Below are 105776 nucleotides of genomic sequence, written 5' to 3' on the forward strand. Positions count from 1 at the left end.
TAGATATCAAACAGGACTTCCTCTGTAGAAGCAGAAGGAGCGGCCAGTCGTGATGGTCTGGAGTCCCCCAGGGATCAATCCTGGGTCCCATTTATTTTTTTGTTTTTATTCCAGTTGTTATACCAGTTGATTATCCTAAAGCAAATATAACAGGTGTTTTTCTAATAAAAACGTACCTAATAATAATAATAATAATAATAATAATTAGGACACTTTACAAAGCGAATAAAAAATTCAGAAACATAAGAATTATTGTTTCAGTTATTGCATCATTAAAATATAGAGTGCTAGAACATTGCTTGCATGTATTGTACATTATTATATAATCATTTTGATGATACCACATTTTGAAGAGTTGCATAATATGACAAAATAAACCTTCTGTTCAAACATGTAATCTGAACAGAGCTACAGTCACAGGCTGGTTGGACTAGTTTCTTTTTTTTTGTCCATCTGGGAGAAGTTTAAACAACAATGTTGACTTCCAGCTTCTAATCCACCACACACACACACACACACACACACACACACACACACACACACATACACACACACATACATACAGAAAAAAAGAGGAAATGATGTCACTGCAAAAACACAATTAAAATGCTCTTTTAGCAAATCGATGACAAACATTAGCGGCAGTCGTCACACCTTCACTGACAGTTAATTTCCTCTTTGTGTAAGTGACAGTAAACACAGATTGCCCCAGCTCAGCACTGACCTGTGTGTGTGTGTGTGTGTGTGTGTGTGTGTGTGTGTGTGTGTGTGTGTGTGTGTGTGTGTGTGTGATGGGGTTTTTTGGCTGGTTACCTGTCCTATATTTCTGCAGAGGGGGCGGAGGGTTGATGAGTATAAAGAGATCGGGTGCAGAGACGTCTTCACAACAGCATCTGCTCACAGGTGAGGACACAGGGACAGATGCAAAAGACTCATTCAGCGCTTGAGTGTTTCATCACAGAGGTTTTATTTATTTTCTCTTTCTGTCTTCCAGGTGAAAACTCTGACTTCTCCTCGTTCTGAAAGGATTAAAGATCAATTTATCTCCAGGAAAGATGAAGCTCAACATCGCCACACTCTCTCTCCTCCGTCCTGCCGCCGCCATGCTTGTCCTTCTGCCACTGCTTCTGATTGGCTGGGCCAAGCAGGGGTCAGCGCTGCCTGTCGACCGGCCGCTCAGCCAGCCGCTGCGAAACCCGCAGACTTACCAGGCCGTCCGGGATGTTTCGCAACATGTGAGTGGTTCATTTAAAATATATGTCTTATACTGTAAAGTCAAATCCTGAATTCAAATGTTTGTTTTAACGTCAGATTTGACCTTTAAATCGGTGAAAGAAGAAGTATTCGGATCATTTACCAAAAAAAGTAGTAACACCACACTAGAAAAATAATTTACAACATGTACCTACAGTATTGTGTAATATTGGACTCATACGACTTCATGTCACAGCAACCTTTAACTGCTTTATGTTTTCTAAAATGTTCTAAAAATGTTTCCTATTTTATAAACTCATCATATGTTCAGTATGTAAACTAACAAGGAGCAAGAAGAACGATATTTGCCTCTGAAATGTAGTAAAGTAGAAGTATAAAGTAGGATAGAGTTGTAAAGTATATGAACCCTAAAACTGCCATTGAGTAAGTAGTCACATTCTGAATTTAATATACATGGTTTCAGATTTTATTACAAATTCTTATTTTATTTAGAGAATTTATTCATTATTTTACAATTAATTTTTAACAGAACTTCAAATTTAATGTCAGAAATCTAGTTTTAAATCTCATCATTTGTTGGCACCATTTTCACTCCGTAGCTCAAACCAGTGCTTCTCTTAAAGTAAATCCAGACGTTCAATTAATACAAGCTACAGTTAGAAAAAAACTAAATTATATTTTAGAGGCTTATCCCAGAATATTTATTTAGATCCAATATTTCATTTGTATTTAATCTCGGCTTCATAAAACAAGGAAAGAATTAAGGAACCAATATTTCTTCACCTGTACAGAAGAGCAGAGAAAGATTCCAACACTGATTGATTTTGTTGTGTTGGCACTAATCGTACTCTATCTGGATTATTGTTAGGAATCAAAACAGGAATAAATAAAGGGTTTTATACCCGACAGGTTGTAGCAGGGTTTGAACCAGCGTTTAGGCTCCAAAACTGACTAAAAAATTACAGGAAATACAGTGAAACAGTGTGAATAAATAAATGTAATGAATCCAAATAAGAAACATCTAATCTCCCTGTCTGTGTTTTCAGGCTCAGAGTCAGCAGACAGACGACGACTCCAGCTCCAGACTGATGCCCAGAGTCACTAACACTAACCAGGTGAGGATAGATAGAAAGATAGATAGATAGATAGATAGATAGATAGATAGATAGATCGATAGATAGATAGGTAGATAGATAGATAGATAGATAGATAGATAGATAGATAGATAGATAGATAGATAGATAGATAGATAGTTTAAGCTTTAAATTAAGTTTGGCAGCATGTGTTAAAATAAATAAATACTTAGAATATAAAAATACATTGTAAAATATTGCACACAGTTCAAGTTCTGACCTCTGACCTCTGACCTCTGAACTCTCCCAGGACCACCTGAAGATCTGCTGCCTCCACGCCAACATCCTCGACTTCTACCTGAACAACATCCTGCGTCACCGCGACAACCAGCATCCCAGCATGCACCGGCTGAAGACTGACCTGTCCCGCGTCAGCGAGGACCTGAAGACTCAAGGCTGTGTGAGTGTCGACCCGTTTCACCGTCTGTGCTTTTAAATAAAAGTCAAACTTTTCCTTTAATAATCAGTTCGTTGCAGAACGGTGAGACAAAGCAGCAACAGACTTTGATGTTGAGCCCAGAATAACAACATTTATGAATCTGGAGGTGGTGACGCTGTGGTTGATCTTATCTCCTGTGACAAACAGAGACTTTCTGTGGTTTCAGTCAGAGTGAACATTACAGATTGAAGCGATAACAGCTGCTAACCTACGCTACCTGTCTCCCTGTCTCTCCCTCTCTCTCTCCAGAATGTGACTCACTACCACGACCATCACCACGCCGTGGAGTTTCGCAGGAAGCTCGCCATGGTACGATTTGATCATTTCAAATCCTGTAACTGCAGATTAATCTGAAGTTTTATCTTTAAAATCTACGTTGAACATTCATTTCCTTTGACTTTTCATTATTTCATTTTGCTAAAATTAATAATAATTGGCTTAAATTCAGGGTGTTGCTATGACAGTGAATGAGTTTTTAGTGGTTAGCCTTTAATGAAAACACTTTGTTGTAATAACAATAAAGGGGAGGTATGGAAGATGAAACAATGGATCAATTAGTTGATTAATAGAAAATGTATGCAAATATTTTGATCATTGATTTATTATTTAGGTCAGTTTTACCATCTTTAACCCCCGAAATTTTGTCTTTAAATCTCAAGTCAACTCTAAAAAATGTATTATACAAACGTGTCGTAGCACTTCCTGGTTCCTGCTCCTCAGACGTGAGGATTTGCAGATTTTCTTTGTGTCTTTCCTCTTTTCGTGGGATTTTTGTTGACAATGAGAAAAAGATAGAATATCACCAGTTTTCAGTTCTTTTGTTTCTAATGTGTCTCTATTTGTTTCAGATGGGGGGCGAGCAAGGTATGAACAAAGCAGTGGGAGAGATCGACATCCTGTTCACCTACCTGCAGGACTTCTGCATCCTCAACAACTTCACAGACGCCAACGCGGACGCCGCCGCCGAACAGTGATGCCCCCACTGTTTCTACTGAACATATTTATCACCTTTTATACCGCATCATTTTATACCAACCACTTTTATACTTTTATTTATTTGTGTATTTAATTTGAGAACATATTTAACATTTTTATATATTTATGAAAACCTAGAGTATTGCTGATTAGTTATTAATCTATTTATTGATGAGACTGTTTCAATATATGAGTTGAGAGGATGTGGTGTTGATCCTGTTGCCATGTTATGGCCGATTGTTTCAATATTTAATGTTTCTTGTTCCACTCAGGCTGTTGGACACAGTGTGTTGCGAGATTCACATGAAAATAAATAAAGTTTGGTTCAAATATGAAAGTTGTTTTTCTGTCTGTTTGTGAAGTAAAAGGAAACGTTCAACATTTTTTAAATAAAGGATTTATTTAAGTGTCATTTCCCATAGTCCACAATAATTAGACAAAATAAGATTATAAGAAAATGTATAATGTAACACTATAAAAAAATCCACAAAAATAACAATGACGACGACAGTGTGGTTTTGTTTGGTTGGCAGGATTAAAAGCAAATATTTAGACGCATGGCAGCTGGTCATCGGTCTAAATATAGTCCAGCAACAATAGAAACAGATGCCAAAAATGGAAGTTGACTCTATTCTTAGTTCTTCAAACATCAGTATTTAACATCTTTGGTTCTGTGAGCAGGTAGAGAGGAAACGTCAGAGAGAGAGAGAGAGAGGATGTTGTTGCTTGATAACGAGACTGAAAACGTCATTTTGGTTTTATTTTATACTGTTCATGTTTTCCATTTGGGAGGAGTTGTTATTTGATTCATTCAGTAGCAAGTGGGCAGCGATTCAGAGATGAGGAAACAGGCGCTAAAAATAAAGAGGAAAAAGAAAAGAAAAGAAAAGTCCAACTGAAACGACATCGTAACAATCTGCTGTTAATCACCTGCGTTTATTCTGTGAGAAAAAATCACAACGGCGGCTTCAAGTGTTCAGACCCCTTCACTTTATTGTGTTGTAGATTTAATTCTAAATGCATAAAATTGCCATTTTTGCCAATTAATTTGCAATCAATAATCCATAATGACAAACTGAAAGTTTTTGCAAAATTATTTAAATAATCAAAAACTGAAATCTCTCATTTATAGGCGTATTTAGAGCCTTTACTGTGACACTCCAAGCTGTAATCAGGTGCTTCCTGTTTGCTTTAATTATCCTTGAGATGTGTCTAGTACTTGATTGGAGTTCACCTGTGGTAAATTTAGTTGAGAATAAACCCCAGGAGAACAGTGACCTCAGTAACAGTGAAATGGACGAACTCTGGAACCAGCAGGACTCTTCTTAGAGACTCAGTACCCAGGCTAGAAGGGTCCTGCTCAGAACCCGAGAACCAAGAACCCGACGGTCGCTCCAGCAGAGCTTCAGAAGTCGTCTGCAGAGATGGAGAACCTGCTGGAGGGACGAACATCTCAGCAGCTTTCTATCAATCAATCAATCAATCACACCTTTATGGTGGAGATGATAGACTGAGACACTTTGAGTTTTGTAAATGAGAGATTTCACTTTGTCAATACGGATTATTGAGAGTTAAACACTGTCGAAGAAGAAGAAGAAGAAGAAGAAGAAGAAGAAGAAGAAGAAGAAGAAGAAAAAGAAGAGCTTGTGCAGATACAAATGAGAATAAGTATAAAACAAGGTTTAAGTCGTACTCCGAGTCCAAACCTCTGCAAACTAAACAGAAACCACCTCTGTTACCGAGCGTGTTCGCGATATGTTTGCTCGATGATGATCAATAAAAGAAACCTTGAAGTGCGTCTTTGGGTGGAGAAGGCTAGAAGAAGCTGCAGCACCATGGATGTGGGCGTGTTTTATGACTTGAGTCTTGTCCTGCTGATGTGCGTCGGCCTTTGTGTTCATTTGGGCGACACTGGTCCGATCAAATCTCAACAGCAGGTTTCCTCTGAGCACTTTGGAGACTTTCATTAGCTCGTTATCAGCTCTCTGCAAAGAAAAAAAAGCACATTTTCATCCATGTTACTCTAGCTAAATACAGTTTTGAGTTATTTGCACTTCATTGTTTTCATTTTCTGCTACTGCTGCTAAAAAACAAAAGATCCCTGAAAACTGATATTTAGATGTTTAAACTCAATTGTCATGATTGATTTTATCAGATTAGATTTTATAAAATAATTTCTGAAATTACTGCTATTCTCTGTCTGACACTTACACCCACTGACCTATATCTTGAACTGGTGCAGAAAACCACAAGGACATGAGACCTACTTATCTACTTTCAATGGTGTAGGTTTGGTTTCAGCTCAGTGAGTGTGTATAAATGGATACTGTACAATATGAGTGTGTTTGTGTATATAAATGTGTGTGTTGGGGGGGTGGGGAGTGTCCCCTCACCTCTGCAAAGAACAACTTAAGTAGGGATTGTGTACTTGCAGCTTCAGACACGGAAAGGTTGCACGTAAAACTGAATATTGACTTCCGTCATCAGTTAGTATCTTCTCTGATTCATGTTTTCACACGTCAGTTAAAAATATCGTATTTTGTTTTTAAAATGATCCACTTACAGCTGAAACAGGACACTGGATCTGCCCCGAATATAGATGTGTTCGTCACTGGTCCAGGACCCATCCATCCACCAAGTTCAGCGCAAATTGGTTCAGTACCTTTTGTGTGATCCTGCTGACAAACAAACAAACAAACAAACAAACAGACGCAGGTAAGAACATGACCTCCTCGGCGGTAACGATACAAACAAACACTTTTATTGTTGGACCAATAGAAAATGATGGATGACTGTGCTGATGATGATTCAAACGTTTTCAGTCCAAACGTTACTTCGAGCCAGATTCTCCAGTGTGGCCTTGTGCTCCTCTTAGTTTCATATCATTGTGTAACCTTTGGTTTTCACTGTTGATCTGACTAAAGTGAGTGTTTGAAGATGTTACTTCAGGTCTGTCAATCAAAGACTGAGATTTTAGCAGTTAAAAAAGAATTTCTTTAAAATAAGTCCTGCAAGAAGAGATCTACCGATTCGTAGAAGTATAAGACCTAGATACAAACCTTTTCAGGATATGGACGTTGCCACGAGCAACCACAACCAGATTTCATTATGCACACACAGCATGTGATTGGGTTTCTATCCAAGAGGCTGACACAGTGAAGTGGAGCTGTTTATCCTGATGACTTGTTGTTGTGCTTGTTGAAATATCTCAACAATTATTAGATGGATTTCCAGACACTTTGGTTCAGACGTTCATGTTCCCCTCAGGATGACCTGTTGTGATCCTCAAGTCAAAGCTGTGATTCAGCCAGTTCTTTGGTTCATGATCAAATACCTGTGAAACTGATGACATTTCCATCAGTTTCAGTTGCACTTTGTGTTTAGAGGTGAAACAACTAATCAATGAATACACTATACTATGTACACTTGTATTCATGCATAATAACTTGTTTTGGAAGAATAAATGTTGTTATTCTGAAAAAACTGAGACACAACTTCAAAAAAATTAAGGACTACAACAACCGGAGTGGCTAGGGTTGCCACCCGTCACGTATAATACGGAATCGTCATGTATTTGAAAATAAAATGCTGCGTCCTGTATTGAAAATATATACGGGACGCAATTTGTCCTCAAAGTGCTGTGAATAATGTAATGTCAAGTAATAATTTTGCATAATGTTCCCGGGACTTTAGGCCGCTGTGGAAACGTAGACAACAATGGGCCACAGGAACCTTTTAGTTCCTGAAGAGAAGTACCTGGAAAAAGAAAGTTCCAAGTACTTTTTGGTCGAAACATGGCTATAGTTCCTCAAAAGGTTCCTGGTTCCTGGGGAAAGTTCCTGCAGCTGAAACGCAGCTAATTGTCTCAAAACTCTGTGTGTAAAACGCAAATCCACAAGCGCAGAGACAAGAAAATTGATTCAAAAATGTTTGTTTGAAAGCTGTAAATTTTATTTTTTGCCGGTCCAGTCAGAGAGACTGAGAGGAAATGACACCAAGTTGAAGTTATAAATATAAATAATGTTATAATAAACTTCATATAAGATTGGGGTTTTTTGGGAAAACATCAGAGGCTGGATTCCCATAAGCTGGGACCCCTTGCTCTGCCTGTGGACCTCATAAAGAAGAACTTCACCAGTCATTTTCCTCTCAGTGGGAGGGCCTGGCCACCAGGGCTCTACCTGTGTGATGTCATCACAGGGGATTTCCCACACAGGTGACACCAGGAAGTTGAGAAACAACAGCAAACCTTTCACTGTGTGTGTGTGTGTGTGTGTGTGTGTGTGTGTGTGTGTGTGTGTGTGTGTGTGTGTGTGTGTGTGTGTGCGTGTGTGAAAGAGAGATAAGGATCTATATTTAGCCGAGGTCTTTGTGTTGAAACTGAACAGATCAGGTCACATGACATTGTCACGTTCAGGGGCCTCCAACACTGAACCAGTGGTGAGATATTAATAGAACCACTGTCCTTAATAAAATTTCATGTCATTTTATCACTTTTTTCAGTACGTGAACATTGATAAGATATTTCTATTTCTATTTTAATTTAAATAATAGTAAATTCTTTTCGTTTTGGAACTATAATTCCCATAATTCGGGGGGTGGGCTTTGGTAGCTGTAAACCGGAAGTACTATGTTCCTAGCAACGGATTCAGTGAGATAGCTTTTAGCCACATTTTTAGGATATATTTGTTTATCTTCTGTCAAATTAACACCATAAAAAGTAGCCGAAGTATTTATTAGCAGTTCCTGTTTGCGGTGCACTCGTGGACGTACAGACAACGATCGTTGTATGACTGTGATACTGAAGGAAACTTAACGTGACGATTCTCAGGCAAGTTCTGAAACGTCTTTTTTCTATGATTTCCGAGCGGATTTATGGACGTTTGTTTGTGACGGAGATCGGAGATAATGACATCCACGGAAAACGTAAGTCACATTGATTCTATAAATGTGTGTTTCACGTCTGAGTGTTTAGATTTAACTCATTTATGACTCCGAGAATAAGCAGGATTTTAAAGCTAACGGTTTTCAAGTAGCTAAAGTAGCTTAGCGTAGTGGTAAGCTAGTGTTAGCCCAGTGGGGATTCATTAGTGGGGGCAGTGCCGTTTAAGGTAATACAGTATTCCTAAATATGAATACCAATTTCAATTTGATATGTTATTTACAAGGTTAAAATAAATGCATGTAATTAAATAGGATTTATTCATGTTCACATTAGCAAAACACAAACAAAGTACCAACATCTCCCTGATGTGAAACATTTTGAAGCAAAAGCTATTATTCTGCCTCCACTGACACTGAGAATCGTCTGTGATCATTTTCCTCCCCTGTGGTGATGTATCCTGTTCTACAGTAAAAAAAAAAAAATCCTGATAATGATGCAATCATGGACTTTCCATTGTGCCACAAAGACAAGACGTAACGCATGATGTTTTATACTAGATTAATATTGCAGACTATTATTATATACGATATATTGATTGCTTCATTGATCTTTCTGAAAAAAAATTACTAAATATTTTATTGTCATCAGCCTTTGTCACTCTCCTTAAACTCACTGCAACAGGCTGATAATAAAGTTAAAGGATATATTTGTAAGTTTTGCTATTGCTACATAGCTAATGTAAGCATTAACAGGTGTTTATTGACCAGAATTGCCAAGAGCTTCAGCCATCGTTATGTTTATAATGCGTCCTCTGAGCATCTACGTCTTGAGGTCAGTCTGGACGCTACTGTGACTCGGTATCGGAAAGTGACCAGACAGGCTGACCCGGCCAGGGCTAGCTGGTTAGCATGCTAACGTGAGTAGAAGTGTTTCTTTCCACCTCTGGAGAAAGCTCTTGCTGAGCACAGGAATGAAGTTTGATGATGAACCCAAAACGTTTCTTCTTGAGTGATCAGTAAACAGCAGTTTACAATGCTAACCTTAGATACGTAGCGATGGCAAAACTTGACAAACTCATTTTGACATAAGTACACTCCCTACACTCAAAAAAACATGACCACTGAACTTAATCCAGGCAGTGTTTGCCATTAAAACTATTTTATGGGACAAATTAGTTTTAAATTTCTGGGACGCAGGGAGCTGGAGCCTTTCCCACAATGCACTGCAGGAGCTGATCAACTCTCAGTAAACCACTGGATGTTTTGCACAGATCAGTCTTGTCAAATGTGCATTTTTAAACTGCAACAGTGCAGACAGACAGACAGACAGTGTGTTGTTGTCAGTGTGGCTGTTTGACCTGGTTACTGTTCTGACTTCCAGGAACATCAGCAAACACAAAAACTCTTTCACCTTGACTTTTGTTTTTGATCTTGCGATGCTCAGAAGCCGCTTGAGGTATTCTTCTTCTATGGTGCCGAGATGCATATATTCCCGCTCCGTCTCCAATCTGGGTCGGACGACGACTCTGCGTTTTCAGTAAGTGCCCAGGTGGTAAAAAAAAAAAACCCTGCTGAGTCACTGTTTCCTTCAAAGGCGCAACCTAGTTTTATCTGACCGCAAAATCTAAACACTAAAACCAGTTTTAACCCAAACGTAACCATTAACGCCAAGAGGAAGTGACATCATCAACGCCACTGTTTGTGGTATGTGTTGACTCTGCGGAAAGAGGAGGACAGAGTAGAGGAGAGAAGAGCAGGTGAGTAGAGGAGGAGAAAAAGGAACGTAGGTAGAGAAGGAGAGGAATGGAAAAGAGAGAGTAGGAAACAGGGAAGGAAAGGAAAGAAGAGGGAAGAGGAAGGAGGTTAAAAGAGGAGAAAAGGGAAAAGCCCACAATGAGGAGGGAAAACGAGGAAGAAAATTGATGAAGAAAGGAGGAGAATATACAGAAAGGAAGGAGGAGACGGAAGAGGAGAAGAGAACGGAGGTAAGAGTGCAAAGGCCAAAGTGAAGAGAGGAGGAGGAAAGAAAGAGCAGAAACAGCAGATGGGGGGAGAAAATAAAGGGAAAGAAGAGAGAAAACATGGGAGGACAAAAAGAAAGAAAAAAGGAGAAGGAGAGGAAGAGAGGAGGACAAAATGAATAGAGAAGAGAGGGGGAAAGGAGGAGAAGGAATAAAGGAAAGAGAAGAGAAAGGAGAGGTGACATCAGCAGAGAGACTCCCTGGAAATTTGCATGAGTCAGTGATATTAGGACAATTTCTTGAAAAACAGGGTCGGGGGGGGGGTGATGGTTGAGTAGGGGAGGGGGGGTAGAGGAGGAGGAGGAAGTATAAATGAAGCAGAGGGGAGTGAAGCTGCTGCACTTGAAGATGCTTCTCCTCGTCGTCAGGATGTCTGCTCCCGCTCTGCTGATCAGCCTGATCTCTGGGCTTGTTGCCATGGCGACGGCCGAGCGGGGGCTCACCTGCCGGCAGGAGATCCCTGCCGAGCTGATCCGAGACCTGTGGAGCCGGTCCATACTGCTGATCAATAAACTGCCGGTAAGATCAATGACTGATGATCAATAACTCTGAATGTATCTGAGTCTGTCAGTTTAACTCTCAGTGTGAGTTCAGTTATATCACCTATTGATTAGTCTGCTGATCAGTATAACAGTTTACTATCTGCCAGTCAGTGTCAGTTCATTAAATGTCCATAATCATTTTATTGATTTTTGTCAATAATCACTTTTATTGTATCTGTTCTTTGAGATAGAGAAGTGGTGATTATTGATTAACCACATAATCAATGGCAGTTTACCATCAATCAAAAGTTGTCAATCACATTGACAAGTCTGTCAATCAATACATCAGTTTACTGTCCCTTAATTCTTCCTATTGATTTGTTTGCTCAGTAATAACTTTGATAAAGCTGTCAATCAATACTTCAGTTTACAATAAATTAAATATCAATAAGTTTTATCGATTCATCTTCCAATCACTATATCAGTTTATTATCAACTAAATGCCAATAATCATTCTTATTGATTAGTCCGCAAGTCAGTGTTAGTTCATTAAATGTCAATAATCACTTTTATTGATTTGTCTATTAGTTAATCAATTAGCATGTGAACTTATTTTTCAGGAGGTCAATAATAATATAATAACTATAATTTATTAATTACTATCCTAGTAGTCAATAGAATAATTTACTACAAACTGATGACAGATCAAAAATCAAACAAACAGTAAATATTGATTATTGATCATTATTGATCAGAACAAGAGCAATAAATAATTCCTGTTAATTTCCATACCAATCAATATGATGAATTTGACTGACTGACAGCTAATCAACAATAAAACCTGTTAATGATTATGTGATTAATTAATGTTAATGTTTTCACTATATGGACAAGTGATCAGCTGTGTTACCTGCTCATCAATTAAAGATCAGGTCGTCATAATAATGTGATAGTGTCATGAATGATAGGCTGAACATCAATCAATCAATTAGCAATAATCAAGAGAAGAAAATCAGTTCTTTCAAAATAAAAGTCTCATTCATGGAGTGTTTGTATTATTTTATCTGATCTGATTGTTACAGATAAATAAACAACACAGTTTCACATCAGCTGGTAATAATTGATATTGATGAGTTACTGAGTGAAGCACCAGTTCCTCAGTCGATGATCAGGATCAGACAGGAAGTGAAAATGTGAAAAGTTGCCATTTTTGAAGCAGATCAAAGAGTTTCTGACTGAAAACACAAGACGCACTTTTTGAATTCACAGCTGAAGGAAACGTTGTTGACACACTTTGACTGATATCACTAATGTTCTCACCACTGCTGCTGCTGAAGTCAATAAACTCAAGTACTTTACTTCAGTATTTCCATTTTCTGCTTCTCTGTACTTTCATTTTTTATACTTTATACAGCACTTTCACTTGTAACTGTATTTTTACATAGTAGTATTGATACTTTCACTAAAGGATCTCAGTACGTCTTCCACCACTTTTACTACTGATGATACACAAATTAAGTATTGTTGCAGATGGAGATAATGGAGAGTAGATACTCAAGGAAATCAAGAATAGATTTAAAAATAACATAAATAGAAGACATGTATAATTACCTGTCATGTCATTAATGTAAGTTTTTTTTAATGTTTACATCTGCAGAAAGAAGAAAACTTCTCCGGGCGATGGAGACTGCTGCCTAAATTCTGCACCACATGTCCTGAGGTCAGTGAACGTATCAGACTCTAATCCCGTCTTGTCCAATCAACCGCAGAGATCAAAGTATGTTGTAGGGAAAAGTGCCGACTTTGTATCTGTAGTGAGAGTTTGTAGTTTTTTGAATGGAGTCTGGTTCTGCTAGACATGAGTGGAGGTAAATCTTTTGCTGAGGTTACAGCTTCCAGGTGACGGTGTTCACTTTGTGTACCTCAACCACAACCACACACTTAAACTTCACCTACACAGAAACATGTATAACCCCAACACTGAAACACAACACCACTTCTCTTTGGAATTTCTTCCCTTCAACATTAACACGTCAAACCTGCGATTTTTACAGGTGTTTCCAAACACGTTGTAGCTGACATACCTGTTCAGTGGAGCGTACAGTTTGGGCTTCAAGGAGGAAGTGCAGCTGGAGTCAGAAGTTTACATGCACCGTAGACAAACACATTTAAAGTCAGTTTTGCACAATTCCTGACATTCAATCCTTATAAACATCACCTGTCTCAGGTAGGTTAGGGTCACTACTTCATTTTAAGTATGTGAAATGTCAGAATAAAAGTAGAGAGTGTGATTTATTTCAACTTTAGTTTCTTTCATTTCATTCCCAGTTGGTCAGAAGTTTACAGACACTTTGTTAGTATTTGGAAGCACTGCTTTTAAATTAACTTGGGTCAAATGTCTCGGTTAGCCGCCACCCCCGAGCTTCACGGTTGCTATGGTGCTTTTTGACTCGGCAGCCTCATCCTTTTAACTCCAAACAGACAATTTTCATGAAGGACGAACAGTTCAATTTTAGTTTCATCATGTATATTGCTGTATTGAAAAGTAAAAGCATCTCGTCATGTTACCAGCATTTTATTGTTTTCGGGTCGTCCGTGCATCCATCTGTCCGTCTGTCTCATTCTCGTGGACATGATATCTCGCTAACATCTTGACGGAACTTCTTCAAATTTGCCACAAACATTCACTTGGACTCAAAGATGAACTGATCAGATTTTGGTGGTCAAAGGTCAAAGTTCAAGGTCAGTGTGACCAAACAAAACACCTTTTTAGCCATTACTCAAGACTTCACAAAAATGGTTCGTATTAAATATGACTGTGGATAAACAGGGATGTGACCTGAAACTAGTCTGAGTGGAGGAGGGATATAACCACGAGGAGGTGATTCTAGGTTTCTTGTTGGTTATAAGGTAATGGAGGTCTTAAGTGTATCTGTTCTGAGAGATGGAGAAGTGGTGGATTTCTGTCTGTGGATTTCTCTTAAGAGTCGATAGTAATGCTTCCAGGTCTGTGTCTGTAATGCTCATTGTAAAGAAAAACAGATTTTATCAGAAGTGTTTTATCATGTTGTAAGCAAGATTTGTGAGGCAGTGTTATATTAAAGCCATGCTAGTGGCACAGCTAAAACGTATAATGTCAGTCCACAGCTTTCGGTATCTGTCGGTATCTATATATCTCTATAAATGTGAGACGGATTGCCTTGAAATTTGGTTCATGTTCTCCTCAGGATGAATTATTATAACTTTAATGATCCTCTGACTTTTCATCTAGCACAATCATTAGTTCAAAATTGGTCCATTACTTTGGTTTAATGACCAAATACCTGAAAAAATTACATCAGCTTTTTGCTAACATGCTAAACTAATATGGTAAACATGGTAATCATTGAACCTAATAAACGTTAGCATGAGATATTTCAGTCTGGAACAAAGTGCTGGACTGAGTAACTGACTAACATTGTCACCCAAAGAGCTGCTGCTAGCTGTTGTAAGCCGCTGCTAGCTGCTGCTGACAAATAGGACCTTCATATGACAAACTACTGTCTCCTCCTCAGCACACGATTGGCTGGCAGGAGATTGGAGAAATTATTGACATCTACCAGAGGAGAGTGTTCAGCAGTGAGGTCGTCCAGAAGCTCCTCCCCCTCCACTACAACGACCTGCTGTACCGACTCCAACACACACTGCACCACTGTGTGAGTACACAACTGTGAACACACACACACACACACTCACACTCACACAATGACTAATCTTTGTGTTGTGTTCAGGTTTCTTCGTCCAAACCTTCAAAATGGTTCAAAATCATCAAGAAACTGGAGAGAAAAATCAAAAAGGTAAATATGACAGTTTGTACTACAACTATGAATACTGCTGCTCCTTTCTCCTACTGATACTACTGCTGTTGCTATGACAACCGTTACTGCTTCTGCTACTACTACTACTTCGCCATCTACCAACTCTGTAACTGCACCTATTACAGTAGTAGCTACTGCTATTATTACCACTGCTTACATAATGTGTGTACTTTACCTGCAATTAAATAACACGTGGAATATTATTACAATCTGCCACCTATAACTGGCTGTTTAAAATGTTATTATTCATCCATCCATCAATTACCTCATCACATTCTGGGTCATAGGTATCAATAAAACATACATTATTTATTTAGTTATTTTTAATACAGTGTAATGCTTGAATTCTCAGTATGAATACACAAATGATACGAACTGAACCTATGTCTCTGCAGAAGAGGAGAGATGAAGTTGCACTGAAAGCCATCAGAGAGTTCACCTTCATCCTCAGATGGATTGATGAGCTGGCACAGCACCCAATCCTGTAGAGCATCATCATCATCATCATCATCAGTGCTTAACATTTCCAGGTTTTCATCAGAGTAGTTTTTTTTTTTGTGACCTTAAATCCACTTTGAAATCTGTCAAAACTGTGGTATTTTTACGTCACAATAGGTAAAAAAAACTGAAAAAAGTGAGTCTTAACCATTATCAGCATCTTTATCACCCACACCTGGAGGTTCCTGGAAAGGGCTTGAATCTTTTTTTAAAATATTGATTTAATGTTTTTCAAATGTTTTAAAGTAAATTTGTAGCTTTATTTACAAAATAAGTTATTTTCAGATAATATTTATTATATTTGAGTATTTACTGAATCCAAGTACTTAAAAAATTTATATATTGTTTAAAATTTAAGATATTTTTATATGAATTATTGTAGCTGTGTTTATATGAATTTGTCAAACAAACTCTGAATGAAATAAACTAAATTCTCTGGTCAATCACTGGTGTCAGGTTCTGATTGATGAACTGTGAGTTTTGAGTGTTGTCTCCCTCTGCTGGTCAAAATCTGGTAATACAATGTGAGAGTGACATGTTGCATTTCGTTATGTCTTCACAGGGAAAGAAAAGAGAAAGGAAAGAAGGAAGGGGAGGATTAAAAGGGGGGGGTATGTAGTGAAAGTAGGAAGGGAAGAGAAACAGAATGGAGAGAAGAATAAGAGAAGAGAAAAATAGAAAACAAAAGAAAGGAACTGATGGTTAAAAAAGGAGTAAAAAATCACAGAAAATAAAAATTTGAGCGTGAAAAAGGGAGGAGGAAGAGAGAAAAGGCAGAGAAAGGAAACATTTAGCTTCCTAAATTTAAATACTTGGAAGAAGATTTGAAGTTTGAGGTTTGATTTAATGGAAAGATTAAATGAAAAGTTCACCCAAAAGAGAAACTGAGTCACGATCCTCTCCCTTCCCTGTCGGTGGAAACCCAAGGTTGTCGGGACGACCGCCGAAACCCACAACGAAACCCCACGCACTGACACAGCACTGCACTGAACACATCATCATCATCATCATCATCATCATCATCTCTTTTTCTGTGCAGAACGTCAATGCAGCAGAGTCATTCCCTGTTCAGGATTAAAAACCTGCTTCCTAAAGGCGTTAAACATCATTATCAGGCTTTTTAGCCTGTTTTAGCTCCTAACATTAGCGCTCTAATTAGCCTTGTGTTCAAGACACAACACAGTCTTCATCATCTTAAATGGCATTAAAATGTTGATCAGTAAATTCCCAGAGGTTTTGCTGCTTTGGCCGTACTTGGTTCAACCAGTGATTCAAAAACAACTACAAAGGGACATACAACTATAGAGAAATGCCAAAGAACTACCAAATGATGTAAAACAATGACAAAAACACGTTATACAACTTCCAAGAGATGCAACTACAGAGACGCAAAGTGAGCACAGCGAGAAGCAAAATGTCGAGACTGACCATACAGAGATGCAAAAGAAAAACTACAAAGAAATACAAAACAACTACAAAGAGACAAAAAATTATCCACAAAAAGATATGAATAATAATTTGAATATGGTTAAAAGCATGTCAACTGCACACAGCTGATGAGCAAACATCTACACAGTCACAATGAGTAAATATACAGTTTGATTGAGTGAACCTTTTTAGAATAAAATATTTGCTTTTTTTCTCCATACAGAGGCTGAAATATTGATCAGCGTGGATCAAACTGATGGTGAAGGATCTTCATGTGTGTCAGCATACTGCCTCTCAGGATCAGAGGGTAAGGGTGAGTAAGGCAGGTGGCATGGAAACGTCAATCCAACTCATACGAAAGGATGTGGTGTGTGTGTGTTAATGTTTGTGTGTGTTTATATTGGCAGTTGGCCCACAGGAAAAAAAAAGCACTGTCTGGTTTAGACTTCTAGGTAACATACAAAAATGAAACAACCAGTTAATTCCAGTTAATTAACATTTACCTTGAAACTTCAAGAGTGTGTGTTTGTCAGACTGCATGCACAAATTCTTGTGGTTTACCAAAGGAAAAAAATGCTACGAGAGAATTTCTTCTTACTGGAGAGTTTTTCCATTATAAAATCATTTAGTGAATCTTTATCAAAGGGTTTTCAATACCTGCAGGAGATTAATTGTTTGGTTGTAACGTTTACTCATGTTGTTTCTCTAATAACTTAAGATCCAGATGTCCGATGACTAAAATCCTTCATCCGGTTAAAATATATAGTTAAAAACAACCAAGCTCTAAAAAGTGTATCGTAAAAATGTGACTTAAAACTGGATAAAAACCTATTTTAACTGCTTCTGGCAGACAAACACAAAACTGTCACATAGGGGATATGACACCATTGTCAGGCGATCAAATGATATGGACCATTATCTTGATTAAAATGACACTATAAAACTATGAAATCAAAATTTTTCTGTGTTTGAAAATTGCTGGAAGCATTTGGGATAATGCGAGTACAAAACTCAACAAAATATATACCAGGTCTAGTCTAGTCAACCATCATTTGTACCAATCCTCTAAGGCGATCCATAAGAATGTCTCCCGAAGTAGTGCCTCTATGGCGGCAGGCGTACTGGACTTTGGTTGTCATGGTTACAATAATAAACATGCAGAGTGTACCGACAGCGCCGTAGCCATCCCTTTGTCGCCTTGGTTACATTAATAAACCATCATGGCTTCGTTTAGGATTTGGCACAAAAAACTACTTGGTTAGGTTTAGGAAAACATCATGGTTTGAGTTAAAATAGATACTGTCTTAATATTACACAATCTCTGTTGTCATGGTTGCGGGTTGCACAACGTTTTAATGCAGTCTTATTTAATAACTTGCATTCTTCTGCAGAATCACACTTTGTATGCTCGATTAGTACAACAGTATGCACAGTTAAAATTATTAAAATTCGACTAATGTTCCTCTGACAAAAAACTAAACTAACTTATAACTTAACTAAAATATCTTTAGTCTTTGTTGACGAATGCCAACAACAATCAAATGATTAAAATACGACTAAGCTAAGCTACATTGTGCTCAAAAGACTAACCGAAAAATCAGGTGTCAAAATGAACTCTTTTATCCACCTACTATTTCATCGCCTAATATTTCACATTATGCAGATGATGTACAATTCTACATATCTGTTTATCCAGATGAGCCTAGGTTGTTAATGCTTATGGCGTTTTTCATCAACATTTGTATTTGAAGGATTAAACATTTTGCCAAACTAAACCAGTCAGGTGAGACACTACACTCTGCTTTACATTTTACTTTATATAGCATTGTAGCTTTAAGTAGGCAGTATCATATATTGTTTATTTTAATGGCCCATAGTCTATAATAAATATATACATTTATATAATCTATATAAAACGTTAAGGCTGCAGTTTCAGGCCAGCTTTTTCTTTACAAACTGATTTCTTAGAAAACAGGTGAAAATGTGTCATTTATAATTCAGGGAACTTTGATACCAGAAATCTGACATGACATGACATACATGAACTTCTCCATTATATTCTTAGTGTGGTTCCTGTCTTTTGTTACCATGGTCACTCAATAACAGTGATGAGTCAGGAAATCTCAAGACTTATCAACTCATGGTGTAGCAGAATTTGCAGCAGTAGCAGTGAATTGTGTACTTGTATTCGGCCAGAAAATATAAATATTAAAATTGAATTTGATATGCATTGAATGCAAAATAAGTTTATCGGGGAGTCCCTAGAAATTATTATACTACTTATAGTAATGGCATTTTTACCTGCAGTGATGATTCAGGTTTCGTTTCCACCAGCGGTGGTGATGAATCGGCCTGAAACGACAGCGCATCTTCCTGCTGCAGTGACATGACTTTCAGCTGAAACTTTTAGCTCCAGTGGTGATATTTCCATCTGTGCAGTGGCATCTCTACCCACTAGGATGAACACATTTCTTTTTCCGCCGCAGTGATGCTTTAACCTGTGGCTGCCTCTCGATATTATCCAGAAGTATGTGGACACGGGAACATTACACCCGTATGTAGTGATATGCAGCTGTAACAGCCTCAACTCTTTTTGTTTCGGTCAAACACTGATGTTGGCGATAAGGTCTGTTGGTGACACAGTTTAGCCCAAAGGTACTGGGTGGGGTTGAGGTCAGGGTTCGATGCAGACCAGTCATGTTCTTCCACATCATACTAGGAAAATCATTTCTTTATGGATGTAGGTTCATGCCATTGTCACGCTGAAACAGGAAACACAAACCTGTTTACAGAAAGGTGGAAACAAACTTTTAAATGAAACATTTACTCTGTGTTTTTGTCTTGTGATGAATTTATGCTTGTGACCTCACCAAAGGTTGAATTTGCCTTTTTATTGTGGCATTCAATGGAAAAATGAATTCCCCTACTCAGACTGTACCATTTTAACACAAGTAACTAACTTGAATTTGGTTTCCTCTTTTTTCGGACCCGTCGGTATTCGTTAGCGACCTCTTTGGGTGTCCTGACCCCCCCAGGTTGGAAACCGTTGGATTAAAGAGACTGTCCTTTCAAAAAATGGGCCCATAGGTCATCTGTGCAGCAGGTCATTATGACCCATAATCACATTTTGTTGCTAGGTGACATCTAGTGGTCGTAGTGATTATGACAAGAGCAAAGGGTAAAGTGCGGTGACGTAGTATAAAGAGAGACAAAGTTTGTGTTTGGAGGAGGTTGCCTGGATAGATGAATATGACACAGGAGAGCCGTGTTTGATTCCCATGTGAAACTAGCTGTTTATATTGTAACCATGACAACACAGACCATGTAATGTTGAGCAAGTACTTACTGTAACCCAAATCACAACTTTCTCGTACACCTAACCAAGGAGTTTTAGTGCCTGAGGCTAACCAAGCAATGACGACAATTGTAGGTACGCCGCTGTCGGTACAGTCTGCGTGTTTGTTATTGTAACCATGACAACCGAGGTCTGGTACACCTGCAAGAAACCATTTCTTTATAAACATGGCTTTGTGCTGGAGTTCATGTTTAAAAGTATCATTATGCTGTTATGTAGAAAGGGTTGTCCGCACACTTTTGGCCATATAGTGCATCAGCAATAATTAGATTTCCTTTTAATGAAAAGTGGAGTTAAGACCTTTACGAAAAACTTAGTATGAAAAACCTAAAATCTAATTGAGATTAGAGTTAATTGACAAGATTGGTGTCAGTTTAATCTCTATCTGTCCAGTACAAAGAAGTCCAGGATGTGTTTAGCCTAGCTTTGCACAAAGACTAAAAAAATAAGCCCGTCAACAACTTGTTTACTGAGCAGGAGTAGAAACAGAACTGTAAGTAGGGCCTTTCGTCTGGTTAACATTCCACTAATAAAACATTTAAAGATCACAGCTCCCAGGGTCCACACACCTACAGAGTGAAAGTAAACAGCCTCTTTGACCTTTATACAACATCCACAGGCTGGGCTATGTCTTCCCCCTCTTCCCACATGACATAGTATCGTATAGAGATGACTATCTTTGACGATGTGACGCATTTTAGTCTTTTGTGAAACGGAGCAGTGAGCTGTGGCCCTGGTGAATTTGTTTCAGATGGCATCGTGCATAATCGCCGATGCAGTTTAATGCACCTAAAACAAATCATCAGAAACGCATGTAAAGAACAACGAGGGTCACTGAGAGCAACAGCACATTATAGCAGTGATGGCATTATCACTTAGTTGTTTTATGAATCATGCACCGTCTCTCAGAGCAGGGAGATTACACATTTTCTGATTTGCTCAATCGAAAACCACCGTCGTCTTTTCAGACAATGATCAGTCACTGAGTTCTCTGTTCTCCCTTCATACTGATCATGTTCTTGCTATTTCTGACATAAATTTCACAATTCTTTGTTTGAAAGTTCTAGTATAACATTGAAACAGCACAGCGTTTATGCGAATGTTTTATCATATTTAATTACAAGTTAGCTCCATGTGCTTTGCCTTAAAGTGCATAAAACAACAAGTAAAATGAGTGAACACAATAAAGGCTAACTGATACCAGAAGTGGCAATCCCCAAGAGGCTATACTCTCCACTGCACACACCATCTCCTCCCACGTCTTTGCACAAATTTCAGAAAAACTAACTGTCCAACATTTATTAGCTCCAACTCCCACATGATCCGCTCAGTTAGAGTTGTTATTTTTTGAGGTGGTATAGAAACCCCACCACAACTGGTGATTTGACGGTGTAATTAGGGACACACCAGCAAACAAGTATAAATGCTCACAATGCCGTAGGCTTGGCGTAGATCCTTTGCAAAAGTAAACACAGTCAGATGCACACATATAGTAACTAGTAAAAGCAAAAGTAAAACCACCCTCATCAGATCTCGATATTATTTTATGTTCATTTAGAAAACCGTGACCTGATGCCTGAGAGCTCTTACTGGACTCATCGAATTTTGTGTTGCACATGGAGCCATTGAAGTGATTTAAATACTTAAGTATGACGTTTGGCTTTGCGTGTGCACATGAGGACATTGTTTCAAAAGCTTTCTCCTCATAGACTTTGAAAGACAGAAATTATAACTGCAGTCCACATGTTTTTGTGTGCAGGTGAATCTCTTTAGACTGCCTGCTAAAATATAGATTTGAAACACCTGACACTTTATATTTTCAGTTGCAAATGATCTCTCTGTCGATTCTTTTCTTGTATGATCTATTTGTCATTTGTCCGACAAAATTTCCCCCTAGTGTAAGGTGTCGATTTAAAAAGACATATTTTGTCCAACTCACAGCACAAGATCCAAATATACTCAGTTGTAGATAATTTTTAAGTCACAAATAAATTATTTTATAGAAAATTCAGTAAAAACAATAAAGCTGAAATGACGGGATCATAAATATGTATATTAAAGTAAGATGATTTCATGCACTGTGACGCCTTTAACTGTTGAAGGACCTGCACATGCAAACAGTTTAATGCAAACAAGCTTGCACATAAAAGGTCTGCAAAGTTTCATAAAGCTTACATGAGGTTTTATGCACTCTTTGAACCACTAATACACACACACATCAGGTGAAGCTTACTGTGCATTGCTACACACAGGCTTCTAGGTAAATTGATGACTGGGCTTCCTCCAGTTAAACCACTATGACCAGGGAGTCTCCTCACTCGGTCGTGTGTGTGTTCAGTGGATGGAAGTGAATGGAAACCTGACCAGGGAGTCTCCTGTGCGTGTATGTTTAGCAGCAGCAGAATGAGTTTTAGAGGAAAACATGTGTATGCTGCTGTTTCTGGTACTGCTGCTGCAAGCCCACAGACCACAGACATGCACGAACATGCACACTCACAGACACACAATGCGACAGACAGGGATACAGACAGCAATATATATAGACCCACAGGTCAACAGATAGCATCAGTGACTAAAGAGCTCATCACCCCTCACTAACTTCATCAGCCTCACTCTTCAAAGACTCTTTTCACTGCACAATCGGAGGTAGTTTGTATTGAAGATAGTGGTCCAATATGTCTTCCTGCTGTGGTTCAGTGTGTCTACTGGTCTTACTGGGAGCTGTGTTGGCATTTGGAAAACCTCTGCAGGAGTCCATGTCAAATCTGCTGGTGAGTTTTACCTGTGGCGTTCTGCAGGGCATGATTTTAGATCCTTTATAGTTTTCCTTTCAGCTTTGCCTCTGCTTGTGATTATAAGGTTTAATGCCTATAATTAATGTTTATTGAAGGAATCTGTCATTTGAGATTACACAGAGGATGAAATCTGACGTCATATTAAGGGATGTGTGCACAAACTCAGAGGTGATTTAGGCATTTTTAAGATGTTTTAAAGTTATGTTTACCCTCTGTTGCAAGGCCTCTTCTACCTCCTACTAATGATTCACATTGGATTCAACAGACATCAGTTCCTCTGCAGAGAGGAATGTTTTTGCTTTCATGTTTTGCTTTTAAGATGACTTTATTTTTTTCAACATTTATATAATTATGGAGTGAAAATGGAGTGCAGCTATTCCTTTTTCCTTCTTTCCTATTGTTAACTAAAAGGTTTTCTGTAGTGATGAAGTTGTTGCAAGAATTCTCAAGAACAAGTAGCAACTTTTTACAAACTTATGATAAGGTGTTTTTGTTTTAAGGCCTCTTGTTGTAGCTTGTATATTTTGAAAGGATATACAAGCTGCAAGAATTTTCTTGCAAGAAAGTGATAGTTTTCTTATAAAGGGAAAATTTGAGACTGTTTAGTATGGATACAGAAGTCATTCACTTTTATGCCTCTGTTTAAGATTCAATACACGAACCAAAATTTTAATATATTTTTTGGAGTGGCTTCTGGACATCTACAAGGATGAGCGTAAAATACTGAATAAAACTAAAACACTATTGAGTAAGCAAGACTTAAATGTCAAGAGTTTCTATCAGCGAGTGTTTATGTTGCTTGTTGGCATTGTAATATAACAGAAAGGCTCATATATTATTTGTTTTTCAATGTTTTAGAAGCTGATGGAGACAGAGATTGGTACTGAGCCTCTCTTTGATTCTGTCACCAGGAGCATCAACACGTCCTGCCAGGTACAGAAAACATGCAAACATACTGTACAAACACTTCACTGTCACTCTACTGTTCCATTCAAATGTAATATCGCTGCCATCCTGTGAAAACCACCTATTGTCGTGAATTTTCCAGATAAACTGCAGGATGATTAAATATTCCTGTATGGGTTTTGTAAAGCATGTTTTGGAGATACATGGTTTTCATAGGACAGTCACAATAACGTGAAGTCACACTAAGACAAGCAGCAAAGGAAAAGTATAATGATGCCATGAGGAGTCATGTACTGGGAAAATTACAGAGGTACTAAAACGGAGCCTTGAGGAACTCCAACCTGACGAGAAACTGGTCAGCTGCTCAAGTTAGAAAAACTGTTATAAAGACAATAACGCGGCAGGAATGATTTTTCTTTTTGACTTATCCTGAGAATTATACAGCTGAAAAATCATATTAAAACACAATATAACTATGAAACAGTAGTAATTCTCATTTTTGCTTACAATGGCATCATAAACCCAGAGATATTTAAAAAAAAAAAAAAACTTTACAGTACAGGTCATACGCCTGACCTGAACATTTTCTCCCACAAAAAGATTTTGTGTTATTCTTTTATCTTTATTAAACCCCGGACCCATTTCATTCCCCTCCCCCACAGAAGAAAGAAGACATCATGCTGATAAACGCCACTCTGGGAGTCTACATGAGCATCTTCTCCAGCATCCTGCAGCACAGCCATGACCACACCGGGACCTCCACCCTACTGGGCCAGGTGCCCGTCTCCGACAGGAGCAAGGTGAAGTCGTGGGTGAAGCAGCTCCAGGAGGAGACGAAGGTTCTGAGGAGAGAGCTAGTCAAGGTGAACAACAACCAGGAGGACATGCTCCGCGAGCTGACCAAAATCAAGGTAACTTTCTCTACCTGCATGCGCAAGAATGTGCAAGAACAGGCAGGACATTAAAAACTTACTTCAACAAAGTTGTAGACAGACATGAAAACAATCTTAATGAGCCTCTCCAGAGTCCACCTGAATGCTGGTTTCTGATTGGCTTACGGGCGCATGTTAAAACAAGTTAATGAGGTATAATGATGTAGTTTGGCTCAGTAATGTCATAATTTACCTCACAACCAATTCTGGGCCATTCGTGGCGATGCTGAGTTAAACTGATAAAAATTGTTTAGTATTTCTTTGTTAACCTCCTAGTGCAAAGAAGATCAGAAGTTCACACACTAGTTTATTCTGACCCCGTCCCACACACACTGTCCTGCTGCCCCAAATACTCACTTGAGCACCAAATGTGGATTCATCCGCAGTTGAAAATAGACCCTAACAAATGTATTGATAAAAGCTACAGTAAGCAGCTGTTTCAGGAAATTACTGACCTTTTTCTAAAAATAAAACATTATGTCTTTTCATTTATTGACTAAAAAAAATATATATATATATGGGTGTGGGTATCTACTGTCTCATGCTGACAGATCTAAAGATACTGCCCTGTAGTGACTGTACTTTCTTTTCTGTCTAAATGACAACAGAAAATAAACCAACTTGCTCTAATCAGTTAAAAGTTCACAGACAGTGTGACTGACAGTGTGGGCAGGAAATGGAAATGAAGCCAGAACTTTACGTTAATATGGTGATACACCTGATTTAGTTGTAGTTTCTGTTCCAAATTAAACATCTGGAGAGGATACTGTCAAAATGTTGGAAAAGTTATTTGTTATTACATCACAACAGGGTCGTAGCTGAGGACACTGGGGGCATTTCCCTTTTTTTTATTTTATTTTATTTTATTTATTTATATAGTGAATTTAAGATTTCCATTTCAGTATTTTATAGTCAGGTCCTTACCTACTGTTCTCCAGATGTTACACATACACGTTCAAGACCCAATTTCATTGAGTTAACTGACCAAATAAAATATAATAGCCTTATTAAAAATGTGGATGTTTTTAGCCATTTTTCATTAGAAAATCAACAATTATTTTCTCTCTCTTCAGGTCGATGACCCCATTGATCAGCGAAGGGCTCTGGCTGAGTTCCAAGCGGTGTCCCGCGCAGCTTCCCTGCTGGGAAATGTTTCCACGGCAACCAGTTCTCACCCTCATTAACATCATCTAATTAGTTCAGTAGATTTTTGCATGTTTATCTCAATCAGGAAATGTAGCTTTTCTTTCTCATGTTTGGTGTTTTTATTTATAACTGAGTTAAGCTGTTTTTATTTAAGGTGTTACTTTAGGTCATTTCTCAATCCAGTGTTCCACTTAGCTGAGTTATATTTATTTTTGTGATAATTGAATGTATTTTATTTATGATTGATTTATTTACTTAATTTATTTTTCTTGTGGGTTTTATCTTGTTTGTTTGAATAAAACCAGAAATCAGCATCAACTAAAAGCTTAATCTTGCCTTTTTAAAAAAAAAAAAAAAAAAAAAAAAACTTTTAAACTAAAACTACTACAAATTAAGCTTTGTTCAGTTTGGAGTCTGGAGTTGTCAGCAGTAAATAGGATTTCCGAAAAGGAACTTGACGCACAGTTTATCACGTTTCACACCAAATCATCAGTAGGTTTTGTGCTGGCTGATATTTTGTGGTTTCCGATTGTAAATCTGAAACGCTGCATGATAAAGATGTTGATGAACGTCACTGAATTTCTACAGAAAGAGAAAGTCAAACTACGTGATCTGCAATGAGACGGAAAGAGAGACCGATGTGTGATTTTACTGATTAAAAATATACCGTGTCGCCAAACATTACACCCACATGTGAAAGCTGAACATGTGATGTTGCCACCATGTTCATTAATGTGCTGCTCGAACAGCCTCCTCCTCTGGTTTCAGTCCTTCCAGCAGATGTTGAACCTGCATTCAGTCAGCCAGCTCAAGTGCAGTGGGTCATAACCACAGCGCTGTGGAAAGGTTTCGGGGACTAAAATAAAGTGAGGATGCTTTCAAAAATGATGTCATGAATAGTCCCTCTTGTTTTTAATTTCATACAGACAGATTTTCACAAACTTGTTCTGTGAGTAATCCGAACCTGACAGACTTGTGTAGGATTGTTTGGCCTTGGCGGAGCTATGCGCTCTACTGAGTGCCGTTCTAGTCAACAGGATTACACAAAAAGTTACGAACCGATTTGCATCAAACTGGGTGGAGGGATGGCACAGGCCAGTGACGAACCTATTACATTTTGGTGTGGATCCAGGAAACTCAAACTTGCAAGGCATTTTTTTGCCATTTTCCTCATTTTCAATATTTCACCTCAGTGGAGGTATGCGCACTACTGAGTGAAGTTCTAGTTGCATATGGTATGTCTGCAAGTTTTTCACAATAAATCTAAAAGAGTTACAGGAAGTTTGTATTAATGTGTGATTCAGTAACTTTAACAGGGCTAACAGGAGTGGATCAAAACAGGGATTTGTACTATTACATGACCAATTATACACATCAAACGAAGGGAATTAGAAATGAAGGTCTGTTACCTTCACAGATTAGGTAAATAAAGGCCCTGGTCACAATTGAAGGAAATACTGTATATGTACTATATATAAATAGCTTCTGCAGGGTTTCTCTCACACACACACACACACACACACACAAAAATACAAAAATAGTATCTGCGAACTGCTGTTGAATGAGGAAAAAACAAGTCTGTACACTCTTGAATAAAGAAAGAAAGAACAAATGAAAGTGAGACTTCCCTTGTTTCCGGGTGGAATTGTCGTATTATTCCTGTGACATCACTCTGACATCACTGTGTTCCCCAGCTCCTGCACCAATCACACGGAGGGATTTCCCCTCCACGTCATGATGTAATGAAACCCTTTAAGGAAACACTCACAGGATGGATCAGTGGTTACAGCACTGGTTATCCACACCTACAGGTAGGCCTACGTTAACCTGCCTCGTAGGTTGTCACCACTGATTCAGACCCAACATTTCAGAGCCATGTCGTCAATATTGCAGAAACTTTTTATCATTTAAAGAGTACATCTAAAGGGAAAGTTTTCTTGTGTCAGGCAGATGGAGGAAAAAAACGTCAAGCTTAAGGACCACTAGGTTGTTTATCCCAAACCCTCTGATACAACTATAGTAAAGGCTTGGTTTGGTTCAGGTACAAAACAACTTGATCAGGTTCAGGTAAGGATCAGGGTTTGGGTTAAAGTAAGTACTTAGTCCAATGTTTTGATGACCTATCCATCCACAGCCACTAGTGGGCACCGTCACTTCAACAGAAGCATGTTGTTTTTGCGTCATTTAGTGAAAAGACTCGCAACTGTGGGTCGCAACCACCAACAACCTGTGGAGGTCATTTTTTTAAGGGAGGACAATCTTAGAAAAATGTATATATACACTTATTTGTTGACAGTTGAATTATAGCAGGACCCTCCTCACTGGTCTGCGAACTTTATAAGACTGTGAGTGGCTAACATCGCTGCCAGAATCCTAACTAGAAAAAGCTAATTTAATCGCATCACGCTTGTTCTCACATCTTTGCATTGGCTACCAGTAACTTTAAGAACTGACTACAAATTTTACACCTTGTCTTTAAAGCTCTAAACGTGTCCACAGTGTGACCCACCTGTTCATTATGAAGCTATCTGAACCCATGAACTCTTCAGTCTTATGGCTCAGGCCTTCCAGTTGTTCCAAGAGTTAAAACCATCGCAGGTTGTTGTGGTCCCAGCTGCTGGAACACCTCACCAGATTGTGTTAGATGAGGTCCAACATTAACAGCGTTTAGAAGCAGACTGAAAACCTTTAGTTTTCCAGTGCATTTGATTGATTTTATTGTGGTGGATTGATTTCATGTGTTTGACATGTTTTTGTTTGGTTTTGTTTTTAATGTGAAGCACAATGAATTTCTTCCTGGAAAGAAATGTGGGAAGATATATAAAGGGGAAGAATGTATATTGTAGATAATGGTGTTATTTAATGTGTTATTTTACACAGCCTCATATTTTTTATACCTTTTATTCATATGTCATCTGTGGAAACTTTCAAATTGATCTCTATTCATATTTAACCATGCAATGTTTCTCTGTTCCGTTTGTGTTCTTCTCTTGTAACTTACTTCTTCTTATCTTATTCTTGGTGTACATGACAATAAAGCTTTTAATCAAATCTAATCTAATCTAATTTAATTTAAAGGATGTAATTAGTCACAATATCTCAGTCAGTGGCTAGCTTGAGATACCCTCCTAAAAATGCATAAAAGTAAACTACAACAATCTGTCATCATCATATCTATAATAAAGTACAGTTATTTATAATTTTTTTATTCTATTTTATGTTATGTTTCTGTTCTTTTGTATTAAATATTAAAAAGACAGGTAATGTAGAGGATATACACATCATGTTAAAAAAAAAACAAATTAACGATACATGTCTCAAAACAAAACAAACAAGCAAACAAACAAAAAAAATATAATTTTAAACATATATGACTCTCCATATAAATATGGGGAGTCATTCTCAACATTGAGGTCACGTCAGTAGTAAATATTTTAATCATAAGGTTTAACTTTTCCTAGAGCTTTCAAAGGTTTTCCATGGCCTTCTTCAGCAGAAGAAACTTGCTCAGGTTCTTATGTTTAGCTGAAAATGTAAAAGTTGCCCAATAATAAAATATCTAGTATTTTACATAACAAACAGACAAATCAGAAAACAAATGAACAAAACAGAAAATTGAAAATATGAAATACATTGTTTGTTGTGTTTTCTGTTGTATGATTCTTTTTTTATTTGTCTTATGAGATGTTGTGATTTTGCTTTTATTTCTTAAATGTGGTTTGTTTTTTCAAGTTTCGGAGGTAACGTGTATTTCTGAAAACTTACCACAAGAGATGATTAAGTTTTGATCTCGAGATAACAAAACTGAAAAAGTAACTATTATTGATCACAGCTTCTGTACCTTATTGAAGTTACCTTAAATCTTTATCTGAACTTAACAACATATATACCTGTAACACATTTTTTTAATGGATTTATATAATAATATGTAAATGACACAGTTTTTGATTTAGGTGTTGTGTGATGTGTGAAGGGGTTTCCCCTCACACTCAGTGAGAAGATGGGACTTTTCTGACTCAGAGGAGAGACAAGGTGACTTCTGCTGAAGAAAAAAGTCTAGTTTAGAAAAACTGAATCATCCTCCTTGAAGATGAACATGGTCAGTGTGGAATTTAGAAAATCTATTTGTCTTTCCCCTTTGAGTCAAAATGCATTCCTCCCCACTTCACACCTGGCAACCAAAAAATTAAAAAGAAAATCATGTTTAGTCCAATAAGTCAAAACACCATTTCCCAAAAGTGACATCCAGAGTAACTGTGCATGTGTGTGACATCATTTATGTTTTTGTTTCTAAAATAGACTCAGTAGTTTCCTAAAACATCTGTTCACTGTAAATTTATATCAAACAAACAGGAATCCACAATTGGTGCTCTAGTGAGTATTTGGGGCAACAGGACGATGTGATGCTACAGTGTGGGACAATGAAGCCAAGGGCGTAATATCTACTGGGGATTGCGCTTACAAACACCATAGCAACACAAACAGAAGTTGATCAGTACCCTGTGTATGAGTGATAAGTATATAAGACTGCTATTATTATGCCTTCACTTGTTGATGTACGAAGTTGCCATCTTGGATTTTGAAGTTGGGGTTGGTGAGGTTCTTCCGACTTTCCGAGATGGAAATCCAACTTCAGAGGAGGTTCCCGTTAAAATTTACAACTGGGAACTCGGAAATTATATGTGTGCCTCCACCGAACCAAGTGTACTAATTACTCAAAAAAGTATGAGCTTGAACTTGTATTGAAGCATTGACAATATTTTGTGGGGTCTCAGTTCCCTCTTTCAAGCAATTACGTGGGTTCTCAGCAGAACCAACATTGCTGCTTCTTTTACACTATGTTTAACCGTAGAGTGAAGTGTAGACAGTTGCAGGAAGAATTGTATTGCAATGGAAATAGTTTTAGTTAGTTAGTTAGTTAGTTAGTTAGTTAGTTAGTTACTAAATCACAAAAATCTCATGTTTACTTACATGTGCAATATCTAACATTCTCAGTCAAAGTTCATAATCAAAAAGGGAGATTATTTTGAAGTTGATGATCAGGAAGCCTAACAGACCTTCAGAAATTCAGCAGAAATTAAGTCAAAGATCATTCAAGTTCATGCTGATATCTGCAAAGAAACGTCTGTTAATTCCTCAAAACAGAAACAAACTCTACCTGTGAAACCTCTTCCTGTTTGTGAGTGAATAGGGGATGCCCATGTGCTGCACATATATTCTTTAACACCTGAACGTCAAAAACAACTCTACTCATCTCTCTTCCTGTTTCCTGCGTTTCTTTCATGCTGAGCTCAGCACTTGATGTGACTTCCCCTCTGAGCTCAGCCCTGAATCCAGCTATGTTTCTGCAGCATTCCTGAAAGAGTGAATGATGATGATAGGTAATGGAGAAACGTTACTTAACACTAAACCTAATAAGCAGACTTTTGCATGTGAAATGCACTGGATCTGCAAGTCCAGTAACCTCAAGAACGACACTCAGTTTTGTTTTTTAGGCTGTGACTGAGTTGCGTTGCTCAGATGAGTCTTGCTGGCACAGCTTATATGCAAATCATAATTGATGGCAGCTCTGTGTCTCACAAACAATTGCTGCTTGCAAATTGGAGATAAATTTGTTAGGCTTTCACACACCCATGGGTCACAAGTCAGTAGTTTGTTTTGAATGTGAAACATTGAATCCACAAACATCTGTGTTGCACAGTGGATTATGCAAAGTAACTGGGAAATGCCAGGGTAAAAAAAAGTCTGATTTAATTGTATGGTTGAATAGAGCTGGTCAGCACAGCTTTTTATCAACCAATGACATTTAAGTTAAACTGTGTGCACACTAAATTGTTTCATTTCAAGCAATTTCATTGAAACTTAGCATATTGAAGTTGTTTGCTGTAATTATTAAGAAAAAAAAAATAGACTAGGTTTTAACTAGAATCCCCACCCGTGGTTGAACCCTTACGCCAACTAGTCAAGTTGCAGGAAATATGTTCACAATCTCCTTCCTGAGTTACAGCATTGAATAATGGCCATAAGTGATTTTGCACTTCATCATTTTATCCTATTACATGTTTGTTGCATATAAGTTGATCTTTGACCTTTAATGTCCAAAATGTAATCTGTTTTTGAGTCAAGTTGAAATGTGTACCAGATCTAATGAGATTTCCTCCAGACATTCCTGATATATGGCATTCACAAAAATGTGAGGTCACCGTGACCTTGAACCTTTTTTCAATCTCCAAAATTGAATCATTTCATCTTTGAGTCCAAGTGAAGGTTTGTGCAGAATCTTAAGAAATTCCCCCGGATGGTCAATGTGTTCTGTGAGGTCACAGTGACAATCACCTTTGACATTTCAGCTCTAAAATCTTTGAATTCGAGTGAACTTTTTTACAAAATTTGAAGAAATTCCCTCAAAGCGTTCCTGAGATATCGCCTTCACAAGGATCGGATGTTCAGACGGACGAACAACCAATAGCATTTGGCTGTTGCTGCTGCAGAGGCATGAAAAAAGGCCAAAATAAAGTAGATGTCACTGGTCAGATGGTTGAATTTATCCACTTCATTCCCATTTAGCTCATGTGCATCAGTTCAGCTTCTTTTCATTTACAATAAAACATTTTCTCTGAAGCTCTGATGCTCATCTGGTTTTCACTTTGCTTTTTCTTGCTTTTCTTTGATGCAACTTCCTGAAGGTTTTTTCCAATCTCCTGTTTACTCTGCTGATATTTTCAGTGGTACTTCTGCTCAGGAACACATTTCTATTAGTTTTTATATAATTATCTAAGTGTTTGTGTATGTTCATTTCACTATTTTTCTGTGGACCAAGACTCTTACTGTACTTGTGGGGTCCACAAAGCTGTCGGACCCCACATGTTTAAATGGCTGTTTGAGGGTTAAGACTCGGTTTTAGGGTTCAGGTTAGAATCAGGTCTAGGTTAGGGTAAGGGTCAGGCATGCAGATGTAATGGTAAAGGTTGGATAAAGGGTTAGGGAATGTATAATATCAATAATGGGTCCCCACCAATATAGCAAGACAAGGATGTATGTGTGCCCGTACATATATAAAAATAGGTGTGTAGCTGACAAGAAAAGCCCTGTAATATGTCAGTTTCCTTTAAACTGAATCAGACACTCCTAACTCGTTGCATTACTCAGTAGAATGACCTCACACCTTCTGGGGATAACTGCTTCATGACATACTGTAATTTCCTGTCCTCATCTTGCCTGTCAGTCTCTGGTTACACCATATTATGCAATATTACCCAGAATACTATGCAAAAACTTAACCGTTGTTCCTTGTTGATATTTTAATAATTTGACTTTAATACTATTAAAAGTGCAAACTGTTACCGTATAATTTAATATAATATCATCAACATACAACCGTTCATCCATTACCCTCAGCTCATAGTTGATCTGTTTATCTGTTATTTATGTTTGTCCATGTATTACAAGTGTTCATCCAGTACTTTTAACCAACATATGGCTTCATCTGCTCAGTAGATTACAGAATTTATTTGGCGATAGAGGCCATTGAAGACAGTATTTTTATTATTTGATGTGCAGCTGGCAGCCATGTTATAAACAGCTGCTTGTGTTTCACTCTCAAACCTTTCAGTCAACACCACATTAAAATCGGCACAGTCATGTCGTCTTGTTAGATGGCTAACCACAGTAACCAGCGCTGTCTTTATTATGAAAACATGCGATTAGCACACTTGCTAACCTAAGCCGTGCCCCCACCTCTGGGATAACTTTTGCTCCACTGTGAGTTGTTGAAAATCTGAAACGTATAAAATAAGGACAGTTTTAGCTCCTGCAGAAATAATTTTCACCTAAGAAAACCATATCAAAGAGAACGTCCACCATGTAAAATACCAAACCCACATCCAGTTTCATTGGAGTCTTTTCATATAAATCTTCAATATTTACATGTTTCCACCAGCTCAGGTCATAGACAACAACTAAATAACAATATCACCAGGTGACTTTGGTCCCAAACAAGTAATGAGGAGCTGCACTGAGTACTGCTGTAATTTCCTACAGTTAAACGAAGACAGAACTGAGATAAGGTTTTTGTAGCCAGAGAAGAACAATTTAAAAGTCAGTGCTCAGCTTCCGTCACTAACTGAAGACCACAAACCAACCCAGAAATCTAAGTGTGGTCATGGACTCAGACCTAAAGTTTAACATCCACATTAAGACAATTACATTACCCCTTAATGTTGTATCAAGAATTAAAAGACTTATATCTCAGCAGGATTTACATTAAAAAGTCTACTTGTCTCTACTGTCCACTTGATTTGAAAATACTACCGTTGGTTGATAAAGCATGGAATTGTTTCTCATCTGTTGATCTGTTCCGAACTTCTCAGACGATCTGAGACAAGTTCGCTTTCAGTCCAAACTAAACCTGGAAAACCAGCGTTCAGTTTTCATGCCCCACATATCTGAAACAACCTCTCAGAAAACTCGGTCAGTTCTTTTAAATCAGGGATTAAGACTTCTTTCTTTGCTGCTGTGTTTGTCGAGCTGTACTTGGACGGCTTGGTTCATTCACTACTGAACTGTATTTCTGTTCCCCTGGTTTGTTGAGTTTTTATCTTCTCTTTTGAAACCCATTTGTTTTGGGTTGTATTGTTTTGTATATTTTTATATCATCATAGGTCAAATCAAATTATATCAGTGCATCTTGTTGCAAACAGGACTTTTTCATTCATTTTTTATTTTGACAAGACAATATAAAACACTGATTAATGCAGTGATATTGATAAATGATTCACAGGCTGTGGCCCAGCGGTTTCCATTTGAACGCTAGTAGAACCTCCCACTGGCCTCGGATGATGCTACAGTGGTTTCTAGTAGCTTTGATTAAAGTCATCAAACCTTTAGAGTCTCGGTAAAACCACAAATGCAGATATTGTAGATGTATAGTTCAGCCATGTTGGTTTATTTCACCTCAATCCCACTGGAAACCTGCATTAGAGCACCAAATGTGGATTAATCTGCCACCGGTTGAGTGAGCCGCTCGTACTACGAGTCTATTTGACACCTTTAGAAGAAACCAACGAGCTGATGAAAATGGTTGCCAATAGGTTTAATATGCCTCAGTTCCAATTACACCACCACCAGAAACCTTTCCCAATAAAACCACAGGTGCAATAGATTGCTCAGGGGTTCGTAAGGGTTTCCATTACATTCTACTGGATTCTAATGATTTCCGACGCAGGCTGCAGACTACGCATCTCAGATAACGCAGTTTCCAATGGCTTCTACTTGAATCTCAATATGCTCCATTGGGCTCAAGTACAGGCCTCTGTCAGAAACCATTAGAGCTGCCAGTATGACCAGTAAAGATATTAATTCCAATAAATTCACTGGGTGATGTGGATTTGTGCAGCGAGCATGCTTTGTGTCTGACATGCATGAGTGGGAGACCCCTCACCCACTTCTATGAAGTTTGGTGATTTAAAGGAAACTGCACAACCACAGTTTTCACACCTAGATCATCGCTGCATCACATTCTCTCTCTCTCTCCCCTATTCATGTCTGTGTCTCTCTGCCCCTTTGCCTTGCTCTCTCTCTCTGTGATATAAATATAAGCTTTCAACACAAGTCAAACAGTTTGAGCCAACTTCATGGTAAGAGACACACGACTGTCAGTCAGACACATCCACAGTCAGAGAGGTGTTCACTCGTCGCTTGGACAAGGATTGAAAACCAGCGCTCACAATAGGCCGGGACAGGCTTGGGATTCAATCGACGACCAGCGGGAAAGGGTTTATTACAAGAAGAGATACGATGGTTACAACGGCGAGGGCAATGGTCTGTCTGACCCTCTGGTTTTCTGTGTGCCAGGTCAGAGGTTTCCACATCCCTCCAAAGATGAACAAAACCATCCAAGAACTAATGAATCACTATGTGAGTACTTCAGATACCGCTTCTGTAGATATTGCTGATGCTTGTGCTTGTGTGTCAGTCTCTGTGGCACCACAGAGACTGGTGCTCGCTCTCTGTTTCATCCTCTTGATTCTCTCTCACCACAAACACACACACACATGCGCAAACACACCCTTTTTATTCTGCACTTGCTGAGAGTTCAAAGGCCTATTCTGGTGTTTGTGTGTGTGTGTGTGTGTGTGTGTGTGTGTGTGTGTGTGTGTGTATTAATCCATCAACACACACAAAGAGTTTACTGCAACATTATTTATCATTATTATTTAAATCAAATTAATGTAAATTCTATTATAATCATATGGTAATGCAATGAACAGCAGGGCCGATGTATTTGATGATACATTCAGGGAATCATTTTATTATTATTTCATTAATTAAAGCTTTGTGACACATGCCTCTGAACTTTAGCTGTCTGATTGTTCTTGAATTTATCAATGCATGCATGAATGCATTTATGTGAGATGTTAACTAAAAAACGTGTCTCTTTGTCTTTTTTGCAGGACGTTTCAGCTAAGCTGATTTTTAGCGGGAAGCCCATCTTCTCCAAAGAGCCGCTGAATGGCAGAATGGAGGTAAATAAAAGTCCAGTTTAGCTTCTACTCATCCACAAATAGCAACGTAAACTCTCTGTGGTCAGTTTGTGTTAGGTTGTGGTTTTATACACAATTCATCTGCTCTCTGTCTTTTAACCTCATAGTCTCCGCTTTTAAAACATCCAAGGAAATACCTAGAAAACATTGCAGGCAGAGTATGGGCCTCAAAGGCAAAGTTTCCTGTGGGGAGTGTGGGAAGTTCAGGCGTGCCATTTTCTCTGGTGTTGCACAAATCAAAACTCCAACGATGTTCTTAACCACAACCTTAAAGCAACAGTAGTTAGCCCAGTTTGGATTTGTCCTGTGTTAAAGAACACACCTGAAAACAACTGCACAGCTCACTAATGAACACATTGTATTTTCTTCATTCAATCCTTACACAAACAGAAATATAGAAATAAAAACTGTGGATTAAGGGGCAGATGATGCACACTGGGTAGTTTCTACTTAACCAATAAGTTCTGCTGTGCAGCATCTCCAGCCATAGAACAGGTTTCTGGACCCTAAAGGCACCGAACCTGGCAACCTCACTGATAATAAGCTGTGCACAGTCACTATAGTAACAGCATATAAGTTTCCTTAAACTCACATTTAGCGTACGGGTTGATTAACATTTATATGTCTAGGTTGTGTTGAGGTTTTTGTGGGTTACTTTTTTGTTCTGCTGGCTCTGCACTGTGCAACCTTTGTGCAACTTTTCTCAGACTCCACAAAAAACTTTCACTCTTCACCTGCAGTGACACAAAGCCATTTCATTTTGGTTTCATGTAGCAAGTTTCGACTCAGCAGTGTCTAACAGATTAACACCAAGCTGTGCTGCATTGTTTCACTTGGTTGTTTTTGTGAAGTCCTGTGTGGTTTGCGATAGAAAGTCTAGGGAAGATGAGCTCGAGGGACAGCTTGCTAGTTCATATGAAAATAAACATCGAATGAAGATTGAAATTTGCTTCAGATTTACATTTGATGATAGTTTTAGAAACTAAACTTTTTAAAGTAAAATATTGTCAGTCACGATGGACCTACACTCCAAGAAAGTGCCAGGTATTCGGTTGAGTCAGGCCGATTACAGCTGTGTTCTGAGCACTTGGATCAGCTTTGGCCCAGTGTTGGCACTGGAATCAGGAATATGATTGTTATATCGGCCCAAACATGGCCTGGATCTGGCATGGCTGGACATGGGTGTTGTCATTATGAATTTGTATCTAAAGTATTTATGGCAGGGAACAGGTTGTTGTACAGACATTGGTGTTTAGCATAGACTTAACACACACTCCCCTATGGGTTTTCCCATTTTGTTTTTCCCTCACCGCAATAGTGTTTGGTTAAACTTCAGAGGTTTCGAATGTGTTCCAGCCGAAACACCTCATGACTCATCTGAGGTGTTTTAGCAAACAACTAGCAGCAATTAACAAACTGAATTGTGTTGAAAACTCAGTTTCAGAAGGATTGTTCACAGATTGGTCAGTTCTTCTCTAATCAGTCAGACTTTTTTTTTACCTTTGACCTGAGTTCTTGCTTCCAAATGAGCTTCAAACCTGTTGGACATGGCATTTGTGTTTCACTGCCAATGAGTGACATTTCCCTTTAAGGCCTACTCTAAGCTTTATTTAACCTATGTGGGAAACCACAGAGTTTTTCCACTGTGTGAAACATTTTCAATGCACCAAGGCTGGTAATGAGTTTGTCAAGCCAGAGCAGATCAGCTTATTTTTAATTTAAATAACTCTTCCACTGCTTTTATGTTTTATTAATGTGTCTTTTCATATTTAATTTCCTATCTTTTTAAGGCAGGTTTTGGTTTGAAATTAGTTAAAAATCCACCATCAGAAACAATAGTTTACTTGATTACCTCTTCATTTCTCCCTCTCAGACAAAAAGGGTGTTTTTGGGTGGCGTTTTGGAGGCCTATGAAAAGATCATTGGCCAGATGTTGAAGGAGCTGCCTACCCCGAGTCCTCAGACAGTCACCGCTGTCCCCAGCACCAACGCTGACACCAAGTCGCAAGGGGGCGAGGATGTCAGGGTGCAGCTGAGTTACATCCTGAAGAAGGTCCAGGAGCTGAGGAAACACCATTACCAGGAGCAGGACAAGCTCCTGCAGAGACTGCAGGCCCTCAAACACATCAAGGTAGAGACACATAGACTCACAGAGAGAGAGAGCGAGAGAGAGACATGGACTTAATCAATCAGGCTTAATGATCTGGATAGAAATGATACTGTATCAGGTTTAAGGAGGGTTTCTTTAGGGCTTAAGAAAGGCTTATCAAGGATGCCCAGGGCTGATGCATGACTTGAAACCATTCTTAAGGAAGGTTTATGTAGGGCTTCATCCAGGTCTGCTTACAGAGCACTTGACATAAGGCTTGTGGAAGGGTTGTGGAGGGATGGATCTCTTAAAGGCCTTGAAGTAATTTCGGGAAGGTCTTAGGTGGCAAGTAGGGCTTCATAAAGGATTATGTAGGTTTTTGGGGGCTTAAATTTAGGCTTATCAAAGGTTTTTATTGGGCCTATGAAGATCTTATCCAGGCTCAAAGTAAGGCTTTTAAAAAGAGCGTTTTGTTGGGCATATGTAGAGTTTATATTGGAAGTAAAACTTTACTAAAGGTTGTACAGGACTTTTAATGGGTCTATGTGATGTTACTGTTATTGTTACTTTACTAAACTAATTCTACCTATTGGTTATGGTCATTGTGATTAATGTCAAATTTCCCTCTCCGTCTTTCTCTTCCCAGATGGATGACCTCATCATCCAGAACAAAGCGCTGTTTGAGCTGCCGTTTCTGTACGCGGAGGCCAGTTCACTGCCCGACAGCATGAAGATGCAGATGAGGCGGCGGCGGCGTCGGCGGCAAGCACGGAGGGTCAAAACTAGTCAGAGAGCCTGAGATGCGAGGAACCAATGATGGCAAGAAAGCTTAAAGGCAAAAACAACAATAATAGTAGAACAAGGATGTAGGATATTTAATGACAGATTTTAAAATAGATAAAATAACATAACAAAACCAAACAAATATCCAAACTTAAATCAGCGTGCCTATTTTTTTTTTTCTGTTTTAGGAGGTGATTACAGGGATGATTTCATAGATATTTATTATACTGAACCAGCAGCCTAAGCCTAATAAATATTGCAGTTTTGTAAAATGTATGTATTTTTTAGTAGTTCGATGTTCGATACTTGAAAGCAGCATGGTGATTTGATCCAGAGAGCTGATATAATAATGCAATAATAATGCAAATACGGAGTTTCACTCACTTGTAATAATCATGTCAATCAATATCGCCTTGAAACACTTGATTGCTCAATTGTTTTTTATTTGTTTTTGTTAAAAATCTTTTTTATCTATGTAAAACCTGCAGATTTAATGCTCAAAGATCAACCAGATAGAATTAAGATTAACGTCATTCTAATCATTTTTATGGTAAATTACATGTAATTATTTTGTTTTATTTTCATTTTTCAGAAATTATAAAAACAGGTGACAAAAAATAAAGGAAAAGGATCAAGTGCTACAAGGCAAAAAATTTAGAATTCATTTTTTTATTGAGTGAAACTCCTACTTGATGCACTCAGATTGATGGTGGAGAGGTGGGCGGTGCCAGACTGATGAGAAAGTCCTGATTGTTAGAAAAAACACGTGAAATTTATGTTTTCACATGTGAAATATGGCCTTTATGATATTTCACATATCAAAGTTTTCACCTTAGATCTCCAAATATACATAACATACAGCTATACGTTAATTTATCAAATGTGAAATGTTACATTTGCAACTGAAATGTCCAAAACCAACGTGATAAAACCTCTACAAAGCTCCGAAAATTCAGTCTGCCATAAACTGCCTAGCAACAGGATTTAAAGCTGATATCTCTGCCAAAGTTTAAGAGTTGTACATTTTAGACATTTTATAAATTAAGCAGAATTTCTCGTAAACAGGACTGTCACTGCCAGAGCCTGCCACCAACATCTCCATTGTACTGCCTAAGAGAACTGATGATGTTTACAGTACAAAATACACCAGAGTTTATTGCTGATGTACTTAAATGTACCACAAGTCCTCTGAACATTCAGCCCCAGCACTGAAGTACTTCACTGCGGTAAAAATACTGTAATAGAAGTACAATACTCTTCAGGGATTTTTGTATTTTTCTGACATGTAATTTTCTATATTTATTTTCATATTTAAGGTGTTTATTTAATACTGAAAAATGTTGTTATGAGTGATAGTTGATTATTTATTATGTATTTATTGATTGGCACATGCAGACAAATGCACTGAATAAAACAGAATGAACTTCACCTTTTCTATTGTCTGATTCTTGCCATGATTTTTAGGATTCTACTATCTAACTATCTAGTGGCAGTTTGTTATCGATTTTACGTGACTGTTGAACTTTAGGTCAGAGTCCATGATCACAGATTTCTGACTTGGTTTTTGGTTTTTAAAGACAGAGAGTCGACAGTTATTTCAGTTTTGTCGCTATTTAGATGAAGGAATTTAGGGCATTCATTCATTAATCATTAATTTGACAAAACAATGTCACCTAGAAGTCCATTTGGTAGCTGTTCTGGAGCTTTTGATCATGCTACATGATCATCATCAGCCAAGGGACTCTAATTGTTTAATTTTCCACTCATATGACCTCTCATTCTTAAAGCCGACATAGACAAGAGGTCCTTAAATATAATTTAAAGATTGCATAAGAAGTGGAAATTTGAACATCCCACAACTGGCCAGTTCATGTGATATGATTGAAAGTTTCGGAACAGTTACTTGGACCTTGAGTTGAGACTGTTTCGTCGACTGTGTCTAGGGTCAAGAATCAACTTTGAAACTCGGTCACTGATTTGTTTGATTCACAGGACTACAGTCACTCGGCAAACCTAAAATGTACATTTTGGTGTCATCTGCACAAAATATGATCAAGTTGATTTGTGTCATTGACAGTATAAATGTAGAGTTTGTTTTGCTTAATGGAAATATAAAAATATAAGAGGCCCTATGATTGAGCTGTGGGTTACTCCACACATTATTTTGGTCAACTTGGATTGAGTTGTTGAGTACAACAAAGTAACTCCTCTGACAAGAAATGAAGCATATTTCTGCTTACTGTAAATCTTCTTGAGCTTTCATGGTCTTCATCAGTAAAAAGTCCACAAATTTTTGCTGAAACACTTGAATTTCCACTAAGTCGACCTTGTTTTACATTTTTTTTAATCACATATTTCCAAAGTCAATAATGAAACTTCAAACTCAAATTCATTCCTGTCGCGGACATTAGATGCCAGATACATTAAGGCCATGAGAATCCACTTTTCAGACTGTCTTGTGCAAAAGCATTATGAGCTAAATGTATATAGAATGTGTTAGTTATCAACCTAGGGCTTGGGCCCCTTTAAGGAGTCATGAAATCCGAAAGGGGTTATGAAAAGAAAGAAGAAAATAATGTTCTGATACCCACGTTTTTGTATTTTTCTGTAATATTTTAAGTTTATTGTGAAATATTGGTAAGTCTGACCTCTTGGGTCTCGAAACAGTTTTTTAAATCAAAAATCATGTGAGAAGTCACGAGGGGGAATGTGTCTCCATGCAGACTCCTGCACGCACAAACTAGGCTGACAGGCCCTTTTGGCTGGTAAAGACAAACACATGAATACAGGACAGTTAATCTAGCATGTAACTGTAAATACTTCAACACAGAGAACAAGATACTGCAACAAACAAAAATCAGTCACACAAACTGTTGTTATTGTGTGTTGAAGCTCAAAGACCACACTGCCCTGCATGCAGGCAGGGGAGACAGGGTATTTCTGCAGCTACAAAAGCTGCAAAGCCCACCCTCCCTCCAACCCGCAGTTGTCATGTCACTTCCTGTGACATCACTTCTGGTAAATGACAGATAGCTTTCTTTTACAGTAACTGCAGCTTACCCACAGTGCACCCTGCTTTGTGTGAGGCTGCGACTTCTAAGAACCAGAGCTGTGCTTCCCCACAGCAGCTGGGAGATATGCTGCTATGTTTGTGTGTTTGTGTGTGTGTGTCAATAAAAAGTCTTAAAGGGACCTCACAACTGCTATGCACATTGTATAAAAAGGACAAAGACAAATAGTTATATTTTTAATCACTTTTTCAAAGGAGTAGTTAATCCTGGGTTCACCCTTACACCAGGGTGGTGATGTTAAGACATTTCAGGTCAGACCAAAATGTATATTTTATGTAAATCTTATCTTATGTAAGACTTTATGACTCTGGCTGTATGTTTGCGTTTGTTGTCCTGCTGCAGAATGGACCTGGGACCGATCAGACGCCTCCTGATGGTTTCGTGTAATGGGCAAGAATCTAAACATCTAAAGTGTCTAGAATGTTTGCACAGTCCTATGTATAGATCTGTTTTGCAAGAGAGACCAAAAGAAACAGAAAACAGATAAAAGACACAAACAGACAAACAAACAGCATCATAAAATCACAAACCTCTCCCTAACAGTGCAATGGCTCTTTTTTCATTTGTTGCACAATCATTTCTGTCACTTCTCATGTCAACAACTCAGGGCAAAACTATGAATGAATCTGGTAATGTGCTCTGTTATCCCCGTACTTACACAATATCACATCTCCCCTCTCTCTATGACTACTGGCTTTTCGCCCTTCACGTACACTGTGGATTTCTGATGTAGCTCTGACTGTCCTTTAGACTCGATTTAGAAATTTATTTCCTTAGAAATTGATGAAAAAGTCGAAAATATACCCTACAGTATCTCACAAAGTTCAGGAAAGTGAGAAAAAAATTCCTGGATCTGCCCCTTCAATAGGATCAGCACCAAAATGAAATGGGTTTGTCACTGGCCCAGGAGCCATAAGTACACCCAGTTTGGTGCAAATTGGTTCCGCACTTTTTGTGTAATCTAGCTAACAAACAAACAAACAACCCAACAAAGAGACATGGGTAAAGACATAACTTTCTTTGCGGAGATACAGGCCCTAAAAAATGAATGGAGACACAGGATGATAATGCCCCCATCCACAGGGCAAGAGGGGTCAATGATGGTTTAAGTATGAAAATAATGTGAATTATATGCTATGGCCTTCACAGTCACCAAATCTCGACCCTGACGTTCATCCCTCCTGTAGAGATCAGACACTTGGAGAATCAATGACAAGGTGGAAAGGGTGCGTTTGTCGCTGACTTTTTTCAGCACTGGCAATGGCCTGATACATATGTATATATAAAAGCGGCATCAAATGATATAAATAAATAAGACTGTGGGTGTTAAATGAGGTGGCAGCAATAAATGAGAAGTTACAAGAGCAGATAATGAGGCTGGCACACGGCCTGGACTTGGCTTTGTCTTTAACCACATGTTTCTGCTGTTTCTGCTAGGTGGGAGTTGGGGTGGAGGGTGTTGAGGACAACTGCAATGGTAAAGGGCACTTCAGCAGGAAAGCAATGGAAACCATGACTACACCGAGAGAAACACACCGGGAGTCAGCTTTTAACCCCCCACCATTTATTTCTGTGGTTTGTGTGTTCATGTGTGTGTGCTCATGTGTGTGTTTCAGTGTGAGTCAACATGTTGCAGAAGCTATTGCAGAAGAGAGCACTTCAGTTTTTGCATGACAAATGATGCAGAATTCACTCACAGCTCTGCAAACAGTCTGCAGGGCAACACGATGGAGAGTGGATGCATCAGTAAGCACACACTGGACTTAACTGGTCTCAGATCAGTTCCTTCTGGTTTATGTAGCTGGTAGCATCCTGTTTAATTATGACAGTGTATGTTGAAAAGATCAGGTGCTGTTAAATAAGCCGGGCTCAAAAAATGAATGTGTCAAGTTTGTCTTGTGGGGAAAAAAAACCTGAAATGAAACACATCAGTAGCAAGAGAACTGAGGAAGAGCAGCAGACTCTAGCACTGATAGCAGGCGCAGGCGGTTTTTGAGCTAAATGCTAACATTCTCACAATGACAATGCTAACACGGTGATGTTTAACAAGTATTAGCCCTTTTCTACTGCATGGTGTCAGCTCAACGTGACTTGACTTGACTCACCTTTTTTAGAATCAGGCAAAACTTGTCAGTAGTACCTGGTACTTCCTTTGGTATCACCTCAGCCGTGGTTCGATCCCGAAATGTGATGTGAAGACACTGCACACTACTAATTGGTGAGAAAAAAGCAACATCCGCCATTTTAAAACAGCAAAGCGACTGTGCGCCGCTCCCTGTAGCCTGTTACATTTCTGTTAGTTGTTGTTCTAAACTTTTAGTATGGCAACCTGTAAAACCAACTGAGGAGGAGCAGATGTTTCTCTGTTTGGTTTCCCTTTGATACCCTCCATTGTTTATGTGCTTGATGTCACAATATCCCAAATTGAGGGGGGCGGTGTACTATCTGCATTGGAAAAAAAAAGTTCCTGGTACCAAAAGCGAGTTGAGTCAGTACCTTGTGCTGGAAATACGCTATATGAGTGTACAGCCCTGATAGTAGCTCTGTGAGGCTAAACGCTCAGTCTCACAATGACAATGCTTACACGCTGAGAGGTTATTGCAAGTATGTTTACTGTGCTCACCATCTTCTTTTAGCTTGTTAGTATGCTAACATTTGCTAATTAACAGTAAATACAAACTACAGAGGCTGATGGGAATGTCATTATCTTACCAAAATATTGACAAATTATCATTTGACCTGATGATGGTGCTAGATGGAGGCCTGTAGTACACGTCGTGGTAATAGCTGATTGAGCTATTTTAGTTCAGGCCAAAGTAATGGAATTACTAACTTACACTGTCATTGCTGGAGCCACGCTGCTAGCATGATAGTCGAATGTCAAAACGAAAGAACTGCTGACGGTGTTTTTGTTCCTCTGTGTCTCCAGCTGCAGAGACAATAAGACACGTTAAAGCTGATATGCTGATTATGATTGACTTTTAGCCATGCTAGCAGTGGCTCTATGGGGGGAAAGTCATTGCTCCATGACTTTGGTCCATAATTAAATATTGCAACAACAATGAGAGAGTTTTTTTCTGCGTGTGTTCAGAATCAGAAGGAAATGCTTGTCTTGCCCACAGACACATGCATGCACAGTCACAGATCTCTATCTTAACCACTGAAACAAGATGAAATGATGAGGAGATAAAGTGAGAAACAGAAATACTTGAGAAGTAACACAGAATGAAAAACAGGAGTTATATATAGAGTTCTCAGTTGAGGTGTCTCTTCATAGTTGTCTTAATAAAAGTTGACTCCATTTTGGACTCTCTGTCACCTCAAAGGTCAATAGTGTGAATTCACAGGTAAAAGTTGAACATTGAACTCGTCAAAAATTTAGCAGATTTACTTCTGTAGAGATTCCATTGGATTTAATTAATTTCACTATGAATTTTAACTGCTAGTGTGAATGTGCAGAACATATGACACATTAAAGGCCTGGTCACACTACCATTTAGCAGTTAGGAAGCTCATTATTACTCTCGTGTAGGAGTACATCATTACTCATAGAGGTCATTTCCCACTTCAGTAACTGTTCATAGAGAGAAATAATAAAAGAAGATGTCAGGGAGGAGTAAACAGCATAGTGAAGGTTAAATAATTGTACAAAGACTTCAAAATTATCATCTTTTTAGTGAAACTCTCATGCATTCAAAATCCAGACTGCAGAGTGTTTAGTGGAGCTGGACATCTGCACCAATCTCCTAATTTGATTTGATTTCTATTTACAAAGTCCCGAATCGTGATTCAGATACATAGGATAAATACAGATGCTGCATAAAGATCTTCTCGGAATTGACTCAAATTTCTTCTGCTTTCAACAAGTGAGCAACACAGTAACCCACAAGGACTCTGACAGAGATGCTAATGAGTTTTTTGAATTTGACTTCATGTTGCATTGAGCAGAATATTCAAATTTCACTCATGAGTCTTCTAGGTTATTTAGGGTGAACTGGCCCTGTAAGGAAGCTGGAGTTTTATATGAAAGTTTGCGCTTTTGTGTTTGTGCATAAAAAAGATGATTAAGGCAAGTTGTTTTTAAGTACATTATTTATTACATAAAGTTTCATGGTTTCAGTGAAAAGTGCTGACTGTTCAAAATAGAAAAAAAAATTATGGCTTAGTGTCATCAAACACAGACACACACGCACACACACACACACACACACACACACACACACACACACCCAGTTACAGCTCATTAACATATTAGACAGAAACTCACTGTGGCATTTCCATGAAGTTATGTGTTGTTTCCTGTTGAAAAGGAAGTTCTCAGTGGGTTCACAGCAACACCCCCCCCCCCCCCCCCCCCCACACACACACACACACACACACACACACATATCATAGTAAGGCAAGAGTAGAAAGGAGAAATAATAGAGCAGAAGACGGTCCGCTTGTAGAGATGAAAGAAAACTTGAATAGAAAGAAATTTCAGTCTGCATCTCATGGCCTTCCTCAGTGTGTGCAGTTAACTTGCCATGGGTGACAGCTCAGCTGTGTCCATGGTCAACAATAAACTTTTAGATTCAGTATTTATCTAATATTAACATACAAGTTACATTCATTATAAATAAATACCAATAATATAATATTTATATCATTATGAATTTTCTATTTTTCTGTCAGATCAAAAACAGACAAAAATGCACAATTAAACCATTTGAATATTTTTTGCATTTTTTTCTATTAATGACCTGATTTACATCATCAGATATTTTGTATTTCTCTTCTCTTATTTATTTATTTTTTTATCTTAAAAGGAAAATTGGTATTATTGCAGGTTATTGATGAGATGCAATTTCTGTTGGTTGATGTAAAGGTGCATTGGAATGTACTGAATAAATTATTTTTGCATCTATAATAAGATTTACCATTCGACTTTTGATAAGTTTTTAGAAAGTGTTTTAATTTTCAGTTAATATATATTTTATAAGGTGTTTCTAAGGCCTGTTCTGTACTGAGAAGATTTGGTAATGATTTTGTTTAATGTGGATATTTAATCTGAAGGTGTTTGATTTCCGGTTGATCGCGCGACAAAGACGTTAGTCGGAGACAGAGTTGAGCGCAAATTAGAAACGCAACGGACTGTTAAGTCGTTGTGATTGTGTTACGTTGAACTGTGGATAGTTTACTCGCTCCTTTGTGTGTGTGAAAGTTTGGGACTGTTAGCGACCAGCGAGGTGTGTTCTTTTTCACTGTGGAGCGAGCTAGCTTGATTAGCTGAGCTGCCGCCATTGTGGGAGAAACGACCGCCTTCTTCACCCGCGCGGACGAGAGTGGAAGAGCAACGGTCGGGAGGAGCTTCAGCAATCGTCGCGGAGGATTTTCCCCGACACTGAGCGGACGGCCTGCTGTCAGACACGTTGTGATTTCCCGGTAGGTGGTTCCTGCTGCTGCTGCTGTTGCTGCGGAATGAGATTAGTGTGACTCCAGGTGTTTTCTCCAGACGCGGTAGGATTCGTTGTCTCTCCATTCAGCTGTTTGTTTATCAGTGAGCTCCACCATTAAGCGCGCCAACGAAACTTAATGCAAGCTTGTGTAAAAGAACAAACTAAACTAAAAAAGTGCTCCTTCACTTGTAAGTTGCTTTGGATAAAAGAGTCTTAAATGAGTAAATGTATGTAAATGTAAAGTAGACTAGAGTACACGAAGGGTTTCTGATCAAAACACAACCAATTCATTCATTGATTGGCGAGGGCATCTGATCAGGAGTGAGTCTGTGATGGACAACTAGTTGAGGTGCGTCCAAAGGTTTTAGATTTATGTAATAAGATACTATAAGATATGAAATATAACAATGTAAATATCTGTAGTTCACCTCGGGTTAAAAGACGGAGTTTAACAGTTTGTCCTGAGGGTGGTGCTAGAGGAAAGTTCATGGGGTCATCCAAAGAAAACAGTGGATCATCACTAAAACAGGAATGTGACCCATTGTGACCCGTGGTCGGTCATTAGTTGATATGAATTTAATATCTGGTGAGAAACATGCTGGTTGGGACTAGACTGACCGTGATGTTGGCACTGATGCTGTGGGATTGAACTGTGGTGTTGAGTGTTTTCATGTGTTAATCTCCTAATCTGAAGTCTCTGCTGACATTTAGTGGACAAAGTTTGAAACTACACCCAGGGCATAGAGGCTGAATCCACCTGTTAGTATACACATGCATTTTTGAGATGATACTGCAAGTATCAAGTTCATTAATAGTGATGACTGTTATGATGATGGATGTGATGATAACATTGATGCTGGCTGTTGTTTTGTAACTGTAAAGTTTACCCTTGCTTTTATAGATACGTGTTCTTCTGTTTGTCATTTGTTTCTTTAATAATATCACAATTTACACTTGCATCTCAAGGTATTTCACATAATAACACGATAAAGATAACAATTTATAAAGTATATAAAATATCTCACATTCCTGTGTAGTGTTATAATGCAGTGTAGCACTTTAACCACTAGATGGCAGCAGAATATTCATCTAAAATGAGAAGTGTCCTTCCAGGGAGACAAAACACAGAATTCAGAATGTAGGGTTGATGGTTTGATTCCCAGCTCCTCTGGTGTTGAAGTGTCCTTGAGCAAAACACTGTTCCAGGCTGGATTTTTAGTCACGAGTTACACATTCTTTTGATTTTGATTTTTTTTTTTTATCAGTGACTTTGCATTACAAAAACAAGTGTGACATGAAGGGTACACATGATGGAAAGACATGTGATTGACAACCAAAACAATAAACACTTATAGAGATATAGAAATTAAGCAACAGGGTGGCATGTTTTAATATCTCTTGTGAGTCCCTTGAAATGAAGGAAGTGAATGCCTTGACTGAGTCATTTTGAACAAAACTGATAATGTAATGATGTAATGTAATAATAACGATCAAACTGCGTGTAGTGGCTGCTACCAACCAGTGGGTGGCAGCAGAGCATGAATGTGAAATAAAATGCACACTTAAACTTATACACCTCAACTTCTGCTGTCCACAAAACAACAAAACCTCATACTTTTCTAACACAGTTAATGGTATCATTCATGTAAGACCTGGACTGGTTCTTCCATCTGATTCCTGCAGAAATTTGACATTCGCTCTGCACAGGTTTGGCATCAGTCACATTTCTCTGAGCTCTGACAGTCGTATTAATATGTACTGCTTATTATTATTTACAGCTCATTCAATAGTACTCATGTCAGGTGGCGAATAACGGGCTGATCAGACCGAGTGTGTGTGACAGACATTTGTATGATGAAGAGAGACGCTGAAAATAAACTGACCTCTGGCCTGACAAATCTGACACCATCTGAAAACACACACACACACACACACACACACACACACACACACACACACACAGTTTTCCATTTGTCCTGAACTCAGAGACCCTCAGTGCAGATCAGTGAGCGCCTGCTGGAGTCTATATTCAATTATACAGGCGGAGAGGGAGGGAGAGGCAGGTAGAGAGACAAGTTTCCATGACTGGTTTTATATTTAGGATTTCAAACTGTCTGCAGAAGGTGAAATGTTTGACTGAGACTCGAAAAGACAAAGTAGTGACTGATGTGACAAACCCTCTGAATTAGAAGATGCTTCAATGGGTTTAGCATGGGTTATAACTGATTTTAGAAAAGTGTAAATGAGATTAAAATACCTCTGAAATGAGGTGGAAAAGTTTAGATTGAAAGTTCACTCACTTCATTACTTTAAATAGCTTCATGCTGTGTAGCTGTAGATGCTGTACATTTAGTTTGGGTTATAATGTGATTAGACTGGATTAAATCCCTTTAGATTGGTGTCACAGCGGGATTAGAATGGTTTAGGTGGGCCAGGGACTGGGAAGAATGGGCTGAGGTTGTGATATTGTTTCTTAGTGGATCGAATTGTTGGGTTCGCATTGGGTTAAGAATGGTTCAGGGGTTTAGATCACAATTAGGTTAGGATTAGGGATACAGTATGATACAGTGGACTATAATGGAGTTGAATACTTGTATAATGTGTCAGAATGGGTTATGATTGGGGTTTGGGGTTAGATAGAATGTTTTTTTAGAAGGGTAAATCCACAATCAATTTGGGGGGAGGGGGTTTAGAAGGGTGTAAAATGGGGGGGGCGGGGGGTAATTACAATGGGGTTACAATGGGTTAAGGATGTTTGTAAAGGGTTACAAGAGCTTTTAAGGTTTATATAAAGGTTTAAGAACAAGTTATAAAGTGGTCTGAATGTGTTCACTTGGGTTATAATACATTTAAAATTGGTTATAATGGATTCCGATTATGATGGGATCAGAGTGGGTTACAATGGGTTAAATTGTTTTTACAATGGGTTGGAATGGTTTAGACTGGGTTTGTGGTACATAGAATAGGTTTGGAATCAGTCAAGGTTACTGGTCATTTAGACTTGTGTGATTAATGTGGATTCAGAATGAGTTAAATAATATAAGATAAGTTTAGGAAGAGTCAGAATAGGGTTAAGATGGGTTAAGGGTGTTTAAAGAAAGTTTGGATTCAGTTTAGGATCGACTAGAAAGGTTTTAGAATGGGTTCTCATAATGAGGTATGATGAGATATAATGGGATTTGTGGTTTTACAAAGGGTTAGAATGGCTTTAGATCAAGGTTACAGGGTAGACAGAATCAGGATCAGCATATATCAAACCACTGTCACACTGGTTTAACTGGACATTAGCATGGTTTTCGAATGGGATTACAAAGGGTTTCAGATGTTTGTTTGTTTATCAGGTTTATGGGCCATAAGAGATGTAGAATGGGGTTGAAAAGGATTAAATGGGTTTAATTTGGGTTTTCCACTTTTAGAATTGTTTACCAACACGTGTGGTTGTAAATGTTCATTTAGTGTTAGATTGTTTGGGTTAATTTGGATTTACTTGGATTTTAGACTGTGTTTATAGTGGGTAAAATAAGGTTTATAATTTGGTTTTAAAAGGGGTCAGTATGGGTTGTGAAGGAGACTGATTGGATTTTCCAATGTGGACGAATTGGGTTTGATTTTTATGCATTAATGTGGGTAAGAATGCGATTTTTGAATATCTGTGTAGGGTATAACTAGTTTAAAAAAGGGGTCAGACATTGTTTAGCACAAATGGGTTGTAATGGATTATGTGGTTCGAATACAGAAAAGGAGAGAGCTAGAGGAGATGATAGGTGAGTCAGAAGGAGGTGTAGACTGAATAAGAAAGGATTTAAACTGGGTTAGAATTGGTTCAGAGTTGGTTTAGGAGGGAGCAATAAACATGTTTAGAAAAAATGAATGAATGTGTGTAAATGAGCTGGAAAACAAAGACACCAGCTGTGAATTAAAACCACCTAATATTAAAATGTAAAAGCCACAGAGCCATACAGGCCCATAGTTCGGTCAAAACCTCACCATGGCAACATAAATAAGTTACGGGTTACCACGACAACTGGCTCCCAGCAGGATAGTGGGCCCAACATGGCCGTAGGTGATGCGAGTAACACCTGTCACTAATTCATCTCTGCTCTCATCAGCTGACTGTGCCTCTGCCTCACTCTACCACTCTCTCTCTCTGCTTTCCCTTCATTATGTGGGTCTGTAGGTCAGAGAGCCCCCCCCAACCTCCACCTGCTCAGGTGACAGCCAAGTGCATGCTGGGAGAGCTGGCGGGGGGTTAGGGGCATCTCTCTGTCATAGAGAAAGGATTGGTCATCGACTCAAGCGTCTGTCCTCTGACCTTCTAGATCCAGTTACTCTTTGCCCTCAGTCAGGACTGTCAGGCGTTTCTATACTTTCCATAAACAAGACACAACAAGGAAACGAGGAAACTTTGGAGACATTGGAAGGTGTATTTTTTTTAAATATTTTTGATAGAGCTAGGCTAGCAATTTCTATCTGCTTTTATTTTTTATGCTAAGCTAAGGCAAACACCTCCTGGATGTAAAATTATTTCATGGAAGAAGCTCTGAGACTATAGACTTAAACACATGTGCTTTGAGCTAAACGCTAATATTAATATACTAACAATAACAGTGCTAACACACTTTAGCAGGTATAATGGTAACACGTATAAAAACACTCAAAATTGAACGAAACAAACTTATTTTAAAATTTTGAGTTAGGTGATAATTTCCACAATGAGCCCGGGAAGCTCAATATATTGATGACTCAAGTGCCTCATAGAAGAAGTGTGCATCATGGAGAAGACCACCTGACTCCTCCATCACGTAACATTTTTCATAAAAGAAAAATTCTTTCTGGGGAATTTTAACCTTAAAGCAATGCGATACAAATAGAATTACCTCCTCGTGGTTGTCTGCCTCCTCCACTCACATGTTTCAGATTACATCCCTGTTCATCCAGAGTCATTTAAAATATTAACCATTTAAATGAAATTTTGTCATAATTGCTGTGTAATGGCTAAAAAGTGTATTGTGAGGTCACTGTGACTTTGACATTTGACCTTTGACCACCAAAATCTAATCAGTTCATCCTTGAATCCAAGTGAATGTTGAATGAAGAAGTTCCATCAAGGCGTTACTGAGATATCATGTCCACGAGAATCGGACGGACGTACCGACAACCAGAAAACAATATGGCTCCGGCTCTGACTGTCGCCTGCGCGGAAGAATAAAAACAACTTAGAAAAGTTTATTTAATATAACGAAGCCAACATAGAGTGAAAATATCGAATCACAGATTGAATGATCATGAACCGTTCCAATAGCTGTTGAAATATTTCAGTGGCGCTGCTTATGGCTACCAACACGAAATAAAACCAAACGAGCTGCGTGAATAAACAGTTTAAACAGTTAAGTAGGTATGGAGATAACGTGTGGTATTCAGTAAATGTCATGTCCAGGCTGCTACATGAGCAGCTGCTACATTATAAAGTCCACAGTACAGTATGTGTGTACAGCCTGTGTTGTGAGTGAAGGTGGTTTAACATTTGTACAGTAAGTGGATATTAATTTGGACCCATAATCCCTTGCACCAAGTCACACTCTATCAGGTTACGTGTGTGTGTGCGTGTGTGTGTGTGTGTGGCCGTCATGATCTCCTGCTGAGCTCTGAGTTACATCCAGTTTTAAATAGACACACATACACACATACACACATACACACACACACACACACACACACACACACACACACACACTCACTCAGGTCCATGTGTCTGAGGTTTGACATCAGAGTGGGAGCAGAAGACGTCACACAGTCAAACCTCCGGTCGACACTGGAACCAGACCAAACACCAAGAGTCCAGATTAACCTCCATCATCACGTCACTGCTCAGTGTTTCCCTGCTGCGAGGCGTTCACTGACTCAGCAGACGGTCTCACTCACATTCACGCTGTGAGCTTCAGGTTTATCTGACCTGCAGATAAGGACCTTTAGCAGCTGTTCTGGAGCTTTTAATCTTATCACACCTACTGTTTCTGACACTTTTAAGACCTTTTACAATTAAATTTAATTTCAAAATTTTATAAAACAGATGGCAAAACATGACCTGATATTACATTTTGTATGTTTTTTGTATCGGGATAGATTTCAGTTTCAAGTATTTCAGACATGTAGATTTATTTTAAGGAGAAGTTAGAAGGTTTGAAACGGAAGAGACGTTTGGGGATTTCCTGTTCACTTTAATTGCATCTTCATCTGAACATCATGACCTGGCTCCAGTATGTTCCCTACCTGCAGAGCACAAACACCTTCTGACTCATCTGTAACTCTTCTGCGTCTGTCTCTCGCTCTGATTGGCTGACCTGGCTGGGTGGGTGGAACTGGCTAAACAATGCCAAGTGTATTTTGATTAATCCCATAGTGACGGGTGAGAAGCAGAGTCACTTCCTCCTCCTCCTCTTCCTCCTCTTCTCCAAACAACTGTGGACTTCAGCAGAGAAACATTTGTCACTGAACTGTTTTGATTTTTTGTTCTATTTATTTATTTTTCTGTTTATTTATATATTTTAAGCTGTTTTACTGGTATATCCTTTTATTTTGATTATTTTCTGGATTTTTTTCCGATTAATACCCTCCTTTTATTTATTTTATTTCTGGTCTTACTCACTTCCAAACACCTCCACTCTTATAGCCTTTTATTATTTATCTTAATTATTTTGTCTTAATTTTTAATTGATTCTTAATATCCTACCTTTCTTTTCTGGTTTCACGCTTGAATGCATCTCCTCTGTTTTAGTAGTTAGTTTAGTATCATCAGGGTTATGAGATTCTCCTCCTGAGCCAATCATGACATTTTACCGCGTGTGTTTTTTCACACTGATTAGTTTTCACTATGACGAGTTCCTCATTAAAAAGGTGAATATTTAAATTAGTGTTAACTTCACTCTCTCTGTCCTGCCCTTGAGCCAGGCAGCAGCTGCTCAGCAGTTAGCACCCGTTAGCCTCATGCTAGCCTCTATAATTAGCAGTTGTGTCCTTCCTGCTAAGCTACGCACCTGCCTAATATGGAACACAGCTGCTCCAATCACATGGCTGCTCCTCGTTACCATGGCGAACTAATTAACTTGTCAAACGTGGGAGAGAGAGTATGAAAGAGAAAATGCACATGTATGAGAGCATATTGTGTGCGGGTGACAAACTGTGTGTGTGTGTGTGTACTGACAGACTGACAGACTGACATCTCTATGTAAAGACAGCAATGGGAGCTGACACTAGCACATGAGGTCACTGTGTGTGTGATTATTAACACCTCTGTAATGCTCAGCTCTGTAGACTTTCTAGTAAATATTCATGCTTTCATCAGTCACTTTAGTTTAGCGTGTTAGCATGCTAATTAGCAGTAAACAAAACATGTATTTGGTCATAAACCAAAATATAAGTTGATCCATCCAATAGTTGTTGAGCTGTTTTACTCTAAACCACAAATGTGAACTTCATGGTGGTGCTAGCTGTGGAAAGTAACTAAGTACATTACCTCAAGTACTGTATTTATGTACAAATCTGAGGTATCTGTACATCATTATTCTCATTTTGTGCCACTTTGTTTCCACTTACCTTTAGAAATATTGCACTTTTTACTGTATTTACCCAACAGCTTTTATAACTTAAAATTTTACATAGAAAACATATGAATCTTTTAAAATAGGATGCACTGTAAAACATCAAACAACTTAACAGTGTATAAAAAGTAACCTAAACACACATATTCCTCTCCATTGAGTACTTGTAAATTTTTACAGTGTGGTCCTGGTACTTTTACTTAAAGATCTGAATACTTCATCCACCACTGATGATCCAATCAATCAATATTTGTCCTGATGTTTTAGTTTGAATCACAGTGGTGGAGTTAAGGGTTAACATCTTTAACAAGTGGTTGAGAGACTTGTTGAACTGCATGACTGAAATTCTTTTAAATAAAGATTATTTTTACTGAATGACACTTTTACTTCCTGTGTATGTGTGCGTTCATTAGTGTCAGATGCATCACCTTCTCTTGTGTGTGCTAATGTAAACAGTGCTATTTACAGTGTGTGTGTGTACACGTGTGCGTGTGCTGGTTGTCATGACAACGTGCCTCGCGATTTCCTGCCTCCCTTGTCACAGAGCTGTGATGTAGCATCCTCCTCCTTGATGACACCACATTCATTACCAACTTTTATTGTCATGGTGACGCCATTCTCATCCTGCAGCATCCTAAGAGCCGAGTTCAACTCTCGGATGTTTGATGGAATTTGATGTATTTCTACCTGGGAATGGTGGAAGGAGAGAATCACTGTGTTAACAAAATTGAAAGAAAGACACAAATGTTATCTACATTTTGCAGATTGTATTAGCTAGTATTACCTAATATTGGAACTTTCAAGAAAATGTGACTTTCCCAGTCATGATTAGGACTGGAGTTGAACTAAGAAGTCAGAAACATTAATGAAATGTCATCCTCTTTGCGTGATGAGGAATAAAGCTGAAAAATGGCAGATATATTGAAAGATGCATCATCAGGCATGTAGCTAAATTTATAGCATTGTTAATTACATAATTTAAATTTTGTAAAAATTAACTTGTTTATAGAATGTATTAATCTATATTGCAATAAACATATGGGTAATTATTATGAGAAAGGGTCTCGTGATTAAATATAGCTTTTAAAAATGTTTTTAATAACATTCCCTCTCCTTTGTTTTTGCTAGCAAAAAGAAAGTAACAGATTTTAACTCAGATTTTTGATGCAGTTACATGTCAGATTTTTTCTGTTTTGTCGTTTTTTAAACCCTGGTCTTCACAGAAACTATTTCATATGGCTTGAACTAAAGTAACACCTGTTAGCTATTGTACGCTAATGTAACATTTTCAGTTAACAGTTACATTAGCTTGTACGCTAAAAACATTGTAATGTAGCTATAAAACATGGTGTTTTCCCCAATTAAAAATGAACAAGAAAAAATATATTTGTAAAAGTCATACTATGGAACAAAAATTTAAATTTGATGCTATTTACAAGTTTACATTAAAAACAATATAACATGAATGTGGCATTAGCACACATTTTACACACATCACACACATATGACACATTTACCTGTAATTATTTCTTCCATCTCAAAATAAGGAGAAGTTCATTTTTTTCACTTTACCTAGTTCTTGTTATGAGAAAAGTATCTATTTTTTTCTTTAATATGTTCCTCTCATTTACTGCAACTTTAACTGGTTATCATAAGTACTAACTACAGTCATGTAAGTTTGCTAATGTAATGTAACATAACATTTTAGCTAATAATTATGTGAAAAGCCACCAAGCTAACATAATAACATAGCTACATTAGCTTGTTAGCTAAAAATGCCTTGTTAGCTTGGCAGATAAAAAGCAGACCTGACTTGACAACTAAAAAATGCTATCATAAAATCCATATAATCAAATTACAATAGGATTTTGATTTAAAGAAAAAAAAAAAATCTAAACATACCATATTTCAAATTCTAAACTTGTTTCCACTGTCAACTTGTACCTTATTTACACACTGATTTACTGAAAGAATAATAGATAAAGATGAACAATAAAACTGTTTTATTAATAATAATAATAATAATAACAATTTTCCACCACAATAAAATTTAACAAAGGCTCACTAGAAAAGTGTCAACTTCTGTGTTCTGTACAGTAGATACAGTACATTGTAAAACTGGCCGCGGCGTGGCACAGCAGCGCATTCAACCCAAAAAAAAAAATTATTATTCAAACATTTTTCCACATTATTTACAGATAAAATCCACAATAAAACGCAGCTGGCAAACATCACAGATTAATAGCGCACCTTCACACTAACAGTGGCTAACCTCTGGCTGCTGTGACCTCCTGATATAATCTAAATGGCTAACGAGCTAGTAGGCTAACTGGCTAGCAGGGTAACAAGCTAGCAGGCTAGCTAGGCTACAGCTGCTTTCACACATCCTACCAAGAGGTCAGATAAACCAGACTTCACGTTCCTGTGTGACTGCAGTCTGTTAATATTTTTTTTTAAAACAAAAACATAACACCTTCATGTTTTTCTCTCCTCCTCATCATCTGAAAGGCAGCAGCTGCTTCTCCTCTGATTGCCTCTCTATTCACTTGCTTTCTGTTGTACTTCCTACCTATACCTGTCTGTCTGCTTGAGCGACTAGCTTTAAGCTAGCTTTGTAAAGGAATGCACTTTGGTAGATTCAACCAAATGCCCTGGGTGTTAGTCACAACAATGACAACAGTAATAATCATAATAATAATGATAACTGAGCAATCTGAGGTACCAACATGAAAAAATTCTTTAAAACCACATTAATGCTAATGCTTACAGCCTGATCAAGCACACTTGTGAGGAGCTCAACACGACTGTAGCTAGCAGGTAAAAACTTGCTATGTGCTACTAGCAGTCAGTTAGCAGTAGGCTAGTGCTAGCTTCACTGTAGAGAATATAAACATCAGTGCAGCAGCTAGCGGCTAGACGCTAGCAGTCGATCGGCTAGTGTTAGCTTAGCCTAACTGTCGTCAGTTGGCGACAGTTGGCTGATATGTGTCTGTACATTGTGCAGCCATGTTACACCCCCCCACCCCCCACCCCACCCCCCCGTCACCCCAAAACACACACACAAACACATGAAGATGTCATTGTTAGTCAGTTTAAAGCTACAGTCTGTGGTTGGTGCATTGGCCTGCTTTACTGGGTCTGGAAATAGAAATTAGTTCTATTTAAGCCCCCAAATTTTCAAAATAGATTAATTGTGAGGCATGACAACAATAATACCAAGTCAATATTTAGAATTTCTAAATAGAAAATGACATAAATTAGATGATAAAATAAAAATCTGGACTGTCTTTAAGTTGATAAATGTTGAGATTCTTAGTCAAAATTATGAGACAGAAAGGAAAAATGATAAGATAGAATTTATAGTCATGACTTCAAAATGATGACTCTTATTACAAGTCAAAATAACACATTACGAAAGATAACGCAATATAAAATTCTTAAACTGAGACAGCAAATCAAAATTTTGATGCATTACGTCTCGGAATTGGTCAAATTTTTGACTCATCAATTCATCAAAATGAGATTCACTACGTCAAAATTTCTCATAATTACAATTTAATATCTTATGCTTACTTGTAGTTATTTCGATTTATTTTGTATTTTTATCTGCATCCTTCATTGATTGTTTTCCTGTCTGGGCAGAAATGGGCTTCCATAAATGACTCCACCATTTAGCATTAGCTACTTTTGCTGCATTCAAGTCAACTGGAATGGTTGAGTGTCCAACCTCCTAAGTTTATACAACGGCCACTCGACTCATCCTCTATCAACAGATAAGTGTTGGCATCGTCTTAATCAACTTTTGAATAAATATGACGTATTATTGTGAACGTTGCTGTTTTTAATATTAACATAATGCTTGAACTATTTATCTCCTTCCAATTACTCAAATGCTACACTTTGAGCTAGAGCTGCAACAGTTCGCCAATTAATTGATTAGTCGACAGAAATTTTTTTAAGTAAAAATGCCAAAGGGAATTTATGTTGTTCTTTGTCATTGAGCACTACTTCTGAGTCATTATTTTATCATATTTACTTTTATGCAATTATATTTATTTTAATTTTGGATTTTATGCCATATACTTGCATTTTATCTTTTACTGAGTGTTGTAAGGTGTCCTTGAAAGTCGCCTATAAATAAAATGTATTATTATTTAAGATGCCTATGTGGTGCTTCATCTGGGCCATATCGGTATTTGAAGCAACTTTCAGCTCTGATATATAATATTAACGTATTGTTAATCAAATACGATTGAACGCATCTGATTGGTGGAGCTCTCTGGGGTAACTTGAGGCTTCAAGATAACATTGTGAGTTGCACCAAAATTAGTGATTGCCATGACATCACCACAATAAATGTGTGTGTGTGCGTGTGAGAGTGTGTGTGTGTTGTGTGGGCGTGACATGGCTATGATACTGAAGGCACAAAGTTACGACTCTCAGCACTCCTTCTCACTAAAAAACATAAAAAATTAAAAAAAACACAAACAACCAACCAACCAATCAAATCTTTAGAAAACAAACAAAAACATCAAAGAGGACCGCCCCCCACTTCCTCCTCCTCCTTCAAGAGGGGGCGGAGCTTCCCCCTGAGATGGGCGGAGCAGGTAGTGTCTGTGTTTTACATTAGAAGTTCCTTCTGTGCTTCACGTCACTGTTGTCCACTTCTTGTGTGCTACATTACAACACAGTTGCCGGGCCAATGGCGCACACGACCAACCCTGGGATCTTCCTCCTCCTCCTCCTCCTCCTCCTCCTCCTCTTCATCCTCGTCCCAGTGTGACCCGGTTTTCAGAGTGCGTTCAGATACGGTTGTGTGTTCATATAGATATATGTGTGTTTGTGTGAGGGAACAAGCTTTAAGAAAAACCTCTCGTAACGTCGACATTGCACACACGCTGCTACATACACCCGACACACACACACATTCAAGTATACGGTATGAACTGCACATCATAGTAAATATGTAGATTAGATTAATAAATATTAAAGTGTAGTAAATAAATAAGAAGCATCTTCTAACGCCCCTCCCATCCCTGCCCCAATCACATTGATAGATCCATTAATCAATACTGAACTTTGATCAATATATTACCAGTCGGTTTGCTGCTCATTTACTCATTATTTTAACTGCTCATTTGTATGTTTTGGATCTGTTTATTTCATTATTTCAGCTCATACTTTGTTGCAGCCTTGAACTATATTGCTGCTGTGTTACTTCAAACTCTTATAGATCAGCTCTAGTATAAATCAATATTATTCAATAGTATTTAGGTCCAGTCACACCAGATAGAGGCACAGAGTATAGAGTGTAGAGTCCTCTATAAATATAAATTTGTTTATAACTGTTTCATATCATCAATTTATATCATGATATAATACATTGGAAGTATACAGTTAATGGATACAATAACCAGAGTGCTACGCCTGTTTTTGGTCAATTAATAGTGAATTAAGAAGCTAACAAATCAAGTTCTTAATTAAATTGATGCAAAAAGTCATATAAATATCCAATATTGACAAACACTAGTCCTGCTCACTGACTTCCACACCCAGAGATCCCCAGTCACATGATTGGTTGTTTGCAGCCTTAATGTTGTTAAACTAGTAAGAGTGTTAGCAAGGGGCCCAGCGTGACCTATGGGAGTTTTTGTTGTGTTTGTTTTTCTGCCACAGGGGAAACAGAAATATGGAGTGTATTACATGACTAATTAATCTGTCATAGAAAACAGGATCTGCAGGGAGGAGACACCTACACCACAACTGCACATGTAGCTCAAGTGATTACAATTCATGCCAAACATACTGGTGTGACTGGAACCCTTTTAAATGGTGGTATTATTTGTGATAAGGAGAAGAATAAGTATTCTCATTACTTTTACGGAAACCCTGAATTAAAACGGAAGCTATCTTTAACCCAGCACTATCACTGTGTTAGTTACTGAGTCGGCTGAAGTGATTCTTCCTCTTTTTATTCCAGACTTCATCAAAATTTCTTGTTTTAATCTTCACCCTCACTTGGAGTCAAGTCTTAATGAAGCACTTGATCAGTGTAGGAATTAAAGTCTTGGTTGACTGCTGCAGCGTTAACACCTACATGCTGAGACCAGAAGGATATATCTCTATATAAACAGTTGACCTCTTCAGACGAGCTGCACAGTAACACAGTGTTAGTGTGCAGTCCTAAAATATGACTCACATTTCTCTGTACGGGGCCTATATGCAGGGTACCGTCAGACTATAACTGCTGCTGCTGAGCTTCAGTTACATAAAAGTTTAAGATCTGTCATAAAATGTCCTGGTTATTCCAGACATACAGGCTCTCCAATCTTTCAGGCTTAGGACAGACTCTCTCTTATTTTAATTGAGGATTTAAAGCTGTGAAATCCTTGGAGATGCTTTGTTTTCCAAACAGCCAGAGGGAATAAACATTCAGCTCTCTCTGCTGTCTTTGCTGTCCCTCCAAACTTAACAGTCATCTAAACAAACACCACTGTATGCTGTTACATTATGGAAGATATTTTGGTGTCATGTGATTTCTGTGCAGCTGAGTCTTTTCCTGATGCTTGGAATTTGGTCAGCACGCTGAAATGATTTTGCCCTCATATCTGGAATAAGTTAAAATGGCTACTTCTGACATATAGTCCTTCAAAATGTTACTAAAATACAGGAGTAGTCTGTCAGTGGCAAAGTATGTTGGAAAATTTGTCATCCATGTTATCCAGGCGACTAGACAGCTTTTTAATCTTGTCTTTTAATGTTGGCTGACCAAATATAAACTATATTATATAAATGCTAGTCTGCAGCCACTGCTTCATGTTTCTTTGCTCATAAACAAGACTTTGGTTTATAACACTCCCATTATTTTAAAATCAGAGCCCTTTGAGTTTAAAATGATTTATAACTTGTCCATAAAACCACCTTCAGTCTACTTTCTTCTTTCTCTTCACAGCTCTTTCAGCAGCCATTTTGTATCATTAATAATCACATCTGGTTGATTAAATAGGGAACAAAATGGTGCTGGCTAACCCAAACACCTTTTTCTTTTCTGGTCTTTTTCTCCCTCCTCTGTTCTCTGTCTCTAACTTCACTAGTTAAAACACTTAAAAAATCTAAATCTGAGAAGTTAAAAAACATGTTGTCATTCTGTCTGTGCTTTGTAAGGCTGGGCAGTGGAGAGCTAACAGGCTATGGCTAAAAGAGGCTAAGGCTAGCCACCAGACTGCCAAAAAAGGCAAATAGTGAGCCAGCTATAGCTAGCTGACTGATTTTAAAGTTCGCTAGGCTAACTGCTAGCATAAAGAGTTAGAATGTGACAGCTAAACACAAACAAATAGCTGTCTAACGACAAACCACTGTCAGTTAACAGTTAGCTAGCTGACAGGCACAATGCTAACAAGGTAACACACAGTAAAACAACAGCTAGCTAGGAAAGTTAGCCAGCTAACAGGTAGATGGTTCAGTTAGGGTTGATAGGATCTTTTTTGTGTTGTCACTTGAGTCAGAAATAATGACAAATGCTCACCAATGTTCCCCAAACTGAAATAAAACACAAAATTTGTTATTTCATAGTGATATGAAACATAGACTAGCATGCTAATCATTGCATTTTTCAGTTGTAGCCTTAGTTTTATAAAGATATATCTGACACTATTTGTCAGTTTAACCACATTTAAGAGGCCCTATTATTGTCTGCCAGATATGACCTTGTAAGACTAAAATCAATATATGTTGTTTTTGGTGTCCAATCGATTATTCGACTATTAGCTCAGCTAAATAGATTCTGTGCTAAAAAAAAAAAAAAAAAAATATCAAAAAGCCTTGTTCCCTCCGTAAGCACCATGTTTTTGTGAGTGTGTTGTGTTTGTGTGTTTGGAGCTACAGAGTGGTGTGGTGTGTTTTGATTGTCTGAGCAGCCCCGCAATCATTTCCAACACGTCCCGCTGCTCACGATGTAAAACAACTAATTGTTTTTTTCAGACAAGACTGAGAACGCACCCCAGTTTATCAGTCAAGTTTCAGTTTACATCCTAGCCTAGCCATTCTGCATTTTAGCAACCCAACACAAAACTTCCACGACTGTTTTAGTCCTGAACGCACCCCAACAACGCTGTGAAAACCAGTGTGAAAAAACCAAACGCTCTTCAAAACTGGACAAACCAGTTTTATTCAGTTCCAGCTTGTTGCTCGCAGCTGCTCGTGGCTGCTTGTGAGCTCAGCTTTCACCTCCCGCCACAGCGAATGGGGTGCGCTCACTCTCAGCTGACCAGTTTGGGCAGAACTGTCCTAGGCTGGATGTTTCCATTGGCGTCGGTGATCGCCGCCAAGTTAGTCCTGGTTTTGGAGGAGGAGGATGTGGTGGTTGAGGAGGTGGTGGCGAGCTTGGAGATGGAGGTGATGGCACCGTCAGAGGTGGTGGTGCCCCGTTTGGATGACGAGGTCTTCTCCGTGGTGGTTCCTGCTGGCGGCTTGGGAAGTCGTCTCCTCAGCCACGGGTGGCGCAGTGCCTGGCTGGGTGTAATCCTGAGCGCCGGGTCCCACTCCAGACACTGTTTGAGGAAGTCCAGGAAAAGTGGGTCGTCGCAGCCCTTTAGTGCTACGCTCCAGTCTTTGCTACCCGGTGGGCCGCGTACCTTCCCCCGCCGTGATCGACCACCGTTCAGCACGGTGGTGCCATCAGACAGAGTGGTGACGGTGCAGTACCGTGGGTAGCCTTTGGATGACACAAAGTTCTTGGCTCGTTTGGAGGCGTCGAGGAGCTTCTGGCTGGGCATGCCCAGTAGTTCGATGATGCAGGCCAGCTGATCAGCTTCATCTTCACCCGGTAACAGTGGATAACCAGTCAGCAGCTCAGCCAGGATGCAGCCCAGGGACCACATGTCAATAGGCATTCCATACCTGGAGCCTGGAGGAGGTAAACCAACCAAAATCAGGATTCAAGGTTTGAATAGTTTCCATTCCCACTGATCATTTTCCAAACCAGACCATCAACTCTTGGAATGACAGATGAGTTTTTACCTTCCCAGTAGCCATTGGATTCAAAGTGGTTCTATAAAAATTACATACATGTAGTCACCTTTAGTTTCCTGTCATTAAAGATTACTGGTTACTGTAGTTACTGGTACTGTCACTGCTTTGATGGACATAGACATCCATGATTTGAAAGCTGGTGTCAGAAAACTAAACCTAGCCAGTGATCAAGGACAATATGATTTCAGTTGTTTCTTGCATTAATCCTTAAACACCCACATTCTTTTAGAGGTGGTCTACCTAAATTAAACACAAATTATTTTAGATCCTTGGACCTTCTGAAAGAATTTAGTACATTTTTGAGCAGCCAAACTGCTTTGAAGGTAGGAAGGCGACCTTTACCTACCCTTCTGTATTGTAGTGAACTTCTCAACTTAATTACCACATGCTGATGGTGTAATGTAATAATTTTTTGCAAGTGTGTAGTCTCTGCAAGTTGCTTTTCATTGCTGAAATGAACTGAAACCAGAGGTCAAAACCAACAGGAAGTGAAAATCTGAAAGTCCAGCTTCTTTCATTTTCTTTCTTCTTACCTAGAATGACCTCGGGTGCTCGGTAGAACCTGGACTGGATGTAGGTGTAAACTCTTTGATGTTCATAACAGCTAGAACCAAAATCTATGACCTAGAGACAGAGATAGACAGATTAGAGAATGTTTTATAGATGAATGATTGTGCCTTTAATGGCTAATGTGGGAACACATAATTTTTGCTATTGTACCTTAATGCCGCTGCGTCCCTGCTGCTTGAGTAAAATGTTCTCGGGCTTGAGGTCGCAGTGGATGATGCGGTTCTTGTGCAGTGAGTCCAGACACTGCAGGATGGAGTGGGCGAACTTCCTGACCAGCGGGAGGCTGAAGCCCTGGAACTTGTTCTTCTTGATGAGCTCGTACAGGTTCATGCTGAGCAGCTCGAAGGTCATGCAGATGTGGTTACGGAAGGAGAAGTTCTCCAGCATGTGGATTACGTTCATGCTCGAGTCCTTGTCCTGCTTCCTCAGGTGCTCCAGGATGCGGATCTCCTCCGCCGCCTGCCTGTGGAAGCGCTTCTCGTTGCGGACCATCTTCAGAGCCACGTGGGCCTGAGACTTGTGGTCGAAGGCCTTCACCACCTGCAGGGGGAGAAGAAACATGGTGCTCTCATGAATCTTAAATCCATTCGACCAGAGAGGAAACAATTAGGTAATTAGGTAACTTGTTTTGCTTCAACCAAGGAAATAAATTCATGTTGAGCAGCCAGACTTTTGGTCTGCAGACAGTTTGTCCTCTTCTGTGTTAAAATTAGTGACAGTGCTACTAATCACCAGTTGTTTCATTAGCTGGAGCAGCAGCAGTGATCATACCTGTCCAAAGCTGCCTTTACCGATGACCTTCAAGACTTCATAGCGGTAGGCGATATGGTCATGTGGGACGTGGATGTAGGATCCTTGATCATCATCATAGCCACCGTTGTTGGCTCCGCCTATGACCCCTGACCTCTTCTTCGCATTTGGACCCACAAAGTACACTGCAGGGAAAAGAAGAAATGTTCTCATTCCCATTCCTGCCAATCAAATTTAATGATCATAATTTATTATTTTGGCTGTAGAGTTAGTGTTGAACCTGACTGATTACAGATAATTACAAAGCTGGAAAAAGATAACAATTTTCATTTTTTATCAATTTTTGATGCATCTTTAGAAGGACTGACTGAACCCACTCACCCTCTGGGTAGTTGAAAACTTCGTGGTGTTCAAACGAGGACATTTTGGACATGAACTGCTTCATGGCCTGCTCTGGGGACAGGGGGTTGGGCTTTGGCTTGCTGTCCATCGACTTGTTGGAAGTGGCACTGCTCTGGCGGCAGTGGTGAGCGGGCTCTGAGGCCGAGGTCTGTCGGTCGGGCAGCGGCAGCCCTGGCCGGGTGGAGGTGAGTGGAGCCAGACCGTTGGGCTGGGAGGTCAGGACCGGACGCTTGTTGGTGTTCTCTTCATACAGCTGGGTGATGTGGACCTGCGACTGTGATGACAGCTGGACGGCCTCCGACATGGTGGCTTTAGAGCCTCCCTGAGAGGAAACAGAAGCATCAGATCAGCCGAGGCCTCGTCTAGAACACAGTATTGCTCCTCAACACAGTTAGCATTTGCAGCAGCATTCGCTCGTGGAGGCAATAAAGCTAATTGGCATCTGGTTGCCACAAATTGCTTCAAAATCAAACTCTTCAAGAGTCCTAACTCTTTCAAATCTGAAAACACAGACACTATAAACATATTTTTCTTTGAGGACATAATTATCTCCATTGTCCATTATTAAATGAATGTCTATAAATCCACTTTAAAAAAAACAAACAAAAAAAAAACAAAAACAAAAAACACCCTCTAGATAACTTACATCAGTATCACAGTAATCCAGTGTCAGTTGTCTGTTCATTCATGGGCTTCTTGTAAACAGGAACTGCTAATAGCTAATTTGGCTACTTTTAATGGTGCCAGTTTTGAAAAAAGGCAACAAATACAGGCTAAAAATAAACACAAATCAGGCCCACAGTGTCTGAGTTTAAAAACTACCCAATTACTGTCAACTACTGTTGATTTTTTATTCTACAGGTTTTTCCCACTTTCCCTCCAACTTTTTGTCCAAATTGCTGCAACAGTTTGTCAAGAAGATAAACAATTAACTTTAATGTATGATTTTTAGAAGATAACACGAATGTGGTCATTTGTTACATTAATAAAGCTACTGTCTCAGATGTCAGGGTGTTCTTGAACACAGCACAGGAAGCTTTAGAAACCGTCTGTACTGAATATCAGGTAAAAATCTGGATAATTAATGTCCACAAATTAGTAATGAAGAACTCCAACAGTCTAACAACCTAATGCTGATTAATGGACACCTCTCTCTCTATATTATTCCGTCTCTTTGTCTCTTGCTCAGTGAGTCACTCCCTGTTGCCGTGGAGACCAGCACACCTGGGTCCTTTCAGATAACAGAGGTGCATTTGGTTTCAGTACACACACACACAAACAACAAAGGTGGCAAATGTGGCTCAATTCAAAGATCTGGTGTTTACCGCATCATAATAGTGTGTGTGTGTATGTGTGTGTGTGTGTGTGCGTGTGCATGTGTGTGTGCGTGCGTGCGTGTTGTAATCCTGCCAATGAGGGGACTGAGGTATAAAAATAAGGAAGTGAAACATGACATGAAAACAAAACAGTAACACACACATACAGCAGTCAGGCTGGTGTGAGTGTGTTGTCAGTAGTCAGTGACATATGAGAACAAAGTGTTAGGCTCTGTAGACTCCTCCCTCACCTGACAACATCTCTTATTTTCATTATCAATCAATCTGAAGAGTGTTTCCTGAATTAATCCTTAAAGCTCCATCCAGTCTAAAGGTCTCTGTCCATGTGTAGTTTGATTATAAAGCAGGTTTAGGTTCTATATTAAGGACTTCTGGAACTTTGTGATGTCACAACAAAGCAGTCATTGCTCCCAGCCACGCCCCAAGCCCCACCCACCACCATCCAACCTTGCAGGATTTGAGTGTTTTACCTGAAATCTGCTATATTTTTATTGGATCACTCAGAAAACAGTCAGCTAATCAGAAGAAAGGTTCAGAGCCTCAATTACAAAACAACTCATTCCTATTAAGAAATAATCCTGTCAGTGAATTCAAATTCAAACTAACTTGTAGCTTGTTGGAATTAATTCAAATGTAACCCACATACATCACAACCTCTCCTGACCCCACCTTTCCCACTGTCTTCCCTTCAGTACAGTCTGTATATTTTCCAGTGTACTGTCATACAGCTGCATTACTCAGAGATGTTGCCAATGGGCTGCACACGCCTGCACATACATCTAGCCCTCTTATCAGTGAAGGTCAGACAAGCTGTTGCACTTGAAAAGTGAAAACCCAAACCCCGCCTGCTTTAATGTTGGAGGAAATGACACTTATGGAACAAAACATTAGGGTCATTACACTCAGAGAAAACGAGCAAAGGTCACACATCACCTCGAGTAACTACATTGATAACAGCTGATATGTGTCTGACTCAGCTCAGCAGACGATTGATTGATCACTTCGTACCAGAGCAGCACGTTGCAATGAAAGACGAATCTGAATCCTATGAGTTTTTACAAGCACCTATCACTTCAGCTGATCAGTCTGCTGCTGGAAACTTTAAACTGAGTCTACACTGAAAACGCTACAACCACAACTGTTTCTATTTCTAGCATTAACACAACCACTGCAGCTGCGACTGCTGCTGTTTGAAATACTGATATTCAAGTTTACCCCAAGAAAATGACCTTAAAAATCTGGTTTTAAAATGTGCCTCCTCCTGGTTTTAGCTGAGTGATACGGAGCCTCTGGTCTGTTTGCAGTGAGTTATTATAGTTCATAAAAGCCTCTGCTGTAACAGGCTACTGGGAACTCTGATAATGCTAATAGTTGAAGTGATACAATGATCAGCAATGATATCACACACAGTGTGTGTGTGTGTGTGTGTGTGTGTGTGTGTGTGTGTGTGTGTGTGTGGTGTCCTTCACACCAGCCTATAAACCAATCAGCTGTTTAAAGCATCCTGGAGCAGAGAGCTATTATTAGCCGTGTGGCTACAGCTGACTGTTCCACAGGACTGCTGCCCAGGCTCTTTGCTTCACAGAGCTAACAGCATGCTAATCTTTTGCTAACACGCTAACTGCAGCTCGCTAGTCAAACTGCAGCCCTCTGAATCCGACATACCAACAGGATGGTGTCAGGACCAGATTGTTCTGCATTTTATTTCCATATCAACAGATCACCCCCAGAAATAGTTTAATGAATTATACTGATTATATATTATTATAATGAATCATTATTATTGATTGATTATTGATTATTGGTCACTGATCATAACAATCAAACTTAATGTTCTGGGAAACATTTACTGAACAAAGCCTTTTTTTTCAGGTCAGATAAAGACTGATGAACAGTTCACTGATGTTTATCAGCTGATCGTGGATGTCTTCAGTGATTAACCTGCTGAAAACTTCCAAAATAAAAGCGGCTGGTCCAGGACACACTGGCATGAGTTTTGGTATGTGTTGTTTACATGTGCAGACACACGTTTTTAAAAACTGATTGTTAGATAAAAACGAATCTTCGAGTATCAAACAAATTCTAAATATTGATGCAGTTAATTTGGAGCATAAAAAATGTTGTAAATAATAAAGTGTCTTAATCTTGTGTGAGCTGTAGATGTGTCTTAGTGAAGCAGCTTAAAGGACACAAAGCTTTTTGACATCAGTGTCAATACAATAGCTGAGTTTTATCACATTCAGACAACGTAAACATTTTTAAAACTATTCTTCTATTTAATAAAATGTCCCAAACCATCAGTTTTAAATAAAACATGGTCTGAAGTTTGATCATGAACCATTTGATCAAAGACTTAACAAACACTTTCACAGTTTACTCTGTGAACACTGGTAATAAAGATACTGAGATTTGAACCAGAGTTAATCAGCTCAAACTCAATAAGAGACTTTACTGCATCTCACTTTATTTTCTTATGACTGTTTAAATGTGATGAATTGGAAGTTGTGAATGAGCAGTGTGCTGAACTCGTGATGATAATAAATTTGTGTCTGTACCGTCAGGGGGTTGTGGTTGTTGTTCCGAAGCGGCGGCAGGGCGACGGGCGACGTCGTCTGAGAGCCACTGTGACCAGGAGAGTAGACCGGCTCGCCCACTTTGCCTGGAAAGAGACAAAAAAGGATGAGTTTCATCATTTCTATTTAGGATATTTTTTGATTACTTTATTGACAAGATGGATTTTATTTTCATCTCTGTTTCCAGTTCCTTCATGTAGCACTGCAACTGGAAAAACTGGAAATTTTTCATAGTTTCATAAGTCAAGATCTCGAGCACTAGCGACTAGTTCCACTTTCTTTTGATTTTATTATTTGAAAATGTGGGCCACATTATCAATTAATCTGACCATTAATTTCTAATGCAAAGCTACATATTTTCCTCTTCCCCTGTGTTTTATTTGAAGTGTTGATCCATAAGAAGATATATTTGGGGTTTTGAGAGCCAGAAACCATCTCAGTGTAGTTTTACATCTCCTCTCTCAGGCTTCTCTCTGGAGCTCTAGTAACAACAGGTCGGTGAGCCAATCAGAAGAGAGGAGGCTCTGAGCCTCTCTTCTGATTGGCTGACTGTTTTCTGAGTGACTGAAGAAAAATATAGCAGTTTTCAGGTAAAACACTCCAAATCCTGCAAGGTTTGGATGGTGGGTCCAGGTGGGCGGGGCTTGGTGACTGCTTTGTTGTGACATCACAAAGTTCCAGAAGTCCTGACGGCTGGTTTTAAGGCTCAGTTTCTGAATACAGGCTGTGTGCATTTCTCTGTGGACTGAGGCTTTGATACTTTCATGGTATTAATATAGAACCTAGACCTGATCTATAATCAAACAACACATGGGCAGAGACTGGATGGACATTTAAAGCAATAATTGTTTTGTCCATAAAATATTAGAAAGTAGTGAGAAATGGCTGATATATTCTAGTGTAACTCCCCAGATGTCTTGTTTTGTCGGATGTTCAGTTTACTGTCTCTTACAACAAAGAAATCCTCACATCTGAGAAGCAGGAAGCAGGAAATGTTTGGCATTTAAAAAAAAGAATAAAGCAATTATCATTTGATGGACCAATCAGAGCAGCTCTACACACCCCTGTGCTTATGGCTTATATAAAGTTACGGAGTCACATATTCATTATCATTAATACGAGTCCAGCTCCATCACACCTTCCAACGTCTGCTTAACATGTTGTATCTTGTTCTTTAAACAGGTGTAGACACAGAAACGTCCCGTCGTCATCAAGCACTGACTCGCTGCTGACGTTATAGTCGAGGCAAAAAACTCGACACAGGGTCATAGTTTCAGAGTACAAGATGTATTGCTGGCTCCCCTCCAGCCAGCCAAATATCACATGACGTGACCACCACCAAAAGAGCTGCTTATGTAACTCGTCTATCAGACACATGCTTGGCAATCTCCTCAAATATTAGAAAGTGGTCGGGATCCCTCCAACGTACGTGGGTTATCTGAGGAGAGGAGCCTCAGACGGTTTCACTGAGTGGCGGCCAATCAGTCTCAGATTAGATATGACTGAAGGCGACTGAAGAGTTCAGAGACATACAAACATCTATAGATACAGACTGACAGATAGAGGCAAACATGTTACACAAAGACGGCTCAGACAGACGCCACCACTAATTTACTCAGGGCTTAACACAACGTATGTCTGTTGGGCTTTTCCTGAAAACGCCTACTGAAGCAACAGAGGTCACGACAACAATCACAATTATTAACGCAGAACTCTGCAGCTTTTACCTCCAGCTTATTAAACAAACCTCTACTTTAGTTTCTTCCTTCATTTTTAGCAACTCTGAATCATCTCAGCCTCCAATTCTTTCAGAAAAAAACTCAAATCAGTCTTTTTCTTAGTGGGAGAAGAAACTTCAGATAATCAGGAGTGGATGTCATTTCCTTCTTTAGATTTTTAAAGACATTAACAGCGATGAGTCTTAAAATCTTTGAGACCAAACTTTGCTCTGAAATCCTCTTTTAAAATAAAAAACGACACAAACGACGAGTGTGAGAAACGACCACGAAACAAAGCGTCAACAAACAGTGTTGTAGCACAAACGTAACAGCCAAAACAACATGCGGCAGCTACACAAATACCAAACAGCTGTAACAACCAACAACAAAATCACACTGTGCTTTAACTTACTAACAGGAAAACGCACTGTATTCACACCGAATTGTGTTTCTAAGTTAAATGAAACTGGATGAACCCTGAAGTAAAGAGCTGTTACTTCCCTCTCATACACAACAGATGTTCTAGAGATGTTCAAGTAAAATTTATCCATTCATTCTCTTCATAAATACATTGATCACATTCAGCTAAATCTCAAACTACCACTCGTTCTGATCGAGTGATAATGTTTTTATTTTAATTCCAAAATCATTTCATCTGTTGTGCTGCAACTAACCCATCATTTTCATTATCGATTATCTGCTGCTTTGATCAGTTAACTGTTTCATCTACGAAAGGTTAAGAAAGATAGATAAAAAAACAGCATTAACATTTTGTTAGAACCAAACCATAAAACAGATCGTCTGATTAACCAACAATGGACGTAACTGTGACTGCAGATCTAGTTTATTACCAGCCACAAGGTCAGAGCCTAAAAGAGCCAATGTTGTGGCGCTGCAGTGATTAATCAATCAACAGAAAAATTATCAGCAACTATTCTGATTCTAATAGTTTCAGTCTCAGGTTAAAAAACAATTATTGGTTTTGGGTTTTAGACATTTGGTTGGATGGATGTTCGTACGCAGTGACCCAGGACCCGATCACTTCAGGATCTGGACTCTGAGTGGGTCCTGCAGGTTGATTCAGTCTAAGGAGGATGAAGGTTTTAATATAGCCTGATAATCCTGAATACACCGCCTCTCTCTCTCTCTCTGCAGCTTCGCCTCCTTTGGAATACTCAGTCAATTAATTGTTAGTTGATGGATCACAAACTATTTTGATAATTGATTAATCTTGAGTAATTTGTAAAGTAAAAACTGCTCCAGTGTCAGGATTCTGTTATATTCTGAGAAACTGATGGCGTTTTTTTTGTTGTTGCATTTTTCCAGACCAAACAACTAATCAATTAATTGATAAAATCACCAGCAGATTAATCAATAACGAAAATAATGGTTAGTTTTCGTTCCCTCATCAGGACCACAGCTGGAGAGTCATGGAAACGGATCAAAGCGTTAGCTTGACTGAATGGAGACAAGCCCTGATTGAGACGCTGACCCTCACAGGCCACCGTCCGGCTCTCAGCAGGTTGAACAGACAGATGGCCTCTGCCTTTAATCTGAACGCTCAGTGTAATCCTGCTAATGAGGACGACTCAGACGCACAACGACGCACACACAGTACACACACCGTCACTGTGAGGCTGCTGATCAGCACTCAACACACTCGGACTGAAACCTGCATCAAACCTGCACACACAGCACTAATGCAGTCTAATGCATCTTCACTTCAGCGATCAATATCACTATATACTCTGATTTTATGATCAATATACAGAATCAAGTTTTCATCAGTTGTGATCCTGAATCCTCCTCTTGCTGCTGCTCAAACTATCAGTTCAGTAACTGATAAAAAGAGATTTGTGTGTGTTTTATATTATTTGGTATTGATAACTGATTGATCAATTCTGTCTCAGGCCCGTGACATGTTTGGATTTTCTGTTTTCAGTCAGTTGAATGTTGACGATCTGAGGACGTCACAAGCTCTGGGAAATTAAAACTGGTCTTTTTTTTTTCTTTTACTGTTTTCAGATGTTTATTGGCGAAACTTTTAATCAAGTAACTAAAACAAATAATTGTAAGATTCACTGATAATGAAAATTCTCTTGAGTTGCAGCCTCAGCCTTTTACAAGCTGCACATATGCAACATTACAGTGATGAGGAGTGCACTATATGATGCTGAAACAACTCGTTAATCAATTTATCGCTTGGCAGAAAAGCTCAATAAATCTCAACAAGCTTCTCTAATGTCCATTTATGTCACTGTAAATTTCTGGAATTGGAGATTTTGGTATTTGTTTTCACTATTTTCAAACAACTTTTAAGCTTAATGATAAAATAATTAACTTTTGCCAGATTAATTGGCCGTGAAATGAATGGTAATATTAATAAAATCCTCTATCACGATGTATGTAACTTCATATTAGAATATCTGTATCACAACGTATCACATCTTCTACAAACAGAAACTGATCAAATCAAAACAAACTACGTCTGTTTCTACCTCGTGCTGATGAAATCCTGAACAGATTGAAGTAAAATTTTACTTCACATCAGCATGAAAATCCCAAAAATCCCAAACTGTGATGAAGCACTTTTTCTCATGAATTTACAAGGAATTTAACTTTATTTAACACTAACACACAATACAACAGGAGATACTAAATAGATTAAATGCAGTAAATTTTAAATCAAAATCTCAAATTTGCATGATCTCACTGTCTATACTGTCATATTGTCCAACCCTAACCCTAAAAACAACAAACACACAAACTAGAGCTCAGTCATTATGATCAGCTGATACTGACTCATCACAAACATGTCAGTGTTTCTCTGTACTGTGAAAAATAGTTTTATTTATTTGATCTTTATGTTTTGCTGAACTGTAAATTTCCTGCCTCACACACATTCATCACCACTTTATATCAACAAACTTAAAGCAACCTAAAATAAAAGTAACATTATTGTTCTGTTATAAAGGTAAAATCCCTCCAGTATCCCCCAGACTCCAATTCAAACTGTTTCCCAGAGGCCCTTCATCATCTCCACGGGGCCTCCACCTCCTCAGCGTGTGACGATACTGTGCTGTGCCTCTGCAGCACATACTGATAATGTAAGAGGGGGGATCTACACTGGAGAGCATGTACAGTATTCCTCACTGTGAGCCTGACACATGCACCCTAACAGAGTGGAACAGCGGCGAGCCGAATGTGAACTCGACACTGAGTTCTGGAAATGCCAGAGCGCCGGAGAGCATGGTCGGCATGCTGCTCGACAGGACGGGTGGGGAGAACCTGCGGCAACGTGATCGCACGCGTGCAGCACCGAGAGAGAGAGAGAGAGGGAGAGAGGGGGAGAGAGAGCAGGAAATCACAGACGAGGAAGGTGCAAACACAAAATGCCTCCTCTTATCATTTCAACCTGCTGACATTTTCTTTCTGTCCCTCACTGGCCACTATAGATGAATCACCAGCACAGTTTCTACTTCAAACAACATTTTAGGAGTGTGGCGTCTTTACTAAACTCAACAAAGCTCAAACCTGCAACAATCAGCCGATTAATTGATTGACAGAAATTTCATCTGCTAATATTCTGATGAAAGAATATTTTAGTTATTTTCAAAAATCTGAAACATCTTCTGGTTTCAGCTTCTCAAATATGATGACAATGGACTGAATCTCTGGGTTTAAAGGTCCATCCAGTGTAAAGGTCTCTGTCCATGTGGTGTTTGATTATAGATCAGGTCTAGGTTCTATATTAATACTGTGAAAGTATCAAAGCCTCAGTCCACAGAGAAATGCACACAGCCTGTATTCAGAAACTGAACCGTCAGGACTTCTGGAACTTTGTGATGTTACAACCTCCCTCAGCTATGCCCCAGGCCCCGCCCACCTGGACCCACCATCCAAACCTTGCAGGATTTGGTTTCTCTGAGTGTTTTACCTGAAATCTGCTATATTTTTATTAGATCACTCAGAAAACAGTCAGCCAATCAGAGGAGACTCTCACAGCCTCCTCTCTTCTGATTGGCTCACAGACCTGTTGTTACTAGAGCACCAGAGAGAAGCCTGAGAGAGGAGATGTAAAACTACACTGAGATGGTTTTTGGTTCTTAAAACCAATATATCTTCTTATGGATGTCCAAATTTTAAAATAAAACAGGAAAAGTGTCAGATATGAACCCTATAAGACATGAAGACGACATCTGGAGTTGTGACGAACTATAATGAGCATTTTTCACCATTTTGTGTCATGTTATAGACAAAACATTAATCTATTCATCTTTCTTGATTAATCAAGGATGAAAATGATAATCGTCAGATACTTCACAGTGTTGGTGTGGGAAGTGAAACTGGGGCACAAAATGGAGCAAAACTGAAAGCGCAGTCACCACAAAGCCTGCAGGAAAACCAAACTGACTACAAATTAAAACCATTAATGAACTGGTTATAAAACATGTGGTTAGAGAGAGAGAGATGAAAGATAAACAGGGCAGCTGCACTACTGCTGTTAAGAAACCTGCTCAGTTAAAGAAATCTACCATCTTACATTATGTCCAGCTGTGAGCAGGCAAACACTGAAACACAGTCAATCTCTAAACTGCATCAAAGACAATACAAAACAGGGCAGATGAGCTGAAACTGATCACATGACGACCTTAAAATCTGGAGGAGTAGTCTGTACTATTAGCATTAGAATAAATACTAATATATATAATTAACATTATATAACAGATTATCTGCTTGTGTTTACATTCATGTAACTACATTTATGTCAACACACTGAAAAAGCTGTGCAAATACTTGATGAATAACCACAAGGCTACTTAAGGATAAGTAACACTGATATTACCAAACAAGCTGACAGTGGGCCGGCGGTGTTTACATTAGAATAACTGCTACTACTATTTATGTCCAAAAGCTAGATATACATTAGCTGTCAGGCTAACAGTGGGCCATTGGTGTTTACATTAGAATAGCTACTGCTACTATTAATGTCCAAAAACTAGATATACATTGGTATTAGCTTTTCGGGCTAACAGTGAGTTAGCACTCTGTGTCAGAATAACTCATGTTATTAGTTAATTGACGTGCAGCTGACTAACCCTAACCCTTATAAACCTATAAAGCTGCTAAGACAGGGAATCTTTGTGGCTGAGAGAGTTAAAATGAATACCACATAATCATAACGTCCCCAGTTCAGCCCTCCCTCTGTGCTCTAACATCACCGGTCTGAGTTCCTGTTGTTCCTTTACAAAATGTCCCTAACAAAAATATTTTGAAAAAGCTTCTAAAATAACACATACAGCCATCCAGTTGGGTTAGTTTGTATTTTCGAGATTGTTCCTGTATTGAAGTTAACACCTGAGGAATTGACACATCCAGGTTCCTAAAGATAACCCTACAGGATTGAGAATCTGGATCGGGGCCAGGTTAGTCGGCTACCTGATGGTGGTTTGTCTTACGACTGACTCAAAAGATAATATGAGTTAAAACAACTTTTAATGAATCTCCTATATCTCACATTTCAGTCTATAATGCTTCCTATTATTACAAGTAGTGGACACAAACAAGTTCTTAACAAAGCTTTGCTTGTATAAACACAAAGGGCAATGAAAACAGATGCAGCAAATTAATCATGAAGCATGTGAAAGCTTTGAAAACATCAGATTATTGTAGACTGATAATAACACTGTCACTGTCCTCACATGAATACACGAAACAAACAGAAATGCCTAATTTCCTTCATGTTTTCTACAATCGTTTGAGCCCTTTTAATAACATCATCCTGCTGCACCCAACTGGTACATCCAAGTGTTCACCGCCACAAACCAACACCTAATATTTGCACAAAAGTAATGGATGGAAATGAGCATTGATTATCATTTTCTTTGACAACTTTCTCAAAAATTTGTTAAAATTTACATAAGATTTGGTTTGAAACCCGGTAGGTGTTTCTAAATCATAAAAATTATTGTGGTTCTTATCCACTTGCCAGTATCAATATGATAATAACATCTAGTAATATCAGCCCACCAATATATCATGACAGTATATTTACATTTAGACGATAATAAATTATTATAACATTCTGTAAATAACCACCACCACAATAGTAAGTTAGATAGTAGACAGCAAAGTAAATGGCTGCTAACAGTATAAATTGAGATATTAGCATGTAATAACAATCACTATAGCAACCACTTTAACAGGAGTATAAACGTGTAATAATACCTGTAACAGCTCATAATAGCATTAACATGTGATAGTCGAGCTAATAGAGTTATAAAGAGTCTGACAGTTGTGTATTTCAAAAGCTAACAACTGGGGGGAAAAGGCTAAAACACCAACTGACCTCTGACTGAACTGAACCGAAGCTTTATTTCTGTCTGCCGAGCTGGAGGCCAAAAATTACCCAGCAACCGACACACACACATACACACATACACACACACACACACACACACTAAACACTAAACACTAAACACCACCAAAAACCGTGTCTAATAAACACACAGGAAGCTAAAAGACAACGAGAGATGTCTGTACACGGCACGAAACAGCCGTTAGTAACGGTCGACATCGGCGATAAAGTGGCCGTAAACAGCAGGGAAACACACCGGGAAACCTGCATCTGTCTGTTGGTTAGCTAGCTAAAAATAAACCTGACAGACGGGCAGGGAAAGAAGACGTCTGGAGCAGCTTTTTATTTATTTATTTATTTATGTATTTATTTTTATCTCGTTAGTTTCTACAGCCGTGCCACAGCTACTCCTCCATCTCCTTCTCGTTTATGACATTACAGTTAATTTAATAAACAGAGAAAGAAAGACGAGTGTTGTTTCTGTTCCTGCCTGTTAGTTAGCTAGCACAGCTCCCTGCCCTTCCCTCAGTGTTTTCCTCTCCTGTCTCACTGTAATTTACACTGGATTAAACCGAGGTAACCACAATGCAATCGGCGGTGTGTCTCCGCCACACTGACCAGGCTCAAGCGCCCTCCGGCCGGCTATAGAGGCTGTGCTCACCCGTCGGAAGGACCGAGGCTCCGGGCTTCTTGGTTAACATGGCGGCCGCTCCTCTCCTCTGGACACAGACGAGCAGGACGCCTCCTCTTCCTCCATCTGCAGCTCCTCCTCTTCCTCCTCCTACTCCTCCTCTTTCTAATCCCTCCTTTCACTCCTTCACCCTCCGGAATAACTAACAATATACCTTCTTTATTCATCCTTAAATTCACTGTAATTAATGTGTAATTAATTGTAGTTCCTCCTGTGTTCCTCCTCCACTCAATTACTACATTACATTACTACATTACTATTTTTAAAATGTAAATTTTGTTTTTACCTCATACACTTTGACATTATTAGAAACTTTCTTAAATAATATATATATATATATATAATATGCTGATGTGTTAATACTACTAATAGACTGACAATAGGCCCACTTTAGATGCAGCACATTACAAACAGTACAAGAACTATTATTATTATCATTATTATTATTATCACAGACTGTAATAGACATTGACAAATTTACAGAGTATTAGAGTATTTTACATGACCACCATTGTGCAGTGTATATTCAAATTTAATTACATTATATTGTCCTTTTATATTTATCACAGTGTTATATTACAACATGTTAGTTATTGTGCTTAATTTTATCTAACACTACTTTTGTTTACTATATCATAATATTATGTTTTCGGTTTTTATCATTAAATTGTATGTATGTCATGTATTTTTAACTCCTGTATTTTTTTTCTCATATTTGGGGTAGATTGTATCACTACTTATACCTGTATAGCTATAGTTATATATACACTCAGTGGCCACTTTATTAGAAGCAACAGCTCTGATATAAATTCTTCAGTGTGGTTACAAGTTTCATGTGTAACTTCAATGACTATTATGCATTTAGAGTTCAGTCTTGACCTTGAAACTTGTAGTTTGACCAAATCAATAAATAAATACAAAAAACCAAACAAACAAAAAGGTTTACTTATGAGCTTTTTCTGAAATTTCAATCCAAAAAACGTACAAACTGCTGGTAACCATAGCAACAACACTGATGCTTCACAATACGCTATCCATTAAACTATGTAAAGGTTAAACCAGTGACACTCGCCTCAGAACCAGAGGAAGTTTAAACCACAGTGGACCTCTCGTTTGGAGGGAAACTGAGTCGAATCCAATGAAGACTGATGTTTTTTTCTGCCTCGAGTCCCAGAAAAACTAAAAATGTTGCTGAAGGTGCAGAATTTCCCATATGAGGACATGATCACTTTACACGGCGTGTGATTGTTTATCGTGCTGCTTGGAGACCAAGAACATGTTTACATCAGAGACACTGAGTGCTGTTGCTTCTGGGGGCAATGTTGGGCTGACAATATAGTTTGTTTAGTCAATGGGGGTGTGTGTGTGTGTGTGTGTGGGGGGGGGCTCAGGTTTCACAGCTTTTAGTTAAATTACAGAGAGGAGCGTGCTTATGTAACACTTGCACATAATAGCAGAGTTACCATGTGTCAGCAGAGAATACACAACCACATCTTTTAACTGATCGTTCAGGTGAGACAGTGACGCCATCGGTCTGGTCAAAGAAGGTTTGACCTGATTTTCTGGATATCTTTGCTTGGGACTTGGTGCATCAGTTTATCAGTGTTTGTTCGATGTGATCACCACTGACATTTCTCAAGGCCTCAGTCAAAAGTAGGAATGTCCCAGCCATATTTATATATACAAAAATACAATAAACTACAGGAATAAAAAAAAAAGGAAAAGGAAAAAGAATTAAACAACCTGAAAGAATACCTTATATACTTCAGGTAGTGCCACCTGTAGGGAGGACAGGAGGCCCCTGATGGAACTGAAAGTCAAACTAAAACTTTTGATACTGATCTGTGTCATTACATTATCATGAAGAGTCAGACCCATATGTTTTGTTTGTTATTTTTAAGCATTTTATTTTCTTTAAGGACAAAACGAATGTGTAAAACTGTTTTTTTTTTTTCAGAATTGTCTTTTTTTCTCTATTAATCAATTTGAACTTACTGAGTTACAACAGCACAGACAATAATTCACATAAATAAATCTATGAGTCTTGGTTATCTAAAACGCAAATAAACAGTGACCTGCTTCATTTATGCTTGAACTACTGTTTATGTTCTTAGACTGCTTCATATTTATTTTTTAGATGCAAATTGTTGATTATTATTGGATGTTTTTAATTATTATTGACATATTTATTGTGATATGTATATTGCACATTGTTATCTACAGGAGACTTCATCAAATCATTCATTTGTTTGTTGATGTTTTGTTGTTTTTTGTTGATGTAAACTATGAAGAAATGGAATAACAAATATTTTCATCACCACAGCCTGCATGGATCACCTTGTAAAATAATCAATAAATAACAGAGATTTTTGTTTTTCTAAAGTTAAGACATTTTAAAGAAATTATTCATGTTAATTTATTGGATAAATTTGGGACATTTAAGGGATGAAATGACCTAGGTAATTTAGACAAAACATGACTGCCATCTAGCGGTCTGGCTGCGCTAATGAATGATTTATTGTGGAAAAAAAAACTGACCGGAAGTGGCGAGTGGCGGTAAAATCAATTAACTCCGTGATAATGGCGGCGGGAAGAGGGGAGTTTTTTCGGAGTTTCTTAGTGGGTTTGGAGAGGCAGCCCGCCCAGCTGGCTCCAGGGAGACGACCGGCGGTTCGGGGCAGAGGAAAGCCAGGTCCCGGAGGAGGACAGGCGGATTCGGATAGAGGGAAGACGGCCGGCAAAAGGAGGAAGAGACGGCCGAACACAGAGGCACCGAGCCCGGTCAGCGGGAGTGCTCACAGGTGACCCGTCTGCCATGTTTAAGGATTACGTACACTTCTTTGAAGGATTTAAACCCACCTTGGAAACTTAATTATATTTTAATTTGTGTGCCAGCTGCCCAGGACCGAGAACAGAGACAAAGAAAACAGTCAAAACTCCTCCGTTAAAGGAAAACTTGGTGGAAAGGTGAGTTAGCTAAACCACAACAATGACTAGTTGACTGATCTCTACCTCCACCTGTCTGCGTCACACTGCAGCTTCAGCTTTTCATAGTTAAAGTCCACACAGGTATGCAGTCATTAATCATCAGTTTGTTGTTGTTACACTTGTTTGAGTTGTTGATTTTAATTCTAACTTTATTTTGTTGAAAATACTTTTATCATTTGTCATTTTTAGTTGTGATGAGACAGGTTCAAATTAGCTGCTGAGCTAACCCTAATACATTTATATTGATATTATTATGGTCAGTGTTGATAAATGTGCTTTGTGCCACATACACACATTCATACATACATACATACATACGACTAAAACAATCAATAAATTGATTGGAATCTGTCAGTTTTATATTGATTGATTTGTACATGTCAAAATTAAGCAGTGTAAGTTCCATGGATCCATATATTTTTGAATGGTAACCTTTATTCAAAGGTTGACGGAAGAGAGGTGACAGGAAATGGTCACCCCAGATGAAGACTCAAAGGGGGTTTAACAACATGGCTGCCTGTACAGTTTAATCCAATCCAACAGTTTTTGCTAGGTCAATTTAAAATTACAGGTTGGCGGAAGTTGATATATTTTATATACAGATGATTGATCACACTGATCGTCTCTGACCCAACACATAGTATTGATTATTGCGGGAATGTTTGAGAACTAGCCTCTGGACTCACCTGCAGGTGGCTGCTGATTGGCTGAACTACAGGTGTAATAAAAACAGTAGTTTCAGGTGTTTGCAGTGACTGCTTGTCATGTCTTCTTTAGGCTACCGTCTGAGATTCTGATTAAGATCCTGTCCTACCTGGATGTCTCTTCGCTGTTCTGCATCAGCCATGTCAGCAAACTCTTCCACCAGCTTGCCGATGATGAGTAAGTGTGACAGTCAACCTGGCTCCATATTTAGTACAAATCAAAAGGGGATTTCTTAAATATTAAATACTGAATCTTGTGCCTGCAACACTTTTTCTTTTGTTCTTTACCGTACCTGTCCAAAGAACTGTGAAGATATAGACGTAGACATCTTTAATAACAAGTTAGCTTTGCAGGCTAAGTCAAACAATAATGTGTGGCTCTTGCACCTGCAGCTGCTTCACAATAAAAGCTCCCTCTGTGCTTCATGCCTTGCTTTCATCAGATTCCTATCCGCTAAAGGCCTTTTACTTTGAAACAACAAGATGACCATTACTGTGGAGCAGGTGGAGGACTTTTACTGTGAAGGAGCTACAGGGCCTTTACTGTGAAGCAAGTGGACAGCTTTTAGTGTTATAAGGTGATAAGTGCTTTTACAGTGAAGAAGCTAAAGGGCTTTTGCTTTGAAGTGGCCAACAATGTGAGGCTTTTATTATGAAGCAGCTGATGATCTACATGCATGTGTTTTAAATTAGCCTGAATCGTATCTGACTCTTAAACTAAAGTTTGTATTGTATTTTTCCTTCTTCCTCTCTTGTTAGCCGATCAGAATGTTATTGAATATTGAATATTGTAATTAGTCTTTATCCTCAGTGACCTCACAGTGAGTAGTACTGATCTGCAGCCAGTGTCTACCTGTGACCTTCTCTCACCGTAGTGTCATGTGGCATAAGATTTACATGTCAGAGTTTGGGAGTCAGACGTGGAAGCCGAGGGCGGCGGATGACGGTGCGATGAAGGAGGGCCCGGTGGAGGTGGAGATGGGGGATCGGTCGGTGGGCCACTGGAAGAAGATGTACTTCAGGACCGCGGCTGGACAAGAGATGAACAAGTGGAGGAAAGAGCTGAGAGACATCAGCCCATACACCGGCTTACCCAGGCAGACAGAGTGGGTCCTCAGGTACCAGATTCACCCCTCTGCTTCCACCGGTTCATTGACTTCAGTTCATTTCTATGAAAACAAACATCAATATGATGTAAAACTCTCTGCACACGGAACTATTTTAATCACATTTACTCAATGTTAATGGTTATAATGCAGATGAGGACTGTTGTGAAGCTTAGCAATGTCTGCCTCTAATTTATATTTGGTTTTTGTTTTTAGTGCTAAACAGCCTCTTGTCACATCTTTCAGATGTCTGATTATTCCACTAATTAATGATTTCACCTGCAGAATTAAAACTATTTCACATTTAACAAAAAGAAAAGCAAAGACAGAGAAGTCTCAAAGTTGATACAGTGACACAAACACAGATGATATTACTACAAATTACAAAAATGTCAACAGACAGAAGATTAAAATTGACACAATAGCAGCCCCAAGTAATAATGATAACAATAACAAATAACTAGTAATGATGAGTGTTGTGGTGGCAGATCTGGATCCTGCAGCTCCAGAGTCGGAGACAACTGCAGAATTCACCGGTCAAATTTATTTGCTGCTGAAAAATGCTGTTGTCCAACAAAAACGAAAGTAATCAGTTAGTTGATTGAAAATCATTTGCAGCTATTTTCATTATTGATTTGACCATTTGACCAATTTAATAAATGACTTTTTTGATTTGCTTTTTTGAGTTTTGTACCGTTGGTTACATGATACAAGACATTTGAGCGTCAATGGAGAAATTATATTATTGATTATGTGATGGACATTTCTCACAGAGATCAGATTTATTTTGTTGTTGTTTTTTTTTTTTTTTTTTTTTTTACATTTTAAAGACTTTTATCAGATGTGCAAGTTTTATCTTTTTCACTTAATCAATCAAACTTTATTTGTAAAACACCTTTCATAAAGGTTAGTGCAGTTCAAAGAGCTTCACAGACTGACAAGCTAAACAGAAAAAGACAAATAAATTAAGACAGCGAACAATGAGATACAATAAAAATAGATTTAATAGATTTAAAAAGCTATAATAACATTAGCAAACAAAAAGTAGATGTAGGGTTGTGTATTGTCTTATTTCAGCCTTGTGTTGTGTGTTTTTTCTCCAGGAACCTGAACGTGAGCTGGGAGCTGACGGTGTGCGACTGCTTAGGACAGGAGAGCACGCTGGAGCAGAGCCGAGCATACTTCTTCGAGTCCTCAGTGATCGTCCGCTGGAGCGGAGGCAACTTCCCCAGCTATCACCACATCAGCAGCATCCAGCTGCACGGAGTCAGGAAGGAGACGCTGAAGAGCCCCACAGTCAGGAAGTAAGAAACATCTCTTCCACCTCCGCCACGCCTCCTCTCCACCACCACCACCACCACACATTTACCACACCTCCACCTGTCCTTCCTCCTCTCCTCCGTCAGGCCTGAATGGCGCTCTCTGATTTTAAAGCTGGACATGAAGACTCAGTGCAGTCGCTTCATTGGCAAAGACAGACTCATCAAACTGCTGAGTCTGTCGCCAGGTGTCATCATCGGCGTCTGGAGGGTCAGTGTTCAACAGGGAAACAAACTAAATTCCTAATGTTTTTATAGTGTGAGTATAAATACAATACAAATCAATTGTGTGTGTGTGTGTGTGTGTGTGTGTGTAGGGTCAGAGCATTGTTGCCTTCATCATGGTGAGCCTGCACTTCCACAAGCTGGTGGAGAAGAGTCTGCTGGGATCTCCAGTCTGGTCAGTTCACTTCTCATCAGCTTCAACTGACAAACGTCCAGTTTATTTATCAAGAGCAAACTGAGTCCAGTTATTGAATTCCTCCAGGAGCTTGTGCTTTAATTTTATATTCATATTTTATATTAAACTCTGTTGTTTGTTTTGTTTTAATCAAATATTTAATCTCTTTGTAATTGTCTCTGAAGTTCCTGAATCTTCTTTGCTCTGTTCAGGTTTTTCTTCTTCTTCTTTTCGTCCCGTTTGTCCCTTCCCGCAGCCCGTACTCTGAACCCGTTGACCGTCCACCTGTGTATAACTTGGACCCCGAGTTTGGTCTCCACGACTACACCCTGCACTTTGTCCTGCACAACACCGGCACTGAGATCATGTCGGGACACTTCCGCCAGATCTCCTGTCGCGCAGGTAATCACAGTTTGATCACAGTTTGATCACATGATGAACAGGTCCGCTGACACTGATTTATTTTTTTTGTATGTAATTATTTAGAATGTTTCGCAGCTGAAAAAGTCCAACATCAACAAAACAAATAGGATTAGAGCCATGAGAATAAACTTTATTGATGGAAAAAAGCCCTGAAAATGTAATTTCATACAGACTTTTCACTTGAATTGTTTTTTTTTTTGTTTGTTTTCTTTTTCTTTCCTCTTAACATCGACATAAACCCGAGGATCTTGACTCTTGACTGTGATTTCAGAGACTTTCTACCTTTTGTAGGAACTGGTCTCAGAATCTTGAGTTGGTCAATTTAACTGGAATTAGTAACAAGAACTACGAGAAGTCTGATCGTGGTGTAAAAGCCTAAAGTTTGTTGTGTTGCTCTGATCAGTTCAGATCCAGCGTGGCCTGGTGGAGTTGAAGGTCATCGACAGAACCAACCTGTCGCAGCACAGGTCGCTGTCGGGAAATGTGAAGCTGCCCTGGAAGAGCGAGGCGCTGGAGGGCTCAGTGGAGGTACAACTGTCCAGCAATATCGTGATCTTGTCCAAACAAATCATACATCAGCCTGAACCAACTTTCGTTCTAATACAATAACGTACCAAGTCGTCTTTGCTTAGTTTAGCATTAAGACTGGAAATATGGAAACAGCTAGTTTGATTCTGTTTAACCAACTCTGCTAAAACTCAGTAAAGCCAATTAACACATAATGTTTCTAGTGACATGTTAGGGTTTTGTGGCGAGTTATCTGGCTGATACAGTAGCTTCTAGGATCTTGGTTTGGACACGCCCCCTTCAGAGATTCAAAGATGCATTCAAACGCAGGCAGCCTCGACTCGCTCAACAGTTCTGTCCGAGCCCCGGGTTGTTGCTGCTACATTTCCGTCTGACACCGACCGACACATTTCAGACGTGCTCATAGCTGCGAACTCGTTGCTTTTTGGTGAAATTGAATCGAGCTGCAGAACATTAGCTTGTCTAAATCAAGCTAACTTTGGCTTCAGCAGCGAACAATTAAAAGTGGTGCTCTGACAAGGTAAGCTCATCACCTGTGTGTCAGGTCAACGCGTCACTTTCAGCACGAGGAGCGGTGTTTATAAAGACGCTAACAAGAAGAACATCTGCAGTCATCAGGCTCAGAATCAGTGGTAAGTGTTTTGTTTTTTGCTTCGAAGCGTGTAGCGTTTGCTTTGAGCGTGTAGTTCGTGCTTGGCGCTACTTTTTACACACCGTTATTGTTACAGCTGTCGTTATAGTTCTTGTTCTTGGTGTGGACGGCCTGAAAACATCTATTTAAATTTTTAACAAAGCAACTCAGGATTCATTTTGGCTGTTAGGGGGTAAATAAGGGTCCCATCCCCCTTTCCTGATGGTTCTTTCTTACATCGCGTAGAACTGCTGCATCATGACGGTGACTCTACTGGATGAGTTCCAGAAACCCTTCTGGTGCGTCAGTTCGCCCATTTGCATCACGATGGTGAAGACGTCACTGTCCTTCGACTACAGCGGTGAGCACTTTCTGATGACGTACCAGAACTCGGACGGTCAGGTGAAGATGAAGCTGGTCTGGTTGAAGGAGCAGAAGCAGTTCTTCCTCATCAGCCTCACCGTCTACGTTTCTATTTTCAAAGTCAACAAGCATTTCAGCACAAACTACTGAAGCTGAACTGGACCGCTCAAAGTTCTGGTTTGTGATCTCTAAAGTTCTGATGAAGTGACTTTTGTGAGTTTTGTCAGGGTTTAATCAGTTGTTTATTTTACAAAAGTCTCATTCTGTAAAAATGTAAGAAAATAAAATATAAGTTCTAAGAGTTTAAACTTTAAGTAGAAAAATAAAAACACAAATTTGATTTTAGAGGTAAATTTCTTGTCAGCTTTTTGTTTTAGCACATGGAGAGTGTCACTGTTTTCACTTGAATAAAAATGGTAAAAATAAACTTAACATGTAAAAGAGTTTACACCCCGAAAAAAGTATAAATATTAAGCTATAATTAATTGAATTTGAGCATTTACTGATTATGTGTTAATTTCAATCAGTTATTTTAGTTTCAATCCCAACCACATGGAAGACTTTCAGTGAGAACTTGAACATTTCTTTTATCTACAATTCTAAGAAAAAATAAATCTTATTGTCTCCAATATTTTGCCTTTTTATTTTTATATATTTAAATGTTCCTCATGTGTGACAACAGGGATTTATTTTTGAGGCTTGGATGGTTGAACAGGTCAGTTTGAACGTGGGATTAGGATTATTGTAATCAAGTGAAGCAGTATTCTGTTTGTGAATGAACATTTATTCTTTTTTAAATGACTGAGAACCTCATCTGGGAAAACAAATAATGAATATAATGAGGACCAGAGAAATCGAAAGTGTGGAAAAATACCCTATCTCACAATGTTAGGGAATTCCTGGAACTGTCCCCTTTAAGCAGATCTGCTCCAAAATGTAATGGACTGTTCCCTGACCCCTCCACCAAGTCTGGTGCAAATTGATTCGGGACTTTGTGCATAATCTTGATGACAAATAAACAAACCAACAGAAAACATAAGCTCCTTATTAGAGGTAAGTAAATGCTAAACATTGCCTAGGAGTTGGCCTCTGATATTCAGTCAGGCAGAGGTGGATGTCCCCTTGATCTGGACTTGTTCTTCTTCCTCTAAAGCTTGAAAAATGCCACTTCTCATCATTAGTTTTGTACAGATGACCGCCCTCACTCTCTGTCATTCAGCTCAGCTTCCTTATTTGGTGTACTCTACGTGAGCACAGGCACAAAGCTTGAAACTCCATCAGAAAAAAAGATAGTTAAGTTTAAAGCATTGATGTCTAAGGTGGGAGAAGTACTTTCCCCTGCTTAAGCAAGATCTTCCTTCCTTCCTTCCTTCCTTCCTTCATCTTAGTTTTTCCCATAGTTAAGAAGCGAAACATCAGAGTCAATTTAACGTGTATGTCTGTTTGTAAGGTCAAAATGTCAGTGTTTTTGCAGGGTGACAACCGCAAGATGAAGGCTTACGTGCAGAGAAAGGTATTACTTCCCCCTTTCAGGCTTAAGCATGAGGCCTCTCATGGAAGTTTTAGCAGTGCTTTACCACATGTTAAGAACCGTCACATGACTCCCTGCCTTTGTAACTTTCTCAGCATTGTTCATAGCCTGCATTTCCTGTAAAAGCAAAGGCAAACTATATGTACCTTAAGTTTTCATGTTTGCATCCTTGTCTCTGAGGCAAGACTGGGACATGTACAAAGTTAACAGAGGCAGATAAAGTTGCATAAATTGACAAACTGAATGAGAAATTCCTCAAAACAAGATTTTTGTTTTTGAAGACATTGATCAAACATTGATTGGATTCTCCTCACATTGTTTTAATTCTATCAAACAATTCTTTGGAGATGGATGCAGTTAATTTTCATATTAATAACTTTCACATCCACTGTATTAATATCTCAACCACTGTATACATTAAAGTCTTTGGAGGCCAAAATTAGTCCATCCATACTCCACACCCTTTGCTCCCTGACCAAGTGACATTTGCAGTTGATGAGTTAAACTCTGTAATACATTAAAGTCTAATGCAGACATGTTGTAATGCACTAATTGTCTCTACAGTTATGCTAAACTAGTGACTAATTTTCGTTATATTTTTGTTATATAATAAGTGATGTTCTTTAAGCTTGTGAGGAGGAGAAGATATTACAAACTTATGTTGTTGAAGTGTCAGTCTGAAGAGTTAAGATTGTTTGGGTTTTTTTTTTTTTTTTTTTTTTTAAGAAAAGTTCCTGAAGTTTGTCAATTGTAATTTTTTCATAATGCAACAAAAACACTGTTAAGTGCCACTTTATTTTCATGTAATTGTCAAGTCAAACAATTCTTTTAATTCACATTCTCAGAAAATAATGACAAAATAATTACATTACATTGATTCCATTTTAGAGCATTAGATTACAGTAGAAAAATTTACCTTGAAAAATATGATTTCTGTTGTTTCTCAACACAACTTAAAACAAAAGCTTGTGTTCTTGATAAGTAAACAAATGTTTCCATAAGTTCCTATATTCATTCAATCAATCAGTCAATCAATTTTCATTCAATATGCATTTGTGTCCACATTTGACAAGTATAAACAATAAAAGATAATAAAAAATTTCCCACATTTCTCACTAGTAGTTGAAGTGTAGTTGAACCTTTGGAGCACATGAGACAGTTTGGACAAAGTGATGATTTACATTAGTAAACTTAGCAATGGATTATATCAAAAATAAAAATAAACAAATGACACAATAACAAAATTCAGTAGAGTTTGAAATACAAAGTCAGTACAGTATTCTATTTAAAAGCTCTTCACACTCGTAGTACACTCAGAGTTTTTGATGTGCCAACTGAATACAAGATATAAACGAGTGTGACCATCATCAAAACTATAGCACCATGAGCGGTTAAAAACCACTAAGTACTTTAAAGTGAGTCAGTACAGACTTTTATTATTCTTACTGGCGCTGTGTTTTAGGTTTTGTCACAACTCGACTGGAATAATACAAAACAGCTGTGTGGGTGTTGAGGCCTTTAAAGGACAGCAGGAGTAATCTAATTGTTGCGTTTGACAGGACATATGATCAAGGGGGCAGAGTTTCTACCGTTGTCATTAGTACAGGGACTAAAGAATGGGTAGAGTTTCTCAGTGAAGGAGCAGCCAGTGAACTTGTAGAGATGATCAGCAGCTTCTACATCGTAAAAGGAGACCAGACCCTCCTCATAATCAACAAATACCCCCACCTTCCGAGGATGCTGGTTCAGAAAGAGACGGACTGGATGGTGATCATTAGCCATGTACTCATCTCCATTCCTTAACCATACAGTCCAGAAACCATCTTCAGGACTGAGTGTGATATTCCCCTTCCTGTCAATTGACTTTTTGGCCACTCCTACAGTCCAGGCTGTCTTCCCTTTAACCTGAACCTCAAAGTAAAATCTTCCTGATGAGAAGCTCTGCTTTCCTAAGACATTAACACAACTATTGAATCTCTTAGGGCTGTCTGGGAGTTTCTTTCTCACATCACTACAACGTACTTGTTCTCCATCATCAGACAGGATGAGAGCAGGATGTGCTGTATCAGTATCCAGAGTCACATCCACTGCAAACTGCTGCACACTCTGCAGCTCAGCTTTCTTTCTTTCATATTCTTCATTGTGTTTGACAGGACATATGATCAAGGGGGCAGAGTTTCTACCTTTGTCATTAGTACAGGGACTGAAGAATGGGTAGAGTTTCTCAGTGAAGGAGCAGCCAGTGAAGGTGTAGAGATGATCTGCAGCTTCTACATCGTAAAAGGAGATCAGACCCTCCTCATAATCAACAAACACTCCAACCCTCTCTGGATTAGACTTCAGAGAGAGATGAGCTACTAGTTCATCAATAGCTATGTATTCATCTCCATCACTCAAATCCATGGTCCAGAAACCATTTTCAGGACTGAGTGTGATATTTCCCCTCCTTTTGATTGACTCTTTGGCCACTCCTACAGTCCAGGCAGTCTTCCCTTTAACCTGAACCTCATAGTAAAATCTTCCAGAGGAGAAACTCTGCTTTCCTAAAACATTTACACAGCTGTAAAATCTCTCAGGGGTGTTTGGTAGTTTCTTCCTGAAATCACCATGATGTACTTGTTTCCCATCATCAGACACGATAAGATTGGGGTGTGCTGTATCGTGATCCAGAGTCACTTCCACTGCAAACTGCTGGACCCACATTAGTGGTCTGGCCTTCTTTCTGTTAGATCTTTCTGTGTGAGCACCAACATGAAATGGGTTGAAGTCTAAAAAAAGGCAAAGCACACATACACAGTCAGTCTTACAGAACAGTTGCAATGCAGTAATATTTTAACCTGCAGACTTTTTTCACTTTAATCAACATGTTTGTTTAGGTTTATGACTTCTTCATTCAGATCTCAAGGATTTAACCTCAATAAATCATGAGCTCTTTTGTCACTTTTTTCTTCACTGTCACTATTTCAAAAAATCAACATTAAACTAATTCAAAATGGCCTGCGATTTGTTCCGATTAATTTGAGTTAATTGGAGTCACAGGACATATTATAAAGAAAGACAAATAATTATTATTCATTATTTTTTGTAAACAAATATCTATTAATAGAATATTTTAATTCATAACTTGTGATAACTGTGATGAATGTGATACCACTGTTTTTCAGAAGTTATTCTTTTTATCTTCACCCAACGCACCTTTCGGTCTGAAGTTTTGCAAACGCTCCACCAGATCATTCCTGCTGATCTTCTTTAAAATCATCAAGGTTAACTCCAGAGCTCCACGATCAGGATATTTATTTATCATGAGCTCCACCGTGTCCAGCCTGTCTGCCTTCTCCAGGTTAGCCCGTGGGATGCCATTGTCTCTCAGGTGAAATTTGAAAAGCTTAAACTGGTCTTCACTTAAATCCAGCAGAATATTCAAGAGCTCCTCTCTAAGTGTCGCCATTATGGCTTCCTGCTGTAAATATGAGAAATTTTCCCATCAGACTTTTGTATATGTGCATCTTAAATGAAATTCGTCTCCTGCTTGATCCAATGTTGCTTCATGTTTCTATGAATTACAGTAGGCACTATCATGTTTTCAACATAGTGCTGTTCTCTTACTTACTGTTCTCTTGTATCACAGTCTGTATTTATACTGGAACAGAATAAGTTTAAATCAAACAACATACTTTACCTCACATACCTCTACAGAAGATCATGAATGATCAGTTAATAACACTGGACTACTGCCATGAAAGTAATAATGATTAGCTACTTCACCATGGTCATTCCTAGTGCTTAAACTCAGAGGTCAGAGGTCAGCTGCTGATCAGGAGCTGACAGTCATTCAGTGTCATTCTCAATGTTAGGAACAGAAGGACCTACCCTCCTCTATCAGCCAGTGCTGCTACAGTTGTTGGTGACACTGTGGTTGAGCTAGATGCCAAAACCTGCAAGAGAAATGAAGTATATTGACAGTATATTGAACATTTTATAATCAAAGTCAAGTTCACAAATTCATACATGCTTACTAATTATGACATAATTTAAGTCAATTTTCTAAAATGATTAGACGAAAGGACATTTTACATCCAAATGATCAAAGGTCAACTTCACTGTGAGTTCATTATGTTCCACAAAAACATTTACTCAGTGTTTTATCTCCATTTCCTGCAACTTACCTAGTTGGCAGAGGCATGCGAATGTAAGGCAGTAGTTCTAGTTTAAATTTCTAACACAACTTTATGTGACACTATTAATGTCTTTCAGGAGAGACTCTTTTTTTAAAACAATATCATATACACCCCTCTCTCTGTCAACTGACTTTTCACTTCATTTCCTCCAGTTTGGCTGTTCAATTATAAACACTTCTGGTTTCTGATGTGGTCGGAAAGCACGTCTCAAGGACTAGTTCTGTGAGACCATAAACTGGGCTTAAGACCAAGATAGGAAATCTATTTTAACCCAGTAGCTGAACATTGTGACATTATAAGGTGTAAAAATCAAACTTGCCTGAGTTTGCTAGCTAGCCAACTAAAAGAGAGACCTTAAACACCCGAGGAGAAATCATAACCTCATTCACTCTCTCATTGTTAAAACCACATACAGTTCCTGGTAGAATCAGTCTGCAAGTTTTCTGCTCCTTTACTTCCTTACCCTTTGTTCACACAGCAAGATTCAGTTATATAAATATATACATATAGGCAGTCATACATAGAATGTGATTTGAGTAAATATTTATGTTGCACACTTTCAAACAGTTTAAACAGATGCTGTGTTGGCTCCGAGGGCCAAATCGAAAGTAAGATGAGACACTTTGACTTTATCAGTAACAATCCATCTGCACCCTGCTCTACACTGCAGAAGGCCAGTAGCTGATAATGAAACATTTCTAACCCCGTAGAGACCCGCTGCAGATTCATCCTGTGTTTCAGCTTCAGTTTTGTTCATGTTGGGAGCCATTCAAAACTGTCACAGTAGTACAGTGTTGCCAATTTAGTTCGGCTGATTCCAGGACAGAAATAGACATGAAAAAGTTTTCTCCTCAAAATCAAAATTAGACAGCAGAGACAATGATACAAGTTATACACTGTAAAAATTAGACATGCAACATCCATTCAAACAATAAACACTTTAAAAACTCACCAAATTGAATTCACCACAGAGTCTTTCAGATGTAGAAAGATGAGCAATACATTTAGATTGTTCTGTCTAACAGCTAGTGAACCATATATAAGTTATGATCCTCGGTTGGAGAGAGGTGGTTACTGTCCTGGCCTTGACTGTCTCTGCTAGACTTCCTGTTAAAGAAATTGCAGTGAGTCTCCTCCCCAACTGAAACATTACTACCATTTGATGAACATCCCCACTTATCATTTTATGGATTTACACAGGGGGGCATACTCAAATGAGCAGTTGACAGCAGATTTTACTTTCAAAACCTATTTATTGGCTGGCCAGTTGAATATGCTTTTATCGCTACCATTGAACTTTTACAATATATATCTCAGCCATATACAATGTCAAGAAAAATAAATGTTACTTCAACTCTAACCAGTTGAAAATGTAAAAAGTAAAAAATATATAAAACAATAACATTAAATAAATAATAAATAAACATATAAAGATCAGCTACATGGGGCTGTAGAGTCAGTGGCAAAGTTTGCACCCAGGCTCAGAGCACTTGATTTTCAGCAATATATAGTTTACACTCACATCACATCTGATTACAAGTGTGAACATTACGGGCCGCCACTATTAAATTAATGTAGAGGAAACACTGTTATGGATATTGTAACAAAGCAAAATATGTAACATTCAGAATTTAAGGATTGCAACTCAGCCTTTAGAAACAGGTGTAAAAGTCCTCTGTGTCTCTTGTGGAAGTTTAATAAAATCAGACTCATGACCGCTGCATTAACTGTAGAGACTTGCAGCACTAACTAATTATCTGAATTGTCACGTTTCAGGGGGACAAACTCAAATAGTTTTAATAATAAATGATTACAAAGTAATAAGGAATATGTGTAAGTGTCTTTCCACTGTCACTTACTGCAGGTGCGTGCCGGTGCAATTAATTGACGCGCACTGGGCTTGGCTCCCAATAAACATTGTCCAAACAATTCCCGTTGCTTTGCTCTATTTATTGCTTCCACACATAAGCACAATAAAGTACAGCACATCCGTTTGGCAATCCGGTAGCCTATTATTTAATACTGCTCCTATCTCCAGACCTCAGCCGTGCCTCAGCCACGGTCAAAAACTGTTTGCCTCAGTTCACGCACACCTGGCCTCATTAGCCTGGATGTATAAATGAACTTCCCACAGGAACTTCCCACAGCGCCACCCCCAGTACCAACAATGTTTACAACAACAAATAATAAACACACACATAAACAAATGGCTGTTACAATATGTATGTATGTAGGGAAATCAACCAGTTCCTTACCTTGATGATAAATATATCCAATCATATTTTTTAAAAACAAGGTCAATTTCTGAATGTCAGATGTTCAAAATATTCTCCAGTGATTATTAATACAACAAATATATGTTAACAGGTATAACCTTCTGATGGTACCATCTCTTTACATATTTACATATTGAATATTTTTATTAATAGGCAAAGACTGGAAATCTGACTTTAAATTGTCTTCAGACAAAAACAAAAAGTAGTGTCTGCAGCTTTACTTTATCTACCTCTTTTCAATAGTTTGTTGTCTCTGCTTTGTTCAATCTAGTCAATATGTCAATATTTAACATTTATTACAATGAAAGGACAGACTCTATAAACCTCATATCTGGCAATAAATGATTTGTGATTGTGATTGTAAAATGAAACTGTAAGCTGTTATGTATTAACTGTGACGCTATAGTTTACAAAGGGCCAAACTCTTACAAAATATATGACACCACTACGTGTATAATTTAAAACTTCAGATGTTGCTGTCCCCCAGAAACTCCCATAAAAGCATAAATTACACATTTGTGTTGTGTAGTGCGACCAACAGAAGTCCATCATTCATTTTTATTGGTCACATTCTCAAACCAGCTCTTGCAGGTGGTCAGAAAAGGCTTTGTGTATATTTTTGGATAGTCATTTTCAATGATACTGGTGATTTTCTGTAATACCAGGGTTACTGGCTTTACAGAACCAGTTCTTTGCAGTAAGACATCAGGAGATGCTTTACACCTGTTTTCTCTTTCCGCTGTGGCAGGAAAACACATCAGAACACTCATATTAACTAAGCTGACTCATCACTTTTTGAATTGACTGACCAGGAGATGCACTGTGGACAGACATGAAGAAACTCCCTTGCCGAGCAACATTTCTTAAATTGTCTCGTTCTTTAACGCAACATGCCTGCCACATAATTTCCAGTCAGCAAACGATAACAACCTCTAAGTCCTGCATTATTGTTCGGGTCCTTCAGTCTAACACTTTGTTAATGAATGACATCCATCCCTACTTTTTCCCGGTTCAAAGTCTGTATATCAACAAAATAAAGTGTTTATGACTAATTCTTGACCTACATGCTGTTGTTAAAAACCCAAATGTTTTGTCCTTGGACACAACATGCCTGCCGCATAATTTCCAGACAGGGAACAATGCCTAATAATTGGGCTAAGAAGTGGTAGTCCTACTTCTCAGGTAGTCTTTTTACATTTTATGTAATGTAAGCTCTTTGTGATTTGCCTACTGTTGCATTATAATGGCATCTAGGAGTCCAGCCTTATTATTGGGGTCCTTCAGTCTGTCCAACACTTTGTTAATATATGGCATCCATCAGTACTTTATCCTGGGGCCAGTGCTGTACATCAACATAATAGTGTTCATGAGTGTAATTTTATTTTATTTCCTTATGTGTTCCAGCCTGAACACCTCCATTGATGATAGTTTCTTATTGGTAATGTGGCAGGCAGACATATATACCTGTGTGGTTGGTACTGATGGAAGAAAATGCAGTGACTTGGTGACTGGACTTTAACTTTTATGTTTAAAAAATAAAAACTTAAAAAAATCCCCATTCATGTTTGTCATTATTACTTTTCTTGTTACTTTACCTGTGAAAATCCTTGTATTGTATGTTTTGAATGGGCTTCCCTCACAAACATGCACAACTTGGCTATATATTCTGTCATACTGGCTTCTATACAGAAGATTCAATTAAGAATATATTGATCCCATTGATTGTAGGTTACCCTATTGTACCCTGAGGTGCCTATGATGGTAAAAGCCCCACTGTGGCTGATTCCTGGTGTCAGAGCAATATTTCCCCAAATGTTATATTTCTAAAAATGTTCCAGGATCCTTGTTGCTATAAGGTGGCTGGTGCCTGGCCTTTAATGATCCCTGGTTTAAGTTTCATGTAAGTTTCAGTAAATGTTTTCTTCAACACAAGCTAGCTTGGAAAGCCAACAGACACACAAAGTTAGGGATTTGCACACTGTTCATTTATTGCGTGTTACACATCAACCATTATTCATTGCCAGACACAGCCACCCCTACAGACATGAGTGGTAGAATATAGATATGAACATACCAACTCCCCCTTCTGGAGAAAGACCTGGAGACTGTGGCAAGGGATCAGAGCAAGGCAGCACACATCTGTAACTCCATGTCATCAAACAGGAAGTGGCACCATCTAGTGGCAAAACATGGCACTACAACCAAACCCCATTACATTTTTAGACTGTTTCAAATCATTTCCCTCATCTCCTACATTATTATTGATCAAATCATGAAGAGTGATTAATTTATTAATCACAAACATCACACTTACTGATGACATTTGGAAGAATGGCAGAATCTGTTTTGACTGGATGACTGGTCAGATCTAATCAATGTTATTGACAGGAGAGATGATCAGAGGGGTGGAGTTTTTACCATGATTATGATGACCAGGACTGAAGAATGGATAGATTTTCTCACTGAAGGAACAGTCAGTAAAGGAGTGGATAATGTCTGCAGAATCTACATTGAAAAAGGAGACTGAACCTTCACCATAATCCACAAACACACCCACTTTCTTCAGTGGATGTTTTACACTGAGATTGACACCAGAAGCTATGTACTTATCTGTATTCCTTAAACCTATAGTCCAGTAGCCAGTCTTGGGGCCTGCTGTGACTGACCCCTTCCTACTGACTGACTCTTTGGCAATTCCTAAATCCCAGGAAGTCTTCCCTTTCACCTGAACCTCGTAGTAAAATCTTCCTGAAGAGCAACTCTGCTTTCCCAAGACATTGACAGCAGGATTAAATCTTTCTGGATTGTCTGGGAGATTTTGTTCTACATCACCACAGCAAACTTGTTTCCCATTGTCAGACAAAATGAGGTGGGCATTTGCTGTGTCAGGATCTAGACTAACATCCACAGCATACTCCTGGACCCTGATCAGCTTGGCTTTTGCAATCAACTTCTCAGTCCCATTGATGAATTCTTCCTTCAACTGAGTCACAACACTCCCAACACTTCGTCCATATGGTGGAGGTGGGATGTTGACTTCTGTCCAGTTCTTGGTGGGGGGAATAGCATCCCGGGAGCAGTCTTTGATGTGCGACAGCTGCTCCACCTCAGTACTTCTCTTAGTCAGCTCAGAGATTTCCTGCTCCAGCTCTTGGATGAATCCTTTGGCCTGTTTCTGTGTTGTTTTCTGCTTTTCTGCAATTGCTTCGATGAGATTATCCAGACTTCTCTGAACCGACTGCAGCAACACACCGAAGACCTGTACACTGTCTGCGGTGTGTCTGTTTGCAGATTTCCTGCTGAGTTCTGCTGAGCGTTTGATTTCCTGGATCTTCATCTGTCTCTCCTGGATCATCAGCTTGATTACAGCCTTTGTCTCCCCCAGCTCAGCCTTCTTTCTTTCATACTCACATTTGAGAAGAGCAGAATCTTGGTTCTTGAAGACTAAAACAAAGCAGAGCAGGACATTCACACATCTTGTCAGTCTTCCACAGCTTTTGGTGGTGTTGTGTAAATTGCTATTTTCACATTATTATTGTTTGAACATTATACTTAACCAACAATGAATATGATGAATGTAATAATTTATAAGATCTGTGTGAAAGTTGGTTTTCAGACATTTATATTTTTACCCTTCTCAACTTACCTTTCAGTCCTGAGCTGATACTGGATAAATGCTGCACCAGATCATTTCTGCTGATCTTCTCTAAAATCTTTATGGTTATCCCCAGAGCTTCGTTGCAGCCATATTTTTGCACCATCAGATCCACCGTGTCCTGCCTATCTGCCCTCTGCAGCCGGGCCTCTGGGATGGCCGAGAAACCCTCTAGGATGCCATCCTGCTTCAGGAACCACTGGAAGTGCTTGAGCTGCTCATCTTTCAGCTTTTCCAGAGTGTCCCAAAGAGTTTCTGTAAGTTTTGTCATTGTGGTTCCCTGATAAAAGAAGAAAAAAGAATTACTAATGAATACACTTTGTATGATCAAAAGCTAGACCATGGATCAAATGGTTCTGTAACAGGAACTAAAAAAGAACCATTCCTCTTTGCATTGCAAATTATTTCCCCTTTCCCCTAAAATGACAAGTTGTTACTTCATATTTTCCTCATAGTCACACTTTCTTAGACTTTACTACAGCTCAGTATTTTATTAAAATCTAATTTCCTACAAAGAGTTTACCCTATAAATTGTGGGTTTATAATTAAACAAACTTATTGCAAGTTTGGTTAAAAAAATGAAAATTAATTTCTGCTGTGATGGCTTTAAAATAATTTTGAGGCCAGTTCTGACATGCTGGATCTCACCTATAGAACAGTTTTGATGAAATGAAAGTTGAAAACCAAAAAAATTTAACACTAGAACCATTTCAGATCATATCTTTGTCACACTGTATAACACTTCTTTATTAATAAATATTCAAAATTCATCATAGTATTCATAAGGAATGCTATAACAATGGCATAAAGTAGTTGAAACTTCAGGCAAGTCTAATGTTTCGTTAAAATAGTTTTACCTGTTAAACTCGTCCTGTAACGTCAGAGCTTTTGTTCCTGCTCTGGACGAAGATGTTGTCTTGAAGCCGTTAGTGTCTGACTGTGGTGTAATCCTCAAACCTTCACCTTCCCAACCTAGAAAACGTCAGTGTGACATCAGACCGGGCTGACCTATCAGCTGTCCCACCATGTTATGTACCAATAGAGAAATGAAATGATAGTGTGGATGCAGCATGGGTGGAAATATAAGGTGTGGTTTCAGGCTAGTAAAAATATGGACTGAGTAAATATTTGGAGTAAGTAAGCAGATAATGACAGACTATATCACCCACGCACAAAAGACAGTGTAGAGGACCAACAATAAAAGACATCTGGTCGGCAGAACAGGTTGAAACAGAAGGACTTCAGTATAAACTCTGGGTCAAATTAACCTCACAGCCCGGCGACCTGATGTCAATCCAAACATACAAACAAACCAAATATGGCATAAACAGGAAGCAGGTCACAGAACAGCAGGTGACATGTTGCCTGTTCCCAGGCTACTGAGTCAGAGTCAGGAAAAGGAATGGCAGGAATGACTCAAACGTAAGGCTGGAGTTCGTGTCACGTCTTGTCCCATCTGTAGATATTCTCATATATGCTCAGTCGAGCACATTCCTCAGTGATGTCCTCAGTCCTGCTCTACATGAAGACGCCTCACTCCACATTACAGGCAGCGCAAATGGTATGAAGTGGGAAACAGTTCTCATCTCCTAAGTGTGTGTTTTCCCTCAACCCCTCCCTCAAGCGAAGGCAACTGGTATGAAATGTGACAGTAGCTAATATTAAATTCTATCCCTGTCTAGACTTACCTCTCTGCATCCTTTGAGAAAGAAAAGACAGATCCGTTTTTCTTGTTATTACAGCTTGTTGCTGCACAAAGCTCAGGCATTTTTATCACCAACTGATGGATTACTTGTCTCTGTCGTGGCAGAGAGGAGGAGCCTCCGACTCCACAGCTGGCTTCTCCTATTGGTGGCTATGATCCTGCCTCACCACAGCTGCTGCCGTTCAAGCATCAGAGGAAGAGAGTTTAAGAGCCCGGCCTGCACATCATTAGTGGCGGCTGACATGATAGGCTGTTTGCCACTGTGAACATTTATGTGTAATTTGAGATTTGGTTTGAGAAGCTGGTAGTGATTGTTGGGGACTGGGCTAGGTTTAAAATTCTGCTTGTGCATCACACCCTTAGAAAAAGACTGTTGGACACATTAGGAACAGGGGCGCTGCTTCTAGTGTTTTTGGGTTGGTTAGAATCGCATAGTTAGGCTCTTTGTTGCCTCCTGTTCCCCTACTTCCGTTAGTAGTCAGTTTTATGTTGCTTCTCTTTTCCCCTAGCTGGGTCGTTACATAAAGACAAGACTGCCAACATATGGTGACTGGGGAGACAGCCCATGACATCATATACAGACACCAGAGACCAACATGGCAGCAGTGAACTGAAACCTGGCTCTGTCAGCAGTCCACAGTCAGTAAGTGAAATACTTGGTGAGTAAATTTTCCCGGGCTGTTGTATCTTTGCTTGCAGAAATCATCTGCCTGGTACTGGATGTGAGTCCCACAGCGTCGGAGGTTTTCCTCTCTCAGCAAAGTGGTTCCACAAAGGGTTTATATCTTGATGCTTCATGTGAACAGTGCAACATCTACTGGCCTGAATGCAAGTATAAGTGTTTGTACGTCACAAATTGAATGTAAGTATAAGGGAAAGCATGATTGTATTTTATATTCCAAGCATAGATTTATATACTGTCAAAGCAAATCAAAATGTTTTGTATGTGTTACGGGTCCCAAGACTAGTACCACAGTAACAAAAGGAATAAGGTTCGATGCCTTTCAGCTCCTGAAAAACAGATGAAATGTCCGGAGAAATGAAGACATGAACCAAACATTTCTCTTCCCAAGTTTTCTCTGCTTTATTACAATTTAGTCAAACATAATATTCATTCCTGAACGCTCTCTAGTGCAATAGTGTCTCTTTGTTTCAATGTCCATTGTTTCTTTAAATGTGCATTAATATGGTTTCTCTTGCTTTCTGACTCTTTCACACTTTGTCAGCTTCAAAACACTTTAAACCAAATGAACATTATTTGTTCAAGTGCTTCACTTTAGCAGGTATGCTGTTCCATAGCTACCACCACATAGTGCAAATAAAATAAAATACATAAGCTACAACTTTAATGTACAATTAATTAACTCTTGTAGTATATTAACATACTTTCACTTTAAAATACTCTTTGTAATTTAAATGACTGATAGATGACTGTTCTCATCCCAAAACATTCAACACTTAAAATACAGTATAAGTCTGATTCAATCTCTCAACACTGAGAAGTTACCCTTTAAACTTTAACCAAGTCATGAAATGGGAATATCCACAGGTCTTATAAACATCATGTCAACAGAAATAACACTATTCAAAATATCCGTCAGGTGTTCAGGGCCCTAGCATAAAAAATAACACCGTACATTGTACACACATCTCATATTATGCTCCTTTCACAGCGCGGCATTTTCTAACAGTGATGTCATGCACAGCTCTGCACTCGCGCTCTTTTAAACTCTATATTAAACACTTAATTATGTCAACAACCTCATCACACTCGTGCTACCTTAAGTTTAGCTTTAGGAGACATTTGTTTTTGTAATTCTCGCAGTGTACTGACCTGAAAAACAGATGAAATGTCTGGAGAAATGAAGACACGAACCAAACGTTTCTCTGAGGGGAGGGGGAAGCGTCCCTCACCTTAGTGACCTGGGTGCAACATAACCTGAGCATAATTGGTTCCGCTCTTCTATTTTCTCATAGACATACATTTTCTCCTAGCTTTGTCTCCTGACAATTGTAAAATTAAGCTATTTTGGGTCTCAAACTCAATACTGAAATGTTTGTGTTATTACAATTAGCAAAACATTAATTAATGATAGCATGTAAACAATACTTTCAAAAATGCATACATTAAGTCATCACCTATTTTTGAGTGTACCACATATGCATCAAATATGTCAATATCAGTGAAGTTAAGCTCAATGTCTTTGTTTTAACTCAGTGACAAAACTGTAAGTCGGTTTGCAATGTGGGCAAAGAACATGTAGCTTTACTTTTAAATGTCAGCTTTGGTGGTTGTGCTGTAAAGGTGCAATATAAGATGTGGCCAGAACTTTAGTTTAACATGTTGAAATAATGATTTAACACGCTCAACAGTGTGTGAAGCGGCTATAGTGGTGGTGATGTCATGATCGAGATCTCCGTCTTGTATTTCAGAGCTATCTACTGAAATGCGCATGCGCACCAGCCAGCCCTGACCCGACCTGTGTTGTAATACCACTTTGTGACACTAGACGCTGTGTGAGTCAAGCCTGCCCTCAGTCCCACGAAGAAGAACAACTTCCAGCAGCTCGAGGTTAGCGTCACAGAAACACAGGAATGGCTGAACTTCCTAAAAGGCGATATTCATCTGTCTCTCGAAGGACCGCTCCCGACAAGAAACCACGTTCAACGGCAAAGAAAAGAAGCAACACGAGTAAATCTCGATGTGGCTTTCCGTCGCTGGAGACGGCTCCTGAGAGGAAAGAGATGCGGTTTGATGCCGAGCTCGCAACTTTCCTGTTAGCCCGGTGAGTAGTTTCATGTTGGCTGTGAAGCTAAGAGTATAATCAGTGCAACGACTGACAAACATTTCAGGTGGTGATATTGAGGTTGTCGACAGACGTTTTAGCGGTTTACTAGGATTGTGTGTGTTGCTCTCGGCTGTTGTACAGCTAGTGACGTCAGTAACTTTAGGCTCATTTTGTAACTGACTGTAACTTGAGATTGTATGGAGCCAGTAGACCGAGTGAATACACGTCGATCGGTTCACCATGTTGTAACCACTTTACATTACTGTTAGGAGATCAGCCATGACTGAAAGTGCATTTCTCAGGAGATTGAATTTGTTTTATGTAGTGTTTGTGTGTGTGTGTTTGTGTGTGTGTGTGTGTGTGTGTGTGTACATTGACTTCTTATCTCCCCTCTAACTGTTTACTCTTCATTTCCTTGCATTTATGTTTTATGATATTCATACTGTATTTTTGCATATTCATATCTCTGCTCACAATTTATTATACTCACACAACAGACCTAACATGTTTGAATATAATTGTCCTATCACATGTTTGTCTGTATCAGCACCAGAGGTCCAGTTTAATCTTCACCAATGATGGACCAGCACCTGCCTTTTCTTCTACATCTGGCCTCATCAATCACATTACATCAACACCTTGAGGTATTATCCCTGCATGTGACAGATATTGTCTATACTGTGATCTTTTGCACATCCCCTAATCAGTACTTTTTGCACATCTTGCCTGGCAGGAGTTTTGTCATTCTAAAACACTTTTGTACATAGTTGTGTAGCATTGTTTTATTTTTTTTGTATATTTATCTTTTAGTGTTGCAGTATTTTACTTTTGTTATTTCCTATGAATACGTTAATTGGATACTACACCAAGCCAAATATCTTGTAAGTGAAAACCTACCTGGCAATAAACCTTATTTTCTGAGTCCGCCTTGTGATGTCGTCATCCCATCTTCATGCTGCTATAGCCTGCCAAGGAACACCCATGTGTCCTGCAGTCTGCTCTTGCCTTCATAAATCTGCAAGTGTATGGAGGTTACAAGTATTCACATCCTATTTTCACACCTGAATTTAAATTCTACTTGTAACCTCAGTGTCACACACTGGCAGGAATTTTGAGCATCAAGTTTTACAGTTTTTTGCTTTGTATGTGACACAGATGTTGACAGAAGCTTTTCCTCTTCCAGTGTCTTTGTGTTGCCTCAGCGTTAATGTGGTGGTTTATTGAATCTCTGCTACAAATTCTTCACATGTACATTTATTAATAAAGTCTTGTTTTTATTACACTAAATGCTAAATGAGGTTTAAGTGGATGATTGATAAATCTCTTTTGTTCTGAAGTCCTTAGACTGCCTCAAACATTTCATAGTAAAAGGAGGAGCCGCTTGACATGTCCTTATTTTTCCTTTTTGTGTTTTCATAGGGATGCCGGAATCCACCTCGGGCCAGAACTGTACCTTGCAGAAACCAGCAAGAAACGGTAAGTCATGCACATTACTCAACCCCGTGTGTGTGTTCGTTCAAAGTGACCTTAACAAATAATTCCAATGTTTGTAGTTGTAAATCAACATTTTGTTAACCTGTAAAATAAATCTGCATGACAAATTGAAGATTCTGCTTGTGTATTCTGTATTCTGCTGGCCAGACTCTCCCTTCAGCAAAGGGTCTATCATTGTTACAGGTGGGACAAGGACTTCAATGTCCCGGAGGAGCAGCCTGGGCCCTCCAGCAGGGGGCTCCTGAGGGAAATCTGTGTCTTTAGCTTCTTAATACTCCCATGTTCAGCAGCTGCTCTCGGACTGTGTCTGTCTGCTGTTTGCTGCTGCGGAGGTCGTGGACAGTGGCTATGGCCGAAAAAGTGTATGATGACAAAGACGGTAACTGAATCATTGTTGTTTTACTGCACAGTTCTTTTCTTTTAATTATATTCTTAAATTGCATTCACCATGGCCTTAAAAAGGTCTTAAACCCTTCAACACCAAGATAGAAAGTTAAAATGAGCGCAGTGCAAAGACTGGACATCGACTGTTTCCCCGGTGTAAAAATGTTGTAAATAGTTTCCATTGGGCACCATGCTGTTACTGTATGTAAGAATTAATTTGTAATGTGTGCTTTCTTTTATTCTTGCAGCTCACATCGTGTGCTGTGGTGCAGTGGATGGATGGGCAC

General features: G+C 38.8%; 5 protein-coding genes across 6 annotated transcripts; 2 read left to right on the forward strand and 3 right to left on the reverse strand.

The window, feature by feature from the left end:
* Positions 1-35709: 35709 nt before the first annotated feature.
* LOC111224936 lies at positions 35710-40016 on the forward strand. The gene is made up of 4 exons (XM_022749639.1): positions 35710-35981; positions 36518-36589; positions 38481-38738; positions 39343-40016. The coding sequence occupies exons 1-4, from the start codon at positions 35862-35864 to the stop codon at positions 39493-39495; spliced, it is 603 nt and encodes a 200-aa protein (XP_022605360.1). The 5' UTR covers positions 35710-35861; the 3' UTR covers positions 39496-40016.
* A 22036-nt stretch (positions 40017-62052) lies between these two features.
* Positions 62053-79028, reverse strand: dyrk2 (dual specificity tyrosine phosphorylation regulated kinase 2). The gene is made up of 7 exons (XM_022749370.1): positions 78986-79028; positions 70231-70334; positions 66318-66660; positions 65958-66121; positions 65337-65726; positions 65150-65240; positions 62053-64491 (listed from the first exon to the last, which is right to left on the reverse strand). Exons 1-7 carry the CDS (start codon positions 79023-79025, stop codon positions 63845-63847), a joined length of 1779 nt encoding a protein of 592 aa, XP_022605091.1. The 5' UTR covers positions 79026-79028; the 3' UTR covers positions 62053-63844.
* Positions 79029-81595: 2567 nt separating this feature from the next.
* On the forward strand, positions 81596-87627 carry LOC111224549 (F-box only protein 15-like). The gene is made up of 10 exons (XM_022749089.1): positions 81596-81816; positions 81911-81982; positions 82781-82885; positions 83583-83825; positions 84917-85117; positions 85220-85343; positions 85450-85532; positions 85789-85934; positions 86359-86483; positions 87361-87627. Exons 1-10 carry the CDS (start codon positions 81596-81598, stop codon positions 87625-87627), a joined length of 1587 nt encoding a protein of 528 aa, XP_022604810.1.
* A 2868-nt stretch (positions 87628-90495) lies between these two features.
* LOC111224816 (zinc-binding protein A33-like) lies at positions 90496-94275 on the reverse strand. 2 transcript variants are annotated; one of them, XM_022749476.1, is made up of 4 exons: positions 94139-94275; positions 92879-92943; positions 92204-92468; positions 90496-91776 (listed from the first exon to the last, which is right to left on the reverse strand). In XM_022749476.1, exons 3-4 carry the CDS (start codon positions 92454-92456, stop codon positions 90548-90550), a joined length of 1482 nt encoding a protein of 493 aa, XP_022605197.1. In that variant the 5' UTR covers positions 92457-92468; positions 92879-92943; positions 94139-94275; the 3' UTR covers positions 90496-90547. The 2 variants fall into 2 exon arrangements, with proteins under 2 accessions (XP_022605197.1, XP_022605196.1); XM_022749475.1 differs by having other exon boundaries at positions 92774-92943.
* Positions 94276-97448: 3173 nt separating this feature from the next.
* On the reverse strand, positions 97449-100329 carry LOC111224891 (E3 ubiquitin-protein ligase TRIM21-like). The gene is made up of 3 exons (XM_022749584.1): positions 99975-100329; positions 99109-99397; positions 97449-98906 (listed from the first exon to the last, which is right to left on the reverse strand). The coding sequence occupies exons 2-3, from the start codon at positions 99386-99388 to the stop codon at positions 97831-97833; spliced, it is 1356 nt and encodes a 451-aa protein (XP_022605305.1). The 5' UTR covers positions 99389-99397; positions 99975-100329; the 3' UTR covers positions 97449-97830.
* Positions 100330-105776: the final 5447 nt, after the last annotated feature.

The sequence above is a fragment of the Seriola dumerili genome, unplaced genomic scaffold, assembly GCF_002260705.1.
Source record: "Seriola dumerili isolate Sdu_G_001 unplaced genomic scaffold, Sdu_1.0 BDQW01000138.1, whole genome shotgun sequence".
NCBI classification, from domain to species: Eukaryota; Metazoa; Chordata; class Actinopteri; order Carangiformes; family Carangidae; genus Seriola; species Seriola dumerili.

What these genes read in the sequence shown, in the direction of transcription:
- LOC111224549 (XM_022749089.1), top strand. Translation starts at nt 81,596, where the DNA reads ATGGCGGCGGGAAGAGGGGAGTTTTTTCGGAGTTTCTTAGTGGGTTTG. An exon ending in TCATCATCGGCGTCTGGAGG is followed by an intron (nt 85,344 to 85,449) that starts GTCAGTGTTCAA and finishes GTGTGTGTGTAG; the next exon opens with GGTCAGAGCATTGTTGCCTT. An exon ending in CTGCTGGGATCTCCAGTCTG is followed by an intron (nt 85,533 to 85,788) that starts GTCAGTTCACTT and finishes CCCTTCCCGCAG; the next exon opens with CCCGTACTCTGAACCCGTTG.
- dyrk2 (XM_022749370.1), bottom strand. Translation starts at nt 79,025, where the DNA reads ATGTTAACCAAGAAGCCCGGAGCCTCGGTCCTTCCGACGG. An exon ending in ACAACCACAACCCCCTGACG is followed by an intron (nt 66,661 to 70,230) that starts GTACAGACACAA and finishes GTTTCCTCTCAG; the next exon opens with GGAGGCTCTAAAGCCACCAT. An exon ending in AGGGACGCAGCGGCATTAAG is followed by an intron (nt 65,241 to 65,336) that starts GTACAATAGCAA and finishes CTCTGTCTCTAG; the next exon opens with GTCATAGATTTTGGTTCTAG.
- LOC111224891 (XM_022749584.1), bottom strand. Translation starts at nt 99,388, where the DNA reads ATGACAAAACTTACAGAAACTCTTTGGGACACTCTGGAAAAGCTGAAA. An exon ending in TATCAGCTCAGGACTGAAAG is followed by an intron (nt 98,907 to 99,108) that starts GTAAGTTGAGAA and finishes GCTTTGTTTTAG; the next exon opens with TCTTCAAGAACCAAGATTCT.
- LOC111224816 (XM_022749475.1), bottom strand. An exon ending in GCAAAACTTCAGACCGAAAG is followed by an intron (nt 91,777 to 92,203) that starts GTGCGTTGGGTG and finishes GCCTTTTTTTAG; the next exon opens with ACTTCAACCCATTTCATGTT.
- LOC111224936 (XM_022749639.1), top strand. Translation starts at nt 35,862, where the DNA reads ATGGTTACAACGGCGAGGGCAATGGTCTGTCTGACCCTCTGGTTTTCT. An exon ending in AAGAACTAATGAATCACTAT is followed by an intron (nt 35,982 to 36,517) that starts GTGAGTACTTCA and finishes TCTTTTTTGCAG; the next exon opens with GACGTTTCAGCTAAGCTGAT. An exon ending in CGCTGAATGGCAGAATGGAG is followed by an intron (nt 36,590 to 38,480) that starts GTAAATAAAAGT and finishes TCTCCCTCTCAG; the next exon opens with ACAAAAAGGGTGTTTTTGGG.